The sequence below is a fragment of the Pan paniscus genome, chromosome 19 (genome assembly GCF_029289425.2).
Source record: "Pan paniscus chromosome 19, NHGRI_mPanPan1-v2.0_pri, whole genome shotgun sequence".
Lineage (NCBI taxonomy): Eukaryota > Metazoa > Chordata > Mammalia > Primates > Hominidae > Pan > Pan paniscus.
In genome coordinates, this window is record NC_073268.2 from 66,612,831 (window position 1) to 66,737,420 (window position 124,590).

Consider the following 124,590-nt stretch of genomic DNA (forward strand, 5'->3'; position numbering starts at 1 on the left):
TTTATCCAAGACTTCACAGTTGACTTTAGTTCTTGACTTTGACCCAAGAAAAGTAAAATATTACACCATCCAAATAAAGATTTTTGTCCTATCCTCTTACAAAAGCAAGGCTTTCACAGTTTTTTGGCAGTTGCTGGGATTATGGCTTAGTTTTCAATTTGGGGATGTAAGCAAGAAAATACTGATCATTTAAAAACACGTCTGCCTGTGCCTGCAGCAATTGTTAGTCGTGGTCGAGATAATTTTACTCAGCTGGGTGTGGTGGCTCTTGCTTGTGAATCCCAGCTCTTTGGGAGGCTGAAGCAGAAGGATCACTTGAGCCCAGGAGTTCAAAATCAGCCTGGGCAACACATTGAGATCCTCATCTCTACAAAAAAAGAAAAATTAGCCCAGTGTGGTGGCATGCGCCTGTAATCCCAGCTACTCAGGAGGCTGAGGTGGGAGGATCACTTGACCCCAGGAGTTCAAGGCTGCAGTGAGCTATGATTGCCCTACTGCACCACTCCAGCTCCAGCCCAAGTGAGAGTGACACAGTCTCTTAAAAAAAAAAAAAAAAAAAAAGATAACTAAAAGATAACTTGACTCTACACAGCAGTTCAAAGCAAGTTCCTTATTTTCACTTTCAGTTTGAGAGTTTGAGAATGAGAAACATCCATGTTTAGAACAATTTTTATTAGCCTTTTTTTTTATATTGGCTACTGGATCTAATTGGCTTGATTAGCAGAATATACACATTCTGTTCCAAGTCATTTCAATATCTTTGAAAATTGAAACTTCCTTCCTCAACTTCCTCTCCCCTTTTCTTTCTGTGGCTGCCAGCAGTCTCTCTTTTTTTCCACCTCTCCTTCGTGATCACTGCATTTCTTATTAGACAGCTCAGTTCTCAAACACACAGTGAAGGAAATTCTTTAAAAGGGCCATTTTTTATTTACTACTTGGAGACAGTCAATTACAACAGAGAGCTATGAAAAATTACACCAGAGAAAAGGGATTTGCTCAAGGTCATTGACAGAAAAAGCACTAGGGCTGGATTCTTTCCAGATCTGACACTGAAGTTGATTCCAAGCCTAAGTAACCTCTTTGCACTCATTTTTTTTACAGTGAAAACCTCATCAAACACATTAGTTCCTGTAACTGATTGAAGCCTCCCTCAGGCATGTTAATAAAAAATTTTATTAAGAGAAATAATATACACCATCTTAGAAAATAATATAAGAAAACAGCTTTTTTTTTTTTTTTTTTTCCGAGACTGAGTCTTGCTCTGTCGCCCAGGCTGGAGTGCAATGGTGCCATCTTGGCTCACTGCAAGCTCCGCCTCCCGGGTTCACACCATTCCCCTGCCTCAGCCTCCTGAGTAGCTGGGACTACAGGCGCCCGCCACCACGCCTGGCTAATTTTTTATATTTTTAGTAGAGACAGGGTTTCACTGTGTTAGGCAGGATGGTCTCGATCTCCTGACCTCATGATCTGCCCGCCTCGGCCTCCCAAAGTGCTGGGATTACAGGTGTGAGCCACCGCACCAGGCCAAAAAGAGCTTTTTTAACAAAAGCCTGTTCTCTGCCCTCACTCTTCCTCCCACTGCTATGCCCCAAAGAAAAGCTTTTTTAAAAGTTGTGGAAAAATAGACATAAATAAAATATATCATTTTAGCCATTTTTAGGGTTACAGTTCAGTGGCATTAAGTATATTCACATTGGTATACAACCATTACCACCATTCATCTCCAAAAACCTTTCACCTTCCTAAACTGAAACTCTATACCCATTAAACAAATAATAACTCCCCATTCCCCCACCACACCCCCAACCCCTGGCAACCACCATTCCACTTTGTCTCTAAGAATTTGACTACTCTAGGTGTCGCATATGAATGGAATCATACAGTATTTATTCTTTTGTGTTTGGCTTATTTCACTTAGCACAATGTGTTCAAAGTTCATGTGGATTGTAGCATGTGTGGGAATTTCCTTCCTTTTTTGAAAGCTGAATAGTATTCCATTGTATGGATCTACTGCATTTGTTTATCCATTCAATCATTGATGAATATTTGGGTTGTGTCTGTCTTTTGGCTATTGGGAACAATTCTGTTGTGAACATTGGTACACAAATGTTTGTTGGAGTCCCGACTTTCAATTATTTTGGGTATATACCCAGAAGTAGAATTGCTGGATCATATAACTCATTTTTAATTTTTTGAGGAAGCACCATACCATCCACTGTGGTGGCCCCATTTCACATTCCCACCACCCAATGCACACGTGTCCAATCTCTCCACAACCCCACCAATACTTGTTATTTTCTGGTTTTTTGCAGGTGTTCTTTTTTTTTTTTTTTGAGACAGGGTCTTGCTCTGTCACCCAGGCAGGAGTGCAGTGGTGTGATCTCAGCTCACCGCAGCCTCAAACTCTTGGGGTCAATATATACATACATACATACATATATATACATATTTGGTGAAATATCTATTTAAGATATTTAAGAGAATCATTTGAACTATTGTAACGATTTCTGTTTTATCTTCTTCTGCTACTTGCCTCTAAATGACATACTTATTTTGCCAGTTTTAGATTTTCTGTTTGATAAGTGGGTACTTGCACCCCATCTCTCCTCCCTAAGTGCTGGTACTATAGTTTTATTATTATTTTTGTACATAATGACATACCCTTTTATTTTTATTTTATACTCTCCCCCACCCCTTCCCTCTCAACTACTATCAGATGTAACTTCCAAAGTTAGTGATACTTACATTTACATTCTATTCTGTAACTGTGACTAGGTCTTCTGTAGGTTGATGTTATGAAAGAAAAAAAATCAATAAATGGTGTTTACATTTTGAGCCTGCTTTTGAAGCACAGAAGCAGGACATGGGCAAAGGGGCGGGAATAAGGGCTTTCTCATGGTAGCCAATGGCATGAGCCAAATTACAGGGACCATAAATCATGCAAGTCACATGCAGCATAAAGGAGATGTGATGGCTCAGGCAGAAGGCCCCTTGGGGAGCAACGGGGAATTTAATTGGTTAAAGGGAAGGGAAGGGAAGCTGGAGAGCCTGGATGGCCCACTGCCCTGCTCCCCACTTCCTTATACTAGCCAAAGAATGCTAGGTCAACATGATTCCCCCACCATGACTCACGGACTTCCACCAGCCGTCTTGACTTTCTCCCTGCCCTCCTCCCCATCCACAGAACCAGTGCCTACCAGGGCTTTGCACAAATAAAACAATTCTCCCTCCTAAAAAAGGTTTGCAATTCCTACACAGAGGAAGGTCTTAGAGTGAAGACACAAGAGGAAGGAGAGGATGGAAAAAGAAACAATCACTGAAAACTGGCCGACTACCAGTTCTGTGCCACCTACTCAATTCTTACCCAGCCCTCTGCGTGAAGTTGGTATTATTATCCCCATTTGACAGATAACGAGGCTGAAGAGGCCCCATGACTTGCCCAAAGCCACAAAGAGACTACTGGCAGAGCTTTGGCCTATGTTTAAGAAGCTGAACCTCTTTGGGATTCAGTTTCTTCATCCATAAAAACAAAGACACATTCCAAGCCATGCCTGTTCCTTGCAGGGTGTTTGTGAGGGTCAGAGAAAATGTCCTTGAAGAGCCTGGCATGTACAAGATACCCTGAAACTGGTGGCTATGATGCCACGGCCTGTGCACCTAGGAAGAGTCAGGAAAGCCCAGTGTCTTGAAAAGCCGAGGCTGGAGCAAAGTTCAAGGAGGAACTCACTTCTCTCCCACTCTAGGACTGACCCTCAAACTAGCCAGGAGAGTGGAAGGACCTACAAGATCAGTACCCACCCCACACTTCATAGGCCAAGAGAGGGACAGTGGTTTACTCAGGGTCACCCAGCATGCTAGAGGCTAAGCCTGCCAGCCACGGCTGGGAACCCAGACTTGTGAATGCCCCAGCCCTCCACATTCCCTGGTCCGCTATCAAGGACAGTTAGTCTAATTAGGAAAGCACACACTTGCAGGCCCAGCCTCCTGTGATCTCTTTGTTCCTCTGTCTTTTCCTGCCCCAACCCCACAGAAACTGAAGTGTGGGGACCCTCCCTAGGAACCGGGGTTCCAGGGAGGATTTGAGGTCACGCTCAAGATCATAAAGAGGCCCAGCATGGACTCCTTCTCATGACCCAAGTGGAGCCAGAGTTCCCAGATAAGGGCAAAGGTCACCTCAGGCCAGGCTCCACTCTCAGCCACCCCTTCTGCCTGGCAGGGTTTACTTCATCTCCTCCAGTCAGGAGAGGGGAGGTCACACTGCCAGGGCCTTTGCCCCATTCTTCTCCAGCTCCTTCTCTAGAGGAAGAGCCATGGCTAGGCCGAGGCAGTGTGGACCTGGAACAGGTATAAACTGTGCTACTCTTTGGTGCCCAGTGCCACTTTTCCTAGCCAGGACCAGAGCTATCACCTTCTCTGTCCCGCAGCTCTGCCCAGGTCTTAGTACCCCACTCACCCCTGGGCCTCAGGAACCCTAAGGAGGGGCATAGGGTTGCTTTCCATTCACACCTGGGGCAGCACAGGGAACTGTGCCACAGGCCCCAAGACAGGCAGATGGAGGATGAAATACACAGGTCCCAGTCCCTGAGGCCACCTTACGTGTCCGGCCCCCAACCCTGTGCAGAAGGTCAAGGCAGAGGCGCCGAGGAGGGATGGGAGGATGCCTCCTGTGAGATGGGGTACAACTGGTGTCCCTTCTGAAGCTGACATCTGGCCTCAGCTGGGACTCTGGCGCCAGCGGGCCCGTAGGGGGCTCACCCGCGACACCCTTTGTTCTGGCTGCCTCCCCATCCCCGCGGGCCCTCTGCTCCAGCTGGCATGCCTCAAGGACGCTTCGCGCCTGCTCCTTTGGCCCCCGGCTCGCAAGTAGCGGGGCCAGCACGTGACCCGAGGGGGCAGGGGATGGATGGATCTTGACCTTGCCATCTGGCCCCTCACGGATGTGCTGCTGGCTCTCCCTCTAGGAAATCAACAAATTTTTGCGCTTCTAACATCCAGGCCCCTGAGGATGGTCGCGAGGAAGATCTGTTTCGGACTGCAGCTGGGGCCTTCGGATCCAGAGGAAACCAGGGCTATTCTTTGAGGGTGGGAGGGGGAGGGCCGCGGGGTCGGAGGGGAAGGTGGCCCCGCGCGAAGTCGCCGCCGCCGCGCCTCGCCCCGCCCCGCCCCGCCGGCGGAGACCGAATCCGCCGCACCCCATAGGCAGAGGCCACCCTCCCCGCCTCCTCGCCCGCTCCGCGCCCGCCCCGCCCCGGCTCACTTTAAAAGTTTACTCGGGCCGGGACGCAGGGCAAAGCGAGCCATGGCTGTCTACGTCGGGATGCTGCGCCTGGGGAGGCTGTGCGCCGGGAGCTCGGGGGTGCTGGGGGCCCGGGCCGCCCTCTCTCGGAGTTGGCAGGAAGCCAGGTTGCAGGGTGTCCGCTTCCTCAGGTACTGACCCCCCGCGGGAAGAGAGGGGGCGGGGCAGTTCCCCGGGAGAGGAACTTGGAGGTCCCGGCGAGCTTCGGTAGCCCCACCTCTGGACGAGTGCACTGGGGGGAAGGTACCCGCCCCTCCCCCGCCCCCCGCCAGCACCTAGGCAATAGGAAAAGCTGGCTTGACCTGGTGGACTTGGGTGGGGGGGGGCTTTGGTTGGTGGCTGCAGTGACTTCGAGTTCTGGTCCAAGACTCTCGATTCCTTCTCCTTTATGGGCACAGAGGGCAAGGAGTGTGGGCTTTAAGGAGAATATTCCGATGGGGAGGGGCAAGGGCCAAGGCCTGGGCTGTACCCCCAGGACACTGCCTCTGAGTTGGAACCCTTTCATGGGCAAACTTGGGGATCAGCCCCAGTCTCCCCGACCCAGGCCACTAAACTTGGCAGTCTCCTGTCTCCTCATCAGCTGCTCACTAACATGGCTTTAATTCTTTGCTGCCTGCTCCTGGGCCTATTTCCTTCTGTCCTCAGTGCAAGGGGTGGGATGGAAGCTGGCAGGCAGAGGATTTCAGTTCCCAGTAGCTTCACTGCCTCTGCAGCAGCACAGTAAGTAAAGCTGCCTTCCCGGTATGACCAGTCCTTGGGAGGACCCCGTGAGATGGCAAATGTGAAAGTGCTTGAGACACAGAGAGCAGGCTGCCACTCATGTTATCAGGGCTGTTAGCTTCAGCAGCACCACTGGGGAGCCCTGTGCACTACTGAGCCTGTCCTACCACTCAACTCGGCCAGATACTAAGTCTGTGGTCAGGACAGCACTTTCAGCAACATCAGATGGGGTGTGGGCCTGGACATGGAAAAGGGAGAAGTCAGAACAAAGCTGTGTCTCAGAGAACTAGATTTGTTTTTGTTTTTAAAAAGGCTAAGTAGGAAGAGTTGGAGGGACATGCAGACTCCTTTTTGGCTAGAACTCCAAGATCACACTTTCTGAACTTGCTGATTTCTGAATGCTAGAAAGCATGCAATGCCTTAACATCACTCTGCCTAATTTGCTGAGAAAACTAAGTGGATCAAGGCTGGTCAGTAGATGGGATTGAGATGAGGACAGTGGGGTCCTCTTCCCAGTGACCCTGGGAAGTCACTCACTACTTCCCAGGGTCTCCCTAGACAAGTTCGGCCCTCCCCTGACCCCCTAGTCTCTTAAGCCTCTCCTCTGGACTCATGGCTGCCCCCTCAGGCTGGGAGGACTCTGAGGAAAGTTACTCCCCAAAGTGTACATATTTTATCACACTAAATCAGGCCACAGGGGAGTCTCTCAGCCTACTCTGGCTCAGGAGGCTGCCCAATAGAAAACAAACAAACAAACCAATAAATAAGTAATAAATCAGGCCACATGGCAACATTTCTGACCTTTGACTTTTTTTTATCTATAAACAAAACAGTTCACTTACCTGCTACAGCCCCGGGACCTCTGAGAGCACCAAGCTTCAGAGAAATTCTTATTGCTGTGTCAGGAGGAGACTCGTTTATCCAGACAGATGATTTTCTGAGTGTTTGGCCTACTTTATTTCTGCCCCTCCCACTCCCTTGTGCCTGCACCCTTATTGTCTGACTGTGGTGGTTTTACCTGATTTCTCTCCTACTTTCCCCTTCAGAAGCCTCAGGGCTCAGGCCAGGCATGGTGGTTTATGCCTGTAATCTCAGCACTTTGGAAAGCAGAGGTGGTAGGATCACTTGAGCCCAGAAGTTCAAGGCTGCATTGAGCCATTATCATGCCACTGCACTCTAGCCTGAGCAGCAGAGCAAAACCTAGACTCAAAAAATAAAAATAAAGGCTGGGTGGGTGGCTCATGCCTGTAATCCCAGCACTTTGGGAAGCCCAGGCAGGCAGATCACTTGAAGTCAGGAGACCGGTTTGGCCAACATGGTGAAACCCCGTTTCTACTAAAAATACAAAAATCAGCCGGGTGTGGTGGCATGTGCCTGTAATACCAGCTACTAGGGTGTCTGAGGCAGGAGAATTGCTCCAACCTGAGAGGCGGTGGTTGTAGTGAGCCAAGACTGCACCACTGCACTCCAGCCTGGGTGACAGAGCGAGACTCCATGTCAAAAATAAATAAATAAAAATAAAAATAAAGGCCAAGCATGGTGGCTTATGCCTGTAATCCCAGCACTTTGGGAGGCTGAGGTGGGCGGATCACTTGAGGTCAGGAGTTAGACCAGACTGGCCAACATGGAGAAACCCCATCTCTACTAAAAATACAAAATTAGCCTGGCGTGGTGGCGCATGCCTGTAATCCCAGCTACTTGGGAGGCTGAGGCAGGAGAATTACTTGAACCTGGGAAGCGGAGGTTGCACTGAGCTGAGATTGCACCACTGCACTCCAGTCTGGGTGACAGAGAAAGACTTCATCTCAAAAAAATAAAAATAAAAATGAAAAAAGAAGCCTCAGGGCTGAAACCGTTAGCAAACATTCCTGAGAACAGATTCTGTGTCATGCTAGCGCATGCTGTGGATATAGAGGCCACAGAACTCAGTCCTCACCCTGCCAGGAACTTGCAGCCTCGTAGGAGGAGAAATAAATCAAGGTGAGCACTATTCGGTGTTGCAAGTGCCATGGTGAGGAATGCGCTTGGACTTTCGTCCTCTGTTTTCTCCGATCTGCTCACACACAGCCTGCTTTCTTGTTGCCCAACACCCAGGCCTATTACTTACCAGACCCTGGTTTTGCCTGAGAGAAAAGAGCAAGGGCTTTGAAGTTAGACTATCCTGGATGACAGCCCTCGGTCCTCTCCCTGTTGGTTGTATGACCTCGGGCATGTTATCTAACCTCTGAGCTAGTTAGTTCATTACTTACTACCTTCTTGCTGTGTTGTTGGGCTGATGAATAAAACAAGCTTGCTCTTGTTCTCAGCCTTTCCTTTGAGGCAGGGCTGGTCCCTGGAAACCCTTGACTGGTGTCTGGGTGGGAATTCTGACTGATTTGAAAGTAGGAGAGGATCCCCTGCTTGGTGGCCTCTTTCTGGAACCCAATTATTTCTCCTAGCTGATTGCCAAGATGGTGACTTCCACCCAGCTACATGTCCAGTCCTTGGGTCTGCTGGACGTCCTCCTCTCCATTTGACGCAGGGCTGTTCAGAGTCTTTCTCTTTTTCTTTTTCTTTTTTTTTTTTTTTTGAGGTGGAATTTCGCTCTTGTTGCCCCAGGCTGGAGTGCAATGGCGTGATCTCAGGTCACCGTAAACTCCGCCTCCTGGGTTCAAGCAGTTCTCCTGCCTCAGCCTCCCAAGTAGCTGGGATTACCGGTGTGCGCCACCCGCCCAGCTAATTTTGTATTTTTAGTGGAGATGGGGTTTCACCATGTTGGTCAGACTAGTCTCAAACTCCTGAACTCAAGTAATCCACCTGCCTCAGCCTCCCAAAGTGCTGGGATTACAGGCGTGAGCCACCACGCCCAGCCCAGAGTCTTTCTCCCCAGAAGGAAAGAAAAAGCTGTCCTTTGCTCTCCAGAACTCCTCACGACCAACTCCTTCCCCCTATTTATGTGCCTCCTTCCCCAAAGAAGGTGGATGGCTTAGTCTGGGGCTTCAGCGAACCTCCAAGGAAGGAATTCAAGGAGAAACCTGGGCTGAGCAGGCTTCCCCCAGACCTCCCCTAAAGCTGGCCTAGGGCTGCCTATGAGGCAGCTGCATCCAGGTTCTTGAGAACACTCAGAGCTGGGAAGGCAGAGAGATCAGTGGCTAAAGCCTCTCAGAATTAGGTGTGGTGCTCAGAGCTGGGGATCCAGTGACTTGGTGATGATGGTAGGGACAGAGGGGTAAGGGGGCTTTGTGGACCACCCTCCATGGGGATGGCTATGATCCTATAAGACTGTGGACCTAAGGGAAACATCTGAGGCAAAAGTAATATAAGTAGAGAGTTTATTTGGGCCATGTTTGCAGACTGCAACCGGGAGCATAGACTCAAGTTGCCCTGATTATATGATCTGATGAGCAGCAGTTACAAGTGGGTTTTTAAAAGAAAAGAAGGCTGGGTGCAGTGGCTCACACCTGTAATCCCGGCACTTTGGGAGGCCGAGGCAGGCAGATCACAAGGTCAGGAGTTCGAGACCAGCCTGGCCAATATGATGAAACCCTGTCTCTACTAAAAATACAAAATTAGCTGGGCATGGTGGCGGGCGCCTGTAGTTTCAGCTACTTGGGAGGCTGAGGCAGGAGAATCGCTTAAACCCGGGAGGAGAAGGTTGCAGTGAGCGGAGATTGTGCCACTGCACTCCAACCTGGGCGACAGAGCGAGACTCTGTCTCTAAATAAATAAATAAATGAAAAGAAGAGACAGTTCCTAAGTGATTTACCAAGAATGTACATTAAAATGATATAAGCTATTGATTCATTATACTTTGTTCTTTGTATCACAAATTTTGTTAACATGAAAGTAATGGGTAAAGCAGCTAGTTAGGAGCAAAATGCCTTTAAACAATTGTCCCTGGGAAGGAAGGAGCATGACTGAAGTCTCATGTCTCTCTGGGCTTGATACATTTTGCATACATCACATAGCTCAGACAGCTGCTGAGCTATTTTTCTGTTCTTGTCACCAACAATTTACACACACATGGAAAACTACAAAATGCTGTTTCTATACAAGCGCCTTGTATTAAGCCTGGAAGTGTGGGTGGTAACCATAAATAGTTACAAGAAATAGACTCTTCCCATAATTTGCAAAACATGATTTATGAATGATTTGGTAACGATATCCCTATGCATTCCACTGGGGATCCTCCAGTCTAAATGTAACAGTAGAAAATAACTATGAACTTGGCTGCTGGAATCAGTGAATGGTACACATCTGTTTTAGTTACCCTCCTCTGCTTTGAATGCTGTACATTGCTGCAGTGTACTGTGAAGCATGTAAAGGTAATAAAAAGATGAATGAGTTTGTTTTCATTGACAGAGCTGTTTTTCTAGAAGGAGTCTACAGGGGAAGTCCATAGACACACTGATTCAAGGCAGAAAGTTTGCAGTGCCATTAAAGATGTCAATCAAAGCAGGAGGAATCTGGTTTGTGGAAATGGGAGGGGGAGACTTCCCAAAGAGCCTGGGGTTAGAACCTGATCCCTGAAAGGTTAGGTCTGCAGTTTGAAGCCTTTGTACTTCCGTGAAATCTCACTTGTGCTTCAATCATTGTGAACCCTGGTGCCATCATAGCTTGCTATAATCTCAAACTTCTGGGCTCAAGCATTCCTCCCATCTCAGCCTCCCAAGTAGCTAGGACTACAGGCAAGTGCCACCATACCCAGATCATTTTAAAATTTTTTGTAGAGATGGAGTTATGAAGTATTGCCCAGGTTGGTCTCAAATCCCTGCCTCAAGCCATCCTCCTGCCTTGGCCTCAAGTGCTGGGATTATAGGGGTGAGCTGCTGATCCCGGCCTCTATTTTACTTCAATCTACAGATGAAACTTTGGAGCCAGGCAGATCTGGATTCAAATGAACCACTTTCTAGCTGAGTAGTTTTTTTACTTAAGTTAAACTTGACTTTTTTTTTCTTTCTTTCTTTTTTTGGTGGAGACAAGGTCTCGCTCTGTCACCTAGGCTGAGTGCAGTGGCACGATCACAGCTCACTACAGCCTCGAACTCTTGAGTGATCCTCCTATCTCAGCCTCCCCAGTAGCTGGGACTACAGGCCTGCGTCACTACACCCAACTAATTTTTGTATTTTTTTGTAGAGATGGTGTTTTGCCATGTTGCCCAGGCTGGTCTTGAACTCCTGAGCTTAAGTTACCTGCCTGCCTCAGCCACCTCCCAAAGTGCTGGGATTACAGGTGTGAGCCACATGCCTGGCCTTGACTTTTCTTATGTATAAATAGTGCATTGTGAGGGTTAAATGAGGTCCCATAAGAAAATGCTTAACACACAGTTTGATGCCAAGGACATGTTCAACCCATTGCATGGGTCAGTGAGCAACCTGTCCTAGTGGTGAGCTATTTTACAGGAATGCTTGTGTAATGATGGCTTGGCCCATTCTTACAGTGACCCCAAGGCCCACAGTATAGTAACTGTGTCTGGGGAGTAGGAGGGAGAAGGTTCCAGCAGGGTAAACTACCTAAGCAAAGGTGGGGCTGCTGGAGATGGGTGGACAGGCCTGAGCTTATGCTGAAGATGGGAATAAAGCTGGTCATGCATTCAATGGGCCAACATGCAGGCTGTAATTTCATCTTCTGGGTTGGCCTTGCCATGGGACTGTCCTAATAACGAAGGGTAGGAACAATTCTGCCAGTGCCTCTCCCTTTAGAACTAAACATGTTGTATTTCTAGCTTACAAATCGTGCTTTATAAACCTCAATGGCATGCATGTATTCCTCCATTTGGGAGTTAGTTGACGGGAAAGCAAATCCCAGTCCTACCAGTCCTAACTTAGTGTGGCTTTAGGCAAGTTACTCAACCTCTGCAGGCCTTAGTTTGTTTGTAAAATAGGCTGTTTGGACAAGATGTGCTCTACCTTTGGGAGAAGATTCTGTGATTCCTAAAGAGGCTGGAGTTTGAGCCTGATCCCTAAACCCAATAAGGCTGTGATTTGAAGTATGCAGCCTTCATACGTGTGTGAAATTTCACTTGGTCTCTTATGAACCCTGAGTATGCAGCTTCCTAACCTGACATTCTGTAATTCTGTAGTCCCCTGAGCAAAAAGAAGCATCAAGTTTTCTTTTATACACACATACGCACACACACACTTAAATATGTTTTTCATTTTCTTTTTCTTTTTTTTGAGACGGGGTCTCGCACTATCACCAGGCTGGAGTGCAGTGGCGCGATCTGGGCTCACTGCAACCTCCGCCTCCTGGGTTCAGCAATCCTCCTGCCTCAGCCTCCCAAGTAGCTGAGATTACAGACACCTGCCACCACCCCCAGCTAATTTTTTGTATTTTTAGTGGAGATGGGGTTTCACTATGTTGGCCAGGCTGGTCTCAAACTCCTGACCTCGTGATCCGCCTGCCTTGGCCTTCCAAAATGCTGGGATTACTGGACTCAAACAATCCTACTTCCTCAGCCTCCTGAGTAGCTGGGATTACAAGCACAAACCACCATGTGCACCTGGCTACCTCAAAGGTTTTCTTCCTAGAAAACTAATATCTAGCCTTGTACGTATTTTAGTAATCCTATCAAGGGACAAGTGTCTTGACTCAGCCCCCATCCCTGATTCCTAGGCACTCTTCTCCTGGGGTCTCTGTCCAGCTATTCCAAAAGAAAACCTGCAGCATGGATGCCTCCTGACTCCAAGTATTTCAGGCTACTCTGTCGCCTGGGATGGAGTGCAGTGGCGTGATCACAGCTCACTGTAGCCTTGACCTCCCAGTCTCAGGTGATGTGCCCACCTCTGCCTCCCAAATAGCTGGGATTACAGGTGTGCACCACCATGCCTTGCTAAATTTTTTGTATTTTGTTTTGGTAGAGACAGATTTCCACTTTGTTGCCCCAGGTGGTCTCAAACTGCTGGGCTCAAGCGATCCTCCCAACTCAGCCTCCCAAAGTGCTGGGATTACAGGTGTGACCCACCGCACTGGCCCTTCTATGTCTTCTTGAGAGAGTTTTCTAAACCCAAATTATCACTTCTTATGTATTTTCTGTACATACTTACAAACACACCAGTGGTTCCATTCAAGATGCTGAAAATGGGCCAGGCACAGTGGCTCACACCTATAACTCAGCACTTTGGGAGGCTGAGGTGGGAGGATCACTGGAGCCCAGAAGTTTTAGACCAGCCTGGGCAACATAGGGAGACCCCATCTCTACAGATAATACTTTTTACAAATTAGTTGGGTGTGGTGGCATGTGCTTGTGGTTCCAGCTTCCTGGGGGACTGAGGCAGGAGGATTGCTTGAGCCCAGGAGGTCGAGGCTGCAGTGAGCCGTGATCATGCCACCACACTCTAGCCTCAGTGACAGAGTGAGAGCATGTCTCAAATAATAATAATAATAATAACAAAACAAGATGCTGAGAATGGAAGCTTCCACCAATATAGAGTATCTTGTTCAAAATCTTTACTGGGCTGGGTGCGGTGGCTCATGCCTGCAATCCCAGCACTTTGGGAGGCTGAGGCAGGTGGATCACCTGAGGTCAGGAGTTCAAGACCAGCCTGGCCAACATGACGAAAACCCATCTCTACTAAAAATACAAAATTAGCTGGGCGTGGTGGCATGCACCTGTAATCCCAGCTACTCGGGAGGCTGAGGCAGGAGAATCTCTTGAACCCAGTGGGTGGAGGTTGCAGCGATCCGAGATAGCACCACCTCATTCCAGCCTGGGCAAAAGAGCAAAACTCCGTCTCAAAAAAAAATTTTTTTTTTTTTACTGTAGTCCTTACTAGTCTTTGTAGTCGTTTGTAGTTTGTTCTTTGTAGTCGGTGTTTTTCACAGGTCACACACTCCTCAGGGTGGTTATGTCAAGTGGTAGAAAGATCATGGGGCTTTATGATATAATTACATACAGTAAACTGCACAGATCTTTTTTTTTTCTTTTTTTTATTTTGAGACAGAGTTTCACTGTTATTGCCCAGGCTGGAGTGCAATGGCGCAATCTTGGCTCATCGCAACCTCCGCCTCCCAGGTTCATGCGATTCTCCTGCCTCAGCCTCCCAAGTAGCTGGGATTACCGGCATGTGCCACCACGCCTGACTTATTTTGTATTTTTAGTAGAGATGGGATTTCTCCATGTTGGTCAAGCTGGTCTCGAACTCCCGACCTCAGGTGATTTGCCCGCCTCGGCCTCCCAAAGTGCTGGGATTACAGGCGTGAGCCACCGTGCCCGGCCTGTGTCTGGCTTTTTTTGCTCAGAAGCCAAGGAGTGCTTTTGGGAGGAGCAGCTCATTAACCTTGACAAAAACTCACAAAAGTGAGTTTTACATATTAAACAGCTCAATGTTTCAGAGTTCTGTATGTATTCTAGTATTATTCCTTTGTCAGACATGTGGCTTACAAATGTTTTTCCCCACTTTGTAGCTTTTTTTCATCCTCTTAAAAGGGTCTTTTGCAGAGCAAAATTTTTTAATCCTTTTTTTTTTTTTTTGAGTTTTTTGAGAAAGGCCTCACTCTGTCACCCTGGCTGGAGCACAGTGGTGCAACCACGGCTCAGTGCAGCCTCAACCTCCTGGGCTCAAGTGATCCTCCTGCCTCAGCCTTCCAAGTACGTAGGACTATGGGTACACGCTACATAGCCCAGCTAATTTAAAAAAATTTTTCATAGAGATGGGATTGCACTGTGTTGCCTAGGCTGGTCTCCAACTCCTGTGCTCAAGTGATTTTCCCACCTCAGCCTCCCAAAGTGCTAAGATTACTTTACAGACGTGAGCCACTATGCCCAGCCCATACGGCAATTTAAATTTTTTTATAAAGTCTAATTTATTAAGTCTAGTTTATAAAGTCTAGTTTAGTGAGTTTTTTTTTTTTAGATGGGATCTCATTATGTTGCCCAGGCTGGTCTCCAACTCCTCGGTTCAAGCAATTCTCCTGCCTCAGCCTCCCAAGTAGCTGGGATTACAGGTGCATGCCACTGCACCCAGCGCTCAGTGAGTTTTTTTTTGTTGTTTGTTTTTTTTTAATGGATCATGCTTTTGGTGTCAAGCCTAATAACTTTTTGCCTAGCTCTAGATCCAGAATATTTTATAATTTTTTTTTACACCTAAGTCTGATTCATTTTATTTTTGCTTATATAGAATGTGAGACTTAGTCAAAGTTCATTTTTGTTGTTGTTGTTGTTATTTTTTATTTTTTTTATTTTTTATTTTTCGAGACGGAGTCTCGCTCTGTTGCCCAGGCTGGAGTGCAGTGGCGCGATCTCGGCTCACTGCAACCTCCGCCTACCGGGTTCACGCCATTCTCCTGCCTCAGCCTCCCGAGTAGCTGGGACTACAGGCGCCTGCCACCACGCCTGGCTAATTTTTTGTATTTTTAGTAGAGACGGGGTTTCACTGTGTTAGCTAAGTTGGTCTCGATCTCCTGACCTTGTGATCCACCTGCCTTGGCCTCCCAAAGTGCTGGGATTACAGGCGTGAGCCACCACGCCCGGCCTGTTGTTATTATTATTTTCCTGCGACAGAGTTTCACTCTTGTTGCCCAGGCTGGAGTGCAGTGGTGCAATCTCGGATCACTGCAACCTCTGCCTTCCGATTTCAAGTAAATTTTCCTGCCTCAGCCTCCCGAGTAGCTGGGATTACAGGCATGTGCCACCACGCTCAGCTATTTTTTGTATTTTTAGTAGAGACAGGGTTTCGCCATGTTGGTCAGGCTGATCTTGAACTCCTGACCTCAGGTGATCCACCTGCCTCGGCCTCCCAAAGTGCTGGGATTACAGGTGTGAGCCACCATGCCCAGCCAGTTCTTTTTTTTTTTTTTTTCCTGAGGCTCTTTTTATGCTTTTAATGGCCAGCATGCATTAAAATGGCCATCAATTAAGAAAATGACCATTTAGTAGTGATCTTTTTGGGATTTTATTTGTCACAACAGCACCTTTGTCTTGAACAATAGTTGCACATTGTAACTAGTATAAATATATCACCTATTTATTCAGGTACATAAAAATTATAATTTTATTTCAGGATAAAACAGCTATTACAGGTTCAGACTCAGCAGTTCAGCATTATCCTTCCTGCACAAGCATTGGCCATCTCTACTCCCATATCAACGACCACTGGAAGGTCAACCACTAGCCTAGTGTCTGTGCAAATTAGGCAAAGGAGCCCCCCAAGAGGATGCAGCCCCATGGCATGTGGCTTGGCGAGTGGCACATGGACTAGAAGAATGAGATCACAAAACTTTCGGTGGTGTGCAAGGGAGACGGGAAGGGAGAGCCTGCCTTTCGACTGCCATGAGCTAGGAGATATATTGGACCAATGAGCTATAACACAAGAGTGAATATGTTGAATGAGGACTGAGGACTTAGCTATGAGTACAGCATGTGAATTTCATGGACAAGTCAGGGCTCTTGCTTATTGCATAAATGTTGGTCTTGGCTAGGCACAATGGCTTATGCCTGTAATCCCTACACTTTAGGAGGCTGGAGTGGGAGGGTTGCTTGAGGCCAGGAGTTTGAGACCAGCCTGGGCAACGCAGCAAGACCCTGATCTCTACTAAATAAATAAATAAATAAATCCCAGCTGAGCGTGTGGCTCCTGCCTGTAGTCCCAGCTACTAGGAGGTTGAGACAGGAGGATCACTTGAGCCTAGAAGTTTCAGGCTGCAGTGGGCCGTGATCACGCCATTGCACTCCAGCCTGGGCAACAGAGTGAGACCCTGTCTCAAAAAAAAAAAAAGTTGGTCTTGACCTTGACCCTTTACATAACAGGTGCTGTGGGTCTCCTGCCCATGCTAGGAAGTTGCTTCATCTTTTGGATGTTGTAGACACCCTTAGTAGGAGATCATCAAGCTCCTTGTATTTTCCCTCTTAAAACTTTCATGTGAAAAAAAATTTGAAACACAATTACATGGAAAAATAACAAACACCTGTGTGTCTGACAGGGAATAAAAATTTAACCTTTCTTGTTTTCAGAAAATTATAAATGAAAGAAAACACTACAGATCAAATTGAAGTCCCTTTTCTGTCCCTCCTGCAGCTGACCCCCACCAGAGAGCCACCATCATAAATTTAATATATGTTGTGCTGAAGCACATTTTATACTTTTAGCATGTCTCTGAATCCATAAATAGTACAGTTGTGCCCCAGTATCTATGGGGGGTTGGTTGCAGGACCTCCCTTGTATACCAAAATCCTTGGATGCTCAAGCCTATGATATAAAATGGTGCCATATAACCTATGTGCATCCTCCTATGTACTTTAGATAATCTCTAGACTGCTTATAATACCTAATACAGTATCTACACATCACTTCATTTGTGTGGATTCAACATAGTACTTAGTGAGCAGCAAGCTCATGATCTAAGTTATTAGTTTTACCTGCTGTATAGCAGTCCATCCTATGACTGTATCTCTAGCAGTGAAATTGCTGTGCTGAAGAGTTGACATTTTCAGCTTTTTTACGTATTGCTCTGGTGAGACTGTGCTACTGTGACCACCAGCAGCAACCAAGTTTTGCTGTTTTCCCACATCCTTGCAAATATTTAGCATTGCTGGACTTTAAAGTGTCTGCTGCTGGGCTCAGTGGCAGTTTGCTTTTCAGAACTTTGTGGAATTTTTTTTTCCAAATATTTTTCTTTTTTCTTTTCTTTTTTTTTTGGAGATGGAGTCTCACTCTGTCACCCAGGCTGGAGTACGACAGCGCGGTCTAGGCTCACTGCAACCTCCGCCTCCCAGGTTCAAGAGATGCTCCTGCCTCAGCCTCCCGAGTAGCTGGGATTATAGGCGTCTGCCACCACACCTGGCTGATTTTTGGATTTTTAGTAGACATGGGGTTTCACCATATTGGCCGGGCTGGTCTCAAACTCCTGATCTCAGGTGATCCACCTGTCTCCGCCTCCCAAAGTGCTAAGATTACAGGCCTGAGCTACCATACCTGGCCCCAGTATTTTTCAATCTGAGGTTGATTGAATCCACAGATGCAGAAACCGTGGATACAGAGGGCTGACTATATCTTGTATCATTTGATCTGTTTTTAAAGTTTATATTTGTTTAAACATGGAAAGTACTTAGAATCATGTTATGTGAGTAATAAGTGCTCTTAGTCTTGGATTTTTTTGTGTATCAATAAACAATACATGTTTTATGCCTTTTTTTTTCAAGAGACAGGGTCTTGCTGTCTCCCAGGCTGCTGGAGTGCAATGATGCCATCATGGCTCACTGCGGCCTCAACCTCCTGGTCTCAAGTGATCCTCCCAGTTCAACCTCCCGAGCAGCTGGAACGACAGGTGCATGCTACCACACAGCTTTTTTTTTTTTTTTTTTTTTTAAGAGATGGTCTTGCTATGTTGCCCAGGCTGGTCTCAAACTCCTGGGCGCAAGCAGTCCTCCCACTTTGACCTCCCAAAGTGCTGGGATCACATGCATGAGCCACCGTGTCCAGCATTATTATGCTTTTATAATTTCAGCAAAAATAGTATCATAGTTCTTTTCTTCTTTCATACAGTAGTATGTGTGTTACAGATCTATTCATCTCAGATGGACATAAGTTGGGACCTGTAGATCTAAGTTATTGGTTTTACCTGCTGTATAGCAGTCTATCCTATTACTATATCTCTAGCAGTGAAATTGCTGTGCTGAAGAGTTCTTTTTTAGGTATTGCCCTGGCGAGACTGTGCTACTGTGACCACCAGCAGCAACCAAGTTTTGCTATTTTCCCACATCCTTGCAAATATTTAGCATTGCTGGACTTTAAAGTGTTTGCTGCTGGGCTCAGTGGCACGACCCTGTTGTCCTAACTACTTTGGAAGCTGAGGTGGAAGGATCACTTGAGGCCAGGAGTTTGAGGCCAGCCTGGGCAACATAGACACTATTGCTAAAAAAAAGAGTTTGCCGCTCTGGTGGGGGTGAAAGAGTATCTCGTTGTGGTTTTAATTTATACTTCCCTGATTACCAGTGAGATTGGGCATCTTTTAAAATGTTTATTGGTAATGTCTCCTGTGTCTGTTCTGTTCCTATTCATTGCCCATTTATTGTGTGAGATTATTTGTCCTTATTGATTTGTGTTTTTTAAAACACAGGCTAAATATTAATCCTTTGTCTCTTATATATAAAATGAAATTTATAAATCCAGGCCATTGCTTGTCTTTTAGCCTTGTTGATGATGTATGTTTCTCTGTGGACCTAGGGACCAGCCTCCCATGGGGGGTAAGGAGCAGAGGCCAGTCCGTGGCTTGGAACAAAACAGGATATTGCTTTCAATTTAATTTTGAAAGCCTCACTGGTGGCTAGCTAGTATGGCACCCTCCCCAGAAGCAGGGGGTGGCCTCAGCATGGGGACTGTTCCTGCAGTCTCTGGGCCCCTCACAAATCAAGGTTCTGAGTCCTTCATCCTCCCTCCCCAGTGGCTTCTGAAGAGGCCTTGCCCAGGGCCTGAGGCATTTCCACCCGCCGACAGGGGCAGGGTCCACCTGTAAACCTCTGGCCCAGGTTCCAAGAACCTCTACCCAGCAGGTAATATGTAACAGGAGGCAAAACAAACAGCTTCTCCTCTTATGTTCTCCATGGCAGACCTGTTTGCCCAGGCATTTGCAATCCTCCCTGCTAACTGTGGCTCCCTCAGAGCCCAGCTCTGCCTGTGGTCTCTACATGACCGTGTCAGAACTGTGCAATCCTTTGTGCCCAGTGACCTCTAGCCCCCAACTTTAGTTGCCAGCCCTGAGTGTCACAGAATGCCACAGCTATTTCACCTGCATTGCCCTGAACCAGCTGGCTCGTGTTTTCTGTCCAGTTCCTGCTGGTAGGCAAGGCTGGGCTGGGCAGGGCTAATGCTGGGGCAGAAGGCTTTCCAGGTGGGTCCGACCAGGTGGCTGCACAGGTAGGGTGCAGAGCCACTATGGGTTGGTGCCAGGAGAGGTGAGCTGGCTCACAAGAGCAGAACAATGAGAGAAGAGGCAGCAAAGAAAAAGAATCAGATACCACAAGGAGATGGAAAAGTCAGTGTGTGCTCAAGGACTGCCAAGTGGGAGGCCTAGTGGGGGCAGCTGCTGAAGGGGCCATCCCGGGAGGGGCTCCCCATGGGCTGGAGGCACTCAGACGGCTCCCCGTCAGCCTGCAGGGCCCCCAAGGCAGGATGTGGATGGGCTGCAGAGTAAAGAGTAGTACTCTTGGAAAAGGGTCCAGATTTGCCACCCATCAGGGTCAGAACCTTAAGAAAATGAACTACTTGCTTCTTCATCCTTAAAAAGAAATGATCTGAGAGTAATGTGAGAATCATATGAGACACCCAGGCTGTGCAGTGGCACGATGTCGGCTCACTGCAGCCTCGATCTCCCCAGGCTCAGGTGATCCTCCCACCTCAGCCTCCCCAGTAGCTGGGACCACAGGTATGCACGACCACACCCAGCTAAATTTTTTTGGTGTTTTTTGTAGGGATGGGGTTTCACCATGTTGCCCAGGCTGGTCTCGAACTCCTGGGCTCAAGGGATCCGCCCACCTTGGCTTCCCAAAGTGGTGAGATTACAGGCGTGAGCCACCATGCCTGGCCTGGCGGTCCTTTTTAAGTCACAGGGCTCTGAAAAGATTCATGTTGTATTGTATTGGGGTCTTGGAAGCCAGGCAGTCCTGGGTTTGAATCCCAGGTTGGCTGTTTACATGCTCTGTGGCTTTGGGTGAGGTGCTGCATTTCTTGGAGCCTCATTCCTTCATCTGTAAAATGGGTATGTATCTTGGTCAGGGAGTGGTTATGAAGATCACAGATCAGGCATGCAGAGTCTTTGAAGAGAGCTGGCATGAGGACACAGCAATAAACATCAGCTCACATTTTTCTGAAATCTGCTTTATCACCTACAGTGTATTAGACATTTTCCATGTCATTAAATGTAGTGTCTTTATTTATTTATTTATTTATTTATTTTGAGACAGGACCTTACTCTGTCTCCCAGGCTGGAGTGCATGGCACAATCATGGCTTACAGCAGCCTCGACCTTGTGGGCTCAAGCAATTGTCCCACCTTAGCCTCCCAAGTAGCTGGGACACAGACACACACCAGCATGCCTGGCTAATTAAAAACATTTTTTTTGGCTGGGCACGGTGGCTCACACCTGTAATCCCAGCACTTTGGGAGGCCCAGATGGGTGGATCACCTGAGGTCAGAAGTTCAAGACCAGCCTGGCCAACATGGTGAAACCCCATTTCTACTAAAATTACAAAAATTAGCCAGGCGTGGTGGTGCATGCCTGTAGTCCCAGCTATTTGCGAGGCTGAGGCAGGAGAATCGCTTGAACCCTGGAGGCAGAGGTTGCAGTGAGCTGAGATTGTACCACTGCACTCCAGCCTGGGTGACAAGAGTGAAACTCCATCCCAAAAAAACAAAACAAAACAATTTTTTTTTTTTTTTTTGTAGAGACAGGGTCTGCCATATTGCCTAAGCTGATCTCAAACTCCTGGAATCAAGTGATCCTCCCGCCTTGGCCTCCCAAAGTGCTGGGATTACAGCCATGAGCCACTACGCCTGGCCTTTTAGTTTAGTTTTGTTTTAGAGACAGGGTCTTTCTCGGTCACCCAGGCTGGCATGCAGTGACACATTCATGGCTTACTGCAGCCTTGACCTACTAGGCTCAATCGAACATCCTGCCTTAGCCTCCCAAGTAGCTGGGACCACAGGTGCACACCACCACACCTGGCTAATTTTTAATTTTTTTGTAGAGACGGGGTCTCAATATGTTGCTCAGGCTGGCCTGAGCTCCTGAATTCAAGCGATTTTCCTGCCTTGGCATCCCAAAGTGTTGGGATTATAGGTCGTGAGCCATTTTGCCTGACCATGTCTTCATTTTTTAATGGCATAGTGTTGCGTTGTATATGCTCTCTAATTTAGTTATCTAATCTCTTACTCATAGGAATAATTTTTTTTTCCCAGTTCTTTGCTAAGTGGCAATTAATCATACCTTTAGGCATTTTTTAGGTTTTATTTCTTTTTTTTTTTTTCTGAGACGGAGTCTCGCTCTGTTCCCAGACTGGAGTGCAGTGGCGCGATCTCGGCTCACTACAACCTCCGCCTCCCGGGTTCAACTGATTCTCGTGCCTCAGCCTCCCGAATAGCTGGGACTATGGGTGCACGCCACCATGCCCGGCTAATTTTTGTATTTTTAGTACAGACAGGGTTTTACCATGTTGGCCAGGATGGTCTCGATCTCCTGACCTTGTGATCCGTCCGCCTCAGCCTCCCAAAGTGCTGGGATTACAGGCATGAGCCACCGTGCCCGGCCAGGTTTTTGTTTGTTTGTTTGTTTGTTTGTTGTTGTTTTTTAGAATAGATCCCTAAAAGTAGAATTGCCAGGAGGCCAAACAGCTTCTCCCCTTAGATTCTCCATGGCAGACCTGTTTCAAAAGGTATGCATATTCAGAATGTTAGTAGATATTACCAAATCAGAAGGAATCCAGATTTACAGGTTTTGAAGCTAACACAGTTTGGGATGCCCTCTTTCTAAACAAGAATAAAAAGCTCTTAAGTATCAGATTTTGTGCAAACTGAAGATCGATTTAGAATAAGAAAAGAATTTGCTACCAATTGCTGCGAGCTTGAAGATTCTCTTTTGCGCTCTCTTTAAGCAATTTGTCGGAAATGCTGACAGATAAATGCTTCTTGATTTGCAGCCAGCCTTCCCTCTCCAATTTCCAGGCACACCCAGCACTAGGATGGTAGGGAGGGGCCAGGCTGGGGGGCATGCTAAAGTGTAAGTTTCTTAGGCTTCCTGCCTCTATACTTACCATCTTCTAGAAATCTTATACCAGTTTACACTCTGGTATATTTCTCCACATCCTTGCCAACATTCCATATAATCAATAACTCCTGTTTTTATGTTGAAATTCATAGCCATTTTATTAATCTTCTCTACTTGGGGAGTTTTTTTTAGGCCCTATTGAATGCAGCGTGATCATCTAGTGCTCTAGCTTATCTTAAAATAACCTCTCCCACTGATTGCATAAAGCCAGCAAGAACATGAACCTACTTGGGTTACAAGGATTAACTCTTATTTAGCTGCAACTGCTTTCTAGTACTGCTTATGAATATTCTTTAACAAAAGTGCCTATCATGGAAATTTGAAATTAAACATAGACTCCTCTAGAAAGACAGCAATCTTTGGTTTGGGTAGAGGATTACTGATTTATTCTATTTTCTCTTCTTGTAATGTTTCGTTTATTACAGTATCAGACAGGTTGAATTATTTTATATCTATATATAATTTTTGGAATAGCAGCTTTTTGGCCCCGGTGGTATAATAATCTAGATAAGTGATCAAAAGGAATTGAGTTTGAAATATCAGCCACTGGCTGGGCACAGTGGCTCACGCCTGTAATCCCAGCACTTTGGGAGGCTGAGATGGACGGATCACTTGAGGTCAGGAGTTTGAGACTAACCTGGCCAACATGGCAAAACCCTATCTCTACTAAAAATACAAAAAAATTAGTTGGGCGTGGTGGTGCATGCCTGTAGTCCCAGCTACTCCGGAGGGTGAGGCAGGAGAATCATTTGAACCAGGGAGGTAGAAGTTGCAGTGAGCTGAGATCGCGCTACTGCACTCCAGCCTGGCGATAGCGTGAGACTCCGGCCCAAAAAAAAAAAAGAAAAAGAAATATCAGCTGCTAAAGGATCAGAGACTAGATATCTCCCCCAGCCCCCGAGTTTCTCTCTCTGCAAACACACACACACACACACTTTTGCCACCATTTGAAAATAAGTTTGAAGGCATCATAATATCCATATTTTTCATCTTTGCTTATCTCGTGGGGAACAAATGCCTCATGTTTGTTTTTCTTTGATCTGTGACATGGGCATCTCTTCCTATGCTTACTGGCCATTTGTCTTCCATCTTCTGTGACTTTGTGGCAGATTTGGTCATTATTGTCTTCTGTGTGTAAGTGTCACTTGGTCTGTTTTGGTGGAAAAATGTTTGCAATTAGATAATGTGGCTTTTTTTTGAGAGACTGGGGCTCACTCTGTTGCCCAGGCTGGAGTGCTGTGGCATAATCATAGCTCACTGCAACCTTTAAGTCCTGGGCTCAAGTTATCCTCCTGCCTCAGCCTCCTGAATAGTTGAGACCACAGGTGCATGCCACTACCCCTGGCTAAGTTTTAAATTTGTTATAGAGACAGGATCTCACTGCATTGCCCAGGCTGGTCGTGAACTCCTGGACTCAGGGAATCCTCCTGCCTCACCCTCCCAAAGTGTTGGGATTATAGGCATGAGCTACCGTGCCTGACTTACATGAGGCTGTCAATCAACCTTTTTAGCAGCATCTTGGACCAGTTGCTTAACTTTTTCGTCTCAGTGTTCTCCATCTTTAAAACAGGAATAAAAGTCCTTATCTCCCACAAATTGCTGGGACAATTTGCCTCGAAAACCTGTATGATTGCATTACAGAGGAGATACTCAGTGTTCCTTTTCTCTTCTGTTCAGATACCCTGCAGATTTACCCATCTCTGCCTTCCCCTCTGAGAGTGCTTATCTTTTTCATAAAGCAGAATCATTACATTCCCGACGTGTCATCAAAAGTGTCTACAGACTGGGCATGGTGGCTCACGTCTGTAATCCCAACACTTTGGGAGGCCAAGGCAGGAAGAATGCTTGAGCTCAGGAGGTCAAGACTAGCCTGGGCAACATAGGGAGACACTCTGACTCTACAAAAAAAATTTTTTTTAATTATCTAGGTCTGCTGGTACATTCCTGTGTTCCCAGCTACTCAGGAGGCTGGGATAGGAGGATCACTTGAAATTGGGAGGTCAAGTCTGCAGTGAGCTGTGATCATGCCACTGCACTCCAGCCTAGGCTTCAGAGCAAGACCCCATCCTATCTTTAAAAAAAAAAAAAAATTGTAAAGCTGCCCTCTGGATCTTGCTGGAGCCTTGCATTCAGTAAGCCATATTCTCAATGAACAACTATGCGTCATCAGCTGCTCTGTGCTCCTGAACCTGTAGAACATGCATCCACATCTGAAACAGGTTGGCAGGGCTAACAGTCACATTGTACCATGACTGTCCAGAAAACACAGCCTCAGGAAGGAAAAGCCTACGACATTCAACATTGGGACTGTTTATTTTCTTGAGTAATTTCTAAGACAGAGATCATGAACAGATGTGTTTTCTTGGCTTGCCCAGCTTTATTTATTAATGTATATATTTTGCACAGACGTGCTATGTGCTGCTTTTATTTTTCTGACGGAATGTTAAATAGGTACTGCAATGTTGCTAAATTTAGTTTATTAGTTATGACTACATTGGCAGTAGCTTAAGCCCTAGAAGGTTTTTTTTTTTTAAAACTTCGTGTTGAAATATATGACAGATTCAGAAAAGTACACTTTTTTTTTTTTGGAGGCAATCTTGGCTCACTGCAATCTCCGCCTCCCAGATTCAAGCGATTCTCCTGCCTCAGCCTCCTGAGTAGTGGGGATTACAGGCACGTGCCACCATGCCTGGTTAATTTTTGTATTTTTAGTAGAGATGGGGTTTCACCATGTTGGTCAGGCTGATCTCGAACTCCTGACCTCAACTGACCCACCCACCTCGGCATCCCAAAGCCACCACACCCAGCCAGAAAAGTATACATATTTTAAGGCCCACTTGATGCACTTTTGATAAAGTGAACACACCCATGTAACCAGCACTCAAATCAAGACACAGAACATGACCAGAAACCAGGAGTTCCCTCGTGACCTCTTTAAGTCACTGACCCTCACCAACTGACCATTCTCCTGACTTCTAACAGCATAGATTAGTTTTGCCTATTTTGTACGTATAAATGGAATTAGACAGTATACCTTTTAAAATCTGGCTTCTTTCATTGAACATTGTTTTATGAGATTCATTCAGATCGCTGGGCATAATCATAGTTCCTTTGCTCTCATTATTGTATAATTACAAATAAGTCACCACTTATTTATCTATTCCATCGTTGATGGACATCTGGGTATTTTAAATATTGGAAATGATACAAATATCCTAGTACCTGTCTTTTGGTGAGCACATGTTTGATTTCTATTGGATATATACCTAGGAGTAGATTATGCACATTATTTTTTAAGTGTACATTCAATGGCTTATAGTATATTCATAGATATGTGTAACCATCACTATAGTCAATTTTAGAACATTTTCATCACCTCACAGAGTTAACCTATGTCCTTGTAGCTATTATCTCTCTGTCTTCCCATCCCTCCCAGCACTAAGCAACCACTTAATCTGTTTTCTGTCTCTATAGAATTACCTATTCTGGACATATATATGGAATCATACTGTCTTGTATGATTAAAATAAGGATGGCCAGGCGTGGTGGCTCACTCTTGTAATCTCAGCACTTTGGGAGGTTGAGACAGGTAGATCACTTGAGCTCAGGAGTTCAAGAACAGCCTGGGCAACATGGCGAAACCCAGTCTCTACCAAAAATACAAAAATTAACCGGATGTGGTGGTGCGCGCTTAGAGTCCCAGCTACTCGGGGGGTGCTGGGACAGGAGGATCTCTTGAGCCCCAGAGGCAGAGGTTGTAGTGAGCCGAGATCGCGCCACTGCACTCCAGCCTGGGCCACAGAGTGAGACTCTGTCTCAAAATAATAATAATAATAATGAGATGATCAAAGTATGATTTCACGAGTCACACAGTTTATTGCCATACAAAGAGTTTTTTTTCTTTTTTTGTTCACAGTGCTTAAAGCGGGGAGAATAAGAAAACAAATCTCATAGGGAATACACTCAATAGAGGAGGTCCCTTAGCCACATAGTGAGTGAGTGCCAGTCTGTTAGAATCCAATTATTAAAGTCTAATTGCTCACTTAGGATGAAAGCAAGCCTCTGTGGAAAGTAGTCTGACTGACGCTTGAGGCGTACCTTTATAGAGAGATTCTCAGCTAGATGGCTTGACCGTGCTAGAGGGTATACCGGAGTTGGGTGAAGCTTTGGAAATTAGCTCAAAGGCTGATAGGGTGTGGCCTTAGCTCAGCCTGAGCTTTCACTCTTCAGAGAAGCGCTCAGAGTGTAGCCCTGCCACAGCCCAAGGTCTCAAAGTGTCTGTCAAACTCTTGGGTTTATATGTACAGTCTGGCGTTGCTTAACAACGGGAACACATTCTGAGAAATACATCAGACAATTTTGTCATTGTGCAAACATCATCAAGTGCACTTACACAAATCTAGGTGGTAGAGCCTATTACACACCTAAGCTATGTGGTAGAGGCTGTGCTCCCAGGCTGCAAAGCTATACAGCATGTTACTGTCCTAAAGACTGTAGGCAATTGTAACACAAGGGTAAGTAGTCGTGTATCTGAACATATCTAAACGTAGAAAAGGTATAGTCAAAATACAATATTACAGTATAATCTTATGGGACCACTGTCATATATGCCATCCATCATAAGCCAAAATGTCATTTTGCAGTGCATGACTGTATTTTAGAGTCCAGTAGCTGAGGTCAGTAGTTCACAAATGGGGTCTGATAAGGTGTGATTGTGTCACATTCTCAAGGGGAGAGGAGTACACTCCATGTTCTTGTCACAGCAAAACATGTCACTCCCATAGCAAATGTCAACATAAATAACAAACAGAAAAAAAGTCTTCAAGTATAACGAGTTTAATTGGGAATGAGCATTGCAATGAGGAATATGTATGCCACAGTAAACTATGGGCATATTCACAGGGGTAAAGAAGACAAGGATTTTTAAAGGTAAAATGAGGGTTACATATGTTGTCTTGAAACAATTATCCTCGGCTACAAGGATCAAAAACAAGGGTGGCATCAGTCCAGGGCTGGACAGGCAGTTGCTGGGCAAATGTCCTCACAGAAGCATTTTGTGTGTGTGTGTAAGATTGAGGTGGCCTTTGTGCAAGGTTGTGGTTTTGGCAAAGTCTCTTGTGATGTCTTTTGTTATCAGGCAGTCGTGCACCAGAACCCTCCCTGCATGTTCTTACCTGGCTCCATTTTGTCAGGGTTTGACACAAGTGACTCCATTTTGATTCTAACAACTTTTTCACAAACTATGTATGTATTTGGAATTATTTCAAAGTTGTATAACATATACAATATGTAGTCTTTTTTTTTTTTTTTTTTTTTTTTTTTGGAGATGGAGTCTCGCTCTGTCACCCAGGCTGGAGTGCAGTGGTGCAATTTGGGCCCGCTGCAACTTCTGCCTCCTGGGTTCAAGCAATTCTCCTGCTTCAGCCTCCCGAGTAGCTGGGACTACAGGCGCCCACCACAATGCCCAGCTAATTTTTGTGTTTTTGGTAGAGACAGGGTTTCATCATGTTGCCCAGGGTGCTCTCGAACTCCTGAGCTCAGGCAATCTGCCTCCCTCGGCCTCCCAAAGTGCTAGGATTACAGGCATGAGCCACCACGCCCGGCCCAATATGTAGTCTTTTGTTACTGGCTTCTTTCACTTATAAATGTTTTCAAGGTTCCACCATGTTGTAATATGTATCAGTACTTCATTTCCTTTTTTTTTTTTCTTTGAGACTGAGTCTCGCTTTGTCACCCAGGCTGGAGTGCAGTGGCGCGATCTCGGCTCACTGCAAGCTCCGCCTCCAGGGTTCTTGCCATTCTCCTGCCTCAGCCTCCCAAGTAACTGGGACTACAGGCGCCCGCCACCACGCCTGGCTAATTTTTTTTGTATTTTTTTTTTTTTTAGTAGAAACGGGATTTCACCGTGTTAGCCAGGATGGTCTCCATCTCCTGACCTCATGATCCACCCGCCTCGGCCTCCCAAAGTGCTCGGATTACAGGCGTGAGCCACCACTCCTGGCTACTTCATTTCCTTTTTTAAAATTGCTTTATTGTAGTAAAATACAAATAACATACAATTTACCATCTTAACTATTGAAGTTTGCAGTTTAGTGGTATTAAGTACAGTACACTCACACTTTTGTGCAAGCATCAGCACCACCCACCTCCAGAACTTTTTCATCTTTCCCAACTGAAATTCTGTACCCATTAAACGATAAGTTCCCATTGCCCCCTCCTCAGCCCCCTCTACTGCTAGACAGCTTTTACCTTCAGTTTCTTCTTTCACTTAATAAACGAGAGGGTCCGTTGCTGACTAATGGGATTGCTTCTCTAAGTGGAGGCCTTTTCTAAGTGGAGGCCTTCTTGCATATATGCGATTGAGTTTATCCTAAAAACGGGTAACAGAAAATGTGGTTGTAGAAAGACAAGAGGTGGAGACACAAACTGGCCAAGAGTTTTCATACTGGGTGTCCTATCCACAGGCCACAGCAGCCCCGCCGCAGATCTGCCCGATTCTTTGTCATCAAGAAGTTGATCCAGCTCACGCCTGTAATCCCAGCACATTGGGAGGCCGAGGCAGGTGGATTACTTGAGGTCAAGAGTTTGAGACCAGCCTGGCCAACATGGTGAAACCCCATCTCTACCAAAAAATACAAAAATTAGCCAGGTGTGGTGGCACACACTTGTAATCCCAGCTACTCAGGAGGCTGAGGTGGGAGAGTCGCTTGAACCCAGGAGGCAGAGGCTGCAGTGAGCCAAGATCATGCCACTGCACTCTAGCCTGGGAGACAGAGTGATACTTTGTCTCAAAAAAAAAAAAAAAAAAAAAAAAAGTGATCCTGCGAGCCATTTCCGTTTTGTGGATTTGCTGGCAGGTTTCAGAACTCTCCTGCTGTCACTGTCAGCATAGCTTCTCATAGTACTACCGATGCTTAATGTCCTTAATGAGTTCATCCACGGTGAGGACTCTCTTTAGGGTCCTGTATGTGCCTTCCACATTCCCTTCCTGTGCCATCATACTCCTGGCAATGAACTTCAGGTTTTAAATCCATGAGCTTGGATCTAAGTCTCCACTCTGTCAAACCTGATGTTCCATACCCAGATGACCTCTGTAATCCAAATAATAGATTCCATTGTATGGATGGATATGCCACATTTTGTTTATCCGTTCATCTGTTGCTGGACATTTGGTTTGTTTCCGCCTTTTGGGTATTGTGAATAGTGCTGCTGTAAACATTCATGTACGGGTTTTTGTTTGTTTTGTTTGAGACAGAGTTTCACTCTGTCACCCAGGCCTGTGTGTAGTGGTGTAATGGTAGCTCGCTGTAGCCTCGACCTCTCAGGCTCAAGTGATCCTTCAGAGTAGCTAGGCCTCCGGAGTAGCTGGGACTACAGGTGTGCACCACCATGCCCAGCTAATTTTTAAATTTTTTTGTAGAGATGGAATCTCACTATGTTGCCCAGGCTAGTCTCAAACTCCTGGGCTCAAGCGATACTCCCACCTTGGCTCAGAGAGTACTGGGCTTACAGCCATGAGCCACTGTGCCTGGCCCAAGTTTTTGTTTGAACACATGTTTTCAGTTCTTTTGGGCATATATTATAACTAGGAGTGGAATTGCTGGGTTATATGCTAATTCTATATTTAACTTTTTGAAGAGGCCACCACACTGTTTTCCAAGCAGCTGAATCATTTTACATTCCCACTAGCAATATATAAGGATTACAGTGTCCTCACATGCTTGCCAACACTCGTTATTTTGTTTTTTTATTTTTTATTTTTTTGAGACAGAGTTTTGCTCTTGTCACCCAGGCTGGAGTGCAATGGCACAATGTTGGCTCATTGCAAACTCCACCTTTCAGGTTCAAGCGATTCTCCTGCCTCAGCCTCCCAAGTAGCAGGGATTACAGGCACCCATGACCACACCCGGCTAATTTTTGTATTTTTAGTAGAGACAAGGTTTCATCATATTGGCCAGGCTGACCTCGAACTCCTGACCTCTGGTGATCTGTTCGTCTTGGCCTCCCAAAGTGCTGGGATTATAGGCGTGAGCCACCGCGCCCGGCCCTTGATTTTATGTTATTTTTTTGCCTTCCAAGTGAGCATGATGTGGTACCTCATTGTGGTTTTAATTTGCGTTTCATCTGCTTGTTAGCCATTCATAGATTACCTTCAGCAAGATGTCTACTATTTTTTAATTGAGTCATTATGTGCATTATTTTTAATTCATTCATTTGGTCATTCATCTGAGCACCTCTTATGTTCCTGGCACTCAGACACTTGGGATAAAGCAGTGAACACATTAGTTGCCAACACTGAAAAGTCAAGACAATTCTTAAAAAATAAAATTTCTTGCTCCTGACTTCTCTACTCAGATCTGGGCCTGAGTTGTCAGGAGCCAGCCCTCTGCTGGCACCTTTAAGGTGGGGCTGTGCTTTGTTTCTTCAAGGCTCCTATCTGGCCTCAGTCCCACCTGGGCCCTGAGAGCCTTGGGTTTTACAACACCCATGCTAAGTAGCTGATGCCTTTCCAAGTAGTTACTTTAGTTCTGAGTTGAGAACAACTGGCACTGCTGTTTTTCCTCTAACTCCTTAAGCTTCCCATGTCGCATTGAAAAAAAAAATTCCTAAAACCAAATCCCTTTAAGAATAGAAGTTGGGGCACCGTGGCTCATACCTGTAGTCCCAGCTACTTGGGAGGCTAAGATGGGAAGATCTCTTAAGCCTGAGAGCTTGAGGCTTCAGTGAGCAGTAATTGTGCCGCTGCACTACAGCCTGGGTGACATAGTGAGTCTCAAAACAAAACGAAAAAATAGAAAAAGAAGTGTCGGGTCGAGGGGTGGGGCCGGGGGAGGGAGAGCATCAGGGTAAATAGCTAATGCATGCAGGGCTTAATACCTAGGTGACAGGTTGATAGGTGCAGCAAACCACCATGGCAAACGTTTACCTGTGTAACAAACCTGCACGTTCTACACGTGTATCCCAGAACTTAAAATAAAGTTAAAAAAAAGAAAGAAAGAAAGAAAGAAAGAAAGAAAAAGAAGTGGCCACCCTTTATGCCCCAGGCATTTGTGGTGTGGGCAAGGAAGGAGAATTGGTTTGTTTATGCTTCCTCTTTCGAAAAGATGGGTGGGTCCTACGTTTATGAGCACATTGCATTGATATGAGTATGTAGAACTCTTTTAATTCCTTGGAAGAGCCACCTGTTTCCAACTCAACCCTGCCCTACCCTGGTCCCAGTTTCTTGGGATCAGTTAGTAAAAATTGTGGAATAATAAAATTGAGGTTATATTATCTCTGATGATCAGATAGGAGATAAATTCCAAACCAGAAGGAACAGGAATCACCTATGCCCTCTCCTTTCTCCCAGATCTGAGGGTGGGGCATGGGCAGGCATGGCTGTAACATTGAGGCAGTTGCACCGGGTCCTCTGCTCCTGGCTCGGGTATTCATCAGCCACGTGATCCACTTGATCTCTTTGTACTTCAGCTTCTTTACCTGTGGAATGGGAGTTCATGATGCTCACCTGTATTTTTTTAAACATTTTTTAAAATTTTGGGACGGAGTTTCACTCTGTGGGCCAGGCTGGAGTGCAGTGATGCAATCTCGGCTCACTGCAACCTCTACCTCTTGGGTTCAAGCTTCTCCTGCCTTGGCTTCCTGAGTAGCTGGGATTACAGGCACACACCACCACACCCAGCTAATTTTTTGTATTTTTAGTAGAGACGGGGTTGCACCATGTTGGCCAGGCTGGCCTCAAACTCCTGACCTCAGGTGATCCACCCACCTCGGCCTCCCAAAATGTTGGGGTTACAGGCGTGAGCCACCGCGCTCGGCCTCACCTGCATTTTTCTAGGATTATATTAGTGTGTCTCAAAGAAACCCAAACTGAGAGTGACTGAAAGAAGATGGGGGCAAGGGAATGGTTGTGTGTCTTGACTATTATCAATATCAATATCCTGGCTATAATATTGTACTATAGTTTTGCAAGATGTTAACATTGGGAAAATTTGAATATTGATGCTGAAGAGTGCATGAGCTATTTCTGTATTGTTTCTTTTTTGTAGTTTTTTGTGGTTGTTGTTTTGGGTTTGTGTGTGTGTGTGTTGTTGTTGTTGTTGTTGTTGTTGTTTTTGACACAGGCTCTTGCTTTGTTGCCCAGGCTGGAGTGCAGTGGGTGTAATCAACCTTGAACTACTAGGCTCAAGAGATCTTCCTGCCTCAGCGTCCCAAGTAGCTAGGAGTACAGGTGCATGCTACTATGCCTAGCTAATTTAAAAAAAAAAAAATTGCCAGCCTGGGCAACATGGCAAAACCCCATCTCTACAAAACATACAAAAAAATAGCCAGCCATGGGGTCATACACTTGTAGTCCCAGCTACACAGGAGGCTGAGGTGGGAGAATCACATGAGCCCGGGAGGTCCAGGCTGCAGTCAGTGAGCCATGACTACACCACTGCACTCAAGCCTGAGCGACAGAGTTAGACTGTCTCAAATTTTTTTTTTTTTTTTTTTTTTTTTTAGAGACAGGGTCTTGCTCTGTCACCCAGGCTGGTCTCAAACTCCTGGGCTTGAGCAATTCCCCTGCCTTGGCCTTCCAAAGTGCTGGGACTACAGGCATGATCCACCGTACCTGGCCTGAATATTATTTCTTACATCTGCATATCAATCTACAAATATCTCAAAATAAATAATTTAATTTTCAAAAGCAAAAAAAAGAAAAAAGAAAGGAGATGGGAGTTTCTTTATCTGGGAGACAGCCAGTCTGTGACTGGTGTGGTAGCTCCTGCTGTCCAGGCGTCAGGCTCCTCTCTTGTTGCTCTGTGGTGCCCCAAATCACTATGTGGTCCAAAATGCTACCATTCTTTTCCCGTCACAAGCAGCATTCCAGCCTGAGGAAGAAAAAAAAGAGAAGATGTCCCTTCCTCTGAAAGTTTCTTCTCTGAAGTTGCACACACTATCTCTCTTTAAACCCCACTGGCCAGGACCTCACCATCTGGCCAGATCGGCTGCCGGGGAAGCTTGGAAACCTGGTCTCTATTCCACACAACGTGGCCAGCTAGATGTCTGAGGGTGTGTCATGAGAGAAGAAGGACCTATTGGGGTTTCTGTCACACCACCTGTCAGAGCCGTTGTGAAGACACAGGAGAAAACACATATGCCAATTGAACTGGATTTTTTTTTTTCCCATAAATCAGCCTGCTGATTTCCCAATTAGAATTTCCAGGAGACCACTGTTTGGTCTGAAAACCATGGTGAATAATGGAAAACCAAGCCCCAAACTAAATGGGACTCCTGGTCATTGTGAGAATAGGAGGATGCTTGTTGTGAGGCTGAACACCTGCCGTCCGGCTGGAGTGCAGTGGCACCATCTTGGCTCACTGCAACCTCTGCCTCCCGGATTCAAGAGATTTTCCTGCCTCAGCCTCCCGGGTAGCTGGGACTACAGGCGTGCACCACTACCCCTGTTTTATTTTTGTATTTTTAGTAGAGATGGGGTTTCACCATGTTGGCCTGGCTGGTCTCAAACTCCTGACCTCAGGTGATCCACCCACCTCGGCTTCCCAAAGTGCTGGGATTACAGGTGTGATTCATCATGGCTGGCCAGTTCCCAGACTTTATAGGTGGGGAAGGTGAGCTTTAGAAAGGAGAAATCCTGTGTCTTAATTTGAATTCTCCTGAGAACAAGGACTTGGGTGCAGGTAGTTTATTTTGGAGAGTGATCCCAGGAAGTGGGGATAGGAAGTAGAGAGAGCAAATAGGGAGTGGGGAAGCTGATGAGGGGATGTTATTAACATCATCACCCTAGGCAACAAGAGCTTCATTCACCTGGACCTCTGAGAAGGTACAGATACCTCCCAGAAAAGGGGAGACTTGGAGCTCCAGCCCCATGGGGTTGACTGCTGTCCCTGGAGGCATGAGCTCCTCTTCCAGGCTGGGCTGGCCTGCAGAACCAGGGACTCCCACATTGAGGAAGTTCCTGAGCAGGCAGCAGACTCCCAAGGAGCCACCCCAGCAGCTGTAGCTAAAATCAAGGGTGGGCGGAGGAGCTGTGACATAAGACACCCATCACCCACCCAGCCAGCAGCACACCTGCAATGAGACCTCGGGTCCTCGAGTCCCTGGCCTGGTGCATTCTCCCCCTGTCCCCCGAGCTTCAGAGCATCAGCAGTGTTCCTCCTTCACTGTGACGCTTGTCCTCACCTCCCAGGTGAGGAGTCTAAGAAAACAGCCTTTCCATCAGCCCCTGTCGTGACAGACCCTCCAGTGGGGTGGTAGTGGCTGCCTCACCCATTTACAGGGCAACCCAGTTTTGCTCCTTCTGCCTTGAAATTTGTTCCTCCCAGAAACTGTCCCTCACAAGGCATGAACAATCGATAGAAGATATACGTCGTCTTCCTAGCACTACAGCTGCAGAATGAGCTGTGGAATGCCCCGTCAGGAGTCCTGAACAGCTTCAAACTTTTCCCCTTTAGAAATGCCTGACACGCCCCAACCCCAGTAATCATTGTGCATTTAACTTAGGGGTTGCCTCACCCTTGGGAGATCCAAACCCCCAGGCTGACTTCCTGTCCTTCATGGAGGAGAAGGCTCTTGTCTGCAGTGTGCTCCTCAGTTTCTACTCAGGGCCAGTGACCTGGAGCCTTGGCAGAGAAACCCTGAAGAGAGAAGCTGAGGTAAATCCACTGCTTTGGCCAAGCAGACAGGTGACCTGCAAGAGATGGGAACAGCCGCATCCTTAACACTGCACCCTCTGATAAAAAGGTACCTGGTGGCCGGGCGCAGTGGCTCACACCTGTAATCCTAGCACTTTGGGAGGCCGAGGCGGGCGGATCACCTGAGGTCGGGAGTTTGAGACCAGCCTGACCAACATGGAGAAACTCTGTCTCTACTAAACATACAAAATTAGCCGGGCGTGGTGGCGCATGCCTGTAATCCCAGGTACTCAGGAGGCTGAGGCAGGAGAATCGTTTGAACCCAGGAGGCGGAGATTGTGGTGAGCCGAGATCACGCCATTGCACTCCAGCCTGACAATGAGAGCGAAACTCTGTCTTAAAAAAAAATGATAAAAATAAAATAAAATAAAAAAGGTGCCTGGTGGCCAGGTGTGGTGGCTCACACCTGTAATCCCAGGACTTTGGGATGCCAAGGTGGGAGAATCACTTGAGCCCAGGAGTTCGAGACCAGTTCTGGCAACATAGTAAGACTCCATCTCTACCAAAAAATAAAAATAAAAATTAGCTGGGTGTGGTGGCACACACCTGTAGTCCCAGCTACTTGGGAGGCTGAGATGGGAGGATTGCTTGAGTTTGGGAGGTCGAGGCTTCAGTGAGCCATGGTTGCACCACTGCACTGTAGCCCAGATGACAGAGTGAGATCCTTTCTTAAAGACAAACAGACAAACAAACAATGAAAAAAAAATGAAAAGAAGACCTCTGGGAAGTCCAGGTGTCACACCCTATTCCTAGGACTGCGTGTCCTCACTGGCCTGCTCTAGGTGACAGTTTCTGAGCTCTTACTCAGACCTAGGTGGGAATGTGAACAGAGCAAATTCTGTTCCCATAGGAGAAGGTGTGCTCTGGCTTCCAGACCTTCCAGGCCATCATTGGATAGGGGCTAGGCAGTCCCCGGTGGACTCCAGGTAGAAGCTCCCAGGGCCCCCTAGGCTGAGGACCACACCATTGGTGGCCATCTCTGGCCAGGAGGGTGTGGAGGTTTGGAGGGACATGCAGCATCTTCCTTCATCACTAGTGGGATGGGAAGAGGACCAGTTTTCCACTCTAGACCTTGGCAGATCTCAGTAGACCCTGAGGGCCCACAGATTTCATAGACATATGGAATTGAGTGAAATTACAAGGGGGAGAAGCAGGAGGAGCTGAGGTTGGTAGTTGAGATGTGAGGAGTGTGGGGAAAGAAACCCCACTTCTGTCCCATGTACCCCTAGGAGAGAGTAGGTTATCTTCTTTTGGTTCTCTTCTTTACTGAATAGCCTTAATCTGAGAGTTGAAATGATTTGTTTACATACATTTCTCTTCCTACCACACTATGGCTACTTAGAGGGCTGGGAGCAGTGTCTTATCCATCCCTGTATCCCTAGTGCCTGGCACAGGGCTGGCACATAGTAGGTGCTCACTAAAGCTTGCTTGAATAGATGAGTCAAAGGCAGTTGGGGTGGCTTAGATGGCCAAGAGAGTGGTTATCAAAGTGGGATTCATAGAATCCTTCTCACCCAGTCCCACATCAGAATCACATGGGATTCTGTTAAAAATTCAGATTCTCCCAGTCCACTCCCCAGAAGCTCTGCAATGAGTAGGCATTGCAGGGGCCCAGGAATTTGCATTCTTTGTGAGATCCTGAGATGATTCCGAAGCAGCTCTCCATGGACCACATCTTGAAAAACTGTCACTTGGAGGAGAGAGTGACACTGGTTGAGAAGGTTCCTTCTGATGTCCCTGGAGGGACAAGGGAGGGATCAGCCCATAAACACAGATCCTGGTTCCAACATCCATCCATCCCTCTTCACTTCATAAATGATGTGGGTCCACTTGGGCCCATGGGTGGAGAAAACCCCAACCCCAGAACCTGGAGTTTGGGGGCTCTCCTCATTCTTCCAGGCCTAATGTCCTCTGCTCTGGACCCTTTGGTTTCAGCTGGGTTCAAGTTCCAGTCACCCTCCCGTTCTCACAGCACTCCCTCTCATTTTCCATGCCCCAGCCACAGAGACAAGCTCTCCTCTGCTGGAAGAGCCCTCCTCTCCCTTCTCTGATGATTAATACTTCCTCACCCTTCAGCTGTCAGCTTAGGCATAAATTTCTTAAGGGAGTTTTCCTTGGAGCCCCAGGTGATCCCAGATTCCCTCTTACAGGTGCTCCTAGGACCATGGCCCCTTCCTTATCTCAGCTTTCTAAACATACATTCATCATTACCAAGGTTGACTGCACTCCTGTCTTTCCCACCAGACCCTTATCTCTGCAAGGACAGGGACTGTATTTGGCTTTGTTCATTTTTTACCACTGGGCCCTCTCTGTGGTGGGTGTTTCCTAAATATTTGTTGGAGGAATAAATGTTGGCTAATTACTCTGTAGGGCTGAGGAGGCCATAGTATGGGTGGCCCCAGGGCCCAGGTCTAAGAGAGGCTACCTTAACCCAGCTTTGAGGGGACAGACAATGGGCCTCAGATGGGCTGGGATTCCCCCCACAGTCTGCCTCATGGCTCCCATTTCCTGATTTTCTAGGCTGTTCCCACCCACGAAGAGCTAATATGTCTAATTTCCCCAGAGACAGGGAGCTTCTTAGAAGAAGGACTGTGGCTTGTTCTATCTCTAGTCCTAGCTTAGTACTTGGCACATACGGGTGCTCACTGAATGTGTGTCGAAAGCATGGTCAATAAATGCCATGAATGGATGGTAAAATGCCTGTCGACTACAGAGCACTTCACCATTCCCAAAGCACCTTTGCAGGCCTGTTCACACTTGAACATCATGGCCCTGCTATGGAATAGGCAAGGCAGTCTCTTCATCCCCTTCTAGCCAAAGAGTAAACAGATAACTTGCCAGGTCCCACTGGGTTTTATTGGTTTGTTGTTTGAGACAGGGCCTCTCTCTGTCACCCAGGCTCAAGTGCAGTGGTGCAACCATGACTCACTGCAACCTCTGCCTCCCAGGCTCGAGTGATCCTCCCCCTTCAACCTCCAGAGTAGCTGGGACTACAGGCATGCGCCACCATACCTGGTTAATTGTTTAAAATGTTTCATAGAGACAGGGTTTCCCTATATTGCCCAGGCTGATCTCGAACTCCTGGGCTCAAGCGATCCTCCTGCTGCAGCCTCCCAAAGTGCTGGCAAGACTTTACAGGTGTGAGCTGCCATGCCTGGCTCAGGTGCCACAGTTAATAAAAGGTGGGGAAAGTTCAGTGGAGTAGTAATGGAAGTGCAGGTTATCCTCCAGCTTGACGCGCCCTTACTTAGGGGTTGTCTCTTACCTGGCAGGGCTGGGAGGAGATGGGTAGTTCCTGAAAAGGCCGATGGAGAAAAGTGGGGAGTAGGTTACTACTCCCGTGACTGGCCAGGCCTCTACCCAGACCTGTTTCCACCTGTGCACTGAGATGGATAGGCAGCCACATGTGAGAGGTGAAGAGTCCTGGCCCCAGACTAGAACCCGAGCCAGGTCCCGAGCTGGCTGCTTCCTCCACTCAACATCCCCAGCTCAGTACTCTCAGGCTCTTGGTGCCCCTTGCTTATCTGACATCTGGCTCCTTTGCCTTAACTGGCTGCTTTCAGCCAGCTTCTTAATTCCCTGGAGACAGAAACTGCCTGCCTTGTGACATCATCTGAGAGTGGGAGCTGGAGCCCAGGTGCCATTTGGCGTATAGGGGCTTTCTTCTTCATCTGCAGGTGCCCAGGATCTTTAGCACCTGGCACTGGACACCTACAGGCCTGTGGAATAACAGGGGCCTCCCAGCTGCCTCTCTTAGGGCCTCCATCTGCCCTCTCCTTTTTCCCTTTCCTATTCTGTCTTTGGCTTTCAGGCCCTCAGGAGAAAAACTGGCCCACCAAGGAGTCTAAAATCCTAAGACCTTGGATTCAAGCCCAGGATCCAGGCACGCTTCCCTGGTTCCTCAGGAAGGACCCCAGTGACCTGTTTATTCTCCAGGAGGCAGGGGCTGGGGGTGAAGGCATGGTCCTGCTTTGTAAGATCTGTCTGTCTGCACAGGCAGGCTCTCCCAGGCTTCACTATGGCATCTCACCTTTCCCGGGAAGGCGAAGGAGGGCCCTTTGCTCCAGCTTGGTGTAACCTTGTCCCTGTCCTGCTGCCTTGGGATTAGGCTTGAGGTTGGGAAAAGGGTCGGGGGGATTTTAGGCTTACAAGAAGATCTGGAGGAAACCTAGTGGTCTCTAACACATTGTCAGCAGCCTACCCCCTGGCTTGGCTGGGTGTGCCATGCCCTTGGTTCCAGGGAGGCTGATCTGGGACAGTCAAACCCATAGCTCCTCTCCCTACAGTTCCAGAGAGGTGGATCGCATGTTCTCCATGCCCATCGGAGGCCTCAGCTACGTTCAGGGGTGCACCAAAAAGCATCTTAACAGCAAGACTGTGGGCCAGTGCCTGGAGACCACAGCACAGAGGGTCCCAGAACGAGAGGCCTTGGTCGTCCTCCATGAAGACGTCAGGTTGACCTTTGCCCAACTCAAGGAGGAGGTGGGTCCTGACCTGGAAACCTCAAAGTGGGCAAGTACTAGCTCCCAAGCTGCCCTAGCTGGGCAGAACCAGGAGCGTGGGCACCTGGCTATGGGGCAATGTGCTAGGGCTGCCAGAGAACCCCAAGGGATGGCAGGAGAAGGAGACAGGACTGAGGCATAAGGGGTCCAATGCTTCCTGTATCAGCAGCTCCTGGGGCACTTGTTAACTATGCAGGCTCCAGGGCAGACCCACTGAGGCTGGGAATCTGCCTGTCCCTTTGTCCCCAGTGACTGTGATGAGAACTCCCAGGCTAAGGGCTGAGGGTGGGAGTCTTGGGCCCCTTCCTGCTTGCCCCCTCTCACCCCTTGTGCCCCATCTTTTACACTAGGTGGACAAAGCTGCTTCTGGCCTCCTGAGCATTGGCCTCTGCAAAGGTGACCGGCTGGGCATGTGGGGACCTAACTCCTATGCATGGGTGCTCATGCAGTTGGCCACCGCCCAGGCGGGCATCATTCTGGTGAGGAGGGGCTTGCTTGGCACAGCTTGGTGTGCATGGGGGAACATCACTGAAGGGGAGCCCCTCAGGCCCTCAGCCCCAGGATCAAACCAGTGCCTTGTTGGTTTCAAACCAGGTAGTGCTTTCTCCTGAGGCCCACCAAGGAGGCCTCTGGGAGTTAGGGGGGTGTAGAGTGCTGCCTCTATGCCTCCTGGGGGTGGAGGGGCAGCAGGAGGGACAGGATCTGCCCAGAATACTGATATGCCCTCGCCGCTTCCACCAGGTGTCTGTGAACCCAGCCTACCAGGCTATGGAACTGGAGTATGTCCTCAAGAAGGTACAGCTCATTAGTCGGGGAGGGGCCTGGCACAGGGGGCTGCACAGAGTCTGCTTGTCAGAGTCTGACAGTGTGAGCTAGGGCATGCATAGGCAGGTGACATGCAGAGTGTCCATCCTTAGGCCATGTGTGATTGGAAGGTGGCCCCAACTCCAAGGAGAGCGTGGTTGGTCAGACACAAACCTGGTGTGAGTGTGCAGGGACGGGGGCATGTGTGTGTCAGGGCAGAGGTGTGTATGTGTGTGTGTGTGTCCATCCTCATATGTGATGCATATGTGTCTCAGGGTGTGGTGTGTGTGTCTTGGGGCTGGTACATGTGTGCATTTGTCTTGGAGTGTGGTGCCTGTGAGTGTGCTGGAGGTGTGTGTGTCAGAAGCGGGTGCATCTGTATGAGAGCAGCTGATTAGTGAGGACTCCCCCAGAGCTCTAGTCTGGGGCTCCCCGCTGACTGCAGGTGGGGGACTCCCCTTCCACAGGTGGGCTGCAAGGCCCTTGTGTTCCCCAAGCAATTCAAGACCCAGCAATACTACAACATCCTGAAGCAGATCTGTCCAGACGTGGAGAATGCCCAGCCAGGGGCCTTGAAGAGTCAGAGGTGGGTGTGTCCCAGGTTAGTGGGTGGTGCATCATTCAGCATCCCTGATTCCTTCACTTCCTACCCACCCTGCCCCCTCCCTCAGCCCCTGTCTCTCACCATCGTCCCCAACCCCAGGCTCCCAGATCTGACCACAGTCATCTCGGTGGATGCCCCTTTGCCGGGGACCCTGCTCCTGGATGAAGTGGTGGCGGCTGGCAGCACACGGCAGCATCTGGACCAGCTCCAGTACAACCAGCAGTTCCTGTCCTGCCATGACCCCATCAACATCCAGTTCACCTCGGTAGGGCAGAGGTCTCCAGGCCCCAAGCCCAGATGGACACATGCCCCCTGCCCTTGTGACACTTCCGCGGGGATGGGGAGACAGCAGAGGAGAGCATGCATTCTTTACTGAGACTGGCCTTCAGCTGTCCTCTCTGCCCTGGAAAATATCAGCACCTGGTGTCCTTGTCACACTTCCTCCCCTAGCCCCCCACCCTCTCCACTCCAGCCCTCTTGTTCCCGGTGCAGTGGCAGATTCACTGAACCAACACAGGTTGGAACTGCTACAGGCTGCCCCTCATTTAGCTGATGAGGAATCAGAGACCCAGAAGAGAGAATTTGCCCAAGCCAGCTTGTGGGTGGCAGAGTTCTCTGGGCCATGTAAGTGGCATGAGAACGGAGACCTTATCTTCTGCATTGCTGGACCCTGACACCTGGCATCGTGGTAGACCTTTTGCAAATATACTGAACAGATGGATCTGGGGCAACAATCCCTGTCTCCTGATTCCCGGTCCCGTGCTCTTCAAGGCAGTGGCCCAGGGTGGGAAGGAGATGAGAAGGAGGCCAAGCCATGCCCTGTTTGCCTTGTCAGGGGACAACAGGCAGCCCCAAGGGGGCCACCCTCTCCCACTACAACATTGTCAACAACTCCAACATTTTAGGAGAGCGCCTGAAACTGCATGAGAAGGTGAGGCGGCACTAGGCCCAAGGCAAGGCTGCAGGAGGGGTGGCTCAGGCAGGGGTGGGGGGCTGGCTGGGCTCCCCTTGCCAGCTAGAGAGGAACTGGCTTCTGGCTGCAAGACAGACCCAGCCTCCTGTCTCCATCACCAGACACCAGAGCAGTTGCGGATGATCCTGCCCAACCCCCTGTACCATTGCCTGGGTTCCGTGGCAGGCACAATGATGTGTCTGATGTACGGTGCCACCCTCATTCTGGCCTCTCCCATCTTCAATGGCAAGAAGGCACTGGAGGCCATCAGCAGAGAGAGGTGGGCACTGGTGGACAGGCTACTTGTGGGCTGATAAAACCCTCTTGTTCCTCACTCCTGGGCCCTGACACCTTTCCAAGCTGCCTCCTCCCTCCAGCCAGGAGACTGAGGATGGGGACAGTGGAGGACCCCCAGGAGAGGACCAGTTCCTGCCTCAGGAGCTTCTCCTGCCTATTCCCTTTGCTGCAGTTTCATGGCGGGGTGGGTGAGAACAGGGAGTTCCCTTCCACTTCCAAGCCTAATTTCGAGACCTCCTCCTATACAGAGGCTCCTTCCTGTATGGTACCCCCACGATGTTCGTGGACATTCTGAACCAGCCAGACTTCTCCAGTTATGACGTCTCGACCATGTGTGGAGGTGGGGTGGGGCCAAGGGCAGCCAGGCTTGGGGAGGGGGCTGCTTCCCCCACAGGAATGGCCTGGGTGAATTAGCTATGCTCCCAGTCTTTTATATAGGGGGCAAGAAGGATGCTGTAAAAATGTGGGTGGGAGGGAGGGAGATCCCCAGTGTCCCTGGACACCAGCCCAGGGCCAGCTGCCAGGTGTAGGAAAGGCTCGGGGTCAGAGGAGAAAAGGGAATGTTCCTCCCCTGAATGAGCTGTAGGTGAAAGGACTCCACTGGGCCTGGAGAATTGGGGAGCTGTGTCAGCCCTCTCTCTGATTCAGGTGTCATTGCTGGGTCCCCTGCACCTCCAGAGTTGATCCGAGCCATCATCAACAAGATAAATATGAAGGACCTGGTGGTGAGTGGTGACTGCGGCCCGGGCTGTGGGCAGGCCAGGCCTGGGATGACAACAGATTGACAGACATGGGGATGAGTCCAGGCCAGATGTTCAAAGGAGACCCTCTCAGCCAGCCCTCCTTCCAGAAAGCAGATGTGAGAAAAGATAGTCTGACCTCATCAGCACCTGGTGGGTGAAGGAGATAGGTGGAAGGGGAGTAAATATAATACATACATACATTTATATTTATAGAAATCTCAGGAAGAAATTGCAGCATGGGAAGATGGGCAGCAAAGCACCGATGTCCTGCTAGAACGTCCTGGCAGGTGGGGGCTGGCAGAGTTGGGGCATGGGCTTTAAAACCCTTTCTGGAAGCAAGGGGTGGGGCAAGGATCTGACGATTGTTTCCACGTGGCAGGGAAAGAGGAACAGAGGAAGGATGATCCTGGGAGGGTGGCCATCCTGATGACCAACCCGTTGTGGTTCTGATTGACTTGGGGGGGGGTCTCAGCAACAGCTTCTCCAAGAGGAGCTGGAGGGTGGGGAAGGCATGAAGGCTGGGGAGAGGCTCAGCCTTCCTTCTCCCCAGGACACTGCTGGGTGGAGCCGGGTTGGTAGTGGAGTGCCCGAGGCCCCCTGCCAGGACGTGTCTAGGTGTAGGCAGCTCTGTGCATCAGCAGAGGCTGTGGGGAGAAGGTATGGGTGGAGGTGGGAAGGTCAGTAGTCTCTCCGGTGGAAGGCAGAGGCCAGTCACCAGGACTGGCTGGGTCAGAACCTGCAAAGAGGCAAAGATCGATGTCAGTACTCCAACAACACAGATGATGCTTGAAGGAAACGGTGGAAGTCCTGGGCAGGACCTTTTCCTCCCTTCAACAGGGGACCCAGTCCTCCCCTCCTCTCTCTGTAAAAATGGAGGGTCTGCCTGACCCTCCAGGGGCAGGGGGTATCCTGGAAGATACCAGCTCACTTGCTGGAATCGCCAAAGAGGGACACAGGGGACCTGTTTACCTGGCCCCCACCTGTTTAATGGCGGCCAGCTTTCTTGGACCTCTTGGTGGGGAACTTGCAGCTGCGGAAGGCGTCCGTGTCACGGATGTGCTGGCCCTTGAACTTGGCAGGTGAGGCACAGGTGGCATCTGGGCGGGAGGCCTTGGCTTCCAGCCACCTGGAGAGACAGAAACTTGCTGGGGCTGGGGAAGAAGGTGGGAGTGCTGGGGGGAAGGGCAGTGAACTATGGGGCCAGGATTGACTTGGCCACAGGATAGTCTGAAGCTGTCATCTTCATTTTACAAATGGGGAAACTGAGGCTTCCAGGGTCCCATGCTTATTAGGTAGCAGATCTAGGATGCATGTCCAACATGTCTTAGTGCAGGGCTAATGTGCCTCTATCACATGAGGGTAGGCTCTGGGAGTGACATGGGAGTGTTCTTACTGCCGAAGGCCCCGGAGCTGGCAGGTACACTTCCAGGGGTTATTGGTAAGGGCGAGGGTCTCCAGGCTGTCGAAGGGGAAGTTGGAGGGTAGCTGGTTCAGGCGGTTGTTCTCCAAATGGACGTGTTTCAGCGTGGTTACACCCAGGAAGGCACCATCTGAGAACTGGGGAGCAAGGTGGGAGCAAGGTGGTCATGAGTGAATGAGTAAGCACCCGAGTGCCAGAGGGGCAGGATCCTTCCCTGAACCTGAGCCATAGCACTTTGAGGAGTTTCCCAGTTTTCAAAGCTGTATGACCAAGTGATCTCAGATAATCCAATCTACACAACCCCCTTTGAGACAGATGGTGTTATTTTCTTTTTTTTTTTTCTTCTTTTTTTTTTTTTTGAGATGGAGTCTCACTCTGTTGCCCAGGCTGGAGCACAGTGGCACGATCTCGGCTCACTGCAAGCTCCGCCTCCCGGGTTCACGCCATTCTCCGGCCTCAGCCTCCTGAGTAGCTGGGACTACAAGTGCCCGGCACCATGCCCGGCTAATTTTTTTATATTTTTTTAGTAGAGACGCAGTTTCACCGTGTTAGCCAGGATGGTCTCGGTCTCCTGACCTCGTGATCTACCCGCCTCGGCCTCCCAAAGTGCTGGGATTACAGGCGTGAGCCACCACGCCCAGCCAGGTGGTGTTATTTTCAATATGCAAATGGGGAAATGGAAAAAGCGCAGTCCTTTGCCCTGGGTCACAGCAGTGGGTAAACAGTAGCCACAGGACCACACCCAGCTCCTCTTCCCCTGGCACCACAATCCCTGCACAAACACTGGGACTGTGGGGCTGCCAGAGTTTGGCCCCAGCAACCCAAACTGGTACATGGTGAACTTGGTCTGTGCTTGGTGGAGTGGGCAGTGGGCCCAGGCTCCCCACAGTCCCAGGGTCCCAGGACTTCCCTCAGCTCTGTCCTCACTGCTCCCCCACTGCCAGCCAGACGCTATTTGTGAAGCCACCTTGGTGGAGCCTTTGGCCAGGTTGGACGGCTCCAGAGGAAATGTTCTATTGGTGCCCACACCTTTGCCCAGGCACCACAATTCCTGTCTGGCCTCCCCTGCCCCAAACCAGCCCCTGATTCGCTGCTCTGCTGCCCACTGAAAGACCACTCTGGCACTGGTGGGCCACAGGGGACTCCAACTTCAGCTGGGGAGAGGCAGGGCTGAAGAAAGGCAGGCTTGAGTAGGCTCCTTCCACCCAGACAAAGGTTGGCTGCTGCCCAAGTGAGATTCTGCCCACATCTCCACACCCGCACCCTTTCCTGTGGCCCACATTGAGGTATGAAGGTCTCCAGTAACCAGACTCTCCTCTACCTTGTTGGTCCCCACCCAAACCTCCTGGCTGAAGCCCTTGTACCAGGGTGATTTTTCCAGTCCCAGAGAAGGGATTCTGCTCTGATCCAAGGTAGCCCCACCTGGCCAGACACTGGGCACCCCAGGGGAGAAAGGAATGAGTGAGGATGCAGCCAGGAGATGGGTCTAGTGATGGGGGAGGGCAAAGGGCAGTTAGCAGTCTGGAGACAGTGAGTCACGCCAGTCTTCTCTGTGGAGAGACACCTGGGGTCTTGGGCCAAGGATTGACAATAGTGGTCTTGCCTTTGCCCCTTCACGGAGCCCATGGGCACGATGCTTGCATCCTGGGGGAGCCCTTGGTCCCACGCCTACTGAGCTGCAATGGACTTGAGAATGCAGTGAATTGTGTCTGTGTGGATTGGGCAGGGCCATCCACCGGGGCCTCTATGGGGCATGGAGAATGTCTTCCTCAGGCATTTGCTTCCCCTCACTCCCCAGTTCCCCACTCCCCCTTAGCACACATGCACAGCCCCCACCAGGAACAGGGTCTCTTTGTGGGCCTGATCTGCCCAGCTCCTCTGGAAGGCTCCTCGATAAACAAACCTTCCTTTATGGGGTGGTAGGTTTACTGGAGACGGGAAAAACAGCAGAGGAGGGGTGGAAGGCCCAACAGGAAGAGGTGGCTGCTGCTCACAGTTGGGGGTTTGGAAGCACTGGAGATGGCCCTAGGGGGCCTTTTGTGGGGCCAGGGCAGTCCCACTCCTTTTATATGTAAGAATCCTAGGAGGGCAGTGGTCGAGACTGGCAGCAGACAGGGATTAGGGTAGGGATGTGACAAGGTGAGGAAGGGAGGTGGCAGAGCTGCTCACCTTGGAGATAGCCAGAGGGATAGGGAACCTGGGGACGGGGGATGGTGCCAGCTGTGGCCCTGGCTCCTGGGGCCTCCAGGAAGGGAAGAAGGAACCAGGGCAGAGCCCACAGCCAGGAGCTCACCTTCTCCAGGTTGGTGTTGTCCAGCCAGAGGGTCTCCAGGTATCTGCCAAAGGACTGGAAGGCATTGTCCGGGATGCTTTTCAGGGGGTTGTGGGACAGCTTCAGCTCCTCCACCACCCGTAGCTTGCTCAGGGCAGCTGAGGGGTAGCTGGACAGCTGGTTCCTGTCCACGTGGAATTTGGCGAGGTTCTCCACGTCGTCCAGGGCCCCGGGCTGCAGGGAGCTCAACGCGTTTTCCGACAGGTAGAGCCAGCGCAGGTCCTTGGCTCCCTGGAAGGCGCCTGCGCGCAGCTCACGGATCTTGTTGTTGTTGAGCTGCAAGATGAAGAGGTTGACCAGCGGGGAGAGCAAACCCCGGGGCAGCTCAGTGACCTTGTTGTGGTCCAGGTAGAGGTAGGTCAGCTCGGTCAGGTCGTCGAAGGCACCTGCGCGCAGCACGCGGATGTCGTTATGGGACAGGTACAAGTAGATAAGCTGCTTGAGGCCGCGGAAGGCACCGGCGGCCACCTCGCGGATCTGGCAGTGCTGCAGGTGCAATGACACGAGGTTCGGCATGGCCCGAAACGAATTGGCAGCCAGCACCGGGAAGTTGTTGCGCTGTAGGTTGAGCAGCTTGGTCTTCTCTGACACCTTGGGGATCTTCTGCAGCCCCACCTTGTCGCAGATGACGTGCTGCAGGTCGCCGTGGCAGTGGCAGTTCTGGGGGCAGGCGGCCAGCGCCGGCAGCAGACCAGCCAGGAGGCCGAGGCTGAGCAAGAGCATTGGGCGGACCATGGCTGGGACGCCTGGGGCCGGGGCTAGGGGCAGCAGCGGCGGCGGGGCGCGGGCAGCGGCGAGTCCTAGGCTCTCGGGTCTGCCGCCCTCTTTATACGGTGGCCCTGACCGCAGCCGGCAGCCGAGCCAGCTCCTACGTGGAGCATCGAGGCCACTGGGCTTAACTCGCTCGCGCCCAGAGATGCGCCCCCGCCCTCCACGGGGAAGGGGGCGGGGCCCTTCCCCCAGCCGGCTACCGTGCATGAGGGGTGGGACCGTGGCCCCCGAGCCCCGAGCCCTGAGCCCCGGCTCTAGCCCCCTGCTCTCCTATGGTGCTCCTCTGCCTACCGCCTTTCCCGGGGCTTTTCTGGGAAGGGGGAATAGTTATGTCTGGAGCCCCGAGTTTACATCGGAGAGAGGGAGGCGTTCCCTGAACTTATTTGTTTGCTCAGGTTTGAGCCTCCACGCCGCGCCGTCCACACACGCTCGGCCGGGTGCCCTGAATGCGAGGCGAGAGGAAGCGGGGCCGGACAGCCGGATGCGTCTCCCTGCGGTGGGCCAGCTGCCTGCGCTTTAAAGGGGCGCTTGTGCGGCGCCTGCCGAGCGTGAGAGCCGCCCCGGCGTCGGTCTCCCACTTCGGACGCGCCGAAGCTGGCCCTGGGTAGACCCGAGCTCCTTCCCCACCCTCGGGCGCGCCCCCACCCCTCTCTTCCAACCCCGCTTGCGTTTCTGTCGCCGGCGCCCTCATCCCCTTTTTCCACCGCTGAAGGCTAAGCAGAGAAGTGGGAAGTGGGGGAGAGTGGCCCACAGGAATGGCAAACACACCTGGAAACCACAGGCCACAAGCACAGTCGCACCATCCCCCCTCCTTCATCGCCCCGAAATATCTCCATCCCTCATCCCCAAACCTAGTGGTCAGGACCCGCCCCTGAGGGGTCTCAGGGTGGCGGCTGAGTGGCGCCGAGGTGTACTTGGCAGAGGCCACATTCGGGCGGTGGCCCCAGGACTGTGAGGAGGGGTGCGGGAGGGGGTGGGGCAGGTCGAGGGACCAGCCCTGGACGGCTCTGGCTGCCAGACCCTAAGTTCTGTGGGCAGTCCCGCCCCAGCCCGCCAGATTTCTGTGTGCCCACTTGCCAGCCACGATGTCCGGATTCCTGTGGAAAGGGGAGGGTGAGCAGGCAGGGTCACAGCTCTGGCCTCAGGGTGAGCTCCAAGCTGCCTGGCACAGGATATTGTCTGTGATGAGGGGTGGAAGGAGAAACCAGAACCCACATTGAACCAAACCCCAGCCGTGCCAGAGCCAGAGCAGCTGATATGGGGGAAGCTTGGTGCAGGGAGGAGGACGGATGAGATCTGGTGTCCGTTGATTAAAGGGGACCTAGGATACGGGGTAACTAGCCTCTCTTCCCTTACCCAGTACCCTCGTGTTGGGGCCTGGTTTCCAGGGCCTGCCCTTTTCCCAAACCTCTCTGCCCCTTGCCTCTAGGATAGGAGGGTCATACTCGGCCTAGACCATTCCTTGATGGTATTTAGGCTTCTCCAAGGCTGGCTTCTGGTTTTTCTGTTGCTCAGGCTTTCCAACCACTGGAAATGGGGGAGGTGGGGTGGGGGTACCACTGGTTTTTAAAATCACTGCTTAGGTTGTTTTTTTATTTTGATGGAAATAAATTCACGGGAAACTCTCCAGAGCTTGGGGGACGCCTGCCCCAAGGCCAGGCACTTGTTCAGGGTTTGCAGAATGCGGGGGTGGGGTTGTGTCTGTGCCACTCCTAGCTGGGCCAAGGCAGGCTGGCTTTCTCATCAAGTTTATGGGGCCTTCAGCTTGGAAGGGAGGAGCCGGGGATGTGGCCTGAAATCAGGAAGGTGGGGTTAAGTCAGCCAGGGGATGGGGGGAGAAGTGTGGGGTGTTGGTAATACCGGAGCCACAGGCACAGACAGGTGGCTGCTCCAGGGAAACGGGGCACTGAGAGAGCTCCAGCTGGAAGAGAATGGTGTCCCTGCTCTCAATTTTCTTTCAGATCTGGGGCCCTGCAGAGATCTAGTCTGCTCACTCCCAGCACCTCTGCCTCCTGACCCCAGGCCCCTACCAATGATGTCTCTGTTTCCACCATTCGGCTGCCCTCCACTTTCCCTTTTATGAATTCCTTCCCATTTCCTCAGATAGCTCACCTGATCCCTCTGCACGTGCTGAGCCCTCTTCAAACACCCTTTCTGGACCCTCTAGGTTGCTTATGGAACCACAGAGAACAGTCCCGTGACATTCGCGCACTTCCCTGAGGACACTGTGGAGCAGAAGGCAGAAAGCGTGGGCAGAATTATGCCTCACACGGAGGTGAGCCCCTGACCAAGACTCCAAAGTCCCACCTCCCATCACCCAACTGGGGTGCACCCAGCTGGGACATCTGTTGCTTTCAGTGAGAGAGTCAAATGGCTCACTCAGGATGCCTAGAGCCCCCCAGCAGCAGGGGCATGCTAGGCCTGGCCCGGAGTGTTCTCTGTGGGCTAAGCATGAAAGGGGAAGAGCTGGAACAGTGGCTGTGAGCGGCTGCCAGCTGAACTTCTCCGCGGCCTCCCTTCCTGTCTGAGGTGTGTTTTTGCCAAGCCCACTGTCTGTTTCAGGGCAGCCAGGGTAGCCTCAAAGAGGAGCCAGAGCACAGAGAGTTTTCCTACACAGCTTCTTTTCCTCCAGTGGTGCTCGCCTCTCACTTTAGCAGAGTTCTTCTCCTTGCTTGGCGTAAACACTTCATTTCCCAAGCAGCCTATCCCTTTGGGGCGGTCCCTTTGCCCCTCAAAGGTTGCCCCAGAGTGCACCTGAATCTCAAATGCCCAGCCATGCCTCCTTTCCTGCTCCAACACTGGGGCTGTGCCAGCTGGCTCCTGATTTCCCCTGCACCCTTCTGCTCCCGCCCCTGGGGGATCGCTTCCCCCGTGCACAAGCAGCTGCTTCCCCTGGGGCTGACCGCTGTCCTGGCGTGAATCTGCCCTGCCCTCCCGCCAGAGCAGCCGTGTACCCAGGGATTGAGTAGGGATGTGAGCCCCCTCCCGTGTGTGCTACAGCTGCACTGCCACTGTCACTAAGATGCCCACCTGGAAGGGAAACAGGGGCAGGCATCACTCACCCCATTTCACGGACACAGACACTGAGGCACACAGAGGCTCAGCTTTCCTTGGCACGGTGGCCGTGGCTCTTTTCTCTACCAGGCTTTCAGACTCTGCCTCTCCTATTCACATGGTGTTGCCATGCCACCCTGTTTGGCTTATTTGCTGCTTAATGGGAAGTAAGAGGAGACTCCCTTCTCCTCTGCACGGTTTATAATTCTTCAGCTGGCTCTGCAGTCCACAAACCTCTTTCTTTGCAGCAGCTGCCTGCCCACTCTGTTTCCTCAGCCCTCCCAGCCTGGGACTCAGCTCTTCTTTCATGCCCAGCTCAGGTCTCTGACTGGCTTTGGGTCGACTCTAGCCTTTGTCTCCCTTCTCTGGATGGGGATAAGCAGAGCCAGGGGGCCTCATTCCAGGCAGTTGGGTTGGGGGGTTGGGGGCAGGCAAAGCTCTCTCCATTTCCAAGGACCACCTATCCTGAAGCAAGAGGATAGGAAGCCCCAACCTGAGGCCATCCTGTCCCAGGCCCGGATCATGAACATGGAGGCAGGGACGCTGGCAAAGCTGAACACGCCCGGGGAGCTGTGCATCCGAGGGTACTGCGTCATGCTGGGCTACTGGGGTGAGCCTCAGAAGACAGAGGAAGCAGTGGATCAGGACAAGTGGTATTGGACAGGGTGAGAAGGCAGGGCGGGGTGGAGGCTCTGGCCGCTGAGGGGAGGCTGGAGGTCTTGAGGCTGAGCCGGGAACATTAACCTGGCACCGTGAGGATGTGGGTATCAAGATGACCCCTCACATGCTGGAGTCTTAATTTCCAAAATGTATACGGTGGGGATGATCATACATAGCACAGAAGAAAGCAACTGGGTCATCACCCTACACCAGCAGCTGCAAAATCTGAGTCCAGATTCAGTCACTCATTTGTTAGCTCAGCAAATTCTTACTAGAATTCCTTATGTGCTAGCACCGTTCTCGCCGCTAGAGGTCCAGAGGAAAGTAAGATGAGAAGGATCCTGCTTTTTGGAGGAAGACAGATGATGCCCAACATCGATAAATAACACCAAGAAAATAGGCCAGGCGCAGTGACTCACACCTGTAATCTCAGCACTTTGGGAGGCCGAGGCGGGTGGATCACCTGAGGTCAGAAGTTTGAGACCAGCCTGGCCAACACAGTGAAACCCCACCTCTACTAAAAATATAAAAATTAGCCGGACGTGGTGGCGGCATGTGCCTGTAGTCCCAGCTACTCGGAGGCTGAGGCAGGAGAATCGCTGTAACCCAGGAGATGGAGGTTGCAGTGAACCGAGATCGCGCCACTGCACTCAAGACTGGGCGACAGAGCAGGACTCCATCTCAAAAACAAACAAGCAAACGAACAAACAAAAAACACTAAGAAAATGAAATAGGGTTATAGGAGAGAAAGTGGCTGTGGTGGGGAGGGGAGCTTCCCTTAGATTGAGTGGACAGAGAAGATGTCTGGAGACATTTGAGCTGAGACCTGGAAAGAAGCCAGTCGTGAAAAGCTATGTATAGATATGTTGAGAGAGACAGAATATGTTATAGGTATTGTTTTGTTTTTGTCTACCTCCCCTCCCCTCACTGGACTATTAATTCCAGAGACTGTGTCTTGTTCCTGCTATGTCTCCCAGAGTCTAGAGCAGTGGAAGACACATAGTAGCTGGTCAATAAATGTTTCACGAGTGAGCAAGCAAGTGAGTGAACAAGGCAGAGATGACAGGTTGCCCCTGGGCTTTCCTTACAGAGATGTCGCCACAATGAATGAGCAGGGCTTCTGCAAGATCGTGGGCCGCTCTAAGGATATGATCATCCGGGGTGGTGAGAACATCTACCCCGCAGAGCTGGAGGACTTCTTTCACACACACCCGAAGGTGCAGGAAGTGCAGGTGAGGCACTTGGCTCAGGTGAGCCCCTAGAAACAAGAAACACACATGAACATGGTGATGTCTGATATTTTTCTTTGGCCCTGGAAGGTGGTGGGAGTGAAGGACGATCGGATGGGGGAAGAGATTTGTGCCTGCATTCGGCTGAAGGACGGGGAGGAGACCACGGTGGAGGAGATAAAAGCTTTCTGCAAAGGGAAGGTGGGAGCCTCCGCCCAATCTAGCTGATGCTGCTCTGTTCTTTGCTCACCCACTCCTCTGCCAACCAGCCCAGGGTGGGGATTGCTCTGCCCTTGACGAAGCTGACTCCCGGCCAGGCCAGCCCCTGGTCCCCTACCCATACCCCTGTGAGCTTGCACAGCCTCACGCCTTACCTCCCACCCTCTGGTCTGCAGATCTCTCACTTCAAGATTCCGAGGTACATCGTGTTTGTCACAAACTACCCCCTCACCATTTCAGGAAAGGTGTGTAAGGTGGAGGAGGCTGGGGAGGGCAGCCTGGGCTCTGGGGCCCCATGGGGCCCCACCTCTGTTTCCTTCAGCAATGGGTGTGGAGAGGCTGGCAGTAGGGTGACCGGGTCACCTAATCCTGGTTTGCCTGGGGACTTTCCCTGTTTTGGCACTAAGAGCCTGAGAAACCCCTTATTCTTGGGTGAACCAAGACAGCTGGTAACCCTAACTCCATTTTCTTTCCTCTAGATCCAGAAATTCAAACTTCGAGAGCAGATGGAACGACATCTAAATCTGTGAATAAAGCGGCAGGCCTGTCCTGGCCGGTTGGCTTGCCTCTCTCCTGTCAGAATGCAACCTGGCTTTATGCACCTAGATGTCCCCAGCACCCAGTTCTGAGCCAGGCACATCAAATGTCAAGGAATTGACTGAACGAACTAAGAGCTCCTGGATGGGTCCGGGAACTCGCCTGGGCACAAGGTGCCAAAAGGCAGGCAGCCCGCCCAGGCCCTCCTCCTGTCCATCCCCCACATTCCCCTGTCTGTCCTTGTGATTTGGCATAAAGAGCTTCTGTTTTCTTTGGCTTCTTGCTGGTGGGCTCTCTTGGCAGCTACTACAGGATGGAGAAGGGAAGACACTGAGGGAAACTAGCATTTTCAGACGTCCTATTCCTTGTCATTGAGAGTGCAGAGCACCTTGATGTGGATTATCTACTTAATTTAACCCTCACCCTTGGTATCCCTTTGAGATACCAACCCATTTTTGTTGTTGTTCTTGTTTTTTGAGACAGAGCCTTGCCCTGTCACCCAGGCTGGAGTGTAGTCATGCGATCTCAGCTCACTGCAACCTCTGCCTCCCTAATTCAAGTGATTCTCCTTCCTCACCCTCCCAAGTAACTGGGATTGCAGATACCCACCACCACGCCCAACTAACTTTTGTATTTTTAGTAGAGGCGAGGTTTCACCATGTTGGCCAGGCTGGTCCTCAAACTCCTGACCTCAAGCAATCCGCCTGCCTCAGCCTACCAAAGTGCTGGGATTACAGGCATGAACCACTGCGCCTGGCCCCAATTTTTTATTTTTAAGCTACTCTAATTTAATTCTTTTTCACATTGTTGCCAGATTAGTCTAGCAAGAAGTATTCTTTTTATATATGTATAACAGCTTGATTGAGATGTAATTCACATACTCTCCAGTTCACTCCCACCTCCCCCATTTTCTAGAGACAGGATCTCATTCTGTCACCCGTGCTGGAGTGCAGTGACTCACTGTAGCGACATGATCATAGCTCACTGCAGCCTCGAACTCCTGGGCTCAAGCAGTCCTCCCACCTCAGCCTCCTGAGTAGCTGGGACTGTAGGAATGTGCCACCATGTCTTAACTAATTTTTAAACATAGACACAGGATCTTGCTATGTTGCCTAGGCTGGTCTAGAACTCATGGGCTCAAGCAATCCTCCTGCCTCAGTCTCTCAAAGTGCTGGGACAATCTACCATTTAAAGTATAGAATTCAGTGGTCTTTAGTATATTCACAAATATGTGTAACTATCACCACAGTCAATTTTAAATATTGTCATCACCTAAGAAAGAAACCCCATACTCTTTAACTATTATCTCCCATCTCCCAGCCCCCTTCCTCCCCAACCAACCTCATTTTTAGTTTTTATTTGTTTTGATTGGTGAACCTGGGGCATCCCTCGTAGGCAGGGCCAGATAAAGCAGGTTGTACCTTGACCCAAGAAATAAAAACAGCTGGGTTCCAAAAGGCGCATAGATTTCCCAGTTCACAGGAATGGAAACTTGCCTCCTGCCTGCCCCCTTACCTCCCAGCGCGCCTGCCCCCTTACCTCCCAGCGCGCCTGCCCCCTTACCTCCCAGCGCGCCTGCCCCCTTACCTCCCAGCGCGCCTGCCCCCTTACCTCCCAGCGCGCCTGCCCCCTTACCTCCCAGCGCGCCTGCCCCCTTACCTCCCAGCGCGCCTGCCCCCTTACCTCGCAGCGTGCCTGCCACCTTACCTCCCAGCGTGCCTGCCCAAGGCAGCAGCAGCCTCCTCTTGACTTTTTAAGAAATGAACATAGGTTTAAGGTATTTTCAGTACCAGGCTCTGCGCTAGGTACTTTCACATTATTTTCTCTCCAAATCTTCCCAACAATCCTTTCAAGTAGCCATTGGTCCCACTTCACGAATGACCCAACAGAAACTCAGGGAGGTTCCGTATCTTGCTCAAGGTCACACAGCTGGATCAGAACCCAGCTGTCTGTTAGGCAGGTTCACTGCACACTGGTTACCAACTTGTCAGAGTCCAGTGAGGCAAACACCCACAAGTTACATAACGCTGAGTCCAGCGAGGCAAACACAAGTGACATGCAACGTGTTTATTACCTATAGGTAGGCACTAAGGGACAACAGAAGGCTGGGATTCATTTGGAGCTGGACCCCTAAGGCTCAGGAAAGCTGCTGAGGCAGCTGGGGGATGGACCGTTGTCTGCGCATGCCCGACTTTTCTTTTGTTGGTTTGTTTTGAGATGGAGTCTCGCTCTTTCACCCGGGCCGGAGTGCAGTGGTGTGAACCCTGGGATTCAAGCAATTTTCCTGCCTCGGCCTCCCTGGTAGCTGGGATTACAGGCGTGCACTACCACGTCCAGCTATTTTTTTTTTTTTTTTTTTAGTAGAAACAGTTTCGCCATGTTGGCCAGGCTGGTCTTGAACTTCTGACCTCAGGTGATCCACCCGCCTCGGCCTCCCAAAGTGTTGTGATAACAGGCGTGGGCCACCACGCCCAGCCAGCCAGACTTGTACTGAAGCTGAGGGACCCCAGAAACCAGCCCGCCCTGTTTTTCGTTTGTTTGTTTGTTTGTTTGATACAGAGTCTCACTCTGTCTCCCAGGCTGGAGTGCAGTGGCGCCATCTGGGCTCACTGCAACTTCCGCCTCCCAGGTTCAAGCAATTCTCCTGCCTCAGCCTCCCGGGTAGCTGGGACTACTGGCATGCACCACCACACCTGGCTAGTTTTTTGTATTTTTAGTAAAAACGGGGTTTCACCGTGTTAGCCAGGATGGTCTCAATCTCCTGACCTTATGATCCGCCCGCATCGGCCTCCCAAAGTGCTGGGATTACAGGAGTAAGCCACCGCGCCTGGCTTCTGCCCTGGGTTTTATACCCTGGGGCCATGTGACATGTTGGGCTGAAGTGTTGAAGGACATGCTTTTTCTAGGGGGACTGGAACAGAGCATGGCTGTGCTGGCCAGTCCTTCCTTCCCTCAGGATGTTGCATTCTCTGCACACTCTACAGTTTTATTTATTTATTTATTGAGACAGAGTCTTGCTCCATCACCCAGGCTGGAGTGCAGTGGCACTGTCTCAGCTCACTGCAACCTCCGCCTCCCAGGTTCGAGGGATTCTCCCTGCTCAGCCTCCCGTGTAGCTGGGATTACAGGTGCCCACCACCACGCTTGGATAATTTTTGTATTTTTGGTAAAGACGGGGTTTCAGCATGTTGGCTAGGCTGGTCTTGAACTTCTGATCTCAAGTGATCTGCCCACCTCGGCCTCCCAAAGTGCTGGGATTACAGGCGTCTACAGTTATTCTTGAGAACTACAAGCAAGAAAGGAGGGGAGAACCAGGTCAGTTCAAGGCCACTGGGAGAACTGTCCTGCACCGCCTGCCTCTGAAGCCCATGATGTTTCTGCTTTGTGGGACAGTTGTTCAGGTGCCTGCTTCCCCAGGCCTTCCCCTGCGCCTTCCCCCTCTCTCCTGCACACACCATCTGACTGTCCTTCCAGCACGTACACCTCCAGATGCTGGGGTTGGCCTGACCCAAAACAGTCTACTCTCCCGGCCAAGCCAATTGCCCCTGGGATTTTCTGCTCCTCCAAGATCCCGTGCATAGCCCTGGTGGTGGCTCATGCCCTTAATCCTTAGTTACTCTGGATGCTGAGGCAGGAGGATCGCTTGAGGCCGAGGAGTTCAAGACCTCCCCTCTCCCAAATATTTGTAAATGAAATTAAAAGAAAGATCCAGCCCAAGTGTCTCTTCTGCCCTACTGACTCCCACACTCTTACAACAGATGACCTCACAGCACTGAGGCGGACGGCTCTGGTGTCCAGCAGGCACGGAATTAATACGCCTTGCCTGTCCTGGCCGGTTGGCTTGCCTCTCTCCTGCCAGAATGCAACCTGGCTTTATGCACCTAGATGTCCCCAGCGCCCAGTTCTGAGCCAGGCACATCAAATGTCAAGGAATTGACTGAACAAACTAAGAGCTCCTGGATGGGTCCGGGAACTCGCCCGGGCACAAGGTGCCAAAAGGCAAGCAGCCCGCCCCGCGGCCTGGGGAAAGAACCGACAGGCGGCCGCAGTGAGCGCCCGGGCGCCCGGCAGGTGGCGCCGCAGCCCCGGGCCCGGGCCCTCTCGTCGCGCGGTCACGCAGCCCCTCTTCCTTCCGCCGGCTGCGCACTCACAGTGATCCCTGCGCGCGTCTCCTGCTCGGGTCAGTGCGCCGCGCTGCGCTGGGCGCCATGGCGCTCCCCGGAGCCCGGGCTCGCGGCTGGGCGGCAGCAGCCAGAGCGGCCCAGAGGCGCCGCCGCGTGGAGAACGCAGGAGGGTCCCCGAGTCCTGAGCCTGCGGGCCGGCGCGCGGCGCTTTACGTACACGTGAGTAGGGGCGGGGGCGGAGCCCACGGTGTGTGGCCGCAGCCCTGGCCGTGACCGTGGCGGTCCAAAACCCAGGTGGCGGTTTGTCACTCTATGAACCTGCCTGCCGTGTTTCCGTGCCCCCGTACGAGGTCTGGGATGGGACCCTGTGCTTTGGCAGGGAAATGACTTGGTCCAGAAACCTGAAGTCTCTGCTACTCACCGGCTCGGTGACTCTGACCAAATGGTTCAAATTTCATAACAATTTTCCTCTTAGCAAGACAAAATTTTCTTAAGAGCAGTGTTCTGACTCGGTAGCTGGGAAAATGGCTCATAGGAAAATTGTATGAAAATTGTATGATCCCAGAAAGAGCTTGGGTTGAGTTCCTTCCTGACGTCTGCTGGTTGGAAGAGGCAGCGTAACAAAGGAGTGAGCCTCAGTTTTCTCACATTGAAGTGGATGTAATAACCCCAGTGCGACCTGCCTTGGGGAGTTGTGTGGCTTAGATGTCCTAGCTACTGTGGAAAGACCTCGGGATAGGGGTGGGGGTGGGGTTGGGGATGTGTGCGACTGAACCCTGGAAGTGGCCAGGGCAGCTCTCACCGCGCACGTGCACTCACTGCCCCCAGTGGCCTTACTGCGAGAAGCGCTGCAGTTACTGCAACTTCAACAAGTACATCCCTCGCCGCATGGAGGAGGCTGCCATGCAGAAGTGTCTGGTGACCGAAGCTCAGACGCTGCTGCGGCTCAGCGGGGTGCAACGGTGGGTAGTGGGGGCTGTAGGCAGCGTTTTGGGAAATTTTTGGAGGAGTGGTGGGGGATAGGTGCAGGCATCCCAGAGGGCTCCCCCAGGTCTCATTTCTCCATCTTCTTTCCCCAGGGTGGAGTCTGTGTTCTTTGGTGGGGGGACCCCCAGTCTAGCCAGTCCCCACACGGTGGCTGCTGTCCTGGAGGCTGTGGCACAGACAGCCCACCTGCCTGCAGACTCGGAAGTCACATTGGAGGCTAATCCTACTTCAGCTCCGGGCTCCAGACTGGCAGAGTTCGGGGCAGCAGGGGTTAACAGGTTGTCTATAGGCCTCCAGGTAACCCATGGCACTCACCCCATCCCAGTGCACCCCGCCCTTCAGTGCCATCTCCTCTTTGGTCACATTCATTCATTGGGCAAACATTGATTGAGCACCTTCTGGGTGCCAGGGACACAGTAGGGCCTAGTGCGACACTTTTATAACTCCTTAATTGTCTGCTGCTGTCATAGACCACACACTTTATGAGAAAGGGATCAGGTGTGGCTTTTCTATTTCAAACACTTACCATAGTGCCTGGCACATAGTAGGTGGTCAAAAAAGATTTGCTACATGACACGGGAGATGCAGACATGTAGCCAGATTATTGCAGCATGGTAAATGTCACCTGTAAAGGGGGTCTCTATAAAAGGCTTCTAGAGTACAGCCTGAAGGGAGGTCACTCTGATGAAATCACTGAAACTTCTCTGGAGGAGATGTTTGAATGAAGAGGAGGAGTTCACCAGGTGAGGGGGTGTGGGGGAAACGACACAGGCCATGGAAGAGCCTGGCATGTTTTGGGGGAGCTGTGAGTCATTCCTTGTGACTGGAGAGGCTGGAGACAAGGTTGCAAGGTAGAGTCCAAAACCTTTGGTGCCTACTAAGGAGTGTGGGTTTTGTCCTAGTAATGATAGGGAGCCATTGAAGGTTTTTAAGCAGGGAGAAACCTAGTCCTCTCAGGTTGACCTCTGATATTTCCGTAGGACTTCCGGGTTGTGGGCTTTGTTCTGATGGAATATGCTGACAGAAACACATCACTTCTAAGATATTCTTACCCCAAAGCGCATGTCTTGAATCTAATTGTCAGGAAACCCTGAATTAAGAGACTTTTACAAAATTATTGTGGTAAGAACAGACAGCATGAGATCTACCGTCTTAACAAGTTTTTAAATGTACATACAGCACTGTTAACTATAAGCACAGTGTTATACAGCCAATCTGTAGAAATTATTCATTTTAAATAATTCATTTAAATAATTATAATTCGTAAATAATAATAATTTATTTACATTCATTAAATTATTCATTTTAAACAACTGGCCTGTATTCTTCAAAAATGCCAGTGTCATGAGAGACAAAGAAAGGCTGAGAATCTAAAGGAGACAGAAGAGACAGCTGAATACAATGTGTGGCCCCTGACTGGGGAGGAAGGAGGAAATTACTACAGTAGATGTTATTGGGACCATTAGCCAAATTTGAATATGACAATGTATTATGTAATGGTGTTGTGTCAGTGTTGCATTTCCTGAACTCTGTAATTGGATTGCAGTTATGTAAGAGAATGTCCTTGTTCTTTAGGAAATACACACCTAAGTATTTAGAGGTTAGGGAGTATAATATGTATAACTGCTATTCAATATAGTGGCCACTAGCCACAGACTAGTGAGCATTTGAAATGTGGTAAGTTAAGTTTAATTCACTTAAACTTAAATAACCACATGTGGCTACTACCTATCATATTGGACAGTACAGATATGAACATTTCCACCATTGTAGAAAGTTCTTTTGGACAGTGCTGGTTTATAATTTACTGTTAAATGATTCAGCATAATAACAGGTATGTATGTTTAAAGAGAAACAAATATGGACAAATGGTGAATCAAGATGAAGGGTTTTTTTGTGATTTTCTTTCAACTTTTCTATAGGTTAGAATTATTTAAAATTGAAAAGTAAAGTAAATAAAGACTTGATTTTGGAGTCAGACAGTCCTAAATTCCAGGTCGAACTTTGCAACTGTATGGCCTGGACAAGTTACTTAACACCTCTGAACCTCAGTTTTCTCATCTGTAAAATAGAACTAATATTGGAGGGTTACAAAGATTAAATTAGACACTACATAAAGGTGCTTGGCACATAGCGACCCTTCTGTGAACAGCAGCTCTTGGTGCCAGCTTGACCTTCCCCCTCCTGCCTTCCAGCTGCCTGCCACACGCTGCGTTCTCCCTGTATCTGTGTCTACAATGGGGTGGAGGGTTCTTATCTCTCTCTGAGCTGCTGGTATGCTTACACCCACCCTCTTTTCCCAGTCCCTAGATGACACTGAGCTCCGGCTGTTGGGACGGACGCACTCAGCCTGCGATGCTCTGCGGACGCTGGCAGAGGCCCGGCGCCTCTTTCCCGGGCGCGTGTCTGTGGACTTGATGCTGGGGCTGCCGGCACAGCAGGTGGGGCTGTGGCTTGGGCAGCTGCAGGAACTGCTGCACCACTGTGATGACCACCTCTCCCTCTACCAGCTGTCCCTGGAGCGGGGCACCGCACTCTTCGCCCAGGTGCAGCGGGGTGCCCTTCCAGCCCCTGACCCGGAGCTCGCAGCTGAGATGTACCAGAGGGGCCGGGCTGTCCTTCGGGAGGCTGGCTTCCACCAGTATGAGGTCTCCAACTTTGCCCGGAATGTAAGTTCTGGGGCTGATGGCTGGAGGTGGAGGATGGGCAGACTGCAGTGTGACCAGGGCGTTGTGACCTTCTGAAGAGAAGGATCCTGGCCGAGATGGTGGGACATTCTAACCTGGGGCCCCTTACCTGAGTCTAAAAATGAGGCCTGCCCTCTTCACTCTGCACTATTTCCTCCCTCCCCGCAGGGGGCGCTCAGTACCCACAATTGGACTTACTGGCAGTGTGGTCAGTACCTTGGCATTGGGCCTGGTGAGTCCCGTGAACTACAGAAAGGGTGACTCAGGAGAGGAATGTCGTGGCTGTGTGAACTTGGGCCACATTAACCTCTCCAAGCCTCTATTTTCTCATATGTAAAATGTGGCAAAAAATAATACCTCCCTATAGAACTGTTGAGCATGAATTATAAGGGGCTTAATGTTGCACCTTGCACTAGGGTTCTCAGCCTTTAGTGTGTATGAGAATCTCCTGGAGGGCTTGTTAAAACCCAAGCTACTGGGCCCCACCCTCAGAATTCCCAACTGGACAGGGCTAGAGGAGAGCCCAAGAATTTATATGTCTTGGCATTTTGGGATAGATGATTAAAAAAAAAAAAAAAAAAAAGAAAAAGAAAAAAGGGCCTGGTGTCATGTGCCTCTAATCTGAGCTACTTGGGAAGCTGAGGTGGGAAGATCGTTTGACCCCAGGCGTCCAAGACCAGCCTGGGCAGTATAGTGAGACACCACCTCAAAAAAAAAAAAAAAAAGAAAGAAAGAAAAGAAAAGAAAAATAATTTATATTTCCAGTGTGTTAGAGGCAGTTGCTCCAGGGACCACATGATTTAAATCTGGTAAGCACATAGTATTAACAGCCATTAATGTGGGGATGGTTGTTGATGTTGTCAGGGGCCCATGGACGATTTATGCCCCAGGGGGCTGGAGGCCACACCCGGGAGGCTCGGATCCAGACACTGGAGCCTGACAACTGGATGAAGGAGGTGATGCTGTTTGGCCATGGCACGCGGAAGCGTGTCCCCCTGGGCAGGCTGGAGCTGTGAGCATCCAAGGGCACAGGGCTCTCCCCCAGGGTCCCCACACCCCAAGACCATGTCTATTTGTATATCTTTTATTTCCTGTCTTGTCCTGGCCCCTGCCTTGCCACATACTGTATGGTCCCTGTTAGCCTCCTCTAAATGCATCCCAGTGTAGAATTTGGAGAATGGGAGGAGCACAGGCCTCCTTTCTAAGACTCCTTGGTGATTTTTCTTTGAGGCTGGAGGAAGTTTTGGCCCTGGGGCTACGCACCGATGTGGGGATCACTCACCAGGTAAGGAGTTAGGATTCTTGCACACCACTCCCTCCTAAAGTCTTGCAGAATCAATGCCCCCTCCCTGCCACCCCCCCACACACATATACCTCCAATTTCTGTGAGATTGGCAGCTAGAAGTGGGGCCCAGGTCCAGCTGAGGCCTGATGGGCAGAAGCAGTGGGCAGTGGTGCATAGCTAAGAACCCTAGACCAGGGCTGCAGAGACCCAAGTTCCAGCCCTCATTTTACTGCAACCTTGGACACAAATCCTTTCACCTCTCTTAACCTCAATTTTCTGAGCTCTGTGAAGCAATAGATAGATAAAGGGTTTCCACTTGTTTTTAGGGAGCACTGAAACCTCTCATAGGAAGCACAGTAGATAATTATCAAGCAAATCCAGAGCTGCTCTGGATAAAGCAGAGCCATAAAGCCCTGGCTAGAGCTGGCTGAGAGGGGAGGGAAGAGAGGAGGCATAGAGGAAGGCCTGGCTTGGCTGGAAGCTGGGTTCCAGTCTCAGTGGAATAGGAGTGAAGCTGCCCTCCTCCCTGCTGGCCCATTGGCCTGGTTCTGCTTTCATGCATGTCAGCTGCTGAGATCTCCATGCTGAACTGGACCCTCCCCCACCTCTCACCATACCCCAACTATGTGGCCCAGAGTAGCCAGGCCAGCTCCCCACCTCTGACCCTCTGGCTTCCCCAGCACTGGCAGCAATTTGAGCCCCAGCTGACCCTGTGGGATGTGTTTGGAGCGAACAAGGAGGTGCAGGAGCTGCTGGAGCGGGGCCTACTGCAGCTGGATCACAGGTGTGTTGGGGGGTGCCGGGCAGAGGGGGCTGAGGCATACCAGGGAGCCCTGACTACAGCTCTCCACAGACCCAGGAGAAGTGAGAAAGACTGACTGGTAAGGAGGGACCTGCGGGTGCTGGGAGCTCGGCCCTGCTGGGGGATGGGCTTGAAATTGGTAAGATGAAGTAGTCACCTTCAGGCCTCTTGGTTTTCCAGGGGTCTTCGGTGTTCCTGGGAGGGTCTGGCTGTGCTGGACTCTCTCTTGCTGACCCTCCTGCCTCAGCTCCAAGAAGCCTGGCAGCAGAGAACCCCCTCCTCTGTGCCAGGAGGATGACAAAAATGTTCCTGTGTTCCAGGGTAATGCCAGGTGGGTTTTGAGAGCTGGGTCGGTACTGCAGACATCTCTTCTCCATTGTCGGGTGCCGTCTCTGCTCCATGTGGTTATTGCTCAGCCCTGGCATCCCCAGGGGAATGGCAGCAGTGAGGTAGATGGGAGGACATTTCTGGTCGGGGAACTGGCATCCCATTCAGCATCTCAGGACTCACAGGCCAACATGTGTTCCATGGCTGGGAATTGCCTACCACCCACATCAGCTTCTGTTTACCTTTTTGGCATCAAATAATGAACAGTGTTTGGAAATCTTTCTACAGGCAATTACCTCCCCAAGAGAAGCCTTCCTTATTTTGGAGTAAGGTCCTAAGACAGCTGGATGAGTCAGGAAAACCATGTCCCCTCTAGGTATTATTAATATAAGCAGGAAGGGATCTACCATAGGAATGAAGTATTTATCAAACCACTGAAAGGGATAGAGAAGTGAACATTGGAGAAAGCCAGTAGCAACTGTCAGAAATCAGCAACTTGCAGGAGGCACAGAAAACTCCTGCTGATGGTCTCAGCTTCCAGCAGCACAAAAGTAGATGATGTACTGGAAAATGCTCAGAAGATGCTACAAAACCTCATGCCTACTGTCTGCCACTGCTGGAGAAGGAATCATGGTTTCTAGAAGTGCCTCTCATTAGTGGACTTTAAAGCAAATCCTGGCTGGCAGGAAATTCTGAGGAATATAGTTCTTAGGCTTCCAGCCTCTACCATGCAGGAGAGAACACAGAAGGACTGATGTATGTTGGTGGATCCGTGTATGTGTCCAGCACAGCAGCCTGCTGGACTCTGAGAACTGGGAAAGATCAGAGCAAGCCTTGCCTCTTATCTTCGGGAAACCAGAATATGTTTGGGGTGGTAGGAGCCACGCAGACTCTTCTGAGCCCCCTCACTCACTTCCTTCCCCCTGTGCCTTTCCTTTGAGAGTGAAGGTGGGTGGAGTTGACCAGAGAAAGGGGAGAGAATTCGGGAAAGACCCAAAGTGTTTGTAATTCTTCTTTGTCCTTTTACCTACAGAAATGGTCACATGGTTCTATTTAAATAGCCTAATAAACACATCTGGAGCCTGTCTTGACTGTGGTCCTCTCCTTTGAGCTCCTTCCTAGAGCGTGGAATCCTGATTTTGGGACTAGAAGCTTAGCCTAGGGCTGAGATTCCTTCCCCCGCTCCCTACATTTTATTTTGAAGGATTTCAGACCTACAGAAAAGATAAAAGAATAGTTCATTGGAAGCCATATATCCTTTGTCTACTATGTATCTATAAAGTCTGGAAATAGGCAAATATTCATAATGCCATTAAGAACATCTTCAATCTATTGAAAAATATGATAGGCCAGATGGGGTGGTGCATGCCTATAATCCCAGCACTTGGGGAGGCCAAGACGGGAGAATCACTTGAGCCCAAGGGTTTGAGGCCAACCTGGGCAACATAGCAAGACTCTGCTTCCAAAAAAAAAAAAAAAGTTTCCATACTTTGTGGTTACCCTATAGATTCATCAATTGTTAATTTTTGGCCACATTTACTTCATCTTTAGATAAATATGTCTGTATAATTTTTTTTCTGAATAATTTAAAAGTTGTAGACATCAGGCCAGGTGCAGTGACTCACACCTGTAATCCCAGCACTTTGGGAGGCCGAGGCAGGTGGATCACTTAAGGTCAAGAGTTCAAGACCTGCCTGGCCAACATGGCAACACCCCTTCTCTACAAAAAAGAAAAAAAAATACAAAAATTAGCCAGGCGTGGTGGCACGCACCTGTAGTCCCAGCTACTCGAGAGGCTGAGGCAGGAGAATCGCTTGAACCTGGGAGGTGAAGGTTGCAGCGAGATTGTGCCACTGCACTCCAGCCTGCGACAGCGAGACACTGTCTCAAAATAAATAAATAAATTCATTAGCTACATACAATCATTATAGATAATTTTAGCCTTTCTCCATTAAAAAAGAGCTTTCCATTTTTTAAAGGGCTGATACTTTTTTTTTTTTTTTTTTTGAGACAGGGCTTCACTGTGTCGCCAAAGCTGGAATGCCATGGCATGACCACAGCTCACTGCAGTTGTGACCTTTCAGGTTCAAGTGATCCTCCCACCTCAGCCTCCCAAGTAGCTGAGACACAGGTGTGCACCACCATGCCTGGCTAATTGTTTTTTTGTAGAGATAGGGTCTCCCTATATTTCCCAGGCTGGTCTCAAACTCCTGGGCTCAAGTGATCCTCCCAGCTCGGCCTCCCAAAGTACTGGGATGCAGATGTGAGCCATTGTGCCTGGTGAAGGGGTGATACTCTTAACCTGGAAGTTGTATGTTATATGTGTGAGACAGAGGGAGTGGGGAGGGGCATTTTCCTGGGAAGAGGCTCCATAAGTTTCATACCTTATGTCATAGGGTACCATGATGCCAGAAGTAATCTAGTACCACTGCCAAATGAGGCATGCTAAGCTCAGCCTCTAGCTGAGTGACTAAGAATGGGGCCTCCCCACCTCTCAGGTAAGCACGTGCATTTCCCATGTGCCCAGTGGGTGTGAATATCAGTCCTTCCTTGACCCTGTGGTAATATGGTAAGTGTTACTACCTCTCCTTTATTCATGAAATATTAAGCAAGCACAAATGGTGTGCCAGGGACTGCACTGGGCAGCAGGGAGGAACAAGACCTGTCTTGGCCCTCGAGGCACTCGCTGCCATGTTGATAGATGTGTAAAGAGATTAATTCCAGGCTTGTCAGTCAAGGTGTGCAGGCAGGTCGTGGGAGCCAGGGGCACGTTTGGTTCAGAGGGACTAGGAGCAGGACAGGGGATACCCTTTTCTTACCACCTCCAGTGCCCCTGCTGCCCTGGAAAGCCTGGCCCTGGGGCAGCCTGTGGGGTCACCCGTGCTGCTCGGGGAGCTGCTTCCTGAGACTTCCCCTGATCTTGACATTCAAGAAGCGAGCACGGGGCCGAGGCAGGTGCGCCATCAGATAACCTGGGACCACTCAGGTTTCTCCCAGCTGCCAGGGCTCGTGCCACTTGAGACGTCCGGGCGCTCCCTGCCAGGACACCTCATAAGGCCCGTGCAGAGGAGCTGGGTAGGAGCCAGGGCCAAGTCGGGGTGGCACAGATCACCTTCTGTGACTCAGTCTGGTCTTTCCTTCACCAGATGAATCAGAAGCTCCCGGAGGTGGAGCCCCAGAATCTAGTTTTTCAATGCTAATACATGGCCCTAATGATCATTCCCTTTTGGGAACCCCTGATTACAATCATTTCTTGCCTTCCATGCCAGGAGGCTGGGGGCAGGAGGAAAGGGAGACATGGCTATTTCCAGTGTTCTGTGACAAAGTGGGAAGGGGGGCCTTCATTTCACATCCCAGCCCTTCCATGACTCATCCATCAGGGGGCTTCTCCTCCCCCATAGTGGGACCTGGCTTGTCATCTTTTCACCTGCTCTACATGGATGCAAGTAAAAGGGGTGAACAACCCCCTTTGGTGATGAAGTTGGGGACATATAGTACATGTGGGTATGTGGTTACAGCTTGAAGCACCAAACCCTCTGTGTGCAGGCAGAGCACTGATCATTTGAAAGCCCTCCAACTGAGCCACCCCTCCCTGCTGCCGAATTGTGTGAGGTCGACAGGACAGCTCTTTTCATTTCCATCTTACAGACAGGGACATTCATGGAGGCCCTCTAACTCGACTCAAGTCCTATAAGCAGTAAGCAGAAGGCCCGGTATAACACTTCTGGGCATCCAGAACTTTGTGTCCCATCGTTGTTTTCTCCTTGCTGTAGGTCCAGGTCAAGTGGTCTTCCTCTTAAATTAGGCAAAGTCCAGACCTCTCAAATTTAGGGACAGGGAGGGTGAGGGTCTCACTGTGTCCCCCAGGCTGGAGTACAATGTTACGATCACAACTCACCGCAGCCTCAAACTCCTAGGCTCAAGTGATCCTCCCACATCAGCTCGCCAGCCCCTTGTAGCTGGCATCATGCCCGTGAGACCGCTCACCTCTCCTCTCACACCCTTCTGCAAAGAAAAGAACTTTAAATAATAGAATGAAATCACTTGTGTGGTAGATTGTATCATGTCCAAAATGTTTGCTACTCCTCCTTGGCATGAGCCTCACCCGAGGGCCTGGGGAGGATTATATACCCCTACCTTGTTGAACCTGGAAGGGCCACGAAACTTGCCTGGCACTGGTTGTAAGAGCCGGTGGGTGGTCCATCAGCTCTCTGTTGCAGTGACCTGCAATGTTCACATGGAGACTGTTTTGTCAGCCTAGGTCCCAGGGTGAAGAGGATGGTCAGAGCAGCCAGCCACAATAGACATGAACAGTAGAGAGAAATTAACCCCTGCCATTGTAGACCAGTAGACTTTCCAGTTGTTGCTGCACCATATTTGAGACTAAACTGTCTGATTCAGTTTGTAACCCCACCATTCAAAGATTACCCATTGTTAAGATTCTGGTGTGTATCTTAGCAGAAATTCTGATATGCAAATTAATGTATTTAGATACACAATCTTACAAAAATGGGATAATACACATCTTGCTTTGAAGCTTTATTGTCTTATCTAATATGTACTAAGTGTCTTTCCATGGTAAATTTATATCTAGATCCAATTTTTCAGTGTTGGGATCACAGTATGGCTCCATAGTGTACTAATGCATGGTTATGCCAAAAAATGTTGTTTTCCCAGTTTCTTTTCTTTTCTCTTTCTTTCCTTCTTTCTTTCTTTTCTTTTCTTTCTTTTTTTTTTTTTTCATCTCTGTCACCCAGGTTAGAGTGGAGTGCAGTGGCACAGTCATAGCTCACTGCAGCCTCAACCTCCTGGACTCAAGCAATCTTCCCACCTTAGCCTCCTAAGTAGCTGGAACCACCACACCTCGCTAATTTTTAAAATTTTTGTAGACAGGGTTTTGCCATGTAACTCACGTTGCTTTTGAACTCCTGAGCTCAGGCAGTCCTCCCTCGTTGGCCTCCCAAAGTGCTGGGATTACTGGGGTTACAGGTGTGAGCCACCGCCCTCAGCCTCCAGTTCCTTTTTTTTTTCTTTTTTTGAGACAGAGTCTTGCTCCCTTGCCCAGGCTGGAGTGCAGTGGCGCAATCTTGGCTCACTACAACCTCTGCCCCCCAGGTTCAAACAATTCAACATCAACTCCCAGGCTCAAGTGATCCTCCTACCTCAGTTCTCCACCCCTTTGTAGCTGATACTACAGATACACACCAGCATGCCCAGCTAATTTTTAAATATTTTACAGAGATGCAGTCTCACTATGTTGCCCAGGCTGGTCTTTTTTTTTTTTTTTTTTTGAGATGGAATCTTACTGTATCACCCAGGCTGGAGTGCAGTGGCGTAATCTTGCCTCACTGCAACCTCTGCTGCCCAGGTTCAACCGATTCTCCTGCCTCAGCCTCCCGGTGTAGCTGGGATTACAGGTGCCTGCCACTGCGCCCAGCTAATTTTTGTATCTTTAGTAGAGATGAGGTTTCACTATCTTGGCCAGGCTGGTCTTGAACTCCTGACCTCGTGATCCACCTTCAGCTTCCCAAAGTGGTAGGATTACAGGTGTGAGCCACCGCGCCTAACCACCCTGGCTGGTCTTGAACTCCTGGCTTCAAATGATCCTCCCGCATCAATCTCCCAAAGTGTTGGGATCACAGGCATGAGCCACTGCACCCCACTTAATTTTTAATAAATATAAATTCTGTGATGAACATGTTACGTAAATATTTTTATGCAATGGTTTGATCATTTTCTTAGGTTTAGGTTAAATCTCAAGAAGTGGAATTGCTAACTCTAAGGATTTGCACATCCTTTGTTTGGATACACAATGCCAGACTACCCTCCAGGAAGGCTGCCCAATTCACACCACTTTTGCCAGCCTGCTAGTGCTCTTTTCTCAACCTCATCAGTGGCAAGCATGATCAATTTTTCCAGATGATTCCAAATTGAAGAGCATTCCTTTTTTATTTTTTATTTTTGAGACGGAGTCTCGCTCTGTCACCCAGGCTGGAATGTAGTGGCTTGATCTTGGCTCACTGCAACCTCCGCCTCCCAGGTTCAAGCGATTGTCTTGCCTCAGCCTCCAGAGTAGGTGGGACTACAAGTGCACACCCCCACACCTGGCTCATTGTTTGTATTTTTAGTAGAGATGGGGTTTCGCCATGTTGGCCAGGCTGGTCTCAATCTCTTGACCTCGTGATCCGCCCACCTTGGTCTCCCAAAGTGCTGGGATTACAGGCGTGAGCCCCCACACCCGGCCTAAAGAGCATTCTTGATCCTAGCTTTATCATCAGTACTGCCTTGGCAACTGTTTCATCCATCTGATTGATCACTGCCAAGTCAGAAAGCAAAGGGGATACAACCTCTGGGACCACCTAGGTAGAAGACTGAGCTGGAATTCAGTCTGATTTCCATCTCTTGTACATTACCTCTGAGTTTCTCTTACTCAGCCGACCCCCTCCTGGGAGAATCCTAGGTCTCCCTTTTATCTTTCTCTCCCTGCTGTCCCTTCTCCCTGAGGGGATTTTTAAGGCCAATTTTAAAATTATTATTATGAAACAAATAACAAAATAGAAATATTGGACAGAATTCTACATGAAAAAGAAAAAAGGATCACCCATAATCAGTGGTCCCAACAAAATACATTTTTTTATTTGCCTTATTTGCTTGTGTTCCCTTCCAGTCCTAGTCCAAATGCAAGCCATATTTTTACCCAGATGTGACCCTGGCCCAGATCTAATTTTGCATTCTGCCCCTTTCAATTCTCTTGTCATAAGCAGTTTTCCACATTGCTACATGGTCATCATCTTATTCTAATTGTTGCACAACGTTCCAACGAGTGAATAATTTAATCATCATTACCCTAATGTAAGTCACTTACATGGTTGCTCAATTTTCCTATAATAAATACTGCTGTAGTGCCTGCTTTTGTGGATATGGCTTCTTCCTTCATTTGAATTATTTCCTCAGGTCAATTCTCAAGAGTGAGATAGGTCAAAAGGTATGAAGGCTTTAATGATTCTTGGCATGAGAACCGGAACATTGTTTTCCAAAGGGTTTTTCTTTCTTTTTTTTTTTTATTTTCCTGCTCAAAAGTTAGTACATGCTATCTTTCAACGATTTAGAAGAAAGCAAAAATTCTACTACCCAGAAATTACCACTACTAACATTTGGCCAACCATTCCTCCAGGCATCTCTGGATATACACATCTATCTATATGTATAATCTGCATAGATATACATATAGATGTAGACATAAAAATAATTTTTCACAAAAGAGATCACATCCCCATGCCAGTTTTGCAACCTGCTTTTTTACTCAACAACATGTCCTGGGTTTTTCTAATTGGTTCTGCCACCACCAGTGCCTAGGTGGTAGCAAAATGTAGTACAGCAGTAGCTGTAAGCCACACACTGTACCAAGAATTTTATGTACATTAGCTAATTTAAGCTCTGCAATAACCAAATGAGATAAGTTCTATTATCATCATGCCCATTTTACAAATGAGGAAACAGGCTCAGAGAAATTGCACAGGGTCACAGAGCTAGGGAGTGGTGGGGCTAGCACTCCAAAACAGATGTTTATACCAGTAATACACGAACACATGTCTATTGTAAAAGATAAAAATAATAAATGCAAGCAAGAGCATAGCATAGAAACTAAAGTGTGGGCCGGGCGCAGTGGCTCATGCCTGTAATCCCAGCACTTTGGGAGGCCGAGGCAGGCGGATCACGAGGTTGGGAGATCGAGACCATCCTGGCTAACATGGTGAAACCCCGTCTCTACTAAAAATACAAAAAATTAGCCAGGCTTGGTGGCGGGCGCCTGTAGTCCCAGCTACTGGTGGGAGCTGAGGCAGGAGAGTGGTATTAACCCAGGAGGCGGAGCTTGCAGTGAGCGGAGATGGCGCCACTGCACTCCAGCCTAGGTGACAGATCGAGACTCTGTCTCAAAAAAAAAAGAAACTAAAGTGTGAAAGTCCCATTTACACTTCCACAGAGGTTTGGTGTGTGTATCAGTTAAGTTTAGGTTCAATTGCATGTAACAGAAAACCAAAATAGCATAGGCTTAAACAAGATAGGATTTGTTTTCTTCACATAAAAGAAGTCTGCACATAGCATTTCAGGGCTAGCATGGTGGGCCCATGCTCATTAGTCATGAAGAACCCATTTTCAGTTTATGGCTTCGTCCCTAAGGTCTCCACGTGGACTAATATTGTCCCTGGAGCTCCAGCCATCATGCCTGCATTCTAGGCAACAAGGAGAAGGCTGGAGGAGCAATGCCATGGTTTTTCCCAGATGAATCAGCCTCTCTCTAAAGAGCTTTCCCTAAAGTCCCCCTACCCTATGATATCGCTTTATTTCTTTTCTAAAAAATTTTTTTTTATTTTTTTGAGATGGGGTCTCACTCTGTTGCCCAGGCTGGAGTGCAGTGGCACAATGTTGGTTCACTGCAGCCTCCACCTCCCGGTTCTAGTGATTCTCCTGCCTCAGCCTCCCAAGTAGCTGGGAATACAGACGTGCACCACCACGCACAGCTAATTTCTGTATTTTTAGTAGAGACAGGGTTTCACCATGTTGGCCAGGCTGGTCTCGAAATCCTGACCTCAGGTGCTCCGCCCACCTCAGCCTCCCAAAGTGCTGGGATTACAGGCGTGAGCCACTGCACCCGGCCTGATATCAGTTTATTTCTAATTGGCCACCCCTATCCACAGGGAGACTGTGCAGTGTAGTTTTTAAACTGAGCATTTTGCAGCTTCTCCAACCCCAGCTCCCCCCATAATACAAGTGCTTGGTTAACTTTTTTTAAGGGGGAAAGAATGGATATTAAAAGAAAATTAGACAATTCTGCCACCATGTATATCCTTCCCAATCCTTTCTTACAAATTTATATATGTATATATTGTGAAAGTTGATTGTACAAATTGGGTCATTCTTGCCATACTCAACTAAATCAGAGTCAATGGGTTGGGGGAAAAAGCACTTGGGACACATAACTTCGCTCCAAGAAGTACATTTTCCACGAGCTTGGCTGCTGAAACTGCCTCTTGTAACCTGAAACTAGTTTTATCTGATGGCTACTGAAACAACCTGCTGCAACTCTAAGACTGGCTTTACCCACCACCTTCACTCACCAGTCAGCACTTGCCATCCCCAAAACCTTACTGGCACCAGTGAGCTATCTTTCAAAACAATTCTCCATTTCATAAAACCCCAAGCATCTCTTTGTTCATTGGCTGTACTAAAGACCACCCAGTCTGTGTGTATGCCCCAAATTGCAATTGTTGCTTCTGAGATAAAATGTTAAATTTAGAGATTCATCTCTACATTTTTATTTTGACTTTGACAGTATGTACATATATAATAACATAGTTTTAAATGGTACATTGTTTTAATTTACATTTTAAAGCCTTACTGACCAGATTAAACATTCTCCATTAAATATTTGTTTACTGATTATTGTGTTGTGTGCACAGTTAAGCTCTTTGCTTATTTAGCCAATTAAAACCTGGAAGATATCTTGATCCAGTTGAATGGACTATCAAGGTAAAGAGATAGAGGCAGTCTCAGTGGCTCACACCTGTAATCCCAGCACTTTGGGAGGCCAAGGTGGGTGGATCATGAGGTCAGGAGATCGAGACCATCCTGGCCAACATGGTGAAACCCTGTCTCTACTAAAAATACAAAAATTAGCTGGGTGTGGTGTTGTGTGCCTGCCTGTAATCCCAGCTACTCGGGAGGCTGAGGCAGGAGAATCGCATGAACCAGGGAGTCGCAGGTTGCCAAGATCATGCCACTGCACTCCAGCCTGGGCAACAGAGCAAGCCTCCATCTCAAAAAAAAAAAAGAGAGAGAGATAACAAATAGATGAATAGACGATAGGTATATTAACTCTTTGTATTACTTGCTGCAAATGCTTCTAATATGCTATCCTTTTTATTTTTCATGGATTTTAATTTTTTTGGAAGTGAGTTTTCCAGAAATTTCAACTACATTTATATATTTAAGTCCATCTTTTGCCTTGGGGCTTTTTGTTAGTCCCAGGCTCAGACGTTAGTCCCACCTCCAGAGATATGGTTGGTGTTGAAGTTGGCCTTCTCCTCCCAAGAGGGACAGTCTACTGTTGGTGGCTAGGCCCACCTGGGTTCTAATTTGAATCTTGACTGTCACTTCCTACTATACAACTAGGAAAAACACATCTGTCATCTAAGTTCTAGTTTTCTTGACTGTTGGTGAGGGGGTTGGATCAACCCCAGGTTCTTAAACTTGTCTGTGCATCAGAACCGTCAGAGGCTCCAAATTGCACATTCCTGCCCCTCCACCTCCACACCTCAGCTCAGATCTACAGAACCCGAATCGCTGTATCCAGGAGTTTGTATTTTTTAAAATGCTCCCCTGAGCCTGACATTCAGACATGTTCCAGAATCGCCGCACCAGCCAGTGTCTGAGAGTGCCTCGTTCACCAGGCTCTCTGTGCAGTGGGTGAGTGAGATGAGGGTGGTGGCCCTTGGCCACTGTGTCCCCCGAAGCCAGTTGGCCCTTCCTTGTCCTCTTGGGTCAGAGCTCCCATTTCACATCCAACCTGAGCCGCAGCCCATTCTCCCTGCTTTCTCAGGGCTGGGGCTGGGGCTGGGGGTGAAAGGGTGATCAGGATCCTGCGGTGTGAGTGGGGTTGTGGGGTTGCCACGGCAATGCCCCTAGGAGGGGCCAGTGTTCCCTACTGGCTGGCTTCCCTTAGTGAAGCCTCTCACCCTGTGAATCTCCACCTCTTCAGCTCTGACAGCAGGACTGAGACCATGCCTTCCTTGCAAGGCAGTCCTAAGGTCTGCGATGATGGGTGGATGGAAAAAGTCTTGAGCAGTTCCTGCCACAAAATGTGCATTTGACAAATGTGGTAGATGTTACTATTAGTGCTTTCTTTTCTTTTTCTTTCTTTTTTTTTTTTTTTTTGAGACAGAGTCGTTCTGTCACCGAAGCTGGAGTGCAGTGACACGATCTCAGCTCCACCTTCTGGGTTCAAGAGATTTTCCCGCCTCAGTCTCCCGAGTAGTTGGGACTACAAGTGCTCACCAGCACGCCTGGCTAATTTTTGTATTTTTGGTAGATGTGGGGTTTCACCATGTTGGCCAGGCTGGTCTTGAACTGTTGACCTCAAGCGATCCACCCGTCTTGCCTGCCTCGGCCTCCTAAAGTGCAAGGATTGCAAGTGTGAGTCACCGCACCCAGCCACTATTAGTGTTTTCATTGGAATTTACAGTTGTAAGGGAGGCAAAATTTTATCCCCTACCATCTTGGGGTTTTTTGGCTGGGACTCAGAATTAAACTGACATAAGACAGATTAACAGGAGAAAAACATTCAAATTTATTTAATACAGTTTTTATGTGGCACAGGAGACTTCATAAGGAAATGAAGACCGAAAGATGCAGTTAGAATTGAACACTCAGCTAGGGGCGGTGGCTCACACCTGTAATCCCAGCACTTTGGGAGGCCAAGGCAGGCAGATCACTTGAGGTCAGGAGTTCAAGACCAGCCTGACCAAAATGGTGATGTGAAACCCCTATCTCTACTAAAAAAAAAAAAAAAAAAAAAAAAAAAAAAAATTAGCCAGGCATTGTGGTGCGCACCTGTAGTCCCAGCTACTCGGGAGGCTGAGACAGGAGAATCACTTGAGCCCGGGAGGCAGAGGTTGCAGTGAGCAGAGATTGCAACACTGAACTCCAGCCTGGGCAACACAGTGAGACTGTCTCAAAAAAAAAAAAAAAAGTATACAGTTGAACACTCAAAGACTGACTTGGACAAAGGGTAGTAAATTATGAAAATCTGAGCAGGCTGTTGTGCTTGGGGTAGGGTAGTTAATTGGGTAGAAAAGTGACTAGGAAGATAATGGTTAGTTTAAGGAGGTTGGTTTGTATAGATTTACCTCAGCCTCAAATTCCCATCCTTGATAATAAGAATGATGTTTTCCTCTGGTATAGAGGGGATGTCTTTTACATGGGAATTTCATCTACTGCTTTTTTTTTTTTTTTTTTTTTGAAACACAGTTTTGCTCTTGTCACCCAGGCTGGAGTGCAGTGGCACAACCTCGGCTCACTGCAACCTTCGCTTCCCGGGTTCAAGCGATTCTCCTGCCTCAGCCTCCCAAGTAGCTGGGATTACAGGTATGCACCACCACACCAGGCTAATTTTTGTATTTTTAGTAGAGACAGAGTTTCACCATGTTAGTCAGGCTGGTCTCGAACTCCTGATCTCAGGTAATCCACCCACCTTGGCCTCCCAAGGTGCTGGGATTATAGGCATGAGCCACCGCGCCTGGCCATCTACTGCTTTTAAGAAGCAGAAGGTTGGGAGGCTGAGGCAGGCGGATCACAAGGTCAGGAGATCAAGACCATCCTAATACAGTGAAACCCTGTCTCTACTAAAAATACAAAAAATTAGCTGGCGTGGTGTCATGTGCCTGTAGTCCCAGCTACTCAGGAGGCTGAGGCAGGAAAATCGCTTGAACCGGGGAGGCGGAGTTTGCAGTGACCCAAGATTGCACCAATGCACTTCAGCCTGGACAACAGAGCGAGACTCTGTCTCAAAAAAAAAAAAAAAAAAAAGAAGCAGAAGGGGCCAGGCATGGTGGCTTACACATGTAATCCAAGCACTTTGGGAAGCTGAGGAAGGAGGATTGCTTGAGTCAGAGGTTCGAGACCAGCCTGGGCAACATGGTGAGACATTCATCACTATAAAAAATTTTTAAAATAGCTGAGTGTGGTGGTGCAGCTGTGGTCCTAGCTACTCAGGAGGCTGAAGTGGGAGGATCGATTGAGCCTGGGAAGGTCAAGATTGCAGTGAGCTATGATCGTGCCACTGCACTCTAGCCCGGGTGACAGAGTGAGACCCTGTCTTAAGAAAAAAAATAAAAAAGCAGAAGGAAGGTTCACATGATCTTCTTGCACCTGCTATTTTTCAAATGCCTTTAACTCAAAATAGTCAATAAACCAGAGCAGCAGATTTTAGGGTAGCATGTTCTTAACTCCACAGTGCCCTGGGCATGCTGGCTCTAGAGAACACAGGTCTTGAACAGGAATTCCTGGTGCCTGACAAGACAGAGAGAGACCTGTCATTTCCCTGTGCTGCTGAAACTTCAGTAGACAGCCCTGACTCCTGGAAATTTTTCCCTCTGGCTCAGCATAGAATTTGTCACCTCCTGGGTGGCTGGAAGGCTGTGCACCATGAGGCCCACTGGCAGCCTCCAGGCAGTGGGCACCCACACTATGTGACTCCTCCTACCAGTGCTCCCTGCCTTCTCTCAGCAGGTCAGGCAGGAGCGGCCCCATTCCTCAAGTGGCTGACTAATCCGGGCAGGGACTGCCCCACCTGCCTCCCAGATCCCTGACACCCGGGACACCCCAGAGGTTGCCTTTCCTCTGCCCTCACTCTAGATTAGGCCTCTCCTGGAGCCCTCCCTGCAGGCAGGGCCTCGGCTTAGGGAGGCTGCTTTAGATCTTCCGGGAAGTTGCTGAGGAAATGTGCCCCTCCTCCCAGTCCCCACCAAGCATGGACCCTTCAGATTAATCTACTAACAATAATAAGATGAGCTGTAAAAACCATCAGGCTGGCAATCCTCAGCTTGAGCGAAGTTCAAAGGTCACAGGACAATTTAAGGATCCTGCTCACACACCCTAGTTTGAGCACAGGAGCCCTGAATGGCTCCCACCTGGGTCCCCGGAGTGTGCATGCTGTGTTCAGATTCCAGCTCTGCTGCCCATTCACTGCTTAATCCTGGGTGGGGCACTTAGCCCTGCTCTGCCTCAGTTTCCTCATCTGTAAAATGGGAATGCTAATGATATTCTCTACCTCACATGGTTGTAAATGTTCAGGAAGTTAGCACCCATAACTAAAACACCAAAGAAAAATAGATACATTGGATTTCATCAAAACTTTAAAAATGTTGTACATCAAAGGGCACTATTAAGAAAGTAAAAAGAAAACCCACAGAATGGGGGAAAATATTTACAAATTATGTATCTGATAAGAGTTTAATATCCTCAATTTATAAAGAACTCCTACAGCTCAACAATGAAAAGACAACCCAATTTAAAAATGGGCAAAAGATCAGATGCAGTGGCTCACACCTGTAATCCTAACACTTTGGAAGGCCGAGGTGGGCAGATCACTTGAGGCCAGGAGTTCGAGACCAGCCTGGCCAACATGGTGAAACCCTGTCTCTACTACAAAGACAAAAATGGGCCAGGTGTGGTGGTGCACACCTGTAATCCCAGCTACTCGAGAGGCTAAGGCACAAGAATTGCTTGAACCTGGGAGGTGGAGGTTGCAGTGAGCCAAGATTACACCACTGCACTCCAGCCTGGGCAACAGAGTGAGACTTTCTCTCAAAAAATAAATAAAATAAAAATAGGCAAAGGATTTGAAAAGACGTTTCTCTAAATAAAATACACAAGTGGCTAATAAGCACATGAAAAGATGCTCAACATCATTAGCCATTAAGAAAATGGACAACAAAACTATGATATGACCCCCCCAACACCCACTAGGATGGTTATAATAGAAATAATAATAATAACAAGTGTTGGTGAATATGTGGAGAAATCAGACTGCTGGTGGGGATGCAAAATGGTGCAGCTTCTGTGGAAAACAGTCTTGCAGTTCCTAAAAAAGTTAAACTTAGTGTCACCATATGATCCAGCAACTCCACTCCTAGGTATATGCCCAAGAGAATTAAAGACATGTAGTCATACAAAAACTTATGCACAAATGTTCATAGCAGCAGTATTCATAATAGCCACAAAGTGGAAACAGCCCAATGCTCATCAATTGATGAATGGATAAATAAAATATGGCATCTTCATACAATGAAATATTATTCAGCAATGAAATGAATACATGAAAACATTATGCTAAGTGAAAAAAAAGACACAAAGTAGGTCTATACTGTATGATTTAATGTATATGAAATGTCCAGAATAGGCAAATTCATAGAGACGGAAAGTAGATTAGTGGTTTCCAGGGATTAGCGGGTAGGGAAGAATGGGGAGTGACTAATGGGTACAGGGTTTCTTTTGGGATGATGGAAATGTTCTGGAATTGAACAGTGGTAATGGTTGTACAACCTTGTGAATATACTAAAAAAAAAAAAAACACTGAATTTTATCCTTAAAATGGTGAATTTTATGTTATATAAAATTTTTTATGTAAATTATCTCAATTTTATTCAAAAAGGAATTACTACACATAAAATGCTTAGAAGGCTATGCAGGCCATGATAAGCCTTCAGTTAGTTGCCATTTAGTTTATAAACTGCACTGAATTTATGGGTTGGTCCAGATTTCCGAAGGAAAACATAAAAGGAACATCACCTTTAGAAATCGAATTCATGGCCTGGCGCGGTGGCTCATGCCTGTAGTCCCAGCACTTTGGGAAGCTGAGGCAGGCAGATCATGAGGTCAAGAGATTGAGACCATCCAGGTTAACACAGTAAAACCCCGTCTCCTAAACATACAAAAAATTAGCCGGGCATGGTGGCACGCGCCTGTAGTCCCAGCTACTCGGGAGGCTGAGGCAGGAGAATCGCTTGAACCCAGGAAGCGGAGGTTGCAGTGAGCCGAGATCGCCCCATTGCACTCCAGCCTGGGTGACAGAACGAGACTCCATCTCAAAAAAAAAAAAAAAAAAAAAAAAGATTGAATTTGCATACTTAATACATGTTAAAGAATTTATTTGCATGTAGTTTCTTCTCTCATTTCATACTCCATCTTGATTTGACATGCTTTATATATATACATATATAATATATATAAGCATTTATTTGCATATTGTTTTTAAATTGTATTTTCATGATCACTTTTATCACTTTTGATATTTTTGAGGTGTGTCCAAGGCTTAAATTGCATTTGTTTTTGAAGTCTCAACTGGATTGAGTCTAGGACTGCCATGTAGCTCAGGGAATCCGCTTATGGTCAGGCCTGTGAAACAGCAGGATGCTCTTTGACCTTGGGCTGAAAGCCTGAGACGGAGGCTTAGCTCCATTGCTTACAAGCTATGTGACCTGGGACAAGACTAAGGTTGTCAAAAAATACAGACACCCAGTTACATTTGAATTTCAGATAAACAATGTATATTGTTTAATGATTTTGTTTAATGATATATTGTTTAACGATATATTAATGAAGAACAATGATATTAAACAATGACCAGATAAACAATGAATATATTTTTTGTGTAAACATATCCCAAATATTATATGGGAAATACTTATACTAAAAAATTATTTTATATGAAATTAAAATTTAATTTATCTGTGAGAGTTTTCAAGGGAATCATATTTAATTCTCACAACGCCCCCTGCTGCCCTTTCCCATTTTTGTCATGAAAGAGACTGACTCGGAGAGGTTAAGTGACTTAGCCCAAGGTCATCGAGCTAGAAAATTATTGAGCTGGGATTTGAACTTGGGTGCGTCAACTGTAGCATGCTCTGCTACTGGAACTCAAGACAGATATGCAGCAACCTACTTTTTTTTTTTTTTTTTTTTGAGACAGAGTCTCACTCTGAGGCCAGGCTAGAGTGAGGGCAGTGGCACGATCTCGGCTTACTGCAACTTCTGCCGCCCAGGTTCAAGCGATTCTCCTGCCTCAGCCTCATGAGTAGCTAGGATTACAGGAGCCTGCCACTGCGCCTGGCTAATTTTTGTAGTTTTAGTAGAGACGGGGTTTCACTATTTGGCCAGGCTGGTCTTGAACACCTGACCTCGTGATCCACCCGCCTCAGCCTCCCAAAGTGCTGGGATTACAGGCGTGAGCCACCGCACCTGGCCTGGCAGTGACCTACTTAATGATAGCCTGGGAGCCATGAGCTAACTTGGTAAGAACAGAAGCTTTCATGGACTGAGACGGACTTTTGAATAGGAGTTAGAGAATTCGATTTCAAAGTGTTTCTATGACCCTGTCTGTGTTAGTTTCCTGTTTCTGCCTTAACGAATGACCACATATTTAGTGGCTTAACACAAATTTATCTTGCAGCCTCTGGAGGTCAGAAGTCTGAAATGGTCCAGGTGTCTGCAGAGCTGTGTTCCTTGTGGAGGCTCTAGGAGAGAATCTGCCTCTTGCCTTTTCCAGCTTCTTAAGGCTTGCGGCATGTCTTGGATCGGAGCCACACACTCTGACCTCCGCTTCCATTAGCACATCTCCCTCTCTGACGCTGACCCTTCTGCCGTCCTCTTGTAACGACGCTTGTGATTACATGGGGCCCACCGGATAATCCCGGATCATCTCTGAATCTCAAGATCCTTAATCACATCTGCAAAATCCTTTTTGCCTTGTAAGGTAACATATTTACAGCTTCCGGCGATTAGGAGGTGGACATCTGTGGTGGAGAGGTTATTCTGCCTATCACACTAAGAGAGAAATGATCTAGTTGACTTGAGTGTCCCAGGCCTGAACTATAATCCCTTTCATCTGTATAGCTTTCACACACATTCTTTTTTCCACCTTGCATCCATCCTGGAAAGTAGATGAAGGCTGTGCTGAGCCCATTCTGTGAGAGAGGAAGATGAAACTCAGAGCGGAGGCCTCGTGCTGGGTGACACAGCTAAAAAGAGACTCAGGCCCAGGGCTTTTGATTCAGCATCTGCCCCCTCAGTTCCCAGCCATGCATCACTAGAACACTATTCTCACCGATGGAGCAGGACAATTCCTCAGCTACCCCCACAATTTAGGAAGAAGTCCCCAAGGTGAACCCGCTCCCTCAGCCCTGAATCTGCCCTCAGAAGGTGGCCTTCTGCCCAGAGCGAGGATGGAGGGGTGCAGGCAGAGAACCATTTTTTTGGTGGAGGTCCACGGGGCAGAGCCCAGAACTCAATGTCCATCCATCTTGGGCGTGTCCTCCCCAGCAGCCCAGGCTGACTGGACCGGCGCAGGAACTCCTGCATGCTCAGAGGGAGCCCTGATTCTTGGAACTGTCTTCTCATAGCAGTCTTCTTAGGAGTATGTTGCTGTGGTTTGTGGTTCTGCCCCTGGGTGCTGCTGCATGGGAGGAGCCAGCTCTCTCCCTGCCCCACAGATCATGGAAGGCAGCGACCATAGGCTCACTGATGCTCCTGCAGGCTCCCCACACCCATCCATTAGGATGGCCCACATGTGCCAGCCAGGAATGGGGGACACAGCCATGAAGCCGACAGACAGGCTCCTGCACCTCTGGAACTTGTGCTTTAGCGGGGCAGACAGATCCCACAGAAGTGTATGTGTAGGAGTTCTGAGGATGACAAAAAGGATGAGGCAATAGAAGGTGACCGTGACCTTGTGAGACAGGCACTGTCCCCAGTCTATCACTCTATTTTTGTTTCTTTGGGTTTTTTTGAAGCAGGGTCTCGTTCTGTCACTCAGGCTGGAGTGCAGTGGTGCAATCATAGCTTACTGCAGCCTTGATCTCCTGGGCTCCAAGCAAGCCCCCTGCTTCAGCCTCCTGAGTAACTAGGACTCCAGACACACACGAACACCACACCCGGCTAATTTTTAAAATGTTTATTTTTAGTACAGACGGGGTCTTACTATGTGGCCCAGGCTGGTGTCAAGCTCCTGGGCTCAAGTGATCCTTCTGCTTTGACCTTCCAAAGTGCTGGGATTGCATGTGTGAGCCACCATGCCTAGTTCACTGTCCCCACTCTAAAGCAGACAGCCCAAGTGGGGGCAAAGTTGAGAAGCAAACACACACTGTACTCCAAAGCCTCTGAAAATCCCTCCTTGTGTCCTTCCTAAGAAGCGTCCCAGAGTCTCTGTGTCATCCCTGAAGCTGAAGTCAGTCCATTCTGGGAGCAGAGTCCAGCTGCGTCCTGTGTTTGGGGCTAAGAAGAATGTGAGATTCCTGCTGAGTGTGAGCTGAGCAAGGTTGTAGTAAGGAGGGCAGTGATGTGATGTATTGTTTAAGGGGTGCAGCTGCCAGATGTGAGTGGGTGAGGGCAGATGTGAGGGGCATCAGCCAGCTATGTGTGGGGGTGGTCAGACCTGGTTGGGGGGGCACAATGGAAACAATAGGGGAGCAGGCCAGGTGGGTATGCGAAAGTGAGACAGAGTGGCAGGATGAACCGGGAGGGGGATCAGATGTGAGGGGCTGGAGAATAGATGACCCCGAGCCTCAGTCTTTAGGAGGGTGGCTATCCCTGGGAAATGGATGATGCGGTCTGTGGAGGAAATGCGCTTTCTATTTAGGGAGGCTGTTTAGGAGTAGCTGACGACATGCCCAGCACCTGGATGGGTGGAAATAAACAGAGACATGAAGCAATAATTTATGCCGTGTCCTCTGTCAACCTAGCCACCACCTCCTCCTCCCTGGGCTCCAGGAAGTTGCTCAGAGTTGTGGCGCTGGGAGGAGACTGCGGGAGCTATGCTGGTGAAGTGATGCTGTCATCTGAGCTTGTGCTTTACACACACTGGGCTTTTTTTTTTTTTTTTTTTTTTTTGAGACAGAGTCTTGCTCTGTCACCCTAGGCTGAAGTGCAGTGGCGCAATCACAGCTCACTGCAGCCTCGACCTCCCAGGCTCAAGCAATGCATCCACCTCACTCTCTTGAGTAGCTAGGACCACAAGGGCGTGGCACCACATCTGGCTAATTTTTAGAAATTTTTTTGTAGAGACGGGGTCTCACTATGTTGCCCGGGCTGGTCTCAAACTCCTGGGCTCAAGTGATCCTCCTGCCTCAGCCTCCCGAAGTGTTGGGATTATAGGCACAAGCCATCATGCCCAGCCCCCTCCAGGCCTTTGTACCTTCTGTGTCCTCACCTGGAGTACCTGCCCCCTGAACTACCCATTGAACTCTTTATTTAGTGGCCCACCTCCCCTAAGAAGTGCTACCTCCTCTAAGAAGGCCCCCCTCATATCCAGTCTGTGGTTCCTAAATTGCAGCTAATGACTACCCCATGAGCTCACACATTAGAGTTGGAAATCTACTTTCAAATGACCCCACTTTGTGTCTAAAGCACTCTGACCTTCTTCTACCCCCACCCCAGTCGCACATCAATGAGCTTCAGGGAATCTCTGGAATTGAATACAAAGTCATGTGCAAAATCAAATGTGCAAATGTATGGATAAACAAAATACAGTATACCCATAAATGAAATATTATTCAGCCACGAAAAGGAATGGAGTCACTGATACGTGTTAAGTGAAAAAAAAAAAAAAAAACAGACAGAAAAGGCCAAATATTGTATGATTCCATTGAGATGAAGTATCAAGAATAGGCAAATCAGTAAAGACAGAAAGGAGCTTAGCGATTGTTAGGGGATGGGGGTCGGGGCTGGGGAATGACTGGTAGAGGGTTTCCTTTGGGGATGATGAAAACATTCTGGATGTAGGTAGTGTAGGTAGTGGTGATGGTGGCACTACATTGTGTGTGTACTAAATGTCACTCAGTTGAATATATTAAAATGGTGACTTTTATGTTATGTGTATTTTACTACAGTTTTAAAAAAAGTCAAATGCACATTTCTCAGGAGAAGATTCCTAGGTTTGATTGGCTTCTCAAAAGGTGAAGCAGCTCTGATCTGGTCTGAACCCCTTCATGATGCAGATGGTGATACTGGGACACAGACAGGGGGTGAGACCTGTCCAAGGTCACTCAGGGGCTGGTGGCAGAGCCCAGCCAGGTTGCATGCCTGCCTGACCACATACTCCCCTACCTGCTTCTTCCCTTGTCCTTTGGTCACCAAACCCTCCCGTCACAATCCCCAAGCCTCTGTCCTGCTCCCAAACATGCCACCCACAAGCTGTGTAACTTCCCAAAGTTAAAAGGCCTTCTTCCTGAAACTGGATGCACGGATTAGAGTTTCATGAGCGTTTGTCTTTTGCTCTAGAGTGGACTCTGAGCTCCTAGAGGGCAAGAGGAAATGTTTCTTATTTTCCTCCATATCTTACAGAGCTTCTGGGACAGCCATGGAGGTGAGCCATTCCTGTCTCCCTTCAAGAAAGAACTTGCTATTCACCCTCAAGGAGGGCAGTTAGCTGACAACTTCTAACAAACATTCTTTGCCCAGAGGACATGCTGGGTTGGCCAAGACTTTGTTAGATCTGTAGCACAGTCTGAGGCTCTCCCAGCCCTTTCCTGCTTCCTCTCCCTCACCGGCCTTGCCACTACCCCCTCTCCCCGCAATAAACCTCTTGCGGTCCTATGTTCATCTCAGTGCTTGCTTCCTGGAGGACCCACATGGCACAGCACCTAGCCTGCTGGATCATAAGTGCTCAGTCGTGAAGTAAGCGGAACTGGGGATTCTCTAGAGGGTAGAGGGAAGCCAGAGCCTGGGCCTCCGAGAGCAGGAGAGGGGCTGACCGTGGAGGATGCCTCAGTCATAAGGAGAGCAAGGTCTAGAGCAGTGTGAAGAAGGGGCCATGGCCCTGGGGCAGGACCCAGCAACGGGCAACACACAGGGAACTCAGGGATTCACCAGCACTGCTGGCATCGTCTCTAGCTCCTCCGCTGTCTGGGGCAGCTCTTGCAAACTCAGAAATGTCCCAGGAGACAGGGTTCAAAGAGCCCTGGCCTTGGACTTTAGAAAACCAGGTTCAATTTGTGCTTCCCGCTAGTCAGGTGACATTACACCCTTCTCTCTGGAGCTCAGTTTCTCCATTTGTCAAATGGGCTTATAATGTGTCCCCTCCCTTCAACCCCAGCATGATTTTGAGAATTGACTGAGAAGATACTACAGTTTATGGAGGGCACCCTGTTTCGTAGTTTAAATGCACACTCAGGCCAGGTGAGGTGGCTCGTGCTTGTAATCCCAACACTTTGAGAGGCCAAGGCGGGAGGATTGCTTAAGCCCACGAGTTCAAGACCAGCCTGAACAACATAGCAAGACCCTGTCTCTACAAAAAATTTAATAATTAGCTGGGTGCAGTGGCACATGCCTGTAGTCCCAGCTACTCAGAAGGCTGAGGCAGCAGGATCATTTAAGCTCAGGAGTTTGAAGCTGCAGTGAGCTATGATTGTGCCACTGCACTCCAACCTGGGCAACAGAGTGAGATACTCGCTAAGAAAAAGAAATACATACATATTCATTTAACCCTTGCAGTGGCCTTGTGAGAGCAGCATTATGACCTCCATTTTATGTATGTATATATGTATGGATGGATGTATGAGATGGGGGTCTCACTTTGTTGCCCAGGCTGGAGTACAGTGGTGCAATCAGAGCTCACTGCAGCCTGGACCTCCTGGGCTCAAGCAATCTTCCTGCCTTAGCCTCCAGAGTAGCTAAGACTACAGGTGTGGGCCACCAAAGCCAGCTAATTTAAAAAAAATTTTTTTAGGCTAGGCACGGTGGCTCACGCCTGTAATCCTAGCACTTTGGGAGGCCGAGGCGGGCAGATCACGAGGTCAGGAGTTCGAGACCAGCCTGACCAACTGGTGAAACCCCATCTCTACTAAAAATACAAAACTTAGCCAGGCATGGTGGCACTCGTCTGTAATCCCAGCTACTCAGGAGGCTGAGGCAGGAGAATCGCTTGAACCTGGGAGGCAGAGGTTGCAGTGAGCCGAGATGGCACCACTGCACTCCAGCTTGGGCACAGAGCAAGACTCCGTCTCAAAAAAAAAAAAAAATTTTTTTTTTTTTTAGAATGGAGTCTCCCTACGTTGCTCAGGTCAATTTTGAACTCCTGGCCTCAACCAATCCTCCTGCCTCAGCCTTCTAAAGCACTAGGATTGTAGGCCTGAACCACTGTGCCCAGCAGAGAAAACTGGCTCTCTAGGTCAAGGCATTGGCTCAAGAACACACAGCTAACAAGCCTACATAGCTGGGATTAGAACCCAATTGTCTGGCTCTAGAACCCCTTCACTATTTGAGGTACAATTTACTGCCTGACTACTAGTGCTAAACTTTGGGTTGGGGGCAGGGCCTGAGGCAGCTCCTGCTCTCATACATTCTGAGAGCCAGTTTGACAATAGGCAACTACACAAAAAACCAAAATAATCCCAGAATGCGTCAGGGCTCCAGGGGAAGGCGAAAAAAGCGGGTGCGTTTATAAACTTAAAATAATCAGAGGCAGCATCTCCAAGGACTGTGAGAATGCCCCAAGTCAGGGCAAAAGTTTTGGCTGGTTTGGGAAGTGATGAAAGGCCAAAGTGGCTGCAGCGAGCGTGGACCAGGGAGGTCTCCAGGCGCGTTGGTGCGAGTTGGGGACGGCAGGCAGGGATACCTAAAACCTACGGTACGCCACGAAGGGGTTTCAGCACGTCCTGAAAGGCCCGATCCCCTCCGAACCGCTCTGATGGGGGCAGAGGGAGGTCCCTCGACAGGACGTGGCCTTAGTCGAGGAAGGCGGGAAGCAGGGGCTGGCACCCCCGACGCCCCACCCGCCCCCCGTGGCCTAGCAGCAGGGCGGGGCGAGGCGGGTCATGCACCCCTACCAGCCAGCCACTCCCACCCAGCCCTCGGCTCCCGCAACTCGCGGGGGTCCTCGCCCGGGTCCCCCGCCCCGCCCCGCCCCGCCCGGCTGGTGACGTCACGGCGCTCGTCGGCGCCGCCTGTGGCGTCACCGGCCGGGCCCGCAGGGCTTTCTAGGGGTCCGTCGCTCTTGAAGCCGCCGGCGGCGGGCGCGTGCGCGGCCCGATGAAGAAGGAGGTTCCCAAGCCGTCTCCGCCCAAGTTGATCGGTGGGTGCGCGCCCCCGCGCGGGGCACCGGTTGCTGTGGACGCAGTGGCGGCCGTTGGCTGGCGGGTGCGGCGCTGCCTCGGTGTCTCTGGGCCGGCGGTGCAGGGCAACGTTTCATGGTGCCGGGCGGCACCATGAAGTCTCTAAAGAAGGATTCCCGCCTCAGAATAACTCCGACCAGATTATTAGAGGCCTCAGAGAATGTCAAAGGTTGGCGCTGGCTGCCTTGGGCGCTCGGGAGAACCCGAGAGGGGAAGCGGTCCCCGGAAAGAGTTCAGGACACGGGGCCTGGAGGATGGGGATGGCACCAGGGATGGAGGAAAGATCACGGGGAAGTGGGGTACTGGGCATAGGACCCTTAGGGATGGGGGGCAAGGCAGGAAGAGCCTACAGCGCACTGGGCCTTGGGGATGGGGACATACGAAGTGGGAGACTGACAGAGGGGCCTCAGGGACCACTGGCTGGGGAGATGGCCTTGCGCTACCTCTAACCATATCTTAGGGTGGCATGCAGGAGGCAGGATCCCCGGACTGGATGAAGTGCAGAAGAGCCAGGAAAGAGTTTAAGGGTAGAAGGGCCAGGAATTGGGGTCCTTGGGAAGAGGAAAGAATGAAGTGTTGAAACCAGCCACCTTGATGGGATTATTTGGTAGAGGAGGGTGGGGGAGCGGGGCAGGCGTCACTTAGGATTCCTGCTGGAAAAACCCAGAAGAAAGGCCTTGCTTGGCTAGTTCTCTTTTTGACTGCCTTTTCCTACCACGTGCACTTTCCAGCTGGATGACACTTATCCAGCTCCTTTAGCCTGGAAAGAATAGCTAGATATGACTGCTTCCTACCCTCTACGGCTTTCTTCTGGTTACACCTGGGAGAGCCACAGGGTGTCTGATAGCGGACTGACTTCCATGGACATGTTCTCACTTGCAACCCACCCCCTTTTGATCTTTTTTGGCTGTTTCCATTTATTTATTTTTAAATTTAATTTTTAGCTTTTTTTTTCTTTGCGTGTGTGTGTGTGTGTGTGTGTGTGTGTGTGTGTGTGTGTGGAAACAGGGCTCTCTCTGTGTTGCTCCAGCTAGTGACAAATTCTTGGCCTCAAGCGATCCTCCTGCCTCGGCCTCACAGACTGCTGGGATTCCAGGCATGGACCACTGCGCCCAGCCTATTTTTGTTTACTGAGAGCTGATTTTGTGTGGTACTGTGGCTCACCAGAAGGGTGTCGGTATTAACTGTGTGACCCTGGTCCTCAAGAAACTCAGTCTAATGAACACCTGGAGGAGTAACCTGACAAAGGTAGAAATACAAATGCTGTGATGTAGGTGCCCATCGGGCTTAAGGGGGCTCAGAGCACCTGAGCCAGACCAGGGATGGTTGTAGGGGTACGTCTTCTGAAGAAGGTGACATCTATGGCAGACAAGAAAAAAAAGGGAGAGGTTTGCTTCTCTAGGTCTAGGAAGCAGCATGAGTTTATGGAACTGTAAATGTGGGAACCAGAAGAGGCTGCACAGGTGGGTCGGTCAGGGGCCAGACCATGAAAGGGCTTTATGTACTAGGTCAGAAAGCCTGGATGTGCTCTTGCAGGCCCTGGGGAGACCCAGCCTCAGAGTTGTGAAAGCTCATTGTGAGGAGAGGGGACCCTCAGAAAACTAACAGGAGCTTAGTCGCTTTTCAGTATGGCTTTATGTTTCTTCACATATAAAAGTCCAACGTTGAGCCGGGCATGGTGGTGCACATCCGCAGTCTCAGCTGCTCAGGAGGCTGTGGCAGGAGGATTGTTCCAGGCCAGGAGTTTATGATCACACCTGTGAATAGCCACTGCATTCCAGACTGGGCAACACAGTGAGACCCCCATTATTAAAAAAATAAAAGTCCAATGCTGTTTTATGACATACTATATATATAATATATGTATGTATTTTATATATATTATGTATATGTGTGTGTGTGTGTGTGTGTGTGTATATATATATGTATGTATTTTGAGACAGGGCCTCGCTCTGTCACCCGGGATGGAGTGCCGTGGTACAGTCATAGGTCACTATAGTCTTGAACTTCTGGGCTCAAGCGAACCTCCTGCCTCAGCCTCCCAAGTTGCTAGTATTACAGGTGCACACCACCATGCCCGGCAAATTTTTTTTTTTTTTTTTTTAGTAGAGACAAGTTGCCCAGGCTGGTCTTAAACTCCTGGGCTCAAGCGATCCTCCCACCTTGGCCTCCCAAAGTGCTGGGATTACAGGCATGAGCCACCGTGCCTGGCCCATGACATACTTTTTAATAGTTGAGAGAGAGGGAATATCTGGTCTCCTTTCACAAGGGCAGTCAAGGGCTTTCCTAGCCACTGCCTCCTGCTCACATAGTTTCTGGGAGATCGTATCAGATTTGAACTGCTGTAAACAAATCAAGGAAAGATTTTTCACTGCATATTTATTTTTAATAAGCAGAAAATTTAGTTTGTTAATTAACCCTTGAGTTAAGAACATGCACCAGAGTGAGGAGGGAAAAAAAAAATGAAGTGTTTAGCATGCAAGATACCTTTTAAAAAATATCTCAGGGGAGCCTCTAATGTTGTAGAGCAGTACTCTCCCCCAGCCCCCATACAAGGCAGCTAATGACCCAGTGTCATTTTGTAACCTTGTGCGATGTTTCTCCAAAGTCTCTGACTCATAAGCAAAAAGGAAAGCAAAAATAGTGACTTAAACCTGTTTCTCGGGACCTGAGAGCCCTTTTGAGTCCTAGTACCCTCCCTTCCTGCTATGCACCACCTCCCCACCGCTGTCTTGTTGCTAAGAAACCAAGAACCCTCCTAGCAATATTAGATTCCCCTCCCCAACCAATTAAAGCTCTGCCCTAGTAGGGACAGCCCCTCCATGGTTCCCCCAGCCCAACCCTAAGGTCAGAATTTCCCAAAGACTTTAATCAACACTAAAAACGAATAATACTTAGATAAAACAAGAAGCAGAAAAAATAGAGTCCGGGTTTCTTCTCCCTCCATAGTTTCCCCGCTCCGCATCTCGCTTCCTACCCCCACCTGAGCACCTTGCTTCCAGCCCTCTGGTCCAGCTCCGACAAGAGACTGATTACCCCGTGCAAGCGGGGTGGTCTCTTTTACCCCTCACTGTCAGCATCAAGGGAGAAATGTCAGCTGGGTGGCTCACTAGGAGCCCTATCAGCTTGGGATTCCAGACCAAAGAACCAGAAAGAGCTGGGCCTGTATAGGCTCAGTAGTCAGACATACCTCAGCCCTGTGGAGTCTTCCTGCAGGTCCTAAAATGATCCCTGGGGCTCTTCCTTCCCTGGTCTCCCCAGCTTGCCTCTGCCTCTCCGGTCCATCTGGCTCTCTTCATCTGATGAATCATTCTGAAATGCACCTGTCATCAACTCACTCCCCTGAACCAAAGATCAGATGCCTGAGCCATGCTTTACAAAGCTGTCATGCCCTGGTTTCCCTCTCATCCCCAACATCACCACCTCTCCACCTCCCCAGCAAGTTTTCTTTTTTTTTTTTGAGATGGAGTCTTGCTCTGTCGCCCAGGCTCTGGAGTGCAGTGGTGCAAACTCGGCTCACTGCAAGCTCTGCCTCCTGTGTTCACGCCATTCTCCTGCCTCAGCCTCCCGAGTAGCTGGGACTACAGGTGCCCGCCACCACGCCTGGCTAATATTTTTGTATTTTTAGTAGAGACGGGGTTTCACTGTGTTAGCCAGGATGGTCTCGATCTCCTGACTTCGTGATCCACCTGCCTCGGCCTCCCGAAGTGCTGGGATTACAGGCGTGAGCCACCGCGCCCGGCCCCCCAGCAAGTTTTCTGTGTTATCGTGCCACTCACGTGCCATGCTCAGCCCTGCCCCTTGCTTTGCTTGAACTTTGACTTCACCTGGAGCATCTTGGTTTGCCGCTGTACCTGTGCAAAGCTTGCCTCTCCTTTGCAGCCTGCCTCAGCCTGTGGAGCCACCTCTGCAGCTGTTCCTCTGAACCCTTCTTCAGAGCCCTGAACTGTGTAATCCACATGGATCTGTTCCTTTTTTGATGTCTAACCAAACCTATTGCCTGTACCGCAAATGTAGGAACTCCTCTAGCTATGATTGGTGTGTGTTCCTGTCACATTTTTCAGTACCTCAAGAGAAGGAGCCATATCTTAACCTTTTATACCATCTTTGTAGTTTATAGCACATAGAAGGGGCTTGGTAAGCACTCTCTAGGAGCAATTTAACTTTAAGATACATATATATCCCTGGGCGCACTGGCTCATGCCTGTAATCCCAGCACTTTGGGAGGCCGAGGTGGGCAGATCACCTGAGGTCAGGAGTTTGAGACCAGCCTGGCCAACATGGTGAAACCCTGTCTCTACAAAACATACAAAAAATAGTTGGGCGGCCAGGTGCAGTGGCTCATGCCTGTAATCCCAGGACTTTGGGAGGCTGAGGCAGGTGGATCATATGAGGTCAGGAGTTCAAGACCAGCCTAGCCAACATGGTGAAACCCAGCCTCTACTAAAAATACAAAAAGTTAGCCAGGCATGTTGGTGCATGCCTGTAATCCCAACTACTTGGGAGGCTGAGGCAGGAGAATCGCTTGAACCTGGGAGGCAGAGATTGCAGTGAGCCGAGATCACACCATTATACTCTAGCCTGGGCAACAAGAGTGAAACTCCATCTCAAAAAAAAAAAAAAAAAAAAAAAAAAAGCTGGGCATGATGGCGCATGCCTGTATTCCCAGCTACTCAGGAGGCCGAGGCAGGAGAATCACTTGAGCCCGGGAGGCGGAGGTTGCAGTGAGCTGAGATCGCACCACTGCACTCCAGCCTGGGGGACAGAGTGAGACTCCATCTCAAGAAAAAAAAAAAAAGATGTATATATCATTTTAATGAATATTTTAATAACTAGAACATACCACTCCCTGACTGTATGCAGTAACAGAGCATTTATTGGACTACATTAAAGATAACTTTCTCAGAATAACCTTACACCAGAGTTTTACTATTTCAATCTAAACCAAACATGAAAGATTAGCTTCTCTATCACTGAAGGGATGGGAGCTTTGGCCCCCAAAAATCTTCGGCAGTGTTGAAAGTTTCTATTGACACGTGGTAATTGTGCACCCACCAGTAAAAAGCACACATCTGGAGACGTTTAATCACTTGGAAAGATGTCAACCCAGCCAAGGTTATGGATAAAGGAAGCAAATGTCCTAGAAAGTACAGATAATACCAAAATATTTACAAAAACAGACCTTCAGCTGATCTCAGTTCTCATAGGCTGCCACCCACTTTGGTGAGTTTGTGTAGAAGGGAGAGGGGAGGTAGAAATCAAAGCCCAAGGCTGCATCCCCACACATGGCGGCAGATGAGACTGGAACTCGGGGTTCAGCCGGCAGCCCTGCATGTGTGTTTGTGTGCACAGAGCCATGCATTTAACAGACAGATACTTCCAAACCTCTGCTGACCCCATTACAGAAACAGACTGTGGATGATAGGCTGAATTTATTATTTTTTCTAATAGAAAAACAAAAATTATTTTTAAGGATAGGTTCTCCTGTGTTGCCCAGGCTGGTTTTGAACTCCTGGCCTCAAGCAATCCTCCCATCTCGGCCTCTCAAAGTGTTGGGATTACAAGCGTAAGCCACTGCACCTGGCCAACAGGCTGAATTTAGAACTATGTTTGGAATGATTTTGGTGTGAGTTTTTTTGGCCACCAACTCTATGGAAATTTCCTTAAAAAAGTTGGATTTTGTTAACCAAAACACCTGCCTTTATGTTTTTGTGATATTGCCTCTTAAAGATTACGGTGCTGTAAGAAGCAGTGGATAAAACCAAATTTTGTTTTAAACTCCCTAAAGGCCTCAGGACTTAGGTTTTCTTTTGATTGTTTTATGTAGGGCCTTATATCAAACCATTCTGAACCAGAGGGAAAATGACAGGGTTGACCAGCCAGAGAAATGAGATGTGTTTGATCCTGTTAAGCCACCTCTGTGAAAGGAAGGCAGGGAGTGTGTCCTCGTTGGAGAGTGACCTGTGACCCCCTTCTGCCCCGGGTGTTGTCAATGTCATGCTGTGGCTGCCACAACAGACTCTTAAATACATTCATACACTCATCCTCAGTCATGCAGGTTTTTTTTTTTTTCTTAGAGACAGGGTCTTGTTCTGTCACCCAGGCTGGAGTGCAGTGGCACAATCTTGGCTCACTGCAGCCTTCACTTCCTGGGCTCAGGTTATCCTTCCCCTCAGCCTCCCAAGTGGTTGGGACTACAGGCATGTACTACCATGCCTGGTTAATTTTTTGATTTTTTTTATAGAGCCCAGACTGGTCTTGAACTCCTGGGCTCAAGCGATCTGCCTGCCTTGGCCTCCCAAGATCTTGCAACTCTTAATCCATTCCTTGGCATGCCATTGCCCATGGGGTAAGCCTTCACTTGGCTCACTGAGCTCTTCACGCTATGGCTGCTGCTGCTGTCTCTGGGCTCTGCCTCTTCCCTCCCACCTCACCACACTCCAGCTATTTAAAAACACATGCTTTGAGTTCCAGGGATGTGCTCCATTCTTTGCCACTATGCCTCTTTATGTTATTTTCTTTGGAATGCCTGTTCCCCAGGGCCCTTTCCTTTCTCCAACTTCTTCAGCTCTATTTAAACATCCCTTCCTTAGGAAGCCCTCCCTGACACCCCCACCTCCCACGCCCGCCGACTCAGGGCTGGGTGTTTCCCCCCCCCCCACCACGTTCCTGTAGTTACTCTGGCTCAGTCTGTTTCACGGTCTTGTTTCCCATTGGGCATGTGCTCTTTAAAGACAAGCTCTGGCATATATCCCTAGAACCTAGCACAGTGCCTGGCATGTAGAAGCTGCTTAAACAATCTTTATTAAATGAAATAGTATGCAATAAATGGCCAGTGGTGAATGTTCTGCTTCCCCCACAGAGATTCTGCATTTTAACCAGTGTCTTGTGAAACCCTGTGCCTTCACCCAGAAGCATGGATCAGTGCCAGCACTGGAGGAGGCTGGCAAAACATCTAGTTCAGTTGTCCCAAACCACTGTGCATCAGAATCACCTAGGGAGTTGAAAAAAGTACAGCTCCCTAGGCCCTGGCTCCATGCAGTAGTCAGGAAGCTGTATTCATAAAACTCCCCCAAAGATTCTGAGGCAGACATTGGACTAATAACTTGGGAACCACTGATTTAGTCCAACTGACTCTTTCTACACATGGAAAGCCTGAGGCCTAGAGAGGTTAAGTGATGTGTACCCAAGACTGTCCAGCTTATAAATAGCATAGCCTGAAATGGAACATCTTTTTTGTATATTAAAAATAATCTTTTTTGTATAGATGGAGTCTCAACTATGTTGCCCAGGCTAGTCTTGAACTCCTGGGCCCAAGCAATCCTCCTGCCTTGGCTTCTCAAAGTGTTGGGATTACAAGCTTGCACCACGGCACCCGAAATGAAACATCTTTTTGTTTTGTTTTGTTTTGTTTTTGAGACAGAGTCTCGCTCTGTTGCCCAGGTTAGAGTGCAGTCACACGATCTCAGCTCACTGCAACCTCTACCTCCCGGGCTCAAGTGATTCTCCTGCCTCAGCCTCCCGAGTAGCTGGGACTGCAGGCATGGGCCACCACACCTGGCTAATTTTTGTATTTTTAGTAGGGACAGGGTTTCACCATGTTGGCCAGGTTGGTCTTGAACTCCTGGCCTCAAGTGATCCTCCTGTGTCAGCCTCCTAAAGTGCTGGGATTACAGGCATGAGCCACCACACCTGGCCTGAAATGAAACATCTTCTGATCTCAATTCTGGCTACAGAAGTCTTAGTCACTGTGGTGAGCCAGGGGCTGTGGGTAGGGGGACCCTCCAGAGAGAACTCCCATTGCCCCAGCAAAGTGCTACCCAGGCCACCTTGGCAGCCTCTGCTATCTATCCAGCTGGTCAGCTCTGCCCCCCACCATGGAGTCTAGTATATATTTTTACTTTTATTTTTGTATGTATATATTGATATATACAGAAGGAGCTCTTTAAGGACTTAATAACTTTCTGCTTCTCTTCAGAAAAGAAGCGGGCAAAGGGACCTGAACAACCCACACCCACAATTCAGGAAGAGCCTGAACCTGTTAGCAATGTCCTACAAGGAGATGACATTCTTGCCTTGGCCATTAAGAAGGAAGACTTGAAGGAGGTGAGGATGAAGCCCAAGCTTCCCTTACCATAGAAACGTTTCCCTGCCGGCAGCCTGAGTGGTCTAGAACACCAGCCATGTCCCTACTCATGGGGAGTGTCTAACTCCATGGAAAAACCCACTGAACACAGATTCTTTTCACTTTACCACCTTAAGGAATTCACTGTGTTGTCTGTTTTAACATTTCTGAGATTCATATAGAACCACAGGGGAAATGAGATGATGAGGTATCTTGCTTCCCATAGAGGTAGGTGCCATCATTCCCATTTCACAGACCGGAGGATGAGTTTAAGGAGCCAAGGTACAGCTCTGGGTAAAGCTGCTAAACCCTAACCCCATGCTTTACCTGGGAGAGTCAGCCATCTCTCACCCAAACTGTCTGGAGGCATAAGATGTTCTTTTTTTTCCCTCCAGGATATTACTAAGTCACATATCTGTTACACAGGCATTTCCTTGACAGAACATATGGACAGAGCTGAAGAAACAGATCTGTCAGCCTTCAGGAACTCCACCCAGAACTAGAACAGAAGAGATGGGTGGTGCTCTTCCTCCTGCCACCACAGGTGGAATTCTCCTTTGTTTTATTTGTTTTTAGCAACACATTCCTCGCCTTACTGAAAAGGAAGATAAACGTGTCATCACCCAGAAATTTATCATCCGTAAACTCAAACCCATGGATCCTAGGAGGAAGGTCTGCCACCTTGTAGCACATCCTGCGAATCCTGATGAAGCCACAAAGCCTCTGGACTACTCCGGTACACCCAGTCTCAGCCCTGGCTTCACTGTCTTTCAACTCATGGGTCAGCCTCAAGAGAAACCCAGTCTCCATCAGAAAGTTGCCCTCTTGAAAGTTGTCCACCCACAGCTTCTTTCCCCTTTCTTCTTTTATCCTCCCAGGTCCCGGTGACAGCTTCGATGGCAGTGACCAGATCCTGCCCCACCACATCTTGGGGAGTCTCCAGGATTTTAAGAGAATTGCACTTGCTCGAGGGAACACCCAGGTTTGTTTGCACAGAACTACCCGGATGAGAGCAGTCACTGAAGTCATTTCGGTCTCCCACCTGACACAGTCAAGCAGGGCTGGGGCTAAACAGACAGTCTAGTCTGTAGGTTTTGAGTCTGAGTTGATAAGGGACCCTCTCCCAGAATAGTTGGACACTTCAGGCAGCTGAAGCTGGCTTCAGTGAAGTCAGGGATTTACTGTAAGGATTCCAGAGATTGCCTCATGGAACCCAAAGGCGGGAGTACCTGGGTCTGGATAGACTGCACCTAAAAAGGCATCAGGACTCAGGGCCCACATGCCTCATTTCCCTCTGCTCTGTGCACTGTCTTGATTTTCCCTTCTCTGGAGACTGGCCTGCCCTCCTCAGTCCACGTGGTGGAGGAAGGTGGCTTCCCACTGCTTCCTGGGCCACGGGAAGATTCTGTATCTTTCCAGCCTTCCCATCATGCAGTGCTTCACCTGTCTCTTCCCCTTGCTTCCCTGGTTCCAGGCTAACTCTGATTGGTCAGGCGCTAAGGGGCCTGGGGCCCTGTAAGAATGCTTCCATTTACACTTGGGTGAAGATGTCAATCAACATCAGTTGTGAGGACAAATACACTAGATGTTGACCCCAATCTTGAAACAGAAGTTCCCTTTCTGGGGGAGAGTGGACTGACGCTGCTTTCAGGGCCCCCTGGTTCTGGGATTTATTTTCTGTCACTGGCTACTCTGGAGTCCTGAAGAGGAGGGACTCTCAGCGCAGTGGGATAACAGCACGGGTTTAGGCCTCGGGAAATGTGTGCTCAGCCCCGCCCAGAGCCTTCTTACTGCCCTCCACATACCTATGTTGTACTTTTCAGCTGGCTGAGCGGATACCTACCTCACCCTGTCTGATGACCCTCATCTCTGCTGAAGGAGAGTCAAAGCAAAAAGCCCCAAAAGAAGAGAAGAGACCTCCCTGGGCCCCACCTCCTCAGCACAACTTTCTGAAAAACTGGCAGCGTAACACAGCCCTGCGGAAGAAGCAGCAGGAAGCCCTCAGCGGTGAGCAGAGCAGACAGGGCTCCCGCCCGGCCTCCATCTGGCAGCAAGGCTCTGCTGGGTTGTTTGCTCTCCTCCAGAGCCTGGCCTTGGGCTGACCACATTTGTGCTTTCACTCCCAAGAGTGTCTCACTCTGAAGCTTCAGTGGATCCTGAAATCAGCCCTGTGAGGGAGGCTGCCCGATGCAGACTGCCAAGGCCCCTGTTTGTTCTGGTTCGGCAGAGTGGCGGCAATCTTGCCTCTCTCTCTAGAACACCTAAAGAAGCCAGTGAGTGAGCTGCTCATGCACACCGGGGAGACCTACAGACGGATCCAGGAGGAGCGGGAGCTCATTGACTGCACACTTCCAACCCGGCGTGATAGGAAAGTGAGGCCACCTGTCCTAAGTGCCCGGGGGCAGGGGGGTCCACGGAGGAGGGGGGCGGGGGCAGGTGTCTGGACACAGGGATGCTGGTCTCAGGTGGCACAGCTGGGGAGAAAAAACCTATCCATTGCAAAACATCATTAAGCCCTCAAGGCCTTTACTAAATTATATGATTAGTCAGTAAAGTTATTCAGCCTGTGGTGACCACACAGGTAGCAAGTTATTAGAGTAGTCTTAGTGTTTGTCTCCTAGGAGCTTAGACTGAGTGGAGCCTACACCCTAAAGAGATAGGTTGAAGAGTCCCCCACCTTTTTTTATGGTAGACCAGTGCAGTACCTGTACCAACCCACACCATCTGGCTGGGGGCAGGTAAAGATGACAACAGGGTGTCCAGAAAACACGGCAGTGGATGCTTCTGTTCTGCAATCACGGCAGCAATGAATTCCCCAGAGGAAGCATCTGTAGCCTGTGGTGGTGCTCTTGTCTTCCCACATCTCCACCAGCATGTGGCTGAGGTGTCCTGGTAATCTGACTCACCTTTCCTTCCTTGCCAGAGCTGGGAGAACAGTGGGTTCTGGAGTCGACTGGAATACTTGGGAGATGAGATGACAGGTCTGGTCATGACCAAGACAAAAACTCAGCGTGGCCTCATGGAGCCCATCACTCACATCAGGAAGCCCCACTCCATCCGGGTGGAGACAGGTGAGGCGCAGGGCTGTAAGCCAGCTAGCATCTTGTGCCTGGCCCGGAGGCAGGGTAGTGTGGAAGTGGCCAGCATAGCTCTACAGTGAAACAGGCCCAGGGCCTGTTTCTCTGTGGTTCTCTGTGGTCTTAGGCAAGTCCCAGAGTCTTCCTGAAGTCCGGCTCCCTCTTCCTTTTCTTCAGTAAAACGGTGAGAGAGCTAGGAAACTGGAGTGCAGCCATAGAGCTGCCGTCCAGTGTGGAGCCTTGAGCCGCATGCCGCTGGTGAGCGCCTGGATCGTGGCTGCCCTGCCTTGAGAAGTGCTGTCACTGTCAACTGGACACTGGCTTTAGTGTGAAAACAATATATTTTATTAATCATTTTTATATTGATTACATGTCAAAATGACAATATTTTTGATATACTGAATTAAATAAACTATATTACTAAAATGAAGGTGGGCACAGTGGCTCATGCCTATAATCCCAGCACTTTGGGAGGCTACGGCGGATAGATCACTTGAGGTCAGAAGTTCAAAACCAGCCTGGCCAACATGGCGAAACCCTGTCTCTACTAAAAATACAAAAATTAGCTGGGCATGGTGGTGCGCGCCTAGAATCCCAGCTACTTGGGAGGCTGAGGCAGGAGAATTGCTTGAATCTGGGAGGTGGAGGTTGCAGTGAGCCAAGAGCATGCCATTGCACTCCAGCCTGGGCAACAAGAGCAAAACTCTGTCTTAAAATAAATAAATAAATAAATAAACAAACAAACAAACTATATTACTAAAATGAATCCCACCTGTTTCTTTTTTCCTTTTTCAGTGTGGCATCTAGAAAACTTTCAGTGACACGTGTGGCTTGTGCTTGTCGTTTGCATTCTGTTTCTCTTAAGCAGCACTGCTTTAGAGCCTGCCAGGCTGCCTGGGTTCAGGTCCCAGCTGTGTCGTGTTAGTGAACCCCAGAGTGGTTGAACCCCTCTGGCCTGTAGTTTCCTCATCTGTAAAATATGCACAGGGTTGTGATAGGGCTAAATGAGATATGAAGTGTATTAAGAGGTTCTGGCTCATTGTTAAGCACTCAATAAAAGGTTGCTGTTATTATTTTTATTATAATCCAAAGATTTGGCTATTTGGAAGCTAATTTTGCAGGAGTCTTGTGTAGGGCTGCTGAGGAGGTATAGGACAGGAGAACGGGAGTCTAGCTGCCACAGGGAAGCTGTATTTTTCGTCCTTCCTAGAAATGGTGTTGGGATAGGCACTCTCAGAGCCCTTGAGAAGTGGGTGAGCAAGGGGACATGGCAGCAGCCTGTGCTGAGGGTCCTTGGACCTCATGCTAGGATTACCAGCCCAGAGGGACGCTTCATACCGCTACACCTGGGATCGGAGTCTGTTTCTGATCTACCGACGCAAGGAGCTGCAGAGAATCATGGAAGAGCTGGATTTCAGCCAGCAGGTTGGTATGGCCTCCATGCCCCAGTCAGAAGCCCCTTGGGGCGGTGCCTGTCTTCAGTCAGCTCATCTTACCTTTCTCCATCTCTCGGAGGATATTGATGGCCTGGAGGTGGTGGGCAAAGGGCAGCCCTTCTCGGCTGTTACTGTGGAAGACTACACAGTGTTTGAAAGAAGTCAGGGAAGCTCCTCTGAAGACACAACATACTTGTGAGTGCAGCCTGAACCCTGGGGAGAGAGGCTGAAGAGTTCTCCAGCGCCTACCAGTATTAAAGAGCGGGCTTCCCTCCCTGAGATCAGGGTGCCTCTAGCCTAGCTTCTGTCCAGTGGTTGCCACCCACTCCTTGAACCCATTCCAGCAGCTGTGCTGGCTTTCCTATTGCCATCTGCTCCTTTCCAACAACCAACTCCTAATGGGGATTTCCCAGACATTCCCTTGCTGGTCAAGTGAGGGCTCTCTAGACCCTCCCACTGCTATGCATCTTGAATGCCTCTGGCATGGAGAGTCTATGTATTTCTGTGTACTGTGAATGGCTCTGGCAAGAGGGCTTAAAGAGTCTGTGTGTTTCTAAGAACCTCCCATCTACAGCAATGGGTCAGGAGGAAGCTGCGCGGGAGTGGAGTTGATAATACTCCATTGCAGGGTAGAGCTGGTTGTGTTTCTAGGCTTCCTGGTGACCGTTTCTGTGGGGTTCCACATGGCATGACTGTGGCAGCCTAAGAGAAAATAAGTCATTGGCTTTTCTTACAGAGGCACATTGGCCAGTTCCTCTGATGTCTCCATGCCTATTCTCGGCCCTTCTCTGCTGTTCTGTGGGAAGCCAGCTTGCTGGATCAGAGGCAGTAATCCACAGGACAAGGTAAAACTGCCTCCACCACACCTGCTGGGAGAGCCTCCCTCAGGGGTGCAGCCCTGAGGTGACTGGCAGTTACCAGCAGCCTGCACAGTCTCCTGTTTGGGTTTTTATCTGGTCGTGCATTCAGCACGTCTGAAAATGGTGACAGCAACACTGACTTGAGCAAGAATAAAATCACAAGGCTGCAGAGTGTCATAAGCCACTTGGGGCTTATACCCAGCCCCCAAGCATGTAAACAAGCAAACTCAAGTAGGTATGGCTCTAAGAAGGTTCCAAAATATTCTTCAGATGCTAAGGAATAGAAGTGTTCATTGGATATAAAATATATTTTATCTGGCCAGGCGCAGAGGCTCACGCCTGTAATCCCAGCACTTTGGGAGGCTGACGTGGGTGGATCACCTGACATCAGGAGTTCAAGACCAGCCCTGGCCAGCATGGTGAAACCCCATCTCTACTAAAAATACAAAATAGCAGGGCATGGTGGTGGGCACCTGTAATCCCTGCTACTTGGAAAGCTGAGGCAGGAGAATCGCTTGAACCCGGGAGGCGGGGGTTGCAGTGAGCTGAGATCACGCCATTGCACTCCAACCTAGGTGACAAGAGCGAAACTCTGTCTCAAAATATATATATATATATATATATAAAATATATATATATATATTTGTTTTATCTTCTCTTCTTGCTATTGAGGGTAACCTCAGAGACAACCACGCTGGAGTAGGATACCACTCTGTGTGACAGTGGCCAAGCCCTGGAGGCCTGGGACACGAGACTTGCAGTGCTAAAGCCAGAAAAGTCCTGGGCAGACCAGATGAGTTGTTCACTCTAGGCCAGGGTTTGCAGCAAAGACATTTCTTGTCCCTCCTCCTTCCAGAGGCAGGTTGGGATTGCTGCTCACTTGACCTTTGAAACCCTAGAAGGCGAGAAAACCTCCTCAGAACTGACTGTGGTCAATAATGGCACCGTGGCCATTTGGTATGACTGGCGACGGCAGCACCAGCCGGACACTTTCCAAGACCTTAAGAAAAATAGGATGCAGCGATTTTACTTTGACAACCGGGAAGGTACTCGGGAGAAGCCACCCTATGTGCTAGCTCCTGTCTGGGGCTGGTTTTGTCCTCCGTGAGACATCAAAGTTTAGTTATGGCCCAGCTCCTGTAAGTTTGAGCCCTGCTTCCCTGCCTTGTCCCTCTCATTCCTTCTGTGAAATGTGTGGCCTGACTACTCATGTCTATTGAGAGACTGATGGAACTTGAGAACCTGGGGAGGTGAGCCACCAGGGAGCAGAAGCGTTCTAGGGGCTCAGTTATCTAGGTGCACAGGCCTGGGGCTAGGATGGCCAGCTGTCTCTGTTTGCCTGGGACTTTAGCACTCAAATTCCCACATTCCAGGAAACCTCTCAGCCCTGGGCAAACTGGGATGGTTGGCCAGCCACCTGGCCTGGGACTCAGTTAACTGCATGTAGGAGCATGTAGGCCTGGGGCTCAGCCAGCTCCTGCATGTTGAAAACCTCGGGTCTCTGTCCCTCTCAGGTGTGATTCTGCCTGGAGAAATTAAAACATTTACCTTCTTCTTCAAGTCTTTGACTGCTGGGGTCTTCAGGGAATTTTGGGAGTTTCGAACCCATCCTACTCTATTAGGAGGTGCTATACTGCAGGTCAATCTCCACGCGGTCTCCCTGACCCAGGACGTTTTTGAGGATGAGAGGAAAGTACTGGAGGTAAGGGACCCAGGACCATGGCCCCTGTGGACATCAGGTAGGGTATCCTGGTGTTCTTCCTGGCAGTGACTGAAGGGATCGTATTTCTCCCAGCCTTTGATCTTAGGTGATCAAAGGTAATTTTGACAATGTCATGCTTGCTTTACTCATTGACCGTACGACCCATGTCTCACACAAGGCGCCCCTCCCGTGTTTCTGTGACACTCACTGAAGCCTGATGAAGGTTCACCACCATCCTCAGAAGCACCCCCACTATGTGCCCTGCCCCTTCTTCCTAATCTGGTGACATGCTAACTGTGTGACCACCAGGCCCCAGGCAGCAGCAGCTGTCACTGGAACTGGCCCTCCTCTGGATCCTTTTCATCCATTTTTAGGGAACAAGGATGTCTGGAGAGACTCAGAGGTTTTCAGGTCTTAGAACAGGCGTGTGTGTGTGTGTGTGTGAGAGAGACAATGGCAGGAACTCAGACCCTAGGAAGGCACAAAGTCCTGGGGGCTCCAACTTCCTGAAGGATGCATTGGTTTTGATAGCCTGGGCTGCCATCCTCTGCCACCTTCCCTTTTGCAGAGCAAGCTGACTGCCCATGAGGCAGTCACCGTCGTTCGCGAAGTGCTGCAGGAGCTGCTGATGGGGGTCTTGACCCCGGAGCGCACACCATCACCTGTGGATGCCTATCTCACCGAGGAAGACTTGTTCCGGCACAGGAATCCTCAGGTGAGGCCCAGCGCCAGCCCCTGCCCCCTCATGTGTGCCCTGCGTCAAGGGTCCCCAACCCGCAGGCCGCACAGCGGCAGGTGAGCAGTGGGTGAGCCAGCATTACTGCCTGAGCTCTGCCTCCTGTCAGATCAGCGGTGGCATTAGATTCTCATAGAAGCACGAATCCCACTGTGAACTGCGCATGCGAGGGATGGAAATTGTACACTCCTTATGAGAATCTAACTAATGCCTGATGATCTGAGGTGGAAGTTTCATCCTGAAACCATTCCCCCACTCCCTGCCATCCGTGGAAAAATTGTCTTCCACGAAACCAGTCCCTGGTGCCAAAAAGGTTGGGGACTGCTGCCCTAGGTGACAGTAATAGCAAACTCTTTTATGTGCCAAGCTCTGTTCTGCGCATCTTCCATGAGTAACTCACCTCTCTTCACAGCAGTCCTATGAGATGGGTACTACTTATTTTTGTTTATTTTTTTAAGAAATAGCATGTCATACTGTCACACTCCAGGCCAGAGTACAGTGTCCCACTCATAGCTCATTGTGACCTCAAACTCCCCGGCTCAGGTGATCCTCCCACCTCAGCCTCCTAAGTAGCTAGGACTACAGGCATACATCACCATGCTCAGCTAATTTCTCTCTTTTTTTTTTTTTTTTGGTAGAGATAGGATCACTCTATGTCATACAGGCCGGTCTTGAACTCCTGAGTTCAAGTGATCTTCCTACCGTGGCTTCCCAAAGCACTGGGATGGCAGGCTTGAGCCACTGTGCCTGGCCCTTGTACTATTTATGTCCTTATTTACATTGAAGAAACTGGGGCCTGCACCCCAGCCTCCCCCTCACATGCCTTCCCATCCTCTGCTGCAGCTGCATTACGAGCACCAAGTGGTGCAAAGCCTGCACCAACTGTGGCGCCAGTACATGACCCTGCCTGCCAAGGCTGAGGAGGCCAGGCCAGGGGACAAGGAGCACGTCAGCCCCATAGCCACAGAGAAGGCCTCTGTGAATGCTGAGCTGTTACCACGCTTTAGGAGCCCCATCTCCGAAACTCAAGTGCCCCGGCCTGAGAACGAGGCCCTCAGGGAATCCGGGTCCCAGAAGGCCAGAGTGGGGACCAAGAGTCCTCAGCGGAAGAGCATCATGGAGGAGATCCTGGTGGAGGAAAGCCCAGATGTGGACAGCACCAAGAGCCCCTGGGAGCCGGATGGCCTTCCCCTGCTGGAGTGGAACCTCTGCTTGGGGGACTTCAGAAAGGTGCTTCCAAGACCCTGGAAGGCAATGGTAGAGAATATTCCTGCCTCGAACCAGCAAGGGAGGACCCGGCAGCCCCTCTTGCTCTATGGGCAAAGAAACAAAACCTGAGAGCCCAGAGAAAGTGATCTCTTGGGTTATCTATTTATTTATTTATTTTTGAGACGAAGTTTTGCTCTTGTTGCCCAGGTGGGAGTGCAATAGCACAATCTCGGCTCACTGCAACCTCCACCTCCCAGGTTCAAGCGATTCTCCTGCCTCAGCCTCCCAAGTAGCTGAGATTACTGGCATGTGCCACCACACCTGGCTAATTTTTTTTTTTTATGGAATCTTGCTGTGTTGCCCAGGCTGGAGTGCAGTGGTGCAATTTTGGCTCACTGCAACCTCTGCCTCCCGGGTTCAAGTGATTCTCCTGCCTCAGCCTTCCCGAGCAGCTGGGACTACAGGCATGCGCCACCACATCCAGCTAGTTTTTGTATTTTTGTAGAGACGGGGTTTCGCTATGTTGGCCAGGCTGGTCTCAAACTCCTGACCTCGTGATCCACCCACCTTGGCCTCCCACAGTGCTGGTGTTACAGGCACGAGCCACCACGCCAGGCCAATTTTGTATTTTTAGTAGAGACGGGGTTTCACCATGTTGGTCAAGCTGGTCTCGAATACCTGACCTCAGGTGATCCACCCGCCTCAGCCTCCTAAAGTGCTGGGATTATAGGCGTGAGCCACTGTGCCCAGCTGGGTTACCTGTTTTTGTCTGGGGTGCCCAAGCTGCTATATTCCAGGAGGGGGGCCTACTCTCTGACCCTGGCAAATCTTGGAGAAGGGGTTCATAGGTACAGATTTCTGAGGGGGGTCCCTGGCTCCCACCAAAGGCACCCAGACAGCTCTCCATAGCTGCATCCCCTCCTGGTTCCTGGTCCCCTGCCACCCATCCCCACATCACCATGCCCTTCACTAGAGGACACAGAGAGCCTTGGTGTCCTGGTGCAGAATGGTGCCCATGACCCTGCCAGGCAGTGATGGTGCTCCCTGATGAGAACCAGAGAGAGGATGCGTTGATGAGGCTCAACAAAGCAGCCCTGGAGCTGTGCCAGAAGCCAAGGCCATTGCAGTCCAACCTCCTGCACCAGATGTGGTAGGTGCCGTGCCAGGAGAGCTGCCCCATCTCCTTCCCTTTGTGGCATCTGCAGGGGTCCTTGGCAGGCAGTCCTGGGACTCCAGGGGTCTGAGCTTCCGTTGAGCTCAGGTTGCTAGAGCATGCCGCAAACATTCCACGTTCTGGAACCCTGCAGTGCCTACTGCTCACTGGAGAGCAGTCACAGCAGATCAAACACCTTATCTTTTTTTTCTTCCCCTTTTTTCCTTGTTCCTTCTCAGTGAGCAGGGGAATGGAAAAAGGAGAAGCCAGAGGGCAGAAAGAAGAGGGGGGGCAGATTCCAATAAAAGCTTCATTTCTCTGTTGTCACCCTCCCCTGTACCTGTTTGGAACTTGCTTGTATAGGCGTGGGGTCCTTTTCAAGGCCCTCAGGACAAGCCCCAGGAGCCTTATGCTGGAAGTCTCATGCAAGGTTCAGCCCCTCCAGTGCGACTGGACCCAAGTCTGGCCCTGGCCTCAAGCCCTCTGAAGTAGGACTGAATTCATGCAGGCCTCCTAACCCTAGTCCTGGGCCATTTTTTTCTTGGTTGCCACCCAAGGCAAGCCAGAACCCCCCCCCCCCAAGCACTTGCCCTGGCGGGGAACAGTGAGGATGCTGGCTGTTCAGGGGTGTGGCATTTCCACAGCAGCTCGTGGCACCAGGGTCTTTGAAGGGAGGGACCCAAGCCTCTGCAGGTTCAAGGACAAATGAGGAGTGATGGCATTTCTCCACTATGTCTTGCCCTCTAGTTTGCAGCTGTGGCGAGATGTGATTGACAGCCTGGTGGGCCATTCCATGTGGCTGAGGTCTGTGCTGGGCCTGCCTGAGAAGGAGACCATCTATTTGAATGTGCCTGAAGAGCAAGGTCAGATCTTGTGCAACCAACCACACCTCTGCATAGCCCTCCTCATCTCTCTGAATGGACAAGCAGCAGTGCCTGGGCCAGTCATACTCCTTTGGTGGAAGCTCTGCTAGGTTGAGCCCATGGAGTAGGCCCCTTACCCCTTTCTATCGGCTGCCAGGATGTGGTACCCAGAAGCTACCTTAGTGACCACCTTGGTTTAGTAATCCCAGCAAAGTTAAATGACTTATCCATGGCCATTCATGGCATGGCAGAGCTGGGACCAGAACACAGGCACCACAGTCCTGTTTCATGAAGCCACGCGCCTACCAGGGCTCAAGGCTATTGCCCTTTGCTTTTCCACCTCCCCTCAAGCCTCCTCACGTACCTGCAGCATCCACTAGGCTGTTGGGGGCCTGCCATGTTTTCTTCCACCCACCTCCCTTAGATCAAAAATCACCTCCTATCATGGAAGTGAAGGTACCTGTGGGGAAAGCTGGGAAGGAGGAGCGGAAAGGAGCAGCCCAGGAAAAGAAGCAACTGGGGATCAAAGACAAAGAAGACAAGAAAGGAGCCAAGCTGCTCGGGAAAGAGGCATGCTGGGGCGTGGTCTGGGCCAGGTGGGGCTGGGGAGGGGCTGCGGAGGTGGGGGCTGTGGAGGTGGGCATGTGCCCAGGCTCTCCCAGTGAGCTACTGTTGAGGACATCCTTGGCCTACCTCTGGAGCTCCTGAAGGCTATGTGTGTCTCCCTCTCCCAGCAGGACCGTCCCAACAGCAAGAAGCACAAGGCAAAGGATGACAAGAAAGTCATAAAATCTGCAAGTCGGGACAGGTTTTCTTTGGAAGACCCTACCCCTGACATCATCCTCTCTTCTCAAGAACCCATAGACCCCCTGGTCATGGGGAAATACACCCAGAGGCTGCACAGTGAGGTGAAGGGAAGCGCCCAGCAGCCATTCCCCTGCCTCCCACCTGCCTTATTCATTCCGTTCAGTCTGCAGACAATAAGTGCCCACTCCATCATGGTGGAAGCAGAGCTGCTTCAGGAAGGGCATCCTCGTGTGTGAGACAGGCCTCATGAATAAGGAATGCGCCTAGCATGTTAGGTGATGAGTACGATGGGAGAGAAGATAGACCAGGCAGGGAATGGAGGCACAGAGGCCTCAGTGAGGTGACAACCCACAAAGATTTGAAGGGAGGGGAAGGGTGGCCAAGTGGACGTCCAGTAAAGAGTGCTCCAGGCATGGGGAGCAACTGCCATAGGAGGGAGGGGCCAGAAGGGAGAGGGCAGTAGTGGGGAGCAGGTCATAGGGGTGGGGGATGGTTTGCAGGCTATTGTGAAGACTTGGGATTTTTCGGAGTGAAATGAGAAGTCACGCAAGGTTTTGAATAGAAACGCAATAGGGTCTGATAGGCTTTAGAAGATGGCTCTGGCCGCCCTTTGGAGAACAGACTCTAGGGGAACAGAGAGGAAGGAAGCCCTTCTCTTTCTTACTCCCCGTTAGGTGCATCCTGGCAGATGCGTTCCTTGGGAGAACACCATGCAGGGTGCATTCCCATCAACTGTAAGAGTTTTGAAGAACTAGAGAGACTTCATCCTAATCCGTTCTTAAGTAGCAGATCCTCAGAAATTCACCCAGGTTTTCCGTTTTGTTTGTTACTGTTGTTGTTTGTTTTGGAGGGGAGGTCCACAAAGCCATTTTCAATATGTCAGTATGTCTATTGGCGACGCCTTGCCTTCCTCTAATGTGGATAGCTGGGGAGCTGGGATTACATCATGTATTGTGGTCACACTCTGGATCTCATTTGATCAAAAGTTCCATTTGCCACTGGTGACATCACTAAGATATCAGATGGTTGATGGGGTCTAGAAAGTAATTAAAGGGCTCTGAGGACCCATGGGGGTCAACGTCAACCCTTCCATGGCTCTTTGATATTAAGAATCAACTTGCAGACCAGGTGCGGTGGCTCGTGCCTGTAATCCCAGCACTTTGGGAGGCCAAGGTGGGCAGATTGCCTGAGCTCAGGAGTTCAAGACCAGCCTGGGCAACATGGTGAGATCCCGTTTCTACTAAAAATTCAAAAAATTAGCCAGGCATGGTGACACTCATCTGTAGTCCCAGCTACTTGGGTGGCTGAGGCACAATAATCGCTTGAACCCGGAAAGTGGAGGTTGCAGTGAGCCGAGATCACACCATTTCACTCCGGCTTGGGTGACAAGAGTGAGACTCGTATCTCCAAAAAAAAAAAAAGAATCAACTTGCTGGCCAGTGGCTCACACCTGTAATCCTAGCACTTTGGAAGGCTGAGGCAGGTGGATTGCTTGAGCCCAGGAGTTCGACATCAGCCTAGACAACACAGGGAGGCCCCATCTCTGCAGAAAAAAAAAAGAATCAACTTGTCTGGGCTTGTATGATCCAACCCCATTGGAGGGGTCAGTCCCAGAGACCTTTCAGTCTGTGGATACAGGAAGGAAAATTGGCCTCCAGGAGGCCAGAGTAGAACTGGGGCTGAGCCCAGGCCCACCCCAAACAGCTAAATGGGCACCGCTCCATGGGCTCCCTGGAGTTGCCCCTTTAACAACTTAGCTCTAGTATCTCCATATGTCAAAGGTACCAGCGCAGGGCCACCTCCCCAGACTGGTTTGAAAAGTAAAACTGCAAAAGCAGGTGGATTGCTTGAGCCCAGGAGTTCGAGACTAGCCTGGGCAATGTGGTGAAACCCCATCTCTACAAAAAACAGAAAAAAGTAGCCAGGTCTGGTGGTGCACGCCTGTAGTCCCAGCTACTTGGGAGGCTGAGATGGGAGAATCACCTGAGCCAGGGAAGTCAAGGCTGCAGTGAGCCATGATCACACCACTGGACTCCAGCCTGGGTGACAGAGTGAGATCCTGTCAAAAAAAAAAAAAAAAAATCTGCAAAACCAAAAATTATTTCACAAGAACTTTGAACTTGTGAAATTCTTTCACAAACAACTGGTTTCTTTCCCCTCTCCAGCTATTCTCTCACAGCACAGTTCATATATAGGTGCTTCCCACAGAGTAAACTCTGCCTGTGATGTTGTCCCGTTCTTCCAGGTCCGTGGGCTGCTGGACACCCTGGTGACCGACCTGATGGTCCTGGCTGATGAGCTCAGCCCCATAAAGAATGTCGAGGAGGCTTTGCGCCTCTGCAGGTGACTCTCGGGCCCAAGCAACCTTCTGGAAAATGGGTTAATAAATAAATCAATAAAGAACCTTCAAGTTTCTACTACTTCCGTGTGCCTCTGTGTCTTGCATGATGGATCTTGGCTAGGTCAGCTCCTGATCCAGGTCCTCCCATGTTCCACCTGCCCTCAGATCCCCTCCTGCCAGCTGCCAGAGCCCTCCTGCAGGAGGACAGACAGACATAGCTGGGGAAGTGATGTGTGGGATGCCAAGCAGAGGAGCAGGTTGGTAGCAAGACAAGGAGTCAGGTGACAGGACAGTGTGTCACCTCTGGTAGTCCCTGCCTCTGGCTTCCTTGGCCCACACTTTCAGGGTCGTGCTTCCTGGAGCCAGGTCTTCCCGAAGTGTCATCACCAAGTATGACAAAGTGTGAGATAAGGAGTAGAACTAGACCCATGGGACCTGGCTCCCTGCCATCTCCCCTCTTCAGCTGGGTCCCAGGGCCCCAATTCAGTCCCTGAAGATCATGCTCACCACACCTCTTCAGCTCTAGAGGCCACATCACCTTGTTATTTCGGGGTCTAGTCTGCCTTATCCCCCTCCTCATCTCAAACTATCTGGCCTTGAGCCATCTTTCTGCCTTAAAAACAGCTGCTGATCTTCATGCTACCTCCCTTGCTCAGGGGAACATGAAACAGGCTAGAAATGGCTCTCAGAAAAAAAGGTATTGTCAGCTCAAACTCAGGCCCCTCATTGTCTTCTGTCAGTCATAACCATTTGGGGCTGGGCTCCCTGTGTGAACAGCACTCCAGGCTCCCAGAGTTTGAAGAACAACTTTGGTTTTTGGGTGGGTGGGCATCCTTAAGTGGGCCTCAGGCATCCTCCAGCTGAAATGCAGGAGGGGGAGGATGGACAGAAGGATCTGACTCCGTGTGGGAAAGGCAGGGAGGGGGCTGTGCTGGAGTCCTGATGCTCTCCTCCCCGAGAAGACGAGAAGACGGGGGCTCCACCAAAGAGCCAGCCCCAGGGAATGTCCCTGCCCTCTCCTTTAATGTCCTCCCGGCCCAGAGGAGGAAGGGGAGGGGTGTTGTGGTGGGGGTGTTGGAGCCCCCCTCCTTTCCTGTTGAAGAGGCAGGGGAAGGGTTAACTCAAAGCAGAGGGGATCAGGTTGCCAGCACTGGCTCCAGATGTGCACTTCCTGGGGGCGGCCAACAGGCAGGCCCCCCACCTCTCAATGCACCACTTGCCTGGCCAGCAGGAAGGGGTTAACCTGCCCTGCGCTTCCTCCTGTGTCCTGTTACTGCTGAGGCAGACCTGCCGGGCCAGCTGAGCAACTTTCCTCGGAGTGCTGCCTGGCGCTGGCTAGGAGGCAAACGCACGCGGGAAGAGCTGCTACCCATTCCAGGGACCCTGCCGCTGCCCCTCTGAGGGGTCTGCACCTTCTGGGAGCAGGTGGGTCTCTGGGACGAGGGTCCATGGTGGATGGCTCTGGAGACGCTCCCAAGGCTGTGCCGTCCCCCTGCTGCACAGGTCGGAGGGTCACCGCAGAGGCTACTCGGGCTGGGGCTGGGGCCGAGGGAGCCCGCACTGGAGGTAAGCTTCCTCCCTGGCCCCCTCCCTGGCAGTGGCGGCATGGAAGGCGGGGGTTGGTGGGGAGCAAACAGTGGTTCTGGGGCTTAGTCTCTTTTCCAGGTGCGAGGGAGAAGGCTGAGCTGTAGAGGACCTAAAGGCTTCTTTCCTGCCACCCCTCCCTCCCTGCCGCCCCCAAAAAGGGACTCAGGGCCCCCTCCCCATCCATCCTGGGACTTAGCATCTTTGGTGGCATCTTAGCATCTTTGGTGGCATTCCCCACAGACTCCTTCTGCACATCTCTGCTGTTTCCTCTTCTTCAGCCCCTCATGCACACCTCTAGCCTCAGGGCAGTCCCCCCTCCCCCATCTTCTGTGCTCCCGGGATGCAGCTATTACAGTGGCCAGAAGCTTAGAGTTCAAGCTCACCCCCTGTCCCTACAGCATCAAGAAGGGCACTGTCATTCCTCACTGCTCAGGCTGGATCTGACTTGGAGGCAGGGGCTGGAGCCCACCTTAGCAGAGGACGGGAAGGGGGTGTGGGCTGGGCTGGTGGGTGCACAGACTTTACGCAAACTCATGCACGTGTGACTGGACAGATCTGGGTTCTCTCCGTCTCTCTGAAACCCTTGCTGGGGATGAGCGATCTGCATTTTTCGGTCCTGACTTTTGGGAAACTCTCCAGATCCCCCCATCCTGCAGGCCCTGAGAAGAGCAGCCCCTCCCTACTGTGCAGTTCTCCTTGGGACCCTGTATGCAGGACAGAGCTGATACTCCGTGCCCCGTGGCCCATCCCACCGCCTGCTGGCCCTGCTCCCATCCCCTCAGCCTCCTCCATCCTCTGCCCTCTCGTCATCTCTGAATTCTCAGGCCCTGCCCTCTCTGTGCCCTTCCCTCCACCTGACAGGGTCTGGCTCAAGGTCACTGCAGTAATTCCATACCCAGCTGCCCAAGGCTGCTGCTGCTACCGCCACCGCCTTATCGGCCGCTGGGTTTCTGTTACACTCCCTTTTATTTCTGGGCATATCGTGTTCGATAAAACCCTTTGCTTGTAACACTGCTGGCAGCGCTCCCAGCTGCTCCCTCCCGCGTTCCCGCGTTCCTTCCTTTCCTCCTCCCTTCTCTGCGCTTGGGCAGCCTTCTTCCTTTCCTCCTCCCTTCTCTGCGCTTGGGCAGCCTTCTTCCTTTCCTCCTCCCTTCTCTGTGCTTGGGCAGCCTCACCTTGTCCCCTCAAACTCCAGAGAAGGAAAATCAAGGTGCCTCCCCATGTTTCTGGCCCCGCCCTTCCCCCCAGCCCCTGCAGGGGTGTGCAGAGAATGCCCACCTTCTGTGAGAAAGGTCCAGGCAGGGCCGCTGGACCCACACCGAGAGTCCCCTCCCAGAGGCTGGTGCCCCCACACAGGCCAGGCCGGAGGGCCAGGGCAGCCAGGTCCAGGTAGGGCTCTGGTGCAGTCACAGTGCCCGACTGGTTCTGCTAGTTCCAGCGGCCAGCCGGTAGGGGCGTGTGCTGGGCGGGCTTTGGTGCACATTATTTCCCATCTTGACTCTGCCACCCCCAGCCACGGGTTGGGGAGGTGAAGGCAGGTCTGAGTCACTAGCAAGGGGGAGGGCAGGAGTTAAACAAGTTGTGGCCGTGGCATTCCCACAGAAGGCCCACCACCCGCTGGAAGGAAAGAGATAGCAGACAAAAGGTAGGCTGCGCTGTGGGCCAGGCACTCTCCACCTCGCCCACTCCCACGGTATCTTATTCTCTGAGCCCCCAACAAAACCTGCCAAGGCATGTTTTCAAAGCGTGGGGCTGCTTTGAACTGAGCCCAGCACTGGCGGGGCTGGGGTGGAAGGAGCGTGGAATCGGGTGCGGGAGGACAGTCTCCTTCAGATTCCTGCTTCTGGCAGCCTGGGGACCAGTTGGGGCACGGGCTGGGATGGAGGGTGGAGCCGAAAGGTGTTTGGTGGGTGGGGGACAGTTCACGGGTGAAGTGGAGGCTCTGCAGGCCCAGACAGTGTGTGTGTGCATGCACACACCAGTGCTAGTGTGGGAGGAATGGTGGTGGTCAGGGAATTCCTCTTTTGGTTTCTGAAAGGGCCTTTGGGAGGACCTTGGGCCTGGGGTTGTATTCAGCAGACAGCCTGGACCTGTGGCTATTGGGGGGAATTGGGCTGGCCCAGCTCTTCTCCCTGCTGGGGTACCAGAGGTCCACCATGTGTCCAGTGTTTTGGGGCTTTGGAGAACCCAGACTGTTCCTACTCTCAGGGAGCCTCCATTCTAGCTGAGAAGGTGGGACTGAGACAGTAAAGCAATCCGATGAAATAATGACCAAACTGGGTAACACTGACAATAAGAATTGGATTAGTCTTCTGGAGTCCTGGATGGTAGTCCAGGCTCTGCCACTTACGTGCCATATGATGCAGGCAGGTCCCATCCCCTCTCTGGCCTCAACACTTCCATGTGTACATGGGGGTGGCATGCAGGAGTGTTGGCAGTGGCCAGAACTCTGAGGGGCAGTCTTCCTCAAACGATACTTGCTCTCTTGCCTTCTGGCCCAGGTCATAGCATTTCTTCTGAGCTGCCCTCCCCTGACTTGCTGGTTCACTCCTCCTTACTCTTCCCTTGGATCTTGGATCTCAGCTCTGCCACCACCTCCTCTAGGAAGTCTCCCCTGATTTTCCTGGCTTGGGTCTTCCTGTGCGGCTCTGCACTCCCACACTGGACTGTGATTTTCTGTACCCTCTCAACTGAACGTGGGTGGACCAAGGCGTGTGTTCTGTGCCTGGCATGGTGCCTGGCTCAGAAAAGGCCTCCGGGAAATAGGTGTTGAATGCATCAAACTACAAAAACTAACAATATGAGAAAAGTGAGCTGAGGAGCTAGGAAGGATAGGTCTTAAGCTAGATCTCAGCAGAAACAGAGGCAGTGGCCGAGCAGAAGCAAGGCAAGCGGGCATTCCTGGAATCCTGTTAGCGTTCCCCCATGAGGCCATGCACTCTTAGGTGGGGCTTCCTGGGGTCATCTTGGTTCCCCATGCAGCAGCTCTGTGATCTCGGACAAGTCACTTAATATTACAGGGTCTCGCTCTGTTGCCCAGTGGCCTGATCATGGCTCACTGCAGCCTCCAACTACTGGCCTCAAGTGATCCTCTTGCCTTGGCCTCCTGAAGTCCTGGAATTATAGGCGTGAGCCACTGCACCGGGCCCATTTAATACTCTGAGCCCCACCTTTCCCATCTGTGGATGGAGATAATGATAATAGCATCTTTGGGGTGTGACTGTGAAGATAGATAGATGAGCATGCAAAGCTCCAAGTGCCTGCTGAATTGTAAGTGAAATAAGAACGTGTGCCGCTGAAGGCTGTCCCTGGAGGCAGGGACACTCTGGCCAGGCCTCATTTAGTTGGTCAGTGGCTGAGTGACCCATGAGGTAGGCCTCTGCCCCTGAGTTCCTGGCCCTCTCTTCCTCAGCCCCATGTGGAACCCAAGGACGCAGCTGCTCTGCTAACACGGCAGCCCATCCTTCGAGACTGTGACCTCGCCACAGTGGCCCTCAGCCCTCCACCTCCGGCGGGGGCGAGGGCCACCCACCTCCAAGTCTCCAGCCATGACGACCTCCGCACTCCGGCGCCAGGTGAAGAACATCGTGCACAACTACTCCGAGGCAGAAATCAAGGTGCGCGAGGCCACCAGCAATGACCCCTGGGGCCCCCCTAGTTCGCTCATGTCCGAGATCGCTGACCTGACCTTCAACACAGTGGCCTTCACCGAGGTCATGGGCATGCTGTGGCGGCGGCTCAATGACAGCGGCAAGAACTGGCGGCACGTGTACAAGGCTCTAACATTGCTGGACTACCTGCTCAAGACGGGCTCCGAGCGGGTGGCCCACCAGTGCCGCGAGAACCTCTACACCATCCAGACACTCAAGGACTTCCAGTACATCGACCGCGACGGCAAGGACCAGGGCGTCAATGTGCGCGAGAAGGTCAAGCAGGTGATGGCCCTGCTCAAGGATGAGGAGCGGCTGCGGCAGGAGCGAACCCACGCCCTCAAGACCAAGGAGCGCATGGCACTGGAGGGCATCGGCATTGGCAGTGGGCAGCTGGGCTTCAGCCGCCGCTACGGCGAGGACTACAGCCGCTCCCGGGGCTCCCCGTCCTCCTACAACTGTGAGTAAGCCCCAGTGTGTGGCTGGGATGGGGAGGTGGCCCGACTTCCATTCCTGGCTCTGCAATCCAAGCCATGGTTCATAATACCTACCTCCGAGGGGTGTTATGAAGATTCAGACATAAGGAATGTAACACGCAAGGCGCAACACCCGGCACATAGGAGGTGCTCAACAAGTTAGCTCAGATAATAATGTTGTTATAGATTCATTATCATTCGTTAGCTGCCTGATAGGATGGCACGATAGTGGAAGCATGGGTTTGGAGTCAGATAGCATTCTATATTCTGCTTCCTCCAAGCTGTGTGACCTGGGCAACCAGTTCTCTGAACCTCAGTTTCCTCATCTGTACAGTGGGGAAAAGCTCACCTACCTCCATTGTTTGATCTGAGAATGAAATGAGACCAGGTTCAGGAACGTCCTCTACCCTGCACCCAGACACATGGCGTTCCCCTTCATCCCCCTACCTGAGGGCAGCGGCTAGACAGTCCCTGACTCTCCTGCCCCCAGTCATGGGGGCTTCCAGGATCTGAGGAATACTCAGCATGGCCCGCCTTCCATAAAGCCCTTGACAGTTTGCTGAGGGCTTTGAGGTTGTGACCTTGTTGGACTAGAACCTCCTATCCTCACACCTCCCTTGCCCCCAAGCAGGACGGGGTCCATCTGGAAGTCCAAGAGCTGGAGTCAGGGCACCTGGGTTCAAGTCCTGCTTCAGGAACCTGGTCAGGGGCCCTAAGTGCCGCCTGTGCATCTGCTAAGGAAGGACTGGATCCGTCCCTCCATCCGGGATGGGTTGGGATGGGGAACTTACAGAGTGCCTGGCACACTGCTTGGCCCACGGGGGCCTCAACGGCCATTGTTCCCCTCCTCTCAGTTCTCTTCTTTGAGCCTCAGCTTCCTGGCAGGCAGAGGGGTGTGGGAGCCGATGGGTAATCGTGTGGTCACAGAGACATGATGGTCATTGCAGCCTCCTCTTCGTCACCCCGCTATACCTCCGACCTGGAGCAGGCCCGGCCTCAGACGTCAGGGGAAGAGGAACTGCAGCTGCAGCTGGCCCTAGCCATGAGCCGTGAGGAGGCAGAGAAGGTGAGGCCATGCAGCCCCACTGTGGTGGGGAGGGGATGGGCTAGAGGGAGCGAGTGCCTGGGAGCCCCTTGGCCTTGACTCAGGCTCTGTCACCCAAAGCCCCAGTCCTGTGCCCAAGGACAGCACAAGACCCATTATCTCTGTCGGTTTGTCGCAGGCAGGGACTGCCTCCCTGCCTCCAGTCCTCTCCACTGGGCCTGGAAAGGGTGGCGAGTGTACAATTAGGGGCACATGCTATGTCTTGGGGTGCCTGCTACCACCTCATGGTGGAGTGGGTGAGTGTGCTCAGACATATTCCTAGGAGACACTGGGATATGCTTCCCGCCCCCGCCCACCAGCTATCCTTTTGGGGAGACAAGGACAGGCCCCCGATATCATCATCTTTGCCGTTACCTCTGTGGATCCAGGAAGACCAGGCAGGAAGCAGCTGGGCCTCACACAGGAGGGCCTGAGGAACTCTCAGAGGATTCAGAAGCGAAAGATCAGTCTTCCTGACCTTTAAACTGCATTTCAGATGCAGGCAGGGAGAAGGCCACGCCCACCCTGCCGACTGAGGGACAAATGGCCCATGCACACTGAGGGTGGGCATTAGTGTCTCCATCCCCATGACCCAGGCAGGCCTATACTGCCCTTCTGGTCCCAAGGTGGGGGTACAGGGCCAAGTTTACCCCTCTCTTCCTCCGCAGCCTGTCCCCCCAGCCTCCCACAGGGACGAGGACCTGCAGCTGCAGCTGGCTCTGCGCCTGAGCCGGCAGGAGCACGAGAAGGTAGTGGGCCGAGCCCGCTGGGCTGCCGGTGCTGCTGCTGCTGCTGGTGGAGGTGCTTCAGGGCACTAACAGGCTCCTCCCGCTGTACCCGGTGGCCCTGCTGCTCCTAACCTCTCAGCTGCCTCCCACCCTGCACTCTCTCGACTCCAGCCTCCGGTGCACAGGTCCCCGGATTCCCGCCTGAGCTGCTCATGCTCCTAACTCTTTCTGTGCCTTCTGCAGGAGGTGAGGTCCTGGCGGGGTGATGGCTCCCCCATGGCCAATGGTGCAGGGGCCATGGTCCACCGTCAGCGGGACAGAGAGCCTGAGAGAGAAGAGAGAAAGGAGGAGGAGAAGCTAAAAACCAGCCAGGTAGGGAGTGGGCTGTGGTGCGTGGGATGGACAGGGCCTAAGAGATGGACTGAGTATTTGTAAAGAGAGAGCAGAGCAGTGCCTGGCATATAGTAAGCACTGATGTGTTTATTCGATGAAATAGGGGTGGGGGTGTAGCAGCCCTAGTCCCACATTGCATGGGCTGGTGACTGAGTTAACAGCAAAGTGGGATGCAAAAGGATCCTGATTGGAGACCCCCGGATTCGGGTTCTGGATTTGCTGCCACTTACTCTATGACTTGGGGCATGTCACTGTCATGGCCTCAGTTTCCCCTTCTGCACAGTGGGCTTATTGGATAGTTCCAGCTCTGACATGCTAGGATTATGTGATATGTCAATCAAGACTAGGGTTGGCCTAAGCACATGGTGCTGAAAACACCTCGGGCTCATGGACATATTTTCTCCGCATGGGGAGTGGGCAGCTGCTGAGTGCAAGGCTGCCCTCCAAAGCTGTCCATGCCACGCCCGGGTGCTGTGGTCTCCTTTCTGTCCATGTTCACTGTGGCCAGTTTCTCTTGGACACTGACCTAGGGAGGTAGGCTGGTTGAAAAACATCTGCCTTTGGCCTTCCTGCCCCTTTCTGCTGGCCTGGATTCTATCCCAGCTCTGCCTCTCCCTGGCTGTGTGACTTCAGGCAAACCCATTCCACCCTCTGTGCGCTGGCTGGCTCATCCATAAAATGGGTACATCACCTGCCCTACCTACCTCACAGGGTTGTTATGAAAATCAGGTACTCTGTGGATGAAGAAACATTATAAACTGTAAAGCACTGTGCAGAGTTGAGGGATCATGAATAGGTATCTGTGGAATGAATAAAGAGAATGAACTGGCATTAGCCTGACAGGTCAGGGCCTGCCCTCCCTCCAGGCCCCGCCCACTTCTGAGCCGCGGCTGCCTCTCCCCTCCACAGTCCTCCATCCTGGACTTGGCTGACATCTTCGTACCTGCCCTGGCCCCGCCCTCCACACACTGCTCTGCTGACCCATGGGACATCCCAGGTGGGCATGCAGGGCTGCAAGAGACTTCCAGGCTGGCCCAAGAGCCTCCTCCTTCCCAGCCACTTGCTGGGCCAAGCACCTCCTCCCAACATCTGAGTGTCACCGGGCAAGTCACTCACCACCTTGAGCCTCCACCGCCTGTGGGACAGGCTTTCGTAGTGAGGGCTATGGAGAATGTCTGAAGGGCCCAGCTCCTAGGAAACGCAGCAAATGTTCTCTCGCTGCACTCACTTGCTCAGCACGCCTGGGAAGGTGGCCTGAGTCGCCCACACCTGCAGGTCCCAGTTCCTGGGGTCACTTGCCAAATAGGGGCTCCAGCCTGCTGGGTGGTCCTGAGGCCGCAGGCCATCTGTGACATGGATCTTCTGCCTCCCAACTTGGGCTGGGTAACTGGGAAGGGCCCTGGGCGAGGGATAAGGGTGGGCCTGGGATCATGTCTATGCTGTTCCCATTTCAGGTTTTAGGCCGAACACAGAGGCCAGTGGCTCCTCCTGGGGGCCTTCTGCAGACCCCTGGTCTCCGATCCCCTCAGGAACCGTCCTGTCCCGAAGCCAGCCCTGGGATCTGACTCCCATGCTCTCCTCCTCTGAGCCCTGGGGCAGGACCCCAGTGCTGCCTGCCGGGCCCCCCACCACAGACCCCTGGGCCCTGAACTCTCCCCACCACAAACTCCCCAGCACTGGGGATGACCCTTGGGGAGCCTCCCTGGAGACCTCCGACACACCTGGTAAGAAGAGGGCCAGAGAGTGTGAGTGAGGGGCTGGGGGACTTCCAGGCAGGGCCAAGGGGCAGCAGATACTGTTTGTGTTAGGAGGACAGCTTCTCTGGAAAGGGGTCAGACCAACACCTTCCCTTTTTGTCAACCCATCTCCTCTTCCTCTCTCTCTTCCGAGGTGGTGCCTCGACCTTTGACCCATTTGCCAAACCTCCAGTATCCACAGAGACCAAGGAGGGGCTGGAGCAGGCCCTGCCCTCTGGGAAGCCCAGCAGCCCTGTGGGTGAGCAGGGCAAGGGGATGGTGAGGCTCTGGGGAATGAGGGGCCCACCCCGAGCAGCCTCTGTCCTCTTCCTCTCACGTCGCGCGCCAATCCCTTTCCCCACCAATTAGCTCTAGCATTTCTATTCCAGAGCTGGACCTGTTTGGAGACCCCAGCCCCAGTTCCAAGCAAAATGGCACGAAGGAGCCAGATGCCCTGGACCTGGGCATACTAGGGGAAGCACTAACCCAGCCAAGCAAAGAGGCCCGAGCTTGCCGGACTCCCGAGTCCTTCCTGGGCCCCTCAGCTTCCTCCTTGGTCAACCTTGACTCGTTGGTCAAGGCAACCCAGGTTGCAAAGACCCGGAACCCCTTCCTGACAGGTAAGACATGCCCTTGTCCCTCAACCCAGGGGCTCCTGCTTTCAGAGCCTAGCCTCCGCCGGAGGAGCCCACTCTTCTTCCCAACTTCCAAGACCTCCCGGTGTAGGGCTCTGAACCCTGGGTCACTCAAAGCCACTCTCGTTCTGCAGGTCTCAGCGCTCCGTCCCCCACCAACCCGTTCGGTGCGGGCGAGCCGGGCAGGCCGACGCTAAACCAGATGCGCACCGGGTCGCCGGCGCTGGGCCTGGCAGGCGGGCCTGTGGGGGCGCCCCTGGGCTCCATGACCTACAGCGCCTCTCTGCCCCTCCCGCTCAGCAGCGTGCCAGCTGGCTTGACCCTCCCCGCCTCGGTTAGCGTCTTCCCGCAGGCCGGAGCCTTCGCACCGCCCCCAGCTGGCCTGCCGCAGCCGCTGCTGCCCACGCCGAGCTCAGCCGGGCCACGGCCCCCGCCCCCGCAGACCGGCACCAACCCCTTCCTCTGAGCACCGCCCTGTCCCATACCGGCCTGCGCCTGCGCCGCGCCAGGCGCCCGCGGCCCCGCCTGCGCCTGCGCCGGTCGCCCCGCGGCCCCGCCTCCGGACCCGGGGCTGGGCGGGGCGCCGGCGCTAGTGGAACGCCGAGCCAGTGGCGGCTGGGATTCCGCGGCGGCTCTGGAAGCTGGACGCGGACCACGGCCCGGGAGCTAGAAACTGAACGCCCGCATAATAAAGACTGGAACCCTCGTTCTCAGCTCTCACCAAGTGGACTTTTTGCGGGGTGTGGCGGCCGGGTCTCGACCACAGCGTGGATCACCGGCTGTTTAGGAAACTGCAGCTGCACAACGTGGGGTGCAAAACTGCCCCGCTTCCTTTACAGCTCTTCTCAACCCTCACCTCCATCCCCCGTCACCCAGGCACCTTCGCTTCCAGATGCTGCCAGGCTGTCACTCAATTCGGTCATTTCATTTATCACACATGGGCACTGGGGTTGGACTAACAGCAAGAGACAATAGGCCTTTGTTCCTATTTATTGGGTACTGCTTATGTGCTAAGCAGATCAGTTTATTTAATGCTTGCAACGACTCTCTGAGGTAGAAAATATTGTTAATTCCGTTCAGGATCCCGGCTACTTAATCTGTGGGGCTCAATACAAAATAAAAATGTAGGGGCTCCTTGTTCAAAATCGTATGAAGAATTTCAAAACAGGGACAACAGAGCATGAAACCAAGCGCAAAGCCCACTGCAGTGCGATTGCACAGGTCTCTCACCTTGCAGCCGGCACTACTCCCATTTTTCAGGCAAGGAAACCGTGGCTCAGAGAGGTTGAATGGCATGCTCAAAGTCACAAAGCTGGCATGGGGCGGGGCTGGAACTCAAGAGTCAGACAGTCTGGCTCCAAGGCCTGGAGCTCCCAGGCTAGGCCCCAGATTTAATTCAGCAAATATTGACTGACTGCTGTGGACAAAGTGCTGGGCTCACCTTGGAGGGATCCAACCTCCAGGAGCTCGAGCGCAGCAGGGTAGACAAGCCAGGGGCACGTGATGCGGCTGTGGCAGAAGTCAAGTGCAGGAGCTCCCAGGCTCCTTTGTTTTACTGAGTCACCTTAAATGTAACTCTGCCCTCTCCCTTGCTTCGCCAAGGCTGGCGAGAAACTCAGTCTTAGCCACACAGGAGGAATCGGACCCCTTCTGGGGGTTTATGTGGAGTCTGGGAAACCAAGGGTGGGGTGAGGCCTGGTACTCAATCCAGGAGGGGCCCCTATGACCACCCTCGCCTATTTTTCTTCTCAATGCTCCCTGATCACTGGACCACTGGACACTGATGTGTCCTCAGTGCTTGGGGTCTGGCTCTGCAGGCAGCCTGCAGCCAGCCCCCATCCCCCTTTCAGGGACAAATGGCCTTCCACCAGAGTCGGTGAGTGGAGAGGCACAATGCCACTCCCCTTCCTGAGGTGGGGTAGGGGAAGGGAGTCCCACAATGCAGTTACAAACAGGATGGACAAGAACACCTGCTCAGGAGTCAGACTTACAGGGTTCAAAGTTCTGCTCCAAGGTTTGACCCTAACAAGAATCACTTAGTAATAAGTGGTTATGCTCTGTGACCTTGAGTAAATTACTTACCCTCTCCATGTCTCTGTGCCTGCGTTTCCTTACTTGTCAAATGGGATCAGAAGTTTCTTCTTTGTGAGGTTACTATGTGGATGTCCCCAGGCATGTCCATTCAGCTTAGAGTCCACCCTCTTCAAAGACTGACCATGAGGCACGAACCCATCATGGCTTTCACTCCTGGTTTTGCCAGGCAATACCCAGAGTCCAGCACCCATCTATTAATATCTTCTGCTGCACCCAAACCTGGGATGTTCCATCCTTCTTGGCCCCTGACCCACCCTTTGTGGCCCTGCCACCCAGGCTCTCTTCTTCTAAACTGGATCCCCCCGAGGACTCCCAAGGGGAGCTGTTTTGTTTCCCACAAAGAAGTTGGCAGCCTTGCTTCCTGCCTCCCTCCTTACAAGACCCCTCCTGCTAGGAGGTTGGTGCCATAAGTCATTCTGTCTCCTCCCTGCCTGGGGCTGCCACTCCACCTCATTTTTGGGATGCTTCGGTCTTGGCTCATGGTCTTCTCATCCAGCTCTTACCTCAATTTCAAGTCGCTCCATTATCCAAGGACCTTATGGCCCCTTGACCTCTCAATGACCCTCACCGTGGTCACACTTGGAGGTTTGTCATCACCCCAGATTCCTCTACATTCAAGGCAGGCTTCTGGCTCTCTGAGCTTAACCTCATTCCTTCTAGCCAGAACATGTTCTTTGGAGCACCCACTGGACCCTCCGGCTAGCCAATCCTTCCAACAACCCGCCACACCCCACATTCTCAGAGTCACCCAGGACCACCATCTCTTCTATCCTTGATGGCGTCCACCACTTTCTCTCAAACGAATCCTTCCCATCGAAATGTGTCTTAATTAGCTCCATCCATCTTGACAGTGTCTTCCCATCTGTCCTCTCATGTCAAGCACCCATCATCTCTGTCTCCCCTCCCTTTCCTCTTCCTCCTCAGCCGACTCGGCAACTTCTGCTCTCAGCCTGACTTCACTAGAATGACGCCCACTAAGCACACCAATGGCCTCCATGTTGCTGAAGCCAGTGGACATTTTTCTGTCCCAGCCAGGCTGGCCCCTCAGGAGTCTGACATGTAGGCACTCTGTCCTTCATCTCTGGGGTGCTGTCCTTTGCACCCTGGCTGCTTCCCTTCTGTGTCTTTCTTTTTTTTTTTTTTTTTGAGACAGAGTTTCGCTCTTGTTGCCCAGGCTGGGGTGCAATCGTGAAATCTCGGCTCACCGCAACCTCCGCCTCCCGGATTCAAGCGATTCTCCTGCCTCAGCCTCCCGAGTAGCAAGGATTACAGGCATGCGCCACCATGCCTGGCTAATTTTGTATTTTTAGTAGAGATGGGGGTTTCTCCATGTTGGTCAGGTTGGTCTAAAACTCCTGACCTCAGGTGATCCACCCTCCTCGGCCTCCCAAAGTGCTGGGATTACAGGCGTGAGCCACCACGCCCTGCCTCCATCTGTGTCTTTCACAGGCTCACTTAAGCCTGGACCTGAGCCCTCTTCTCTGCTCCGCTGCATGGTCTCCCTGGATCAGCTCCACACCCACATGGTCTCAACAGTCAAGACCCCCAATCCTCTCTCCTGAAGCCTCTCTTCTGTCCTTCAAGCAGTGTCATCTCTGCCTCCATGTGCACATCTCAAACCCACAGGTCCCACAATGAACCCCATGAGTTGTCCCCCCACCCCCACCCCATGCCCTCTCTTGAGGGAATGGCCCCACCTTGCAAGTCACCCTGGACACCGCCTTCTTTGTCGCTGCCCATCCTGATGACGTTTCCTCCTTGACCGACCTCCAGCCCATTCCTTTCTCTGCATCTCTGCTCTCCCATCTCCCCCTGGGTGCTGCTATAGCCTCCTATCTGCCCCTGCTTTCACTCTTGCCCCTTTCCAGTTCATTCTCCACTGGGAAGCTGGTGGGATCTTTCCAAAACACAGATCCAACTGGGTAACCCTCCTGACTAAAGCCTTTCAATAGCTTGCTTCTACTGTCATCAAAAATCCCCTTCTCTGGCCAGGCACGGTGGCTCATACCTGTAATCCCAGCACTTGGGAGGCTGAGGCAGATGGATCACTTGAGGTCAGGAGTTTGAGACCAGCCTAGGCAACATGGCGAAACCCCGTCTCTACTAAAAATACAAAAATTAGCTGGGCATGGTGGCGCGCTCCTGTAGTCCCAGCTACTTGGAAGGCTGAGGCACAAGAATCGCTTGAACCTAGGAGGTGGAGGTTGCAGAGAGCCAAGATCCACTGCACTCCAGCCTGGGCAACAGAGTGAGACTCTGGCTAAAAAAAAATTGGGTCGGGTATGGTGGCTCATGCCTGTAATCCCAGCACTTTGGGAGGCCGAGGCAGATGGATCACCTGAGGTCAGGAGTTCGAGACCAGCCTTGAACCCAGGATGCGGAGGTTGCAGTGAGCCGAGATCACACCACTGCACTCCAGCCTGGGTGACAGAGCGAGACTCTGTCTCAAAA

General features: G+C 50.4%; 5 protein-coding genes and 1 long non-coding RNA gene across 32 annotated transcripts; 4 read left to right on the plus strand and 2 right to left on the minus strand.

The window, feature by feature from the left end:
- The first annotated feature begins 2,164 nt into the window (after nucleotides 1-2,164).
- On the plus strand, nucleotides 2,165-53,848 carry ACSF2 (acyl-CoA synthetase family member 2). Its single transcript, XM_003817448.7, has 16 exons — nucleotides 2,165-5,427; nucleotides 39,735-39,930; nucleotides 40,301-40,429; nucleotides 40,692-40,745; nucleotides 41,222-41,340; nucleotides 41,458-41,623; nucleotides 42,194-42,289; nucleotides 42,433-42,590; nucleotides 42,856-42,947; nucleotides 43,256-43,332; nucleotides 50,041-50,148; nucleotides 51,441-51,592; nucleotides 52,678-52,819; nucleotides 52,907-53,017; nucleotides 53,212-53,280; nucleotides 53,515-53,848. Exons 1-16 carry the CDS (start codon nucleotides 5,300-5,302, stop codon nucleotides 53,563-53,565), a joined length of 1,848 nt encoding a protein of 615 aa, XP_003817496.1. The 5' UTR covers nucleotides 2,165-5,299; the 3' UTR covers nucleotides 53,566-53,848.
- Nucleotides 43,534-47,987, minus strand: CHAD (chondroadherin). 2 transcript variants are annotated; one of them, XM_034942443.4, is made up of 4 exons: nucleotides 47,064-47,987; nucleotides 44,744-44,907; nucleotides 44,331-44,476; nucleotides 43,534-44,086 (listed from the first exon to the last, which is right to left on the minus strand). In XM_034942443.4, exons 1-3 carry the CDS (start codon nucleotides 47,835-47,837, stop codon nucleotides 44,335-44,337), a joined length of 1,080 nt encoding a protein of 359 aa, XP_034798334.2. In that variant the 5' UTR covers nucleotides 47,838-47,987; the 3' UTR covers nucleotides 43,534-44,086; nucleotides 44,331-44,334. The 2 variants fall into 2 exon arrangements, with proteins under 2 accessions (XP_034798334.2, XP_034798335.2); XM_034942444.3 differs by having other exon boundaries at nucleotides 43,644-44,086; nucleotides 44,320-44,476; nucleotides 47,064-47,843.
- Nucleotides 53,849-55,768: 1,920 nt separating the features above from the next.
- Nucleotides 55,769-64,869, plus strand: RSAD1 (radical S-adenosyl methionine domain containing 1). Of its 3 annotated transcripts, XM_008970663.6 has the most exons (10): nucleotides 55,772-57,915; nucleotides 58,525-58,658; nucleotides 58,776-58,980; nucleotides 60,987-61,352; nucleotides 61,539-61,602; nucleotides 62,235-62,382; nucleotides 62,601-62,655; nucleotides 63,336-63,439; nucleotides 63,638-63,788; nucleotides 64,073-64,869. In XM_008970663.6, exons 1-9 carry the CDS (start codon nucleotides 57,781-57,783, stop codon nucleotides 63,753-63,755), a joined length of 1,329 nt encoding a protein of 442 aa, XP_008968911.3. In that variant the 5' UTR covers nucleotides 55,772-57,780; the 3' UTR covers nucleotides 63,756-63,788; nucleotides 64,073-64,869. The 3 variants fall into 3 exon arrangements, with proteins under 3 accessions (XP_063455320.1, XP_008968911.3, XP_034798333.2); XM_063599250.1 differs by lacking the exon at nucleotides 64,073-64,869 and having other exon boundaries at nucleotides 55,769-57,915; nucleotides 63,336-63,536; nucleotides 63,638-63,774; XM_034942442.3 differs by having other exon boundaries at nucleotides 55,774-57,915; nucleotides 63,638-64,869.
- Nucleotides 64,870-87,188: 22,319 nt separating this feature from the next.
- On the plus strand, nucleotides 87,189-109,835 carry MYCBPAP (MYCBP associated protein). 18 transcript variants are annotated; one of them, XM_055102288.2, is made up of 19 exons: nucleotides 87,251-87,407; nucleotides 95,426-95,553; nucleotides 96,149-96,308; nucleotides 96,451-96,554; nucleotides 97,396-97,579; nucleotides 97,829-97,944; nucleotides 98,496-98,643; nucleotides 99,959-100,074; nucleotides 100,165-100,280; nucleotides 100,822-100,930; nucleotides 101,802-101,991; nucleotides 102,460-102,647; nucleotides 103,216-103,362; nucleotides 104,227-104,613; nucleotides 105,621-105,742; nucleotides 106,493-106,608; nucleotides 107,033-107,178; nucleotides 107,346-107,516; nucleotides 109,661-109,835. In XM_055102288.2, the coding sequence occupies exons 1-19, from the start codon at nucleotides 87,365-87,367 to the stop codon at nucleotides 109,760-109,762; spliced, it is 2,793 nt and encodes a 930-aa protein (XP_054958263.1). In that variant the 5' UTR covers nucleotides 87,251-87,364; the 3' UTR covers nucleotides 109,763-109,835. The 18 variants fall into 18 exon arrangements, with proteins under 18 accessions (XP_063455325.1, XP_054958263.1, XP_063455326.1 ...); XM_008970660.5 differs by having other exon boundaries at nucleotides 87,275-87,616; nucleotides 107,343-107,516; XM_003817444.5 differs by having other exon boundaries at nucleotides 87,275-87,616.
- A 778-nt stretch (nucleotides 109,836-110,613) lies between these two features.
- On the plus strand, nucleotides 110,614-120,511 carry EPN3 (epsin 3). Of its 5 annotated transcripts, XM_003817443.6 has the most exons (10): nucleotides 110,614-111,322; nucleotides 114,756-115,453; nucleotides 116,417-116,535; nucleotides 117,222-117,302; nucleotides 117,525-117,653; nucleotides 118,584-118,671; nucleotides 119,129-119,398; nucleotides 119,565-119,669; nucleotides 119,800-120,030; nucleotides 120,180-120,511. In XM_003817443.6, the coding sequence occupies exons 2-10, from the start codon at nucleotides 114,892-114,894 to the stop codon at nucleotides 120,509-120,511; spliced, it is 1,917 nt and encodes a 638-aa protein (XP_003817491.4). In that variant the 5' UTR covers nucleotides 110,614-111,322; nucleotides 114,756-114,891. The 5 variants fall into 5 exon arrangements, with proteins under 5 accessions (XP_003817491.4, XP_034798337.3, XP_034798338.3 ...); XM_034942446.3 differs by lacking the exon at nucleotides 117,222-117,302 and having other exon boundaries at nucleotides 110,618-111,322; XM_034942447.3 differs by lacking the exon at nucleotides 117,222-117,302 and having other exon boundaries at nucleotides 110,618-111,181.
- LOC106633986 (uncharacterized) lies at nucleotides 115,637-120,593 on the minus strand. 3 transcript variants are annotated; one of them, XR_010110686.1, is made up of 5 exons: nucleotides 120,531-120,593; nucleotides 118,791-118,943; nucleotides 118,379-118,474; nucleotides 116,929-117,606; nucleotides 115,637-116,505 (listed from the first exon to the last, which is right to left on the minus strand). It is a non-coding gene; the product is annotated as an uncharacterized LOC106633986 (long non-coding RNA). The 3 variants fall into 3 exon arrangements; XR_001337339.5 differs by having other exon boundaries at nucleotides 118,791-119,663; XR_010110685.1 differs by lacking the exon at nucleotides 120,531-120,593 and having other exon boundaries at nucleotides 118,791-120,233.
- Nucleotides 120,594-124,590: the final 3,997 nt, after the last annotated feature.

Bases quoted from the DNA above. Each gene is read 5' to 3' on its own strand.
- ACSF2 (XM_003817448.7), top strand. From the start codon at position 5,300: ATGGCTGTCTACGTCGGGATGCTGCGCCTGGGGAGGCTGTGCGCCGGG. The intron at 5,428-39,734 runs GTACTGACCCCC...CTCTCCCTACAG, and splicing joins CAGGGTGTCCGCTTCCTCAG to TTCCAGAGAGGTGGATCGCA. The intron at 41,624-42,193 runs GTAGGGCAGAGG...TTGCCTTGTCAG, and splicing joins TCAACATCCAGTTCACCTCG to GGGACAACAGGCAGCCCCAA.
- CHAD (XM_034942443.4), bottom strand. From the start codon at position 47,837: ATGGTCCGCCCAATGCTCTTGCTCAGCCTCGGCCTCCTGGCTGGTCTG. The intron at 44,908-47,063 runs GTGAGCTCCTGG...CTTGCTCCCCAG, and splicing joins ACAACACCAACCTGGAGAAG to TTCTCAGATGGTGCCTTCCT. The intron at 44,477-44,743 runs GTAAGAACACTC...CTGTCTCTCCAG, and splicing joins CAGCTCCGGGGCCTTCGGCA to GTGGCTGGAAGCCAAGGCCT.
- RSAD1 (XM_008970663.6), top strand. From the start codon at position 57,781: ATGGCGCTCCCCGGAGCCCGGGCTCGCGGCTGGGCGGCAGCAGCCAGA. The intron at 61,353-61,538 runs GTAAGTTCTGGG...CCCTCCCCGCAG, and splicing joins TCTCCAACTTTGCCCGGAAT to GGGGCGCTCAGTACCCACAA. The intron at 62,656-63,335 runs GTAAGGAGTTAG...TGGCTTCCCCAG, and splicing joins ATGTGGGGATCACTCACCAG to CACTGGCAGCAATTTGAGCC.
- MYCBPAP (XM_008970657.5), top strand. From the start codon at position 87,523: ATGGTGCCGGGCGGCACCATGAAGTCTCTAAAGAAGGATTCCCGCCTC. The intron at 97,945-98,495 runs GTGAGGCCACCT...CTTCCTTGCCAG, and splicing joins CAACCCGGCGTGATAGGAAA to AGCTGGGAGAACAGTGGGTT. The intron at 102,648-103,215 runs GTAAGGGACCCA...TCCCTTTTGCAG, and splicing joins ATGAGAGGAAAGTACTGGAG to AGCAAGCTGACTGCCCATGA.
- EPN3 (XM_003817443.6), top strand. From the start codon at position 114,892: ATGACGACCTCCGCACTCCGGCGCCAGGTGAAGAACATCGTGCACAAC. The intron at 117,303-117,524 runs GTAGTGGGCCGA...TGCCTTCTGCAG, and splicing joins GCCGGCAGGAGCACGAGAAG to GAGGTGAGGTCCTGGCGGGG. The intron at 119,670-119,799 runs GTGAGCAGGGCA...TTTCTATTCCAG, and splicing joins GAAGCCCAGCAGCCCTGTGG to AGCTGGACCTGTTTGGAGAC.